This window comes from Rhinoraja longicauda, chromosome 27, assembly GCF_053455715.1.
Source record: "Rhinoraja longicauda isolate Sanriku21f chromosome 27, sRhiLon1.1, whole genome shotgun sequence".
In the NCBI taxonomy this organism is placed as follows: Eukaryota; Metazoa; Chordata; class Chondrichthyes; order Rajiformes; family Arhynchobatidae; genus Rhinoraja; species Rhinoraja longicauda.
Genome location: NC_135979.1, coordinates 104772 through 248950, shown reverse-complemented (window position 1 = coordinate 248950; position 144179 = coordinate 104772). Strand labels below are relative to the sequence as shown.

General features: G+C 50.1%; 3 protein-coding genes across 3 annotated transcripts in view; 1 reads left to right on the top strand and 2 right to left on the bottom strand.

The window, feature by feature from the left end:
* LOC144606677 (testis-specific serine/threonine-protein kinase 3-like) overlaps positions 1-2463 on the top strand; it is a 5753-nt gene extending 3290 nt beyond the window's left edge. Inside the window, exon 2 of the mRNA XM_078422979.1 lies at positions 1796-2463. Within this exon, the coding sequence (XP_078279105.1) occupies positions 1796-2463 (668 nt within the window). The remainder of the gene's footprint in view (positions 1-1795) is intronic.
* Positions 2464-9929: 7466 nt separating this feature from the next.
* bsdc1 (BSD domain containing 1) lies at positions 9930-34321 on the bottom strand. The gene is made up of 11 exons (XM_078423112.1): positions 34267-34321; positions 30280-30343; positions 29147-29263; positions 24472-24639; positions 23897-23951; positions 21456-21571; positions 18850-18918; positions 14319-14400; positions 13371-13901; positions 10629-10732; positions 9930-10526 (listed from the first exon to the last, which is right to left on the bottom strand). Exons 1-11 carry the CDS (start codon positions 34275-34277, stop codon positions 10494-10496), a joined length of 1350 nt encoding a protein of 449 aa, XP_078279238.1. The 5' UTR covers positions 34278-34321; the 3' UTR covers positions 9930-10493.
* Positions 34322-44156: 9835 nt separating this feature from the next.
* On the bottom strand, positions 44157-118142 carry LOC144606611 (uncharacterized). Its single transcript, XM_078422882.1, has 8 exons — positions 117324-118142; positions 59041-59202; positions 55221-55291; positions 54278-54422; positions 54059-54184; positions 50788-53289; positions 49213-50364; positions 44157-47218 (listed from the first exon to the last, which is right to left on the bottom strand). Exons 1-8 carry the CDS (start codon positions 117493-117495, stop codon positions 47175-47177), a joined length of 4374 nt encoding a protein of 1457 aa, XP_078279008.1. The 5' UTR covers positions 117496-118142; the 3' UTR covers positions 44157-47174.
* Positions 118143-144179: the final 26037 nt, after the last annotated feature.

Here is a 144179-nt window from a genome sequence, read left to right as displayed (position 1 = left end):
GTACCTCATCTTTTCTCCCCGTATTGTCTTTTTAGTTAACTTTAGTTAACTTTAAAAGAGTCCCAATCCTCTGTCTTCCCACTCTTCTTTGCTATGTTATACTTCCTCTCCTTAATTTTTATGCTGTCCTTGACTTCCCTTGTCAGCCACAGGTGTCTCTTACTCCCCTTAGAGTCTTTCCGCCTCTTTCGGATAAATTGATCCTGCAACCTCTGCATTATTCCCAGGAATACCTGCCATTGCTGTTCTACTGTCTTCCCTGCTAGGGCCTCCTTCCAGTCAATTTTGGCCAGCTCCTGCCTCATGCCTCTGTAATCCCCTTTGCTATACTGTAATACTGACACTTCTGATTTTCCCTTCTGCCTTTCCATTTGCAGAGTAAAACTTATCATGTTGTGATCACTGCCTCCTCATGGCTCTTTTACCTCTAGTCCCCTTATCAGATCAGGATCATTACACAACACTAAATCCAGAATTGCCTTCTCCCTGGTAGGCTCCAGTACAAGCTGTTCTAAGAATCCTACAATGAAATTCCCAGCCTATCCAACCAGAAGTGGAACTCTCTGCCACCGAAGGCAGTGGAGGCCAATTCACTCGATGTTTTCAAGAGAGAGTTAGATAGAGCTCTTTGGGCTAACGCAACCAAGGGGTGTGGGAAGAAAACAGGAACGGGGTACTGATTCTGGATGATTGGCCATGATCATATTGAATGGCGGTGCTGTCTCGAATGGCCGAATGGCCAACTCCTGCACCTATTTTCTATATTTCTTACCTCCTATAACTCAAGCCCACAAGCCCAGCTAACACCCACCCCACCCCGTGCAACTGAATGGCGCCCTCCGTGTAGCTGGGTGAACACAACTGCACGTGTGATCTCACCAACTTTAATGAAAGAATAAAGATGCATTTACTGTTTAAAACATAGAGTGCTGGAGGAACTCGGCGATTCAGGTTCGCGGAGAGAATAGAGATACAAGGAACTGCAGATGCTGGTTTATAAGGACAAGAGTGCTGGAGGAACTCGGTGGATCAGACAGCATCTCCGGGGACATGGGATAGGTGACGTTCTCCACGGATGCTGCCTGACCCGCCGAGTGCTCAGCACTCTGACCGGGGACCTCATTGAAACTTACCGAATAGTGAAAGGCCTGGATAGAGTGGATGTGGAGAGGATGTTTCCACTAGTGGGAGAGTCTAGGTCCAGAGGGCACAGTCTCAGAATTAAAGGACGTTCCTTTAGGAAGATGTGGAGGGAGTTATTTAATCAGAGGGCGGTGAATCTGTGGGAGTCTTTGCCACAGACGGCTGTGGAGGCCACAAGTCAGTTGATATTTTTAAGGCAGAGATAGATAGATTGTTGATTAGTGCGGGTGTCAGAGGTTATGGGGAGAAGGCAGGAGAATGGTGTTGAGATGGAAAGACAGATCAGCCATGCGACATGTTGGCCGGTGCGGGCAAGTTGGGCCGAAGGGCATGTTTCCATACTGTGTCACTCTATGATTGGATAACGAATAGACTTGATGGACCGAATTCTGCTCCAATCACTTATGATCACGACACTGCGTTGGGAGTGGAGTGGCGGGGAGCGGAATGAACATAAGTCATGCTGCCAAAATAGCGGTCATACATGAACACTGCGTGTGTTAGCGGAGAGTGGTCATACATGAACCTGTTAGTGGAGAGCGGTCATACATGAACCTGTTAGTGGAGAGCGGTCATACATGAACACTAGTGTGTTAGTGGAGGGGCCGGACGCTTCTTGAAGCTGATACTTGCACTGTCCGTCCGCCTGCAGATTTCATCCACAAGTTCCTGCCGCGGGAACTGCAGATCGTGCAGTTGCTGGACCACCAGAACATCGTGAAGGTGCACGAGGTGTGGGAGTCTGAGGACGGGCGTATCGGGATGGTGATGGAGCTGGCCGAGGGCGGCGACATCCTGGAACACATCCGCAGGGAGGGACCGCTGTCCGAGCCCCTGGCGCGGCCGCTGTTCCGCCAGTTGGTCAACGCTATTCGTTACTGCCACGACCGCGGCATCGCTCACCGCGACCTCAAGTGCGAGAACACACTGCTGGACAAAAGCTTCAACGTCAAGCTGGCCGACTTTGGCTTCGCCACGCACTTTGGCGGCGGCGCGGCCGAGCTGAGCCAGACTTTCTGCGGCAGTACTGCGTACGCGGCGCCCGAGGTCCTGCAGGGAGTCCCGCACCAGAGCTCCAAGAGCGACGTGTGGAGTCTGGGCATCGTCCTGTACATCGTGCTGTGCGGACACCTGCCCTTCGACGACTCCAACATCCCCAAGATGCTGTGGTTGCAGCAGAACGGCGTCGCCTTCCCGCAGCAGCGGCAGCTCAGCCGTGATGTCCGTGACCTGCTAGGCCGCTTGTTGGAGCCGGACTGCACCCTCAGACCCCTCATCCAGCACGTGTGCTCGCACCCCTGGCTGCTAGACACGCAATAAAATGCTCTTACACTGGCGGCTGTCGTCTGTCCATCCCTCGGCCCCTGCCCCAGGACCCGCTACCGCCCCCCGAGCCCCCACCCCCAGCCCCCACTCCCTCCCCCCCAGCGCCCACCCCCACAATCTACCCCCCCCCCCCTGCTAGACACGCAATAAAATGCTCTTACACTGGCGGCTGTCGTCTGTCCATCCCTCGGCCCCTGCCCCAGGACCCGCTACCGCCCCCCCAGCCCCCACCCCCAGCCCCCACTCCCTCCCCCCCAGCGCCCACCCCCACAATCTACCCCCCCCTACTAGACACGCAATAAAATACTCTTAAACTGGCGGCTGGCGTCTGTCCGTCCCTCGGCCCCTGCCCCAGGACCCGCAACCGCCCACCCAGCCCCACCCCCTGCCCCCCCCCCCCCCCCCCCGCTAGACACGCAATAAAATGCTCTTACACTGGCGGCTGTCGTCTGTCCCTCCCTCCGCCCCTGCCCCAGGACCCACAAACCGCCCACCCCCACAATCCGCCCCCCCGGACAACGCCCACCTCCCCACAATCTACCCAACCCCCAGCGCCCACAATCCACCCCCCACCCATCTCATCTCATGTCCGCCCCGGCGTGCGGCGGTGAGTGTAAGGGGCAGCCGTGCCCGAGGTGACGGGGCGGGGTTGGGAGCCGGGGCGGGGTTGGGAGTCGGGGCGGGGTTGGGAGGCGGGGGGGGGGGGGGGGTTGGGAGTTGGGGCGGGGCGGGGTTGGGAGTCGGGGCGGGGTTGAGGATCGGGGCGGGGTTGGGAGTCGGGGCGGGGTTGGGAGGCGGGGCGGGGTTGGAGGCGGGGCGGGGTTGGGAGGCGGGGCGGGGAGGCGGGGCGGGGAGGCGGGGCGGGGAGGCGGGGCGGGGAGGCGGGGCGGGGTTGAGGATCGGGGCGGGGTTGGGAGTCGGGGCGGGGTTGGGAGGCGGGGCGGGGTTGGAGGCGGGGCGGGGTTGGGAGGCGGGGCGGGGAGGCGGGGCGGGGAGGCGGGGCGGGGAGGCGGGGCGGGGAGGCGGGGCGGGGAGGCGGGGCGGGGAGGCGGGGGGCGGGGTTGGGAGGTGGGGCGGGGTTGGGTGTCGGGGCGGGGTTGGGAGGCGGGGGGGCGGGGTTGGGAGGCGGGGGGGCGGGGTTGGCAGTCGGGGCGGGGAGGCGGGGCGGGGTTGGGAGGCGGGGCGGGGAGGCGGGGCGGGGTTGGGAGGCGGGGGGGCGGGGAGGCGGGGTTGGGAGTCGTGGCGGGGAGGCGGGGTTGGGAGTCGGGGCGGGGAGGCGGGGCGGGGTTGGGAGGCGGGGTTGGGAGTCGTGGCGGGGAGGCGGGGTTGGGAGTCGTGGCGGGGAGGCGGGGTTGGGAGGCGGGGTTGGGAGTCGTGGCGGGGAGGCGGGGTTGGGAGGCGGGGGGGCGGGGTTGGGAGTCGGGGCGGGGAGGCGGGGCGGGGAGGCGGGGGGGCGGGGTTGGGAGTCGGGGCGGGGAGGCGGGGCGGGGTTGGGAGGCGGGGGGGCGGGGTTGGCAGTCGGGGCGGGGAGTCGGGGTTGGGAGGCGGGGGGCGGGGTTGGGAGGCGGGGGGCGGGGTTGGGAGGCGGGGGGGCGGGGTTGGCAGTCGGGGCGGGGAGTCGGGGTTGGGAGGCGGGGGGCGGGGTTGGGAGGCGGGGGGCGGGGTTGGCAGTCGGGGCGGGGAGGCGGGGCGGGGTCGGGGGTTGGGAGGCGGGGCGGGGAGGTGGGGCGGGGTTGGGAGTCGGGGCGGGGTTGGGTGGCGGGGGGCGGGGTTGGCAGTCGGGGCGGGGAGGCGGGGCGGGGTCGGGGGTTGGGAGGCGGGGCGGGGAGGTGGGGCGGGGTTGGGAGGCGGGGGGGCGGGGTTGGCAGTCGGGGCGGGGAGGCGGGGCGGGGTTGGGAGGCGGGGTTGGGAGTCGGGGCGGGGTTGGGAGGCGGGGTCGGGGGTTGGGAGGCGGGGCGGGTTTCGGGGAGGGAGGCGGGGAGGTGGGGCGGGGTCGGGAGGCGGGGGCGGGGTTGGTAGTCGGGGCGGGGAGGCGGGGTCGGGGGTTGGGAGGCGGGGCGGGTTTCGGGGAGGGAGGCGGGGAGGTGGGGCGGGGTTGGGAGGTGGGGCGGGGTTGGTAGTCGGGGCGGGGAGGCGGGGTCGGGGGCGGGGTTGGTAGTCGGGGCGGGGTTGGTAGTCGGGGCGGGGAGGCGGGGTCGGGGAGGCGGGGTCGGGGGCGGGGTTGGTAGTCGGGGCGGGGTTGGTAGTCGGGGCGGGGTTGGTAGTCGGGGCGGGGAGGCGGGGTTGGGAGGTGGGGCGGGGTCGGGGGTTGGGAGGCGGGGCGGGGAGGCGGGGTCGGGGAGGCGGGGTCGGGGAGGGAGGCGGGGTCGGGGAGGGGGGCGGGGTCGGGGAGGGAGGCGGGGTCGGGGAGGGGGGCGGGGTCGGGGAGGGAGGCGGGGTCGGGGAGGGAGGCGGGGTGGAGTCCAGGTAACCGTGGGATTTGTCAGACAGTCCAGGTGAATATTGAGGGCAGGGGTTGTGGGGACGCAGTACAGGTAACCGTGAGCGTCAGGAGGGTTGCAGTAGACGTCCCCTGTGATTGAGACAGAGAGAGAGGTCCAGGTGAGACAGACCAGGTGACGCTGAGAGCAGGTTAGGTTGGTGGCGAAGATAATGAAACCCACCAATGCAGCAGATGGAGGTGGAGATAGGGCCAGTGCACACCTGGAACCAGGACTGCTGGACCACAAGGCAGCTACAGCTGGGCCCATGGCTACAGCGCTCTGGGTCGGTGGTAGAGCAGACAGTGCCGGTGGGGGTCTCTGACACAAGCTCTGTCCCTCCCACTGGCATCTGTGGAGTAGGAATGGGTGACGTTTCGAGTTGAGACCCTTCTTCGGATGCTGTACACCATGTCAGCCTTGCTCACTGATCATGAGCCCAGCAATCTTGATGTCATCTGCAAATCTTCTCTCCAGAGATGTTGCCTGTCCCGCTGAGTTTCTCCAGCTTTTTGTGTCAATATATGTACTGTATATTTATACCTTAGATGGACACAAAAAGCTGAAACTCAGCGGGACAGGCAGGATCTCAGGTGAGAAGGAATGGGTGACGTTTCGAGTTGAGACCCTTCTTCGGACACTGTACACCTTGTCAGCTGAGCTCACTGATCATGAGCCCAGCATTTTTGGTGCGTGGTCTGACACCTTTCAAGCAAGTCAATGTCTGCTGCTGGAAATCTGAAATAAGGACAATGCTGGAAGCTGTGGATGTGGGAAGAGAAACTGTTTCAGGTCCAGCTTTTTGTGTCTATCTTTAGTTTAAACCAGCATCTGCTGTTCCTTCCTGCTCAGCTGTGTATATATCCGCTACAAAAAGAGGTGGAGAAATGGCAGATGGAATTTAATCCAAGCAAGACTTTGAGAGGTTGATTTTAAGGGGAAAATATACAATTAAGAACATGACCCTCAACAGCATTGAAGTACAGAGGGGACTTGGGGTCTCTGAAAGTGGCAACACATGTAGATAGTAGCAAAAAAGGCATATGGTATTCTTGCTTTCATAGGTCAGACTATTGAATACAAGAGTCAGGATGCCATGATGCAGTTTTAGAGGGCTTTGGTTAGGCCATATTTGGAATATTGCATGCAGTTCTGGTCTCTCTATTACAGGATGGATGTGGAGGCTTTGGAAAGGGTGCAGATGGGACTTGGGGGTATTTCTGGATTAGCTACAGGGAGAAGTTGGACAGACTTTCATTGTTGTCTCTGGAATTTCTGGGGCTGCAGAGAGACCCGGTAGAAGTATAAACATTATGAGGCACAGCTTCATGGTTCATAGATGTGCGGAGCACACTCACTGGGTGAGTGCCAGCTGCCAAGGATCGTGGTGGAGGCAGATACACTAATGGCATTTAAGAGGCTTTTGCACAGGTACAGGGAAATGCAGGAATTGGAGTAGATAGATGGTCTTGGCATTATGCTCAGCACAGGCACTGTGGGCCTTGTGCTGTTCTATGTCTCCAACTTCCACTAAAAGCAAAATAAATCCTCAAATCAGAACGTTGCTATGGAAACCCGGGCCTGGGAGTCCAGGCAAAGAGTCCCATGTTACTGTTGATGGGAGTAGGAGGTCGGGCATCGCTGCCCAGTCGTACAATAACCTTCCCAGAAAAGTTTATCCTTCCCAGAAAAGTTTGGCTGCTGCCTGCTACATTGGAACGTTTACATCCCAAACATCGCAATAATCACATTATAACTGTAGGTACATTATATAAAACAAACAGTAACTTCAATATTTGCTTTTATTTTGCACTGCTTCCAAGTGGTAAAAAACTGACATTAAGATCCTAAGATTTGCAAACTCAAACATTATCTTAAATAATGTATACATTTTTCAAAAGACCAATGATTTTCAAGAAATGCTATTCCTTAAAACAAGAGGTAATGCTGTAGGGAGACACTAGAAAGCATTCGGAAAATGTCAAAATAAGAGATAGAATGCTGAGAATGTTCAGTAGGTCAGGCAACATCTGTGGGGAGAGAAAGGCAACGTATCAGGCTGACCGCCTTTCATCACAACATTGCCCCTCTGGCTACAGGCACTGCCTGTTGTCTATTCCTGGCGCTTCCCATTTACTGGGAAATGTAGCGTTCACATCCACACTTTCACATACAATATTTGACATTGCCACTTGAACTGTATTGGTCAAATTAAAAACCAATGATTTCCCCTTTCACTGAAACCTGACAGGAAGGAAATGTCAACAAATATTTTCCCTTTTGATAAGTAGTGAAGATGAAGAAGCTGACAATACTCACATCACCCACCTCACTGCCCTCTGCACAACCAGTCCCTCACATCACCCACCTCCTGCCCTCTGCACAACCAGTCCCTCACATCACCCACCTCACTGCCGTCCTCTGTGCAACCAGTCCTCTCCCTCATGCCATGGGGTCTCACTTCATCAACTAAATGCTCTCCCACCAGTTCTCGTGGAAGCCCCACCCACGCTGATAGAATTAGATGGGAACGCATTTTCTTTTAAAGACGATTGAAGCATCACATGAGTCTGTAGATTAAAAGTTTACTTTTGTGAACAAAACCCACAAGTGCAGGAATCCAGATGGGACTTGGGGGAGTCACTGTTGCACCAGGCAACTCCACTAATGCACTGCAGATGCTTCATTCTATCCAACTCTGCAACACTTTAAGCTTGGAGATATATCTTGATCAGTTCACCAACGCACATCCCATGACAAAATACCATCCGCACAAATCCACAAACTAAATACACGTTGAGATTATTTTCTGAAATCTGTGTAAATTATTGAGTGGTTGTTTACAAAAAGTATATTTTGTTCTTAACCAGCTGGTGCTAGAATAAAAATGGCAATGTTGCCAGGTTTCACACTGTCCAGTGTTACAAGAATTTAGATTTTTACATTGCTTAACATTTACAAACTCAGAGCAAACCCGGCTCCCATTGGATCTACACCGGTGTCAGGACAGTGTGAGATGCTCAGGGCTCGGTATCACACCCATGCACGAATCATGGGTGGTGAAGGGGTGGGGAGGGTGGGGGGAGAGGAGAGGGAGGGGAGGGTGGGGGGAGAGGGAGGAGAGGGTGGGTGGGGGAGAGGGTGGGGGGGAGGAGAGGGTGGGGGGGAGGAGAGGGTGGGGGGGAGGAGAAGGTGGGGGGGAGGAGAGGGTGGGGGGAGGAGAGGGTGGGGGGAGGAGAGGGTGGGGGGAGGAGAGGGTGGGGGGAGGAGAGGGTGGGGGGAGGAGAGGGTGGGAGGGGAGGAGAGGGTGGGAGGGGAGGAGAGGGTGGGGGGAGGAGAGGGTGGGGGAAGAGAGGGTGGGGGAAGAGAGGGTGGGGGAAGAGAGGGTGGGGGGGGAGGAGCGGGAGGAGAGGGTGGGGGGGAGGAGAGGGTGGGGAGGGTGGGGGGGTGGGGAGGGTGGGGTGGGGGGGGAGGAGAGGGTGGGAGGGGGGGAGGAGGAGAGGGAGGAGAGGGTGGGTGGGTCAGGGGCAGACAGTACCGAAGCACTACTCCACACTACAACGGTCACAACAGGACAAGGTGAGCTGCTCTCCTTCAGCTTGGAGTGGGGTGGCAATGATTAGTAAGGGTGTCAGGGGTTACGGGGAGAAGGCAGGGATGGAGAGGGAAAGATAGATCGGCCATAATTGAATGACTTGATGGGCCGAACGGCCTAATTCTGTTCCAATCACTTATGAACACAAACCTCCCCTCCTGAGGCCTTGGAGTTCCATTATAAAAAAATTGTGTGGCTTCGAGTAAAGTCTTACCAACTGAAAATTCCTTTAATGATAAATACACCCCAAAGTATATTTAATAAATACTCAGCAAGTCAAGCAGCATCTATGCAGAAAGATTCTTGGCACTAAGGATTGCAGGTGTCCTGCAGCAGTGCAACACCTGAGCACCCTGTGCTGGTGTGCTCTCGTACTCTGGCTTTGTACAATCATGGTCCCGTTTACTTAGAACAAACCATCATTTATTGTACGTTTATTTTTTGTTATCGTTGTATCTAACGTGCCCTTAAAGTCACAGCAGGTCCCAGTTTCACTGTCCCTGCTCACAGCTGCCCCATGCACAAACACGCCTGACTATAGAGCATCTCTCGTCTTTAATTCTTGTTTCTAATTTACATAAGCTGCACTTAATTTCTTTAAGAAAAATCCATCTTTTTTGTAGTGATCTCTTGAAACTTGAACCAGGTCGACAGTAAGCGAATAATAGCCCAGGAACAATGGAAGTGCATATTTCAGAGCAAAGCAGTACAAAGACTATGTGAATGAGGAAAGCAAACGGCAGGTGCTGGAAATGGAGATAAAACAGAACATTGGTAATGCTCAGCGGGTCACAGAGCAAAACAGAGTGGCTGCTGCAAGTCAAAGACCATTCATCAGGGAAAGGCCCTGGATTTGAAACATTTGCCCTTTCTCTCTCTCTTCTCTCTCTATCCCCCCCCCCTCCCCACAGATGCTGCCTGACCTGCTGTGTAGCTCCAGCACTTATTATTTCAGACTTGAATCGAACTTTCAGATTCCTTATAGAGTGCAAGTTTTAAATTTTCACAAAGCATTTGTTTTCTTTTATAACGTTCTCACCTGCAACAACACACTCCCCAACCAGAACGTGGGCTGACTAGAGAGATGTCAGGTTACAGGGTCGGTACCAGCAGCTGAACTCTGCTCCTGCCCACCTCTCTCCAAGCCCTTTCCCCAGTGATGCTGAGCCGTAAACACCGCCAGCTCCGACCACACCGCAATAAATCTCTGGACACATCCCACCATCACCGTCACAGGGTGAATGGTCTTAAGATTTCCACATCCCCGATTCAATATTTACCGTTCAAAACAGCATTAAATTGACATTAGCTTATGATTGGCTACAAGGAATGATTTTTAAAAATACAGAACTCACAGGATTTTTAAATGCCAATAGATTTAGCATCTAAATTATTTTTACTTTTATTTTGTAATGCTCCTGTTTTAAAGGAGCATTTGCTTCACTGTGACTCAAGGAGAAACAACTTCCCATCAGCATTTCAGCTGACTTTTTATTTAAAAGGTGCTCAAACAGAGAACGCATTAGTGAATTAACTTTGTATAATTTAAGTTTCATAGCTGCAAGTGCAAATCTGTAAAATATCTAAGGGAATTTGAATTACAAAACTAATGGTTTCTCATATCTGAGGGCTAGAAAATGCATGTATAATTTAAAATATATATTGCACAAACAAATTACGAGGAAACAATATATCATAAGAAACAGTCAGTGATGCCTCTCACCAAATAGAAGTCAACAGTAATTATAAACCATGCTCATAGATCTCAGAGTCACATGCTCAATATCATACAATAGCATGCAGTAGAAAAGATGTTGTTCAACTGACTGAAGCAATGGCACACGATACCCTGTATGTACACTACGGGCTAAGAATATAAACACCGTTTCCATTACATCAAGAAAAAAACAATTCGAGAAATCAGCCAGAAATGTCGTGTCCAATGCAATTTATTCCCAATTCTCCCAATCCTCATCTTCCAGCTGAAAGAGAAAAGAGTTACGAATGAGACCACCTGACAGTTGGTACCTGCGGTGGTATTTACCTGCGTACATTCACAGCGGACACAAGCCAAGGCGTTGTACCTGATCCGTCACCTCCACCTGCGACAATGCCAACTGCACCTCCTCCTCAGTCATGTCCAGATCAAAGTCTTTCTCCCAGTCCTCACTGATGTCAGTGCTGGAGCCTGAAATTAATATGTACAGTGAAAGCAGGCAAGCATCTGACATTTTCTTTGAAAGGAAATGACCAAGTGATGAACAATTGAGGAGAAAATACTTAAATATAAAGCTCCAGAACTCCTCAGCAAGATTTATAAATATCTTCTTGTATTATATTAGCACTTAAATCTTTTTATGGATGTTGGCACAAATGATATTGGTAAGAAAGGTCTTGAGACCCTGCAAAATGATTCTAGGGAGTTAGGCAAAAGGTTAAAAAGCAGAAGGTCCAGGGCAGTGATGTCTGGATTATCCTTGGTGCCAGTGAGGGGAGGAACAGGAAGATTGGACAGATTAATATGTGGCTGAGGAGTTTAGCAGGGGGCAGGGATTCTGATCTTAGGACCATTGGGATCTCTTCAGGAGCAGAGGTTCTCCTGTTCAGGAGGGATGGATTGCACCTGAACTGGAGGGGAACGAATATCTTGGCTGTCAGGTTTGTTAGGGTGCTAGTGTTACACAGGTGAGTTTAAACTAGGTTGGCAGAGGGGTGGAATCCGATGCAGGACTGAGGCAGGTGTGAGACTGGAAGTCAGTATGGAAGGTGATGAAAGACTTTGAAGACAAAGACAGAAGGGGCAGTTGCTTAATTCATGAAGGAGAATGTCACAGCAGTTGTTTGAGATGACATTACTGATGATTCATCCGGCAAGGGTATTTGGTAGAGCTGAGAATTAAGGGGATGATCACCTTGTTGGAGGTGTATTATAGGCCCCAAATAGTTAAGGGAATTTGTGGGACAAATATGCTGCAAGACTAATAGGTTTGTCATGGGAGAGGATTTTAACTTTCCCAATATAATCTGGGACTATCATTGTGCCATGGGCGAAGGCGGGTGGAATTTGTCAAATGTGGTCAGGAAAGTTTCCTCAGCTCGTAGGTAGAGGGCCCGACGTGGGAGAGGGCAAAGCTTGATCTCACCTCAGGAAATTGGGATGGGCAAGAGGCTGAAGTGTCTGGTTGAGCCTTTGGGGACCAGCGACCATTAATATAGTTATGGATAAAGACAGGGCAGCCCAACCAGTTAACATTCTGAATTGGGGCAAGGCCAACTTTGATGGTGTTGGACAGGAACAGGCTCGTTGATTGGAGCAGGTTGTTTGCAGGCAAATGAACATTAATTCAGGAAAGTGGGATGCTTTTAAAAGTGTGGTGGTGAGAGCTTAGGGCAGGCATCTTCCTGTTAAAGTGAAAGGCAAGGCAGGTGTGAGCTAAGGAGCTTGGATGATGATAGAAATTAAGACTCTGGTCATTAAGCAAAAAGGAGGCATTGCACAGGAAGAGAGAGCTGGGATAAGGAATATCCCTGGAGGAGTTTCGGGAATTGAGCATTCTTAAGAAGGAAACCAGGAGCACGAAAAAGGGGCAGGAGACACCTCTGGCAAATATTAAGGCAAATCCAAAGTGATCTTGGATTAAGGACCCATTCCTTTACACCAGAGGGATGAACAATTATTGTAATTCATCCCTGCGATCTTTAAATCTTTGCCATTGCTTATCAACAGTCAATCCTTTAAGTATCATTTGCCTGTCTACCTTAGCCAATTCCCGTTTCATACCATCAAAGTTACCTTTCTTTAAGCTCAGGTCCCTTGTCTCTGAATTAACTGTGTCACTCTCCATCGTAGTGCAGAACTCTACCATATCATGGTCACCGTTGTCCAAGGGGCTTTGCACAACAAGAACGCTAACTAATCCTTCCTCATTGCACAATACCCACTCTAGGATGGCCTGCCCTCTAGTAGGTTCCTCTGCATATTGGCTTAGAAAACCATCCCGTATACGATCCAGGAAATCCTCCTCCTCAGTGTTGTTACCAATTTGGTTAGCTCAAGTAGAATGAATAAGGGAGAGCCAGTAGATGTGGTGTATCCGGACTATCAAAAAGCCTTTGTCAAGGTCCCATACAAGAGATTAGTGTGTAACATTAGAGCACATGGCATTGGGGGTAGGGTATTGACATGGATAGAGAACTGGTTGGCAGACAGGAAGGAAAGAATAGGAATTAACTGGTCAATTCAGAACCATTTCTAACTCATCGATTCATATTCCTGCCCATTAAGATTTAAACACCACCTTTTTTTCAGATGTAACTTTGAACTGGATTAGTTTGACCGCATGAAGTTTTAGCTTCACGTAGTAAATCAATGTTTAGTTTAGTTTAGAGATATAGCGCAGAAGTAGGCCCTTCGGCCCACCAAGTCCGCAACGACCAGTGATCCCCACACATTAACACTATCCTACACACACTAGGGACAACACTTCTTCCAAGCCAATTAACCTGCAGACCTGTAGTGTGGGAGGAAACCGAAGATTTCTGAGAAAACCCAGGTGGTCACGGGGAGAACGTACAAACAGCGTACAGACAGCACCCGTAGTTGGGATCGAACCCGGGTCTCCGGCGCTGCAAACACTGTAAGGCAGCAACTCTACCGCTGCACCACAATGTGATGGCTCATCACAATTATTACAATGGGCGATATGAGGATATTACAATTTTAAAATCAAATTTCACAACTTTTAAAAATGCCTGAAAATGTATCGGAGCTCGCAGTAATTTTCCCCACGATGCCCCCCCCCCCCCCCCCCCCCTTCACCTGTTACCTTTCTTTCCATTATTGGAAGGCGTGGACTTCCCACTGTCTGAATTGAGTTCATACACTCTCAAATCAGTTGGTCCTTCATCTTTTGTCATCTCCAGTCTCACTGTATTCTTTGCCTCTGCTCCAGTCGAGCCCTTTGCTTTCTGATCTTTCAACGATCCATTTGCATCTTTGGCCGAGATGGGAACACGGTCCTTGGCTTTGGGAAGCTGATGTTTCCCTTCCTGCTCCGGCACCAACCTCGCCGAGATTCCCTCCGCTTTCTCCCCAATCTCCTTCACTGTCTCCTCAGACCTCGATGTCTCACTGGAAGTGGACACCTGGCTTTGCAATTGGAGTTCTACAGGGCTTTGTCCAGCAGTTGCAGACTGGTGCTCTGATGGTGTTTGGCCAATGACACTGACATCCACACTCTCAAGTTCAACGGAGTTCTCTGTTCTGGAGCACAGCACTGGAGGTTGTCCAGGTAATGGTGAGGTCAGTGGCAAATGCTGAACATCTGACTTAAGAGGCGAAGCCCCAACAAATTCATCTGAAAATGTACAATCAAGGAATAGAATTATCTCTGTCACTCATTATGCACAATCAATTTTTAACCACAAACCGCAACGATTCCAGGTTATATTACACCACTTGGGATAACTGGATGGAGTAAAATGCCACGAAGCAAATGCTACTTAATTACTTGAAGATTTATAATAAGCTTATCTGCTCTAGGCATTTATACAATTTCATAAGTATTATTAACTTTGCTTTAATTTGAAATATTTAATCGTAAGTATTTGCCAAACCCTTGCTCTTGGCCCGCCAAGGTCGACTGGATCTCCCGGTTGCTGTCAGACACAAAGAATTAGGAGTCTCTGCACAAACACATGCTTAAGTGGGACCTGAAACTATTTACTCTTCGCCTCCAAAGTGCAAGCAGTGTAATTGCCAGCGATGTGCTTACCCTCCTCCTCCTCCCACTGGAGCTCCTCAGACTCAGAAGTCTGCTCCGCTCTCTGTTTCAATGCTATTCTCCTGCTTTCCTCCTGAAAGCAAACACAATGAATGACACATCACTTGCTCCAAGCACCTGCAGGGAATCACACTATTTGTAGTAGACTCCAGGGACAAGTTACTGAATCTGAATTTTAATATTAACTTAATAACCCTATTCTAATTTCTTACAAACTTATAAATAACGGGACAGAAAGCTCGAAGCAATAGGAGAGAATGGCCAAGTGTAATAGGAATCGATGTGGAAGCTGAGATGAGCAAAGGATTAAAAGTAAGTACTATATAAATGCGCAAAGTATAAGTAGCAAAGTGGATGAGCTTGAGGCGCAGTTAGAGATTGGTAGGTATGACATTGTGGGGATTACAGAGACGTGGCTGTAGAACGATCAGGACTGGGAGCTGAATATTCAGGGTTTCTGAATATCCATCACAGTGAGGAGGGACTGGAGGAGACTCACTGTGATGGATGTTTCTTTTTGTTTGGTGTTGGTTTGTGATTGTATGTGTTATTGCATTTTTATTGATTATTCTTATTGGTCTTATTGTTCAACTGCGGGTAATGTTTCATTTCACTACACATTTATGTGTATGTGACAGATAAACGACTATTGACTATTGTTATACGTCCTATAGAAAGGATAGGCACGTGGGCAGAGGAGGTGGGGTAGCTCTGTTGGTGAGGGATGGAATTCAGTCCCTAACGAGGGGTGACATTGGGACTGACGATGTAGAGTCGCTGTGGATAGAGTTGAGGAATTGTAAAAATGAGACGACACTGATGGAAGTTATCTACAGACCCCCAAACAGTAGCTTGGATACAGGGTGTAAGTTGCAGCAGGAGTTAAAATTGGCTTGTAACAAAGGTAATGCCACTCTAGTTATGGGGGGTTTCAATATGCAGGTAGACTGGCAAAATCAGGTTGGTTCTGGATCCCAAGAAAGGGAGTTTGTAGAGTGCGTCCGAGATGGATTCTTAGAGCAGCTTGTACTAGAGCCGACCAGAGAGAAAGCAATTATAGATTTAGTGTTGTCCAGTGAACCAGATTTAATAAGGGAACTCAAGGTAAAGGAAGCGCTTGGTGGTAGTGATCATAATATGATTAGTTTTAATCTGCAATTTCAGAGGGAGAAGGTTAAACCAGGAATGTCGGTGTTGCAGTTGAACAAAGGGGACTACGAAGGCATGAGAGAGGAGCTGGCCAAGGTCAAATGGAAAAGGATTCTAGCAGGAATGCCGGTGGAACAGCAATGGCAGGAATTTCTGGGCATAATCCAGAAGATGCAGGATCATTTCATTCCAAAGAGGAAGATTCTAAGGGGAGTAAGAGGAAACCATGGCTGACAAGGGAAGTTAGAGATGGAATAAAACTAAAAGAAAAGATGTATAGGATAGCAAAGAGTAGCAGGAAGTCAGAGGCGTGGGCAACTTTCAAAGAACAACAGAAGATAGCAAAAAGGGCAAAGGAAAAGATGAGGTACGAAGCGAAGCTGGCTAAGAATATAAAGGACAGTAAAAGCTTCTTTAGGTATGTTAAGAGAAAAAGATTAGTAAAGACAAATGTGGGTAACAAGGAAATGGCGGAAGAGTTGAACAGGTTCTTTGGATCTGTCTTCACTCAGGAAGATACAATCTCCCAGATGTAGTAGAGGACAGAGGATCAAGGGAGACAGAGGAACTGAAAGAAATTTGCATTAGGCGAGAAATAGTATTGGGTAGACTGATGAGACTAAAGGCTGATAATTCCCCAGGGCCTGATGGTCTGCATCCCAGGGTACTCAGGGAGGTGGCTCAAGAAATTGTGGACGCATTGGTGATCATTTCCCAATGTTCAATAGATTCAGGATCAGTTCCTGTGGATTGGAGTGTAGCTAATGTTATCCTACATTTCAAGAAAGGAGCAGAGAGAAAACGGGGAATTATAGACCAGTTAGCCTGACATCGGTGGTGGGGAAGATGCCGGAGTCAATTATTAACAGCACATTGGATAGCTGTAAAAGGATTGGTCCGAGTCAGCATGGATTTATGAAAGGGAAATCCTGCTTGACTAATCTTCTGGAATTTTTTGAGGATGTGACAAGTAAAATGGATGAAGGAGAGCCAGTGGATGTAGTGCATCTAGACTTTCAGAAAACCTTTGATAAGGTCCCACACAGGAGATTGGTGAGCAGAATTAGAGCACATGGTATTGGTGGTATGGTATTGAGGCTAATCAAGAAGCACATCTGCGCCCTCCTTCCTCGCAACATGGACCCACTACAGTTCGCATACCGTCCGAACAGATCCACGGATGATGCGGTCTCCCAGGTTCTGCACACCGCTCTCTCTCATCTGGACAGCCAGGGGGGCTATGTGAGGATGCTGTTCATTGACTTTAGTTCAGCATTTAACACAATAGTCCCCAGCAGACTGGTTGAGAAGCTGCTGGAACTGGGGCTTAGCACCCCTCTGCGTGCCCGGGTCCTGGACTTTCTCACTGCCAGGCCCCAAGTGGTCAGGATGGGGGAACACACATCTAGCTCCCTCACCCTGAACATAGGATCCTCCCAGGTTTGCGTCCTTAGCCCCCTACTGTGACTGTGGGGCCAGGTTCAGCTCAAACTCCATCATCAAGTTTGCTGATGACACTGTGGTGGTGGGCCGGATCTCCGACAACGATGAGAAGGCCTACCGGGAGGAGTTGGCTGATCTGGCACTCTGGTGTCAGGACAATAGCCTCCTCTTGAATGTCACTAAAACTAAGGAGCTGATTGTGGACTTTAGAAGGGCTAAACATCCAAGGACGTACACGCCACTGGAGATAAATGGGTCTACTGTGGATAGGGTGAGCAGTTTTAAATACTTGGGAGTCCACATCACAGAGGATCTGACATGGGCAACGCACATTGCCGCACTGGTGGGTAAGGCAAAGCAGCGCCTTTACCACCTTAGACAGCTGACGAAATTCAGAGTGTCTCTGAGGATCCTTCATTGCTTCTACTCTGGGGCTGTAGAGAGCATCCTGTCCGGCAACATTACAGTCTGGTTTGGGAACAGCTCTGCCCAGGACAGGATGGCCCTGCAGAGAGTAGTGCGTTCGGCAGAACGCACCTTGGGAACTACACTAGCCCCCCTGCAGGACCTATACATCAGGAGGTGTAGATCCAGAGCAAGTAAGATTATGAGGGACCCCTGCCACCCCAGCAACGGACTGTTCCAGATGCTACGGTCAGGCAAACGCCTCCGCTGTCACGCTGTGAAAACGGAGAGGATGAGACGGAGTTTCTTCCCACAGGCCATCAGGACAGTTAACTTTTATAACTCCAGGGACTAAATTTTGTCTACACTATATTAACTTTATTTATATGCTGTAACTGTAATTCTTTTTTGTGCACAATCCGCAGGCATTGCCACTTTCATTTCACTGCACATCGTGTATGTGCATGTGATAAATAAAGTTGACTTGACTTGACTTGGATAGAGAATTGGTTGGCAGACAGGAAGCAAAGAGTAGGAATAAACAGGTCCTTTTCAGAATGGCAAGCAGTGGAGAGTGGAGTGCTGCAAGGCTCGGTGCTGGGGCCACAACTATTTACAATATATATTAATGATTTGGATGATAGAATTACACGTAACACTAGCAAGTTTGCGAATGACACAAAGCTGGGCGGTAGTGTGAACCGAGAAGAGGATGTTAGGAGGTTGCAGGATGACTTGGACAGGTTGAGTGAGTGTGCAGTTGCATGGCAGATGCATGATAATGATGTAGATAAATGTGAGGTTATCCACTTTGGTGGCAAAAATAAGGAGGCAGATTACTATCTCAATGGTGTCAGATTAGGTAAAAGGGAAGTGCAACGAGACCTTGGTGTCCTTGTACACCTGTCACTGAAATTAGCGTGCAGGTACAGCCGTCAGTGAAGAAAGCTAACGGCATGTTGGCCTTCATAACGAGAGGATTTGAGTACAGGAGCAAAGAAGTCCTTCTGCAGTTGTATAGGGCCTTGGTGAGACCACATCTAATAATAATAATAATCCTTTATTCGTCCCACAACGAGGAAATTTGCAGGGTTACGGCAGCAAAGTGGATAGCAAAAATAAATAAGCATTCATTAAAAAATAAAATAACGGTAATGATCTTTATTTACTGGTCTGCTGGGAGCAGTGCTGATTGTGCAGTCTGATGGCAGCAGGAAGGAAGGACCTTCAATATCTCTCCTTCACACACTTGGGGTGAAGAAGTCTGTCACTGAAGGAGCTGCTCAGTGCAGTGACAGTGTCCTGCATGGGGTGGGAGTCGGTGTCCAGCAGTGATGACAGGTTCGCCATCATCCTCCTCTCTCCCATCGCCTGCACTGAGTCGAGGGGGCATCCCAGGACAGAGCTGGCCTTCTTGATCAGTTTATCAAGTCTCTTCCTGTCAGCAGTTGACAGTCACCACTAACAGTCCGCAACATTATGACAAAAACTGAGGTTGTTAATTGAATTTGCAGCAACTACATACCTGCTCAAACTGGTACAATTTATAAAAGTATCGATGCCAAAACTCTGAATGTGACACAGCCGCTGGCACCTGTTCAGGGAAAACAACACATTTACACATTTACACTCTGAGTTCAAACACAGCTTTAAACCAACCACTCGAAATAAATCATTAATTCCTTTGGAAATTGGAGGATTTAATCATCTCCACTGTTGATGTCATGCCGCCTGTCTCTTCCCATCTTCAGGTTGTACCACTGCTTGGAACAGACGATTGTGAACTCAGATAATACCCAGACATTCAAGTCATTGGGGTGTGAGCGTATGTATCCAGATGTCACAATGCTCACCTGACCCCATGTGTAAACGTCTGCAGTGCACAAGACCCACAGGAACACTGAACGTACCGAACCAGAAGTGGGGCCTCACCCCTCCAGCCTCTCCACCCTTTATCCCCTACCTCAACACCATTCTCTGCACCAGCACTATCTTCTCCCATTCCATCATATCCAGACATCTAGCGATCTTTCAATGAACTCCAGGCTTGATTATTCTAGGATTTGCCAACTTCTGAAGAAGCATTTCCTAATTTCAGTCCTGAGCATCCAACCCTGATGAGACTCAGCAGAGGAAACACCCAGTGTATCCAGCCTGAGCACTCCTGAGTATCCAGCAATCCTGAATTTGGTATGTTTCAATATGATTATGCTGCTGAACCGTAGAGAATATTTGATGGCACTGAGAACTTTCACACAATTGGCATACAGCTTTCAATTGAACAAACCATGTCCCATTGAACAAATCAGTTTGTTTAATTCAGCAAGTGGGTAACACAAATATTAACAGCCCATTTGTCATATTCTCTAGAGGATAACAAGGCCATAGGACTGCAGATATCAATGGCAATGTTGATGAAGATATTTTAGGATGTAATGAACGTTTTGACAAGTTAGGCAGAGTAGCCGCAAGCCGAAAAAGAAATTATAAAAAAGCTAAACATTAGACACACGGGTGGGATGCCAGATGTCTGAAGGGTGGCTAATGTTATGCCTCTATTTAGAAGGGCTGGGAACTATAGACCAGTATAGACCACTATAGTACATATACACATAGACCACTATAGTACATATACATATACACATTAACCACTATAGGGTGGCTAATGTTATGTCTCTATTAAGAATGCCTGGGAACTATAGACCAGTGACCATAACATCTGTGATAGGCACCGCACTGGAGATGATTCTGAGGGATAACATGTACATGCATTTGGATTGGCAAGGGGTGCTTGGAGATAGTTTTGTGCGTGGGTGATCGCGTCTTACAAATTGAAGTTTTTTGAAGAAGTAACCAAGAAGGTTGACAAGGGCAAGGCCATAGAAGTTATCTTTATGATCTTCAACAAAGCCTTTGATTCTGATCCGCATGAAGGACTGCTCTGGAAAGCGAGATCGCATTGGGATTAGGGAGAACGAGATAACTGGCGACAGAATGGGCTTTCTGGACAGAAGCAGAGAGGGTGTTGGTGGAAGGTTGTGTTTCAGACTGGAGGCCACACTCTCCAGTAACTTATTAACCAGAGATGATGGGCTTTCTTGTCAATAGTTCCAAGGCTTTCCTTGCAGCCCTTCTGATGCAGAGGCACAATATTTGCATAAACTTAATGAAAAACTATTTTCACAGTAGCTGGAGATAAGGCAGAAAGGGTCTGCTAAGCAATTCATAACATCTTGGCCTTTTAGCAGGAGAACACCGAAAACTCGTCAAGAAGCACATTCAAGATTTGGCCCGACTCAATGTGGGCAGGACAGGCATGCATATTCCACACGATGCAACTATTCTGTTAGGATACTAACGCACTGAGGGAAGGAACAAATGAGGATCCGGCGTGGGGGGGGGGCGCCGTGAGGGAGGGGGATGAACAATGGACAACAGAGGTCCTGGCGTGGGGGGGGGCCGTGAGGGAGGGGGAAGAACAATGGAGGACCCGGCCTGGGGAGGGGCACCGTGAGGGAGGGGGAAGAACAATGGAGGACCCGGCCTGGGGAGGGGCACCGTGAGGGAGGGGGAAGAACAATGGAGGACCTGGCGTGGGGGGGACTGCCATGAGCAGGGACATTTGTAACTTTGTAGGCGCCTGTTATGGGTGACTATTTGCATACCTTGGGCATGTAAGCAAAGTATTTCACTGTGACACGTGACAGTAAAGTATTCAATTCAGCCCTGCAGAGGCACGCGAGGTCCCGCGTGATGAACATTAGTCATGGATCTTTGCTCCAGCCCATACCATCAGTGTGGGCCACTTGGGACTTTACTCCCCAGGGACTGGAGGGGAAAACGGCAGCATTCCATGCTGCTCCATGCCATTCCGGGAGGGAATAAAATCACCATTATTATAATACATGAAATATAAAAAGCATGAACATGTTCCCTTCACTATGGTCTACACCAAAAACAATCACAAAACTAGTGACTAATGAATAAATAATTCAAACTATTATAATGGCTGTGGCTCATCCATTTATAGTTGTTCAAGTAATTTCACATTGAAACTACCTGACAATACAAGTGGGAATGGTCCAGTGGTCTCAGTGAAAGGATCCAGAGCATGAGTAAAGCAGTACACACCATTCTTGTATAAAGCGCACGCACTGAAGGACTGTTTACCAACAGGTCTGAGATTTCCCTTTTCCGCTCATCAAGATTAAAAACAGCCACCCACTCATCGTAAAGCTCCAGCGGCCCTGCAGAGAGACAGAACAAGTGGATATTACAAACACACTGCCTGAATATTGCACACCAATATTACAAACACACTGCCTGAATATTGCACACCAATTTCAAGCTGGGAATTGGGGTAAGGACTGTGTTAGCCTGCCATGTCTGGAGAAAGGGAGTGAGAGAGGTTGCTCCAATCTATCACTGATTCATCAACTCCCAATCTTCAGCTAAAACAAACCCAAGCATAAAGGAGTGCGTTTCCTCAAAAACATGGGCGAGACATTGTCTGCCAACAATGTATACAGTTTGATTAAAAAAAATATGTTTCATTCCTGCTGAATTACAAGTCACTGAATAACAATCCCCAACACAACTAGTTCTACGTAACACTCATGTTCATGACATAGATGGGCTCATGTGAAGGATAAATTATCTGCATTATGCAGGCCCAATTAGTTTTAGCACAATTTCGAATGGGAACTAGAGAACCATTTAAAAGTTATTTTAGAAATTGACACTCAGTAACAAAGTTTCTTGAATTCAAACAGAAGAGGAGGAAAACCTGTTTCCATGATTCGTCCCCACAGTATTCAGACACCATTGTCTCTAAAGAACACTGTCAGTTTAACTGCACATGGACTAATGACACTGACAAGCAATCACTTCTACGGACATTTGTGAAATGATACTCTATTAAACAATGTAACATGCAGCCTTTAGTATTTTCAGCTTGCAGAAACAAAAACTGCTATTGAAAAGTGCTTTATTTTTCAAAATGCCGTGGGAAAAATGACTTAGTGAGTCTGAAACTATACCCTAACTCCCTTTTCCCCACGGTGTCAATTGTCTTTTAGTTTAGTTTAGAGGTACAGCGCGGAAACAGGCCCTTCGGCCCACCGACCAGCAATCCTCACACACTAATACTATCCCACTAGGGACAATTTTTACATTTACCAAGCCAATTAACCTACAAACCTGCACATCTTTGGAGTGTGGAAGGAAACCGAAGATCTCGGAGAAAACCCACGCAGGTCACGGGGAGAACGTACAAACTCCGTACAGACGGCGCCCGTAGTCAGGATCGAACCTGCGTCTCCGGCGCTGCATTCGCTGTAAGGCAGCAACTCTACCGCTGCGCCACCGTGACCGCCCTGTAACGGAGCTTGTTAGGAACCCAACGATCATGTGGCAGCAGAACTGTCTGCAGGTTTTGCCATAACTACAGTGTACAGTGATAACACTGATAACATGCAGCCTGATGGATCAGATCTAAAGCGCAAAATACAGAAACCAATGACAAAAAAGGACTGGAACAACTACGTCTGGGACAATGCACATAGCTTTAACCGTGATGGTCGGCTAAGAATTTAACCGCACAGCAATACAACAACGCTCAAATGCATCAGTACAAAAAAACCTTTGAAATAAGTTAATAATTTGAACGGTGAGAATATAAGATAAATGATTCCTGCTAACACCATTTTAATCAGTTAGCTCTGGAATGGCTCAAGACCATGGCTCAAGACCATGGCTCACAGACCATTTAATCAGTTAGCTCTGGAATGGCTCAAGTTCAGCAGCAAGGCAGCTCAGATTATTTTAATTTAAATGTTTGAGTATGGTGAACATGTGGAAAGGAGAGTGCAAGAAGCAGAATGGAGGTCAATAGACAATAGGTGCACGAGTAGGTCATTCGGCCCTTCGAGCCAGCACCACCATTCAATGTGATCATGGCAGATCATTCTCAGAAGCAAGTCTGAATGGAAACCTCAGAAACTGACCACAAAGAGACATCATGTTTTGGGACTGACCTGAGCGAAGTGCTATCTTTTGCAGTTGTACACTTTTCAGAGTCATAGATTAATAAGCATGGAAACAGGTCCTTCAGCTCAACCTGCCCACACCGGCCAACATGCCCCAGCTTCACTAGTCCCACCTGCCTGCGTTTGGCCCATATCCTTCCAAACCTGTCCTATCCATGGACCTGTCAAACTGTTTCTTAAACATTGGGATAGCCCCTGCCTCAACTACCTCTTCTGGCAGCTCATTCCATACACCCTCTGTGTGAAAAAGTTACCCCTCAGATTCCTATTAAATCTTTTCCCCTTCACCTTAAACCTATGTCCACTGGTCCCCGATTCCACTACTCTCTCTGGGCAAGAGAGTCGGTGCATCCACCTGATCTATTCCTCTCACGATTTTATACATTAATTTTTTTTTAAACAAAAGCACTCATAGAGTCACAATTATTTCAGTATTTAACAGCTACTAAAATGGAGTAAACCAAGACAAATCCACTAAAATTCTGAGGCTACAACTTGCATCAAAAGGCATCTCAAAAGTCTTACCATCGGGTTCATTGCAGTAAGTGGCAGGATCAGCCTGGAGCGTGTAGAGCCGAGCCTGTAACCAACACACGCGGTTAGTGAACAAACCGATTCCCAAGGGCTGCCCGTCAGTCCGAGCGCCTCACGCAGCGCGGGGAGTTTACCCATCTCCCTGACCATCACTCAACACTGGGAGTTTGCCCGTCACTCAGCACTGGGAGTTTGCCCGTCCCTCAACACTGGGAGTTTGCTCGTCCCTCTGACCATCACTCAGCACTGGGAGTTTACCCGTCCCTCAACACTGGGAGTTTGCCCGTCACTCAGCACTGGGAGTTTACCCGTCCCTCTGGCCATCACTCATCACTGGGAGTTTGCCCATCCCCCTGACCATCACTCAGCACTGGGAGTTCGCACAAAGGGTTAAGTGAAACACTGCACTGACTACAATACATCAAAAAATAATCTTCTGTATTAACAGTTGGACAAATGTAGAAACAAGAAACTGCAGGTTTTACATAAATGGACAAAATGCTGGAGTAGCTCAGCGGCTGAGGAACCATCCTTGGATACTGACAATTGAAAGTGGTTCCATGTACCTTTGTGCTGTCGTAGAGTTCTGTCGTGCCAGAGGGTGTTGCAACCAGTGTGATAACATCGCAGTCAATTGTTTTGTCCGGAGGAGGAGCAAATGTGTCAGAGAGGACTCCCAGAATGTTCGATAATCCTTTCTTGACTTGCTGCCCCGCTCCTGTAGATGTTTCTGCCTACAGACGAGGGATGAAGCAAACACTCCGTACAATTAATGTACTGAAATGTGTACCGCCTCATTTGAAAGTCAGGCTCTGAACTGATAATTACAGGTGTTTGGAACTTTATTTTTAGGTACAATATTTCTGCCTTGTAATCATTCTGTACAATTTAAACAAAATAACTTTAAACAATACATTGAGAGCTCAAGAGCTGGGTTGCACTAGAGAGTGTACTGAGTGAATAAATATTGCAATGTCACTCAGATCCACCTGATGGACTCTGCCCAGTAGGGTAGGGAGGAACTGCAGATGCCGGTTTAAACTAAAGGTTGCAGGGAAAGGCACCAGGGGAAGGGGTGGTTGGTGGGAAGGGACGAGTTAACCAGGGTTGACCAGTATTGCGTAAAGAATCTCGGGAGCAAAAACACCGAGCCTGACATGTCTCTATTTCCTGTTGTCCATGTCTGCAGCGTAACGACAACATGGAGTTTGAATTACATTTCAATGGCCTTTTAGCAATTACAATGCCCATTGAATTGAAACCCAGCATACAGATACTTTGAAAGGTATACAAATCTTGCTGACGTGACATTTTTATAGAGCTGGCAGTGAAAACAATGGGAACGTTGCAAAAACTGGAGAACCATGAATGGAAACAAAAGATTAAAGTCAGATAACCATATAATAGAAGCTCACAGGGGTGGTGGGTGTATGGAACAAGCTGCCAGAGGAAATAGCTGCATCTAAAAGACAATTAGACAGGTACATGGATAGGAAAGCTATAGGAAGATATGGATCAAATGGGTTTATTCACAAAATGCTGGAGTAACTCAGCAGGTCAGGCAGCATCTCGGGAGAGAAGGAATGGGTGACGTTTCGGGTCGAGACCCTTCTTCAGACTGATGTCGGGGGTGGGACAAAGGAAGGATATAGGTGGAGACAGGAAGATAGAGGGAGATCTGGGAAGGAGGAGGGGAAGGGAGGGACAGAGGAGCTATCTGAAGTTGGAGAAGTCGACGTTCATACCACCGGGCTGCAAATGCCCAGGCGAAATATGAGGTGCTGCTCCTCCAATTTCCGCCGGGCCTCACTATGGCACTGGAGGAGGCCCATGACAGAGAGGTCAGACTGGGAATGGGAGGGGGAGTTAAAGTGCTGGGCCACCGGGAGATCAGTTGCGTTAATGCGGACCGAGCGCAGGTGTTCAGCGAAGCGATCGCCGAGCCTGCGCTTGGTTTCGCCGATATAAATAAGTTGACATCTAGAGCAGCGGATGCAATAGATGAGGTTGGAGGAGGTGCAGGTGAACCTCTGTCTCACCTGGAAAGACTGTTTGGGTCCTTTGATGGAGTTGAGGGGGGAGGTAAAGGGACAGGTGTGGCATCTCGTGCGGTTGCAAGGGAAAGTGCCCGGGGTTGGGGTGGTTGGGGTGGTTTGGGTAGGAAGGGACGAGTGGACCAGGGAGTTACGGAGGGAACGGTCTCTGCGGAATGCAGAGAGGGGAGGGGATGGGAAGATATGGCCAGTGGTGGGGTCCCGTTGTAGGTGACGGAAATGTTGGTGGACGATATGTTGGATCCGTTGGCTGGTGGGGTGGAAGGTGAGAACGAGGGGGATCCTGTCCTTGTTGCGAGTGGGGGGAGGGGGAGCAAGAGCGGAGCTGCGGGATGTAGAAGAGACCCTAGTGAGCGCCTCATCTATAATGGAGGAGGGGAAGCCCCGTTTTCTGAAGAACGAGGACATCTCGGAAGCCCTAGTCTGAAACACCTCAACCCGGGCGCAGATGCGGCGTAGACGGAGGAATTGGGAGTAGGGGATAGACTTTTTGCAGGGGACCGGGTGGGAAGAAGTGTAGTCCAGATAGCTGTGCGAGTCGGTGGGCTTGTAGTAAATGTCCGTCACTAGTCTGTCTCCTGTGATGGAGATGGTGAGGTCCAGAAACGGGAGGGAGATGTCAGAGATAGTCCAGGTATATTTAAGGGCAGGATGGAAATTGGAGGTGAAGTGTATGAAGTCAGTGAGTTCTGCATGGGTGCAAGAGGTAGCACCAATGCAGTCGTCGATGTAGCGGAGGTAGAGTTCAGGGATGGGGCCAGTGTACGTCTGGAACAGGGATTGTTCGACGTACCCGACAAAGAGGCAGGCGTAGCTAGGGCCCATGCGAGTGCCCATAGCTACGCCTCTGGTTTGGAGGAAGTGGGAGGAGTCAAAGGAGAAGTTGTTGAGGGTAAGAACCAGCTCTGCTAGGCGGAGGAGAGTGTTGGTCGATGGGGATTGGCTGGTTCTACGGTCGAGGAAGAAACGGAGGGCTTCGAGACCATCCTTGTGGGGGATGGAGGTGTAGAGTGACTGGACATCCATGGTGAAAATGAGGGAGTGGGGGCCTGGGAACCGGAAGTTATCCAGGAGATGGAGAGCGTGTGAGGTGTCTTGGACGTAGGTGGGGAGGGATTTAACCAGGGGGGATAGGATGGAGTCGAGGTAGGTAGAGATAAGTTCGGTAGGGCATGAGCAGGCAGAGACAATGGGTCTGCCGGGACAGTTGTGTTTGTGGATTTTGGGTAGGAGGTAGAATCGGGCCGTGCGGGGCTGGGGAACTATGAGATTGGAGGCACTGGGGGGTAGATCGCCGGAGGTGATGAGGTCGGTGATGGTGCTGCTGATAAAGGTCTGGTGTTTATCGATGGGGTCATGGTCCAGGGATAGGTAGGAAGAGGTGTCTGATAGTTGTCGTCTGGCCTCGGTGCGGTAGAGGTCAGCACGCCAGACTACCACAGCCCCTCCCTTGTCAGCGGGTTTAATTATTAAGTCCGGGTTGTTGCGGAGTGAGTGGAGGGCTGCACGTTCAGGAGGGGAGAGGTTGGAGTTAGTCAGGGGAGTGGAAAATTTGAGGCGGCTGATGTCACGCCGGCAGTTTGAGATAAAAAGTTCTAGTGAGGGTAGTAGGCCACACTGGGGGGTAAAAGTGGAGGGGGTCCATTGGAGACGGGAGAAGGGGTCATCAGTGGGGGGTCGGGACTCCTTACCATGGAAAAAGGCTCGGAGGCGGCGGAAGAAGAGCTCCACATCATGGCGGACGCGGAACTCGTTGATGTGGGGGCGGAGGGGAACAAAGGTAAGGCCTCTGCTGAGGACCGACCGTTCGGTGTCTGAAAGGGGAAGGTCAGGGAGGATGGTGAACACCCGGCAATGGTGGGGGTTGGGGTCGGATGGAGGCAGGGGGGGCAGGTGGGGGGGTGGTGGGTTAGCTGGGCAGAGGGGGGCATGAGGACCGATGTGGGGAGTACTGGGGGGTCACCTGGCTGGAGGGGGAAGGGGGAGACCCAGTGTACTATGCTTGCAGCTATCTTTACCTGTTCTCAGCAGAAAGTCTGACAATGCATTTCTTGTGAAGGGGAAGGGGGAAGTATGCCCACCCCTGGGTAAAGCCTCGTTAACGGCATCACACCCGAGCACTTTATATTAATCTAGCCCAGTCGATGGATTTATGCAGGAAATAATAATGTGCGTTTACCCACTTCCCCCCTCCTCGCCTGTACATTCTCTTCACACTGTAATAATCTTCAGCTACAAAGCACAACTGAAACAAAGGAAACCTGGTTACTCCATGTATCTGTCGTGCTATTTTCTCTGAGTAAATAATCCAACTATTTAGCAAGTTATTCATTCAAACACTCAAACATCAATACTTTATATTCATTGTACAAAACACATCCTGGTTACATCCACAGGTGCTACTCAATTGCCAGGATATTTCTGAAGTTGGTAATTGTGCAGGCAGAATTACAGCTCAAGCAAATAGAACACCTTATCAAGGCCTGATAATTCAAATGTATGTCATAGACTTATGCTTACATTTTTTTAAATTGAAGTAGTAATTTATTTTGAATTATTCATTGGCAGAAGGAATCACAATTATTGCTAAGGCTCAACTGCCCCTGAAGCAAGTGCCATGCTGGGAAAATTCAGAGTTATTCTGAGAAAAGAGACAACTACTGCCTTATGTTGCCTCTCTATAGATTCCCTGCATCTGAAGAGCATTAATAATCAATATGGCTTTATATAACATTGCTGGGACCTACTTTATCATTATTTGAAATAGTTTAGTTTCGAGATACAGTGCGGAAACTGGCCCTTCAGCCCACCAAGTCCACACCAACCAGAGATCACCTCGTACACCAGCACTACCCTACACACCAGGGACAATTTACAATTTTTTAGCGAAGCCAAATTAGTCTACAGACCTGTACATCTTTGGAGTGTGGGAGAAAACTGGAGAACCCGGAGAAAACCCAGGGGATCAAGGGGAGAACGTATAAACTCTGTGCAGACAGCACCCGTAATCAGGATCGAACCCAGATCTCTAATGCAGCAACTCTACCACTGCACCACTGTGCCACCATGGCAAATAGGCACATTGAATTTCTCATATCTGAACCTGCAGGCTGCCAAGTATCAGAAGGAAGATTTGAAGATTCAGGATTGTGCACAGTTGCTCAGTAACTCAATGCCGTATACTCACACTCAGCTTCTCTTTCACGGCGTTTGCAGTTGCAGCAATCGTACACGCTGTATCATGTTGTACAACATGCGAGAATTCTGCAAGGTCCCGCTTCATAAACTCCAGTGCTTCCGTAGACTGCCAGGAGAGGGGAGTAGAAGTCAAAGACATGACCAATAAATTCCCCAAGAAAGTTTTTTAAATCCTCTCTTAATTTCTTTCATCATTCCTCCGTGACGGGGACCACCAGTGGTCTATACTCATCAGCCATTCCTGGCACTCTAAGTATTATACACTTGGAACAGCGTGCCACTTTGATTTGTTTTCTACTTTGGCTTTCCTCGCTAAACACATGTAATCTCCTCCACTCAATCCCACGCTGCAGCCACCAAGATTATTCAGTCGCAAAAACAGAGATGGGGGATGTACAATCAGCACACTGTCATTCGCTTCAGGCATGAAACCCACATCTAGCTCACACTGCTGACCGAACATCTCATTGGCCAAACATTAAAGAGCCCATTGAAATTTATATAGAGTCATCATATTGCATGTCCAGGGAACTAAGTTACAACCCACACTTCATCTGATCAATAAAAGCAAGGGGAAGCGTGCGTACAAATCCCCTTGCATCCCACGTATGCTGGTGTTACTCCACAGTAGCTGAGGAAGCAAAGGCTTGCTCCTTACAATTCTACACTTGATTCGGAAGTCACCTTGCTTTGACAGAGGGAAGAGAGTTTAATGTTTAGAGAGCCAGCAGGCTTGGTCTGGTACCTGTGGACATCAGTCGAGACGGCCAAACTTGGAGTCAACACCCCAAGGTCAGCCGACTGACTGACTCCAGACACATACATAAGCAATAACCAAGCAAGGTACTGGAGAACAACTGGAGAGACATTGTTCAGAAAGGTGCTCACAGATGGTCATTCAATTGCCTTCCAGTCCTCTTTCCAAAGGCCAGCAGGTGAAAATGTCTTCATTCAAATCATTCAATTAAAAAAAGGACACTTCTAAACTCTGAATGGTCAAAGGTTCACACCACTCTATATCTTCTGCAAAGGATATTTTATACACAAACATACTGTAAAACAAATTCTTGCAAATCCTTCAAATCCTTCTATTCATTACAACGTAAACATTTCTTTGCTTACCCTTTCTTTGACTGATTGGAGACCTTCTTGTATCCAACTGCCCCACCAACTGCCACCAGATTCCCTGCAAGGAAAGATATTCCTCCAATTCAATTTCTTAAATAAAATATGTGCTTACTGAAACTGCAATATTGTGTATTACATTAATTTTCTTTTGAAAATTGAATATTTGAACACAACTCTTGAGATCATATATATATATATTGTGGCCGACAACAAATAGAGGAATTTGCAGCTTGGGCCCTCATTTTCCAAATTCATAGTCTTTTCAAAACTAACGGGGAAGATGAGGAATCAAAGTATTCCCACATCAATATGCTGAAGTCAAAGACATTCAGGGACTTTACAACTGAATCACAACACCAGCATATTCTTTTGTTGTGAAGGAGCAACATCTCTTGTAGGGAAACAGCATCTAACCAACAGAACAGCAGCACGACAGCAATCTAAAATCCATCTAGAAAGATGCTTAGTTATTATATTCTGAAGAAGGGTCTCGACCCGAAACGTCACCCATTCCTTCTCTCCTGAGATGCTGCCTGGCCTGCTGAGTTACTCCAGCATTTTGTGAATAAATACCTTCGATTTGTACCAGCATCTGCAGTTATTTTCTTATACTAGTTATTATATTCTGATTGGTGTCAATAACATGGTGGGAAGAAAAGACAGAGACCTCTGAACTCCACAGCACATCAAGATCAACTGTCAGAGTAGAAATCCAAGGATTTTCAAATTACTCTTTTTTCTGGATGTGGACACAAGACCAGCATTTATCGCCTGGTTGTAATTTCCCTGAAGATGCCTCGCCACCTTCATGACCTCTACTCCAAAGATGCCTCGCCACCTTCATGACCTCTACTCCAAAGATGCCTCGCCACCTTCATGAACTCTTCCCTGAAGATGCCTCGCCACCTTCATGACCTCTACTCCAAAGATGCTTCGCCACTTTCATGACCACTACTCCAAAGATGCTTCGCCACCTTCATGACCTCTACTCCAAAGATGCCTTGCCACCTTCATGAACTCTCTCCTGAAGATGCCTCACCACCTTCATGAACTCTGCCCCCAAGATGCCTCGCCACCTTGATGAACTCTCTCCGAAAGATGCCAACCACCTTGATGACTCTGCCCCCAAGATGCCTCGCCACCTTCATGAACTCTGCCCCCAAGATGCCTCGCCACCTTCATGAACTCTGCCCCCAAGATGCCTCGCCACCTTCATGAACTCTGTCTTGAAGATGCCTCGCCACCTTGATGAACTCTGCCCCCAAGATGCCTTGCTACCTTCATGAACTCTGCCCCCAAGATGCCTCGCCACCTTCATGAACTCTGCCCCCAGATGCCTCGCCACCTTCATGAACTCTGCCCCCAAGATGCTTCGCCACCTTCATGAACTCTGCCCCAAGATGCCTCGCCACCTTGATGAACTCCTTCCGAAAGATGCCAACCACCTTGATGACTCTGCCCCAAGATGCCTCGCCACCTTCATGAACTCTGCCCCCAAGATGCCTCACCACCTTGATGAACTCTGCCCCCAAGATGCCAACCACCTTGATGACTGCCCCCAAGATGCCTCGCCACTTTCATGAACTCTGCCCCCAAGATGCCTCGCCACCTTCATGAACTCTGCCCCCAAGATGCCTCGCCACCTTCATGAACTCTGCCCCCAAGATGCCTCGCCACCTTCACAAACTCTCTCCCGAAGACGCCGAGCCACCTTCATGAACTCTGCCCCGGTGAAGGGTTCCCACAAAGCTGCCGTGTTGGGAGTGCTCAGATTTACTCCCAGTAGCAATGAAGGAATGAGTGGGTGCGATCTGGAGAGGAACCTGCATCAACTTTATCTACAAGGAATGTACAACTGTTATTTTTAAACACTGAATAAGCTACTATTGTAAACAAATGTTGATAGTTTAAGAAAATTGATAGAAACAAACAAATTCGGTAGATAGACACAAGAACCTGAAGTAACTCAGCAGGACAGGCAGCCACTCTGAAGAGATGGAATGGGTGATGTTTCGGGTTGAGACCTTTCTTCAGAGTGGTTAGGGATAAGGGAAACAAGAGATATAGAAGGTGATGTGGAGAGATAAAGAACAATAAATGAAAGATATGCAAAAAAGTTACGATGATAAAGGAAATAATCCATTGTAAGCCGTTTGTTGGGTGAAAATGAGAAGCTAGTGCAACTTGGGTGGGGGAGGGATGGAGAGGGAATGCCGGGGCTACCTGGAGAGAGAGAAATTAATATTCATACCACTGGGCTGTAAGCTGTCCAAGCAAAATATGAGATGCTGTTCCTCCAATTTGCAGTTAGCCTCACTCTGACAATGGAGGAGACCAAGGACAGAAAGGTCAGTGTCGGAATGGGAAGGAGAATTAAAGTGTCCAGCAACTGAGAGATCAGGCTGGTTCAGGCGGGCTGAGCGAAGGTGTTCCGCGAAATGATCACCCAATCTTCATTTGGTCTCGCCGATGTATAAGAGTCCACAGCTTGAACAATGGACACAGTAGATGAGGTTGGAGCTCGTGCAAGTGAACCTCTGCCTAACCTGAAAAGACTGTCAGGTTCCTGGACAGAAACGAGGGAGGAGGTATAGCGACCGTTGTAAATTCAGTAACTCCCTGGAAAGCAACTACATCAATTTCACTGGTTAAAATCCTGACACCGTCCACCCAACTACAAAGGTTTGTGAGGATAACTTCTCAACACTTTCTCAAGAGCAATTTAGAATAAATAATAAATGCTGACCTTGCTAAACAACATCCATGATCTTTGCCCAGTGATTACTTTAAAGGCAGGTTATTTTGTTAAATATTATGGCCAATGAATAATACTGTTTACAGAAGGTACACACAAAATGCTGGAGTAACTCAGCGGGATGGGCAGCATCTCTGGAGAGAAGGACAGGGTGACTATTCGGGTGAAGACCTTTCTTCAATAATACTGTTTAATATGGCTCCACAATAGATCCCTCCAAGCATTCCAAGATTTGATTAAATAATACTGATGCAAGCCATACTTAATGTATCACAAGTCAGAAGTGTACTTGCACACATCCAAGTCTGCCAATGAGAGTGACTTTAAGCAGTAAAGTCCGCAGCCTTGGGGTAGTCACACACACAAGCTGCACAACCAATGCTCAGTAAACAATTCCTTGTGGGATTGCCACCACAGATGCTGCCTGACCCACTGAGTTTCTCCAATACAATGTATTTTCACTTTAACAACTAAAACCAACTTTCTGTTTGCCATTGATAGACACAAAATGCTGGAGTAACTTAGTGGAACAGGCAGCATCTCTGGTGAGAAGGATGGGTGACGTTTGTGTAGGAAGGAACTGCAGGTACTGGTTTAAACTTCTGTTTGCTGCATCCACACATGAAGGTTCGGGGACTGCAAACAGGGACAGCCAGGCCCCTCTGAATAATGACACCCTTCAATCAACCATCACTTCAAAAATAATCACATTTTCTATCAAAACAACGACCCGAACATTACTTTCCATCTGCCAATACTTCCCTATTTATTGATCTAGCTATATTATCCTGCAGCTTTCAAATTATCCCCGTTCCTTCCCCCTCATTTACCCCTTCCTCCTGCAATCTCCCTTCATGTTGTGTCGATGTGAACCAGCATCTGCAGTTCCTTCCTTTACTCTCCCCTGCTTCTCCCGACACTCCTCTCTCCCACCTCCAATGCCCCTCCCTACTCGGTCCACAGCCCTACTCGCCCTTGTCCTGCTGCCCCAACCCCCAGACAACGCTCACAGCCCCTAGCCCCTATCCCCACCCCACCCAAGGCAGGCCAGGCAAGGCAAGCCTCCTCCTGCTGCTGCTGCTGCTGCTGCTGCTGCTGCTGCTGTCCGTCCCTGGGCCTGTCTGTGAACCCACCCTGCCCCTCGCCTCCATCAATCCCTGTAGCCCGCCGCAGCCTGCCCCGTACTCCCCTCCGGTCCCCTCCCGGTTCCCGTCCCCTCCACTCACTCGTCCGCCATCTTCCCTCGATGGCGTCATCGATAACATCACCTTTCACCCCGACGAGACGTCACGAGGCCCCGCCCCATACCAACGCATGCGCGGCTATGACGTCGGCGGCGTTTACGTACCTATATGTAAATCAGGCTCAATTCGTGTAATATATATATGTATATATATATCAATACGTAATCACGCCGCGGTGAGCGAGCGCCGAGGTGAGGGGGCGGGTCGGCGAGGGAGCGCCGCGGTGAGGGGGCGGGGCGGGGAGGTGAGGGAGCGCCGCGGTGAGGGGGCGGGGCGGTGAGGTAAGGGGGCGGTGAGGTAAGGGGGCGAGGCGGGGACGGGGGTGAGGGAGCGCCGCGGTGAGGGGGCGGTGAGGGGGCGGGGGCGGGGCGGGGGCAGGGAGAGCGGGGAGGGGGGTGAGGGAGCGCCGCGGTGAGGGGGCGGGGCGGGGACGGGGGTGAGGGAGCGCCGCGGTGAGGGGGCGGTGAGTGGGCGGGGGCGGGGCGGTGAGTGGGCGGGGGCGGGGCGGGGGCAGGGAGAGCGGGGAGGGGGGTGAGGGAGCGCCGCGGTGAGGGGGCGGGGCGGTGAGGGGGCAGGGTGGGGAGGGGGGTGAGGGAGCGCCGCGGTGAGGGGGCGGGGCAGGGAGGGGGGTGAGGGAGCGCCGCGGTGAGGGGGCGGGGCAGGGCGGGGCAGGGCGGAGCGGTGAGGGAGCGCCGCGGTGAGGGGAGGGGGGTGAGGGAGCGCCGCAGTGAGGGAGCGCCGAGTGTGATAGAAACATAGACATAGAAAATAGGTGCAGGAGGAGGCCATTCGGCCCTTCAAGCCTGCACCGCCATTCAATATGATCATGGCTGATCATCCAGCTCAGTATCCCGTACCTGCCTTCTCTCCATACCCCCTGATCCCTTTAGCCACAAGGGCCACATCTAACTCCCTCTTAAATATAGCCAATGAACTGGCCTCAACTACCTTCTGTGGCAGAGAATTTCACAGACTCACCACTCTCTGTGTGAAGAAATGTTTTCTCATCTCGGTCCTAAAAGACTTCCCCCTTATCCTTAAGCTGTGACCCCTGGTTCTGGACTTCCCCAACATCGGGAACAATCTTCCCGCATCTAGCCTCTCCAACCCCTTAAGAATTTTAATCCTCAATCCTCCTCCTCGGTGATTTCAACATCCACATGGACTCCACTGACTCCACAATAACCGCTGACTTCACTGAAATACTCAACTGCTTTAACCTCACTCAACACGTAAATTTTCCCACCCATAACCGTGGGCACATTCTGGACCTTGTCTGCTCCACTGGACTAAATCTACATCACCTCTCTGGCTCCGACCCCACCCTCTCTGATCACTTAGCCATCACCATGTCTGTCAACATTCCCACCCCAGCTCCAAAGCAAAAACGCAAAATAAACTTCCGCATGCTGAACTCTGTTTCACCTACCTCGCTCTCATCCTCCCTCTCTGAAATAATGTCCGCCTCTCCCTTCGTTGACCTCCACAGCCCCTCTGACCTCACTGACTACTACAACCGCACTCTCTCCTCCTGCCTCGACCAGCTTGCACCTATAAAAACCAAAACAGTTTCCTTCACCCACTATGCTCCCTGGTTTACCCCTGAACTCCGCGTGATGAAAACTCATGCCCGCCAACTTGAAAGACTCCGCAACAAAACAGGTCTCACAATTCACTCCCAAGCCTACAAAGACCACATACAGCACTATAAAGATGCCCTCTCCCATGCCCACTCCACCTACTACTCTCAAATAATTCACTCTGGCTCCGGAAACCCAAAAACACTCTTCTCTACAATAAACAAACTCCTCAGCCCCCTGGACACCATCTCCCAATCCTTCACAGTTGACAAATGCACCACTTTCCTTTCATTCTTCCAAAGCAAAATAGACAACATCTACAGCACCTTAACCACCAACGCACCTGCTCCCCCTCAAACCACCTGCCCCCCCCTTATCCTGTCAGCCCCTGCCTCAGTTCTCCCCAATCTCCACCACCGACCTCTCTGACCTCTTCACAGGAATAAAAACTGCCACCTGCTCTCTGGACCCCATCCCCTCCAGCTTTGTCAAGGCCTGCCTTCCTGCTCTCTCTCCACTTATCACTGCAACAATAAACTCCTCCCTGTCCACTGGCATCGTCCCGCCATCCCTCAAAATCGCTGCTGTCACCCCCATTCTGAAAAAACCTGGTCTAAACCCTGACACCCCAAACAACTTCAGACCAATCTCCAACCTACCCTTTCTGTCCAAAGTTTTGGAACGTGCTGTAGCTTCCCAACTCAAATACCACCTCTCTACCAATAACCTGTATGAAACTTTCCAATCCGGATTCCGCTCAAACCACTGTACTGAAACTGCGCTCCTCAAAATCACAAACGACATTCTCCTCTCCTCCAACGCTGGCAACCTCAACATCCTCATCCTACTTGACCTCAGCGCCGCCTTTGACACCATAAATCACTCCATTCTCCTCACCCGACTTGAAACCTCCCTTAATATCACCGGCACAGCCCTATCCTGGTTCAAATCTTACCTCTCTGACAGACACCAGTTCATCTCCATTGACAACTGTAAATCCCCCACCGCTCCCCTCCCCCAAGGTGTCCCCAAGGCTCAGTCCTTGGCCCCCTCCTCTTCATCCTCTACCTGTTCCCCCTTGGTCAATTAATCTGCCGTCATGGTCTCAACTTCCACTGCTTCGCCGATGATATCCAGCTCCTCATCTCCACCAAGTCAATCTCCTCCACCACACACTCTACACTGACAAACTGCATTACTGAAATAAAATCTTGGCTTCAATCAAACTTCCTCAAACTCAATTGCAACAAATCTGAAATCATTATCATTGGTCCAAAAATGCTCACCAAATCCACCCAAAACTTCATCCTCAACATTGATGGTCTCCCAGTATCCACCTCACCTCACATCCGGAATCTTGGAATCATCCTTGATCAAACCCTCTCCTTCGACAAACACATCAAACACATCACAAAGACAGCCTTCTTCCACCTCAAAAACATTGCCCGTCTCCGTCCATCCCTCTCCTCCACAGCTGCAGAAACCCTCATCCACGCCTTCATCACCTCCCGTCTGGACTACTGCAACAGCCTCCTCTATGGCGCACCCTCAAAAATCATCAATAAACTTCAATACATTCAAAACTCCGCTGCCCGTCTACTCACACACACCTCGATCCGTGACCATATCACCCCCGTCCTTTATAAACTCCACTGGCTCCCCATCCCCCAGAGAATCCAGTACAAAATCCTCCTCATAACCTACAAAGCCCTCCATAACCTGGCCCCATCCTACCTGACCGACCTCCTCCACAGGCACACTCCCACCTGCACCCTCCGCTCTGCCGCTGCCAATCTCCTATCCCCCCACATCCGGACTAAACTCAGATCCTGGGGGGACAGGGCTTTCTCCATCGCTGCTCCCACCCTATGGAACTCACTACCCCAAACCGTTAGAGACTCCCCCACACTCACCACATTCAAAACATCGCTGAAGTCTCACCTGTTCAGTACTGCCTTCAACCACTGAAGGTCACCTCACCTTCTGTCTCCTTTCTCTGCTCATTTATTTATTTACCTATTTATCTATTTATTCATTTCCCCTATGTTCTCAAAATCTCTGTAAAGCGTCTTTGAGTATATGAAAAGCGCTATATAAATAAAATGTATTATTATTATTATTATTATATGTTTCTATAAGATCCCCCCTCAGTCTTCTAAATTCCAGTGAGTACAAGCCCAGTCTATCCAGTCTTTCCTCATATGAAAGTCCCGCCATCCCAGGGATCAATCTGGTGAACCTTCTCTGTACTCTCTCCAAGGCAAGAACGCCCTTCCTCAAGTTAGGAGACCAAAACTGCACACAATACTCCAGGTGCGGTCTCACCAAGGCCCTGTACAACTGCAGCAGAACCTCCCTGCTCCTAAACTCAAATCCTCTTGCTATGAATGCCAACATACCATTCGTTTTCTTCACTGCCTGCTGCACCTGCATGCTTGCTTTCAATGACTGGTGCACAATGACACCCAGGTCACGTTGCATCTCCCCTTCTCCCGATCGGTCACCATTCAGGTAATACTCTGCTTTCCTGTTCTTGCCGCCAAAGTGATTGCACCAAGCCGGAGGAGTCAGCCAAACAGCCGCCATGTTGGTGACTGGAGACGCATGTTGGTGACTGGAGACCCATGTTGGTGACTGGAGACACATGTTGGTGACTGGAGACGCATGTTGGTGACTGGAGACGCATGTTGGTGACTGGAGACACATGTTGGTGACTGGAGACACATGTTGGGTCAGACAGGAGACGCATGTTGGTGACTGGAGACACATGTTGGTGACTGGAGACGCATGTTGGTGACTGGAGACGCATGTTGGTGACTGGAGACACATGTTGGTGACTGGAGACACATGTTGGGTCAGACAGGAGACGCATGTTGATGACTGGAGACACATGTTGGTGACTGGAGACGCATGTTGGTGACTGGAGACGCATGTTGGTGACTGGAGACGCATGTTGGTGACTGGAGACGCATGTTAGTGACTGGAGACGCATGTTGGTGACTGGAGACGCATGTTGGTGACTGGAGACGCATGTTGGTGACTGGAGACGCATGTTGGTGACTGGAGACGCATGTTGGTGACTGGAGACGCATGTTGGTGACTGGAGACGCATGTTGGTGACTGGAGACGCATGTTGGTGACTGGAGACGCATGTTGGTGACTGGAGACGCATGTTGGGTCAGACAGGAGACGCATGTTGGTGACTGGAGACACATGTTGGTGACTGGAGACGCATGTTGGTGACTGGAGACGCATGTTGGTGACTGGAGACACATGTTGGTGACTGGAGACACATGTTGGGTCAGACAGGAGACGCATGTTGGTGACTGGAGACACATGTTGGTGACTGGAGACGCATGTTGGTGACTGGAGACGCATGTTGGTGACTGGAGACGCATGTTGGTGACTGGAGACGCATGTTAGTGACTGGAGACGCATGTTGGTGACTGGAGACGCATGTTGGTGACTGGAGATGCATGTTGGTGACTGGAGACGCATGTTGGTGACTGGAGACGCATGTTGGTGACTGGAGACGCATGTTGGTGACTGGAGACGCATGTTGGTGACTGGAGACGCATGTTGGTGACTGGAGACCCATGTTGGGTCAGACAGGAGACGCATGTTGGTGACTGGAGACACATGTTGGTGACTAGAGACACATGTTGGTGACTAGAGACACATGTTGGTGACTGGAGACACATGTTGGGCCAGACGGGACAGGCTGAGTAAAAGTCTCGACCCGAAACGTCACCCACTCCTTTCCCCGCTGAGTTTCTCCAGCTCTTTGTGTCTATTCGGTTTAAACCAGAATCTGCAGTTCCTTCCTGCACACTGGATAGGTTTGGATACATGTGTAAATGAATATGTTTTGACGTGTACCTTTGGGCCAAAGGGCTTGTTTAGAAACAGGCCCTTCAGCCCACCTAGCCTATGCCAACCAAGCGGCATTCTGCGTTAATCTGCATTTTATGAGTGAACAAAAATCTCCTCAGCATCTTCACATTCCATTCCAGTCACCTCTGATCCACCTCAATCCAGCAAACATCTCTTGGTGTTCACAATCTTTGCTTAACCTGAATGATGTGATCTTGCTGCAACTTTACTTATTTTGTGCGGCAGGGATACCAAAGGGTTAAAATGAAGAGCTGAATTATAACTGGAGATGTGGTGTACCCCATTAAAAAGTGATTTCATTCTGAAAAAGCCAGTCTCTGGTCTTGAGATGTGGGTGTTCCTTTGGTTCACTGAGTTTACATTGGAGATCCCCGATACTTTGCGAGCGTGGATCTTTATCACGTGTTGATGAGTTTGTATGTCCATTACCACCTCCCACAACCTTCTCCCCCCACCCCCACACACTGCAGTGATCATAGAACATCAGTACAAGGAGCAAAATTTCCAGAGCCTCTGTCTAGACCATGCACTCATCCTAGTCAATGTAACAAAGGCGGAAGGGGTTAGTGAACATTCTTGCAGTAAGTGTTCCACTCCTGCCACCCCCTCCCAAGCCGAGTAACAGGAGAGGAACACAAACAAGTTTCCTGCTTAACGATGCTTAAGAAAATTAAAATCGAAAGTACTTAGCTGATAGTAAAATTGCCCTCAAAAGTAAACATTGTATTCTTGCTGCAAAAATACATATAGAAAATTAACCAGACTCAATAAAACATTTCTCTCAACATAAAGTATGCATCTGATAAATGACAATAATTGCAGGTTTTCTAAATGCCTTCACTTGCCCTGACCTTGACATAGCCTTGAAGTTGGGGAGTGAGAGGACGAGCTGGCTCGGTTCGCAACTACCTAAAACGCTTTCCCCACGAGAATGGCCATTTATTTCCCCATGTTAAAGTAATGGAGGTACCAGTCTCGTTGTACCCCTGTACAATGACAATAAAGATATATTGTATTGTATTGTGTTGTCAGATCTGATGTGAACTATCTCAGTGTAGACTGAGACAGCAACCACTTCAAGGGCAGAGGTGGTGAAGAGTTTACAAGATGTGCTTAGAAATGTTGTGAATGTTTCTGGTCCAACAAGGAAGGAGATAGTGCTTATAACATCACAACACTTCAGTTCGACATAGAAAGGAGGAGTAATGCAAAGCAAAAATAATTAACTGGAGACTAAAAATAATTAACAATTTCACTGAGATGGAATTGGATCTAGTCCCAGTAACTCAAACCAAAAATTAACTGCAAAACTGCAACTGGGACAGACTTTGTTCAGTAGGAGAGCCTTTTGGGAATAATGTTTTATGATAGTTATGAGTAATAAGTCTTGACTTCGGGGAAAAGTTGGCAAATTACAACATTATTAGGCAGAAGATAGGGAGAGTAAATTGGGAACAGCTGTTATTGGGTAAGTCCACATGTGGGAATCATTTAAAGGCCAGTCGATCAAAGTTCAGGACCGGCATGTTCGAGGAGGGAGGAGGGATAAAGATGGCAAAGTAAAACAACCTTGAATGACTAAAGAGGTTGTCAAAGAGACAGAAAGTGCAAGTATCTCAGGAGAAAAAGAAACATCCTTTTTCTCCAGAAAAGCTGCCTGACCTGCTGAGTTACTCCAGCACATTCTGTCATCTTTGGTATAAACCAGCATTTGTGGTTCTTTATTGCTACAATGATGTCAATTTGGTCGTAAATGTAAAGGAAGCACATGCAAGGTTTAGGAAGATAAAAATCTGTCAGGGCTTTTGTGGAATATAAAGCAAATAGGAAATAACTTGACCAGGCAATTGGGAGAGTCAGAAGGGGCAAGTTGGATTAAAGAGATTCAAGGCCATCAATAACCAGATCTGAACAACATTTAAGGCAGAGATTGACAGATTCTTGATTAGTATGGGTGTCAGGTTTATGGGGGAAAAGGCAGCAGAATGGGGTTAAGAAGAAAAAATAGAGCGGCCTTGACTGAATGGTGGAGAAGACTTGAATGGCTGAATGGCATGATTCTGCTCCGCCATCCTAAGAACAAGTTGATAACTTCCAAGAAATGATCCTCTCCTAAAGGTAGAGCCTACCTCTGTGATAGTTAATGATCTACCTCTTGCCCAGAGATCACCATCAACGTCCTGGGACCGCCATCGACCAGAAACCCACCGTAACCCTGCGGCTCTAAAGGCAGTCAGTGCCTGCAACAGGTGGCTCTGCTTCCGACAGCCCAAAGCCCAGAGGTGCAAAGACAGCCCAGAACAACCAGGCTCCACAAACATGGAAGGGAATAGTCCAGAAATTGAGAGCAATATTGGATTTCTGATCAGTTGTTTATGTTCATTCACTCTGTCACTGATGCCTCTAGTTTTTCCTCATTGTGTTTCTCAGGAATACCTACGTAGATACATTATGCTCTCAGACATGTAGATATCATGCTCAGGCATGTAGATGGCATGCTCAGACATGTAGATATCATGCTCTCAGACATGTAGATATCATGCTCTCAGACATGTAGATATGCTCTCAGGCATGTAGATATCACACTTTCAGGCATGTAGATATGCTCTCAGACATGTAGATATGTTCTCAGGCATGTAGATGGCATGCTCTCAGGCATGTAGATGCCATGCTCTCAGGCATGTAGACATCATGCTCTCAGACATGTAGATATCATGCTCTCAGACATGTAAATAAGTCATGCTCTCAGATAAGTTCATGTAGAAACCTGGAAAACGTTCCGAAGTTCACAATTGAAGCAATTTGTTCTAACTTACTCAGGTGTTAAATTAATTGGAGCACAGGATTGACTCAGACGGCTGGCATTTTTGGAGTGTGGTGCAGTAACTCGAACATTCAGGAGTGAAGGAGATTACAGAAAGTGATGGACACTGCCCGGTCCAACACAGGTACTGACCTCCCCAAAGGATCTATAGGAGGCACTGCCTTAGAAAGGCAGCCAGCATCAGAGACCCACACCACCCTGGCCACGCTCTCATCTTGCTGCCACCTTGGGGAAGAAGGTACAGGAGCTTGAAAACCGTGACCTCCAGGTTCAAGAACCGCTTCTTCCCAGCAACCATTAGGCTCATGGACACTGCACAACACTATCCGATGAGCTATGGACTGTCCAGTTGCACTCAGAACTTTCTGCTTTGTTTTTGCACTAGTATTGGAGTTATTAGTTTATTGAATTTTTGTTTATGACATATCTTTATGTGTATTGTGTTGGGCTGTGCTGCTGCTGCTGCTGCTGCTGCTGCTGCTGGCAAGCATTTCATTGTTCCGTTGTTGATACATATGACAATTAAACACTCTCGTCTTTTGACTCAAATTTAATTCCTCAGTGCAGACACATTAAAGTGAGACAGGTTGGAAACTCATTTGCTAATTTATTAACAGTAGAGAAATATATATATTATGTCATTGCACTAGTAATATTTTCCTAAAAATATTTGAAAATCAGTTTATACCCTTAAGTGATTGTTTAAGGCCACAGCCCACTTTAATTGCCAGCTAGGCTGGATCTAAAATGCAATATCAAATATACAATGTGCAGAAAATCCTTATTCCTTTGCATTCATACTGCAGTTATGATTCATTAAATTGGCAGTAGAGACGATAAGGGAGAGGAATGAGGGAGCTGGGTAACAGGGAACAAACCAGAGAATGTGATTGGAAAGTTGTGGTCATGGTGGAAACACTCACTCGCAAGGAGTATGTCCCAATGTTCACTAATTGCATTAACATTGAGATTGACACGGTCACAAGTCCTGAACACCTTCCTGCTGGTGAAAGACAGGGCAGCAAAGGCCACTCTCTCTGGTTTGCCCCGGTCAACAGTATTGCCACCTGACCTCCCTTTGGAGGCCAAGGTGCAATTAGGCAATGCTTGGGAGGGAACACCAGTCCTGGTCTCTTTGGCATGAAATATACCAGCTCACTCAACCCTTTTGGGAAGGTTAATCCGAACTGCAACCATCGGGATAGTGCAGAGGGTGGAACAAAGCATCAAGTGGTTCTCAATAGTACATTAGAACAGAGTCCCACGGAACCTGCCCTCTAATACTGGTTGCAGCAGGAAGCAAGGACCACATCCGTACAAAGCTTCTAAACCTGGACAGAGTCCTTCTATTATGAACCCAGCATGGGTTCAGGAAGGTCTGAACCATTCACAACCCATGATCCTTGCCCCTTGCCACAGCAGAATTGTGTCAGGAATCAGGTTCACAAGTCACTGCAAGATGAAGGTTTGGGGAGTGATGAAACATTCATGCATCTGTTGCCCCAGCAACACCTCCCTCCCACACCCCTGCACTCCCTCTCTCCCACCCACACCCCTTATGCACTCCCCTCCCTCTGGCACAATCATGTTGACTCTTTGGCCTGTAAACAATTTGGAAATACTGGCCTGTGGTCATTTGGCATCTGCTGTTTGACCTCCCACCACTCCCACCACACGAAAGGCTTTTAGATCGAAGAAAATAAACGTTTTATTTAAATATTAATTTATGTAAGCCAAATATTGCCTCAAATCATTTGCACTCACACTTCTGAAAGTGCACTTTGGAAAGAATTTTCAAACGATGTTGATGCCACTGTTGTGTTTGAGGGCCCTGTAAGGGCCAATTATCAAAGTTAGTTTCTTTGACTTTTCTCAGCACTTGAAATTAAATTTAATGTGCCAAAAGCAAAATAATTTGCATTTTCTATGTGAAAATAGCCAGCTTAGCAATTTACAACAATGCATCCCCATTATTTACTGACAGTTGAGCCCTGATAGGTTTATAGTTCCCAGAGATGAAGCCACCATTTACTGACAGTTCTACGGCTAAAACAGACAAAGTTGTAACAAGTCCTATTCTACGGAAATTAATGATGTATGAGATGAAATTTGGCAGTGAGCAAATGTTAATTGTGTTAAGTATTAAAATCTACGCAATTGTTAATGTTTCAGGATTCCAATGAACATTTTGATTTGCAATAAACAGTGAAAGCGATATACAGATCTTGCATTCCGACAATGAACGGGCTGAACTTAGAGGATTCGCATTTTATTTTGCGAGGGTGAATACCAATTATTGAAGGATTTAAGAACTATTGAGCAACGTCTAAACGAGTCCAGTCCGCCAGGTGAGATACCAACACTCACGGAAGGGGTAAGTCATGTTCAGACTAAGGTACCTCCTCTAACATTTAACATAAAGTAATTCAGAACCAGACAAGTCGTGTAGTCAGGGTAACAGAGTTATTTGGATTCTTTAACTTTCTCAGTGTTGTCACCAGATCTTTAGCTGGTAATCTCCATGCAATCCACTCACCAGTCTTGAGCATAACTGAGAGGTTCAGTCAAGGCAGATTCTGGCTACCACAAGGTACCAATTTCACATTTGCCAGAAAATGGTAGAACATTGTGTTTCTCCTGGGAAGAGGTAGAAAGAGAGAAGTTTGAAAATTCTGATGCAGCAAAGGAGATCAGGAACCATCTACTCTGAAAGAAGAGTAAAGGATTTCTGTTCTGATCTCCTGCTAAAGAGGCAACCACAGAGTGTCGAGCAACAAGGCATGTCTGTGACAATCAGGAAAAGCTCATCCATTTTTGAAAAGACCTTGATCAAACAATGCAGATGTAACATCAGGAACGCCATCTAATCTTCACTTCCTGATTCCAATCAAGGCAAAGGCAATTGCTACTCTAACTGTGCAAAGTGTCTATATTTCAGGAAGACAAGGTCATTGCTAAAAGCAAGAATCTTAAGATCAGGATTAAATGCTTGGTCCAATTTATCAGAGTTTGGTCAGACAGACAGCGGTACAGTTGCTTTGCAATTCTCTGCTGAGATTGGTGAGGAAAAGCTGGCAGAGCAATTGTTCCATCCAGGGACAGATGCAAGAACCATGCAGAGATACAGCAGTGGAATGGGTATCTCCTAGTGAGGGTTCCTGTTAAACTGCCTGTGACAGCTTTCAGGTAGTGTCAACTCACCTGTATTTGGTCAAATAAGAATTAGTTCATTTACAACTCAAATAATGTAGCATAATAGCAGCAAAAACAGAGCCCCTCACACAGCCAGTACCAAGGGCCAGTTCAACATTGTGCTCTCTTAGAAATCACAGCCCTCAGCTCTGTTCCACTGTTTACAGCCAGGCATTGATCTCATGCAAGGATACAGAGTGCTGGAGTAACTCAGTGGGCCAACCAGCATCTCTGGAGAACACGGATAGGTGACGTTTCACAGAGTGCTGGAGTAACTCAGCGGGTCAGGCAGCATCTGTGGAGAACATGGAAAGGTGACGTTTCACAGAGTGCTGGAGTAACTCAGCGGGTCAGGCAGCATCTGTGGAGAACATGGATAGGTGACGTTTCGGGTCGAGATGCAACTGGTAATAATCCAGTGATGATTATTCAGCACCTTTCATTCACTGGTTCGCCGATCACCTGAGGACATCTGTTCAGTTGACTTCTCCAGGTGAGGGAATGGTCATCTTGGATCTCCAGGTGCTGGCTGCAAGTTGTCAGGTTTAATATCAATCAGCTGCTGCAGGTGGTGCCCAATCACCCACTGACCACTCCACTGGCCGCACCACCCTCCCTGAATGTGCTGCCACTCACCGCAAGGCACAGCACCATCAGATAAAGGCATAATGGCTGGTGGAAGGATCGACGGAGGAACTGACCAGCAGTTTGTGAAGGCTGTGACAGTGCATAGCTTGTTGGCTGAGGCTCCCTGCCTCTCCTAGACTGATCCACAGACTGGTCAGACTCTCCAGGACTGGGCCATGGAACCCTGGTCACCGACCCCTGGTCTAAACAGAAGAGCTTTGCTGTTTGACAGAATCTTTTGTTTGATTTCGGGTGACTAACAATCTTTCTGCATAAGTTAAGAAAGAAAATACATTTCTAAATCATGTTGATTTGCAGATAAATTAAACCCAACCCCCTCTCTTGACATAAGTGTGCTTCCTTCTGATTTTGTAAAACCTTTGATTGGTTGATTAGGCAAGGCAATAATATTCTCAGCTGCAACTCTCTCAGACACTCTGTACTCTGTACATCAGCTGAAGTTGAAGCCCACACCAGGGACATCCAACCACAGGGGCTTGACAATTGCACAATGCAGAACCAAGAGGTGTTGCTTCCATCGCTCAAAGCCGTTCGACAGTTTCTCCAGCAAACTCATTGCTTCACAGAGCGTATCACTACTATACAAAGTCAAAGGTGCAGCAAACATTCTTATTTTTGCATAAAAAGGCTATTATTTTTCAGCAATAAGACTTTTCTGAGAATTGTTTCTTTGGATTGTGTGGTCCCCTCCACCAGGGAAGTTATCTTTGACCAGTAGCGCAGCAATATCCTGAGGATTGGCGTTGAGTTCTTCAGTCCTCCCGGCACACCTGCCCATTCCCAGTCTTCAGTTTCCCTAAAGATAAGGAACAAAAAGCTGAAAGTGATGGATATTCAACACGTTGAATGCAATCGCCCCTCCACAACTGCACAGCATGGAAACAGGCCCTTTGGCCCAACTCGATCATGCTGACCAACATGCCCCATCTAAGCCAGTCTAATTTGCCCTTGTTTGGCCCATATTCCTGTAAACCTTTCCTATCCATGTACCTGTCTAAGTGTCCTTTAAATGTTATTTTACCTGCCTCAACTACTACCTCTTCTGACGGCTCATTCCACAAACCCAACTCTCTCTGTGAAGAGGATGTTGCTGGTCAGGTTGCTATTAAATCTTTCTCCTCTGCTGCCAACATTTCAGTTCATCTCTCCCTTCAAAAACATTTTGTCTAAATCTTGTTTTGACAATATGTGGGTGTCAAAGATTACAGGGAGAAGGTAGGAGAATGGGATTGAGAGGGAAAAATAGATCAGCCATGATTGAATGGAGTAGTAGACTCGATGGGCCAAATGGCCTAATTCTGCACCTATTAATGAACAATTTCAGTGCAGCTTAATTGAAAGAGCAAATAGAAACGTGTTTTGTAGGTGATCACGGACACAAAGTGCTGGAGTAACTCAGTGGGTCAGGCAACATCTCTGGAGAACATGGATTGGTGACGTTTCACAGAGTGCTGGAGTAACTCAGTGGGTCAGGCAACATCTCTGGAGAACATGGATAGGTGACGTTTCAGAGTGCTGGAGTAACTCAGTGGGTCAGGCAACATCTCTGGAGAACATGGATAGGTGACGTTTCAGAGTGCTGGAGTAACTCAGTGGGTCAAGCAACATCTCTGGAGAAAAGGAATAGGGGATGTTTCGGGTCGAGACCCTTCTTCAGCTTCATCGTAGCCAGTGGTGAGAGAGAGAGACGGAGGAATGTACATATCCAGTGGAGATTACTGGCCATCAACTGGAATAGGAAACCCTGCAAAGCTCTTCACTGTACCTCAGTACACATGACACTCATAAACCAATACCACCGGCCACCATTCACCAGGGTAGGCATGTTCATAGATTTCTAATGTTCTGTGTTGTTTGGGGGTTATTTCTAGGAGCACGCTGTGTGAAGGTTCCTGTATCTCCCTCTGCAGAGAATCCACTTCCATCCTTGTTTCAGGAACTACACGTGGATCTGCCAGGAAGTTTGCAATCACACCTATATTTGCTTTTAACTTTTATCAGACAGGTTGCCACAGAGAACAGGAGTATACGGAGGTTCAGACCAGCATGGCTGCAGGGCAGGTCTGTTTGTGCCAACACACTTGGAGTAACCATGGTTACTGAACAACAGTAACCTAGCAGGTTGCAAATTCAGCTTTGCAAGAGGAATTAAAATATTCTGGCTGCTAATGGCTGCTTTATATTCTAACCTCCCTGAACATTTTGTTGCAAATTACTGCTTTGGAAGAGAAGTAAACAGTATAAGCCAGCGTAGTTTTATTGCCCTAACATCACATTAGGAGAACAAAACCCCCCAGAGTCAGGAGTGATGGCATCTGCAGTTCCCCATCACTGTGCAGCTGATGATGATGGGTTTTTAAAGTTACCTTCACCGTGGGATCAGAAACGGCAGGCAAAGAGATATGGTTGATGTTGGAGCAACAGGTAGAGACAGGAAGAGAGCATTCTTTACTTCTCCTCTGTGTAAGTTACTGTCCACAGCATACCACAGCATACCTAGCCTCGCCAATGTATTATGCAAAAATACTTAGAAATTGCTTCACCGCACCTGGTGATGCCAATTAATGCAGTTAATCTGAGCGAACAGGAAAGTGCTGGAGGAATTCAGTGGGTCGGGCAGTGTCTGTGGAGGGAATGGACGTGGCGTTACTACTCCCTCCAGACCATCTCCCAGCTCCACACCAACTCACCAGTTCACCAACTCACCACCTGAACAGATCAACCCCTGTCATGGCCTTTCCCCTGACAACCACTAGCCTCTCCCTGCTGTCCCTCTGCCTGGCCAAGTACCTTTCTCCTCCTGGTCTCCGTTGGCCTCGTGTCGTGGCGGTGCGGGTTCCTGTGCGTTGGGAAGCTCGGTACCGCTGCCCGAGGTGGAGCGTAGTCGCTGGGCGGTGGGCAGGAAGGAAGGCTTCTTGGCCACAGGCGGTGGAACCCTGCCTGCCTTCCTCAGGGCCTCGGGGGCTGCTTTACCCGACAGGCCAGGCCAGCCCTTGGAGGCCATTCGACCGGACACGGAGCTGAGCTCGGCCATCAGGTTCCTCTTGGCCTCAGCCTCAGCCTCTGGTGACCGTGGGCTCTCGAACATCAGCTTCTTGGGGCCAACGTTCTTGGAGAAGATGAAGCTGGCGGTGGAGGCCGGGGACTTGAGTGGGGTCTCCTCCTCGGCCTGTTTCAGCAGGACGTTTCCCTGAGCGTTGGGGCTGAGGGGCGGGGTCCTCAGCTGGAGGGGGGCCGTGGGATTGGGCCCGGGGTCAGTGGCGGACAGGCGCTGGGACAGGGACTTGCGAACGGGTTTGCTGGGAGCGGCCGTGCTGCCCTTGGCTGGCGGCGTAGCCTGGCTCAGGCCATGGGGTCCCGGTCTGGGGTCCGCCTCGGTGGTGATGCTGCCCTTGACCGGTGGTCTGGGGTCCGGAATGGCCACTGCCGACCGGTTCATCTGTTCAGAGCGCAGCCGCACCATCTGCAGCAGGGAGGGGGCTACAAGTGGTGACCCCCCCTCTCCATCAGCACCCCCACTCCCGGCAGACGGCGGCCCGCCCCAGCCCCCGCCACTAACAGCGGGCGGGGGGAGTGTGGAGGGTGGGCGGGGGGACACTGTACCCCCCAGAGGCTGACTGGCTGCCTGTGTCTTTGGCTGAGGTTGCTTGGTGGCTGGGGATGGACGTGGCACGAGGGGGGGTGGGGATGAGGGGAGGCTTACCTTGGGCAGCGGGGAGGGAGGGAGGGGCGAGGGACCGAGGGGTGGTCGTGGTGTGGAGGTGGGGGCAGGGGGGGGGGTGGGGGCGGGGTGGGGAGTGGGGGAAGTAGGGAGTGGGGTAGGGGCGGTGAGGGGAGTGGGGGTAGTTAGGGGAGTGGGAGCAGGGAGGGGGGTGGGGGCAGGGTGGGGAGTGGGGGAAGTGTAGGGGGCAGGGCAGAGGGTGAGGGCAGAGAGGGTTGGGGCTGAAAGGGGGGCAGGGGTAGTTAGGGGAGTGGGAACAGGGAGGGGAGCGGGAAGTGGGGTGGGAGCAGGGAGGGGGGTGGCGGCTGGGAGGGGAGCGGGGGTGGGGTTGGGGAGGGGGGTGGGGGCTGGGAGGGGAGTGGGGGCAGGGAGAGGGGTGGGGGTAGTTAGGGGAGTGGGAGCGGGGAGGGGGGTGGGGGCTGGGAGAGGGGTAGGGGTGGGGCTGGGGAGGGGGGCAGGGGTAGTTAGAGGAGTGGGAGCAGAGAGGGGGGTGGGGGCTGGGAGAGGGGTGGGGGCTGGGATAGGGGTGGGGAGGGGGGTGGGGGCTGGGAGAGGAGTGGGGAGGGGGGTGGGGGCTGGGAGAGGGGTGGGGAGGGGGGTGGGGGCTGGGAGAGGGGTGGGGGTGGGGAGGGGGGCAGGGGTAGTTAGGTGAGTGGGGACAGGCTCAAGTTGCCCATCTGCCCCAGGATTCTCTGGACAGCCCCGTCCTTCTGCATCTTCCAGCAGGGGGGGCGGTGGAGGGGGGAACAGAAACTCTGCCTCTAGTGGTGCAGAAGCCTCAGACCCCCCCGCTGTTGGGGGCAGCCCCCCTGGTGCCAGGCCAGAGGGGGGAGGGGGGGGAGGGGGCCAGTCAGTGGGTGGGTCCGGCCCCCATGAAGACCGAGCAGTCAAGGGGGATGGAGGAGGGGGCTGGCCGGTGGCTGGCCTCTGTGGTGGAGGAGGTGGGTGATGAGCCGGGGGTGGGGACGGTGAAGGAGAGGCTCGCTCCACCTGGTGTAGGATCGCACTGTGCTGCAGCTGTGTGGTCGCGGCAGAGACAGATGTGGCCCCAGAGACAGGTGTGGCCCCGGCGACAGGTGTGGCCCCGGGGACAGGTGTGGCCCCGGGGACAGGTGTGGCCCCGGGGACAGGTGTGGCCCCAGAAGCAGGTTTGTTCTCCGAGCCAATGGGCAACGAGTCTGAAGCCAACAAGGGTGGACCAATGACTGCCGGGGTTGGAGTAGATGAGGTGACCAATACGGTCGCAGTGGTTGGAGACGTGACCAATGGGGTTGGAGCAGGTGTGGGGGTGACCAATGGGGTTGGAGCAGGTGTGGGGGTGACCGATGGGGTTGGAGCAGGTGTGGGGGTGACCGATGGGGTTGGAGCAGGTGTGGGGGTGACCGATGGGGTTGGAGCAGGTGTGGGGGTGACCAATGGGGTTGGGGCAGGTGTGGGGGTGACCGATGGGGTTGGGGCAGGTGTGGGGGTGACCGATGGGGTTGGAGCAGGTGTGGGGGTGACCGATGGGGTTGGAGCAGGTGTGGGGGTGACCGATGGGGTTGGAGCAGGTGTGGGGGTGACCGATGGGGTTGGAGCAGGTGTGGGGGTGACCGATGGGGTTGGAGCAGGTGTGGGGGTGACCGATGGGGTTGGAGCAGGTGTGGGGGTAGAGGCGTGGGGAGAGTGGTGGGGAGGAACTCTATGCACTGGGATGTTGAAGAGGAAGGAAGGTCTCTTTGTGGGAGGTAACGGGGCTGGCCCTGGTGGGGGAGGTGGGATTCTCTCTGGTCCCCAGCGATACAACACTGCAGCGGGGATCTTTGAACGTTGTGCATTTGGAGGGGGTGGAGCCGGTGAGGAAGGAGGCGGAGGGATGTCAAACAGATTGGCGTATCGTGAGGTAGGAGAGGCTGAGGATGTGGAGGGAGCGGTTTCTGGGCCATGGAGGGACCAGGACCTCTGTGGTGCTCTGGGCTCGGACCTTCCAGTCGGCGATGGCAGAGGCTCGAGGGTGGTCACAGTAGGCGGGCTTCCACTCGGACCCGGGTGGACACTTGTTTGGGCTGTTTGCTCAGGTTGATCGTGTGAAGGCTGTGGGTTTAAGTTATTTGGTGACTGAAGGATGTTCCCGTTGGATATTGTCCGTGTTCCATCATCGGTCGGCACCAGCTTATGACTGAGGGCAGGATCTGCATGGGTGCAAGGTTGGAAGCTTTGATGATCTCCCAGCCATGCAGGATTGTGCTCCTGGACCTCACCCTGCTGCAAGGAATGCATTCTCTGTGGAGGTGCAGGGGGCTTACGCATTTTTCTGACTGACAGGCTTCTGGTGACGGACTGTTCACTGATTATGCTCTGCGTGTCTGATGCATCAACAATACTGCATGTGCTTTGAGCAGGAGAGAGTGCCTGGCCACCATAACCATTGCTGCTGGCCTCAGTGGGTTGAGAGTTCTGGTTCTGGTGTGCAGAGCAAGCACTCACCCATCTGCTGGTACTGGCTCGATGATTCAGAGGTGAAGCTGTTAAGTTATGATCAGCTTTCTCACCACCTTCTTCCTTGAAATGATTATTTAATGGCGTTTCGGTGTTACCCTGCGATGAGATTGTGGAATTGTTGGATACGATGGTTTCCGACGACTGGGAATGACTCCAGGCATCACTGGAAGCGTAATCCCTGGCATCGTAGGTGTGTATGGAGATGGAGCGAGAGATGGCAGGGGAGGGAGTGGACAACACGCCACTGTTACTGAGTCTACGCAGACTGTTCTGACTGGTGTTGATCATCACCACGTCCACAGCCGGAGGCAGGATGGCGTTGGGAATGATCTTGGATAAATACGTTGCCTGAGGTGACATGGACATGACCGGACTTTGCAGCTGTTCACTCGGCGATTTTGGAGCCGCCAATGACTTTGGTCTGTTGGAAGAGTTGATCAGTGCCCAGTTGAGTTGGTAATTAAGTCCTAAGGTGTTTCGAGAGTTATTGTCCCCCTGTGAAGGGTCAGTAAAAGTTACGGATCGCAAGGAGCTTCTGGCCCGCAAATGGGAGAGGTTATTAAAACAATAGTTCTCATCGTCCCTGGACACCGAGACCACGCCAGCATTGTCTGTGACCGCGTCTGTTCCAGCCGTCTTCGAAGGGCGGGACCCTTTCCCAAGACCTGTGTTGGGACCAGAAACAACATCATTAAAACCCCCTGGTGCAGATTGATTTGTTGGAGTCACTGAGTCATGGAGGACCAAGGCAGGCCCTTCGTCCCACCACATCCATACTGACCATTAATCTATCTGTACTAATCCAATTTACCCACATTAAACCCATGGCCTTGTATACCTTGGTCTGAAGTGCTTCAAAGGTCAGAGAGAATCTGCCTCCTCAGCCTCCTCTCCCCTGTTCAAACCATCCTCCTCGATCCTCTCCCAATCTCCTACCACCCAACTAAACCACTGCCACTTTGCCTTAAAACCTCACCTTGGCAGAAAGATCCTTCCTGTCCACCGCATAACTTTATGCACCTCCATCGGGTCACCGTAACTCCGGGCCAAATAACCCAGCCTATCCAGTTTCTCCTCTTACTGAAATGCTCCAATCCAGGCACCATCCTTGTGGAGACACAAGAAAGTGCAAATGCTGGAAACTTGAGCAAAACACAAAGTGCTGGAAGAACTCAGCAAGTCGTCAGCATCTGTGGAGAGAATGGATGCTGCCTGCCCGGCTGATTTTCTTCCAACACTTTATCCCCACTCTCCTGGCCCTGGTAACAACACTCGCTCTCTGTACTGCAGCACCCTCTCCACACATCTGCATCCATTTCACAGAGACGTTCACAAAGTATCACAGTGTAAGGTACAGTGTAAGGGGCTTGGGCTCGCTGGGCTGAAGGGCCTGTTTCCGTGCTGTATCTGTAAACGAAGAGTCAGTGCACAAACCCAGTTCCTGTTGCACGTGTAGGGGGAGACCCATGATCGTCGTTCTCCGAATTCGTTTCTCTTTCAGTTTTGGACCTTTAAAGGATGATTGAGTCTTCTGATGTTCTTGTGGTTTAAATTTTATTCCTGCGTTATTTAAAACAAAAGTTCAGAAACGATTCACTTTTAAAGAATGAACAGGGCCGCTGGACGCGTGGACTCTGCTGGCTGTGTACTTACCGGCTGAGCTGACCGACGGCTGAATTCCCACAGCAGTCTTTCGGATTTTATCGGGAGTGGGTGGTGGAAGGGATCGTGTCTTTGTCCACACTTCGTCGCCAGGCTCACCTGTTCCGGAGTTTGGGAGCAGGAGCAGTTCTTCTTCCTGTCGCCACACACAACAAATCACACTGGCGACATCTCCAGGCCAAATCCAACCTCAACATTATTTCTACTTCTGCTGAGCAGTGCCATGGCACAGTGGGTAGTGCTGCTGTCCCACGCCTCAGATCAATCCAGACACCTGTGACCAGCACATCACCTGTCCATATACACAAGGATCTGGAGTAACTCAGCGGTCAGGCAGCATCTCTGGAGGGAAGGAATGGGTGACGTTTCGGGTTGGGGCCCTTCTTCAGACGTCACCTGTCCATTCCCTCCACGGACGCCGTCTGACCCTGACTTCCTCCAGCACTTTGTGTTTGAACTAATCGTCCTGCCTCGTCGGTCCCCCCCAACCTCCCTCTGTCCGTGAAGCCCGATTGCCCTCCTGTTGAGCAAATCCTGGGGGTTTCCAGTGGCGTTCGCTGCCCTTGCGGTAAAGCAAGTGACAGGAAGGGGACGAGAGGCTTCCCCCCCACGAGGTGCTGGCCCCTCGCCCCGTGTCGAGTGGAGGTGCCACTGCCACCTCATCCACCTAATACCTTAACCAGGAGGTTGTGGACATTTAAACAATTCACAGGTGGATTTCCCACAATAGTTCTTTTAAATCTGCAAATATGTTTTTGCAGAAGAGAATGGATTGTGCCCAGGTCACCCAGCAGTAAACATGGATTGCATTGGCCTAAAACCAGTGGCATATTTACATTCCGTGATGTGCTGGTGTCCACTGGAAATGGCCCTGAGCTTCCCCTCTCCCCTCACCTGCGGAAACCACACCTGTAACCAGGAACCGTGTACTTACTGCCTCACTGCAGTTGTCCAGACTGTCCTGGCCATTTCCCAGCAGGGGTTGTGAGCACCTGTCCAATGTACCTGCAGGAGAATCATACAGGTGCTTTGTCAAAGGCCATTCCATCCTGAGACCACCATGCAGATACACACAGGTGCCTTGTCAATCACCAACACACACAGGTATACACAGGCACTTTGTAAATGGACATTCCATCCCCTGACCAGCACACACAGAACAGTTAGAAATGGTTCACAAATCAAAACCAAAATGTAAATGACCACCCACTCCTACAAACGTGAAAATTACTTATTCTGTGGAACTGTTGTTCGATGTTGGGGATAATTTTACATTAGGGGCAAGGCTGGCAACAAAACTACATTCTCTGATGTATTAAACATGGAAAAGCAAAATGGTCTTCTTGCCCCTCCAGACGCTGCCTGGCCTGGTGAATATTTGAGTGTTTTTTTGTTGTACTCCACATTGGTTCACGCTACCAACAGAAACTAAAAGTATTGAGCAAGGAGAAACAGTCAGTAGGGCACAAAACAATTCAGACCCTTCGCAAATTAATGTAGGAAAATAACTGCAGATGTTGGTACAAATCGAAGGTATCACAAAATGCTGGAGTAACTCAGCAGGTCAGGCAGCATCTAGGAGAGAGGGAATGGGTGACGTTTCACAGAGTGCTGGAGTAACTCAGCAGGTCAGGCAGCATCCAGGAGAGAGGGAATGGGTAACGTTTCACAGAGTGCTGGAGTAACTCAGCAGGTCAGGCAGCATCTAGGAGAGAGGGATTGGGTGATGTTTCGGGTTGAGACCCTTCTTCAGACCCGTTGCAAATTGTCCATTCTTTGTGTCAGAATCTTCCTGGCCCTCAAGCAAGTCAGCAGTAGAGTTGAATGACTGATCCTTGACAATGACATCAGACCTTTAGTGTTCATGGGAAGGAGAACATCTCCGATGCTAAACATGACTCTATTTCTGGTGTTTGCTTTTCACATCCTCGTTAATGCAGCGGAGTGCAGGATTCGATGAAATCTGGTGTCATGATTAAAGAGTTCATTGGTTCCCTGCAGACGATTTCAATCAACCAGGACTCTATTTAATTTTCTTGACCAGGGAATTTGAACAAGGCAGGATTAGAACTTAATTAACTTGAAGTTCTGTTTGGAAATGATCCAGCATGACCTTAAACCCAAAGCACTTTCACCAGCCTCCACATAAGCCAGTCGGAATGACAACTCTTATTTCTCACAACTAACTGACCTAGTTTCATTGCCTTTTCCCTGACATCATCCCTTTCGCCTGCATGGACATCACAACCCGAACAAGATCACATTGAGCCCAGGTCATTGAGTTGAGTTTATTGTGCGATGTGCAAGTCAGTGAGGTACATTAAAGGGCCAGTCACAAATGGGTAGACACTGTTTGTTGTCACCGGGGTTCAGGGGACTGAGGGGTGACCTGGAGAGCTTTATGAGGGGCATGAACTGCATAGATCCATGGGTCGGGGTATCTGAATCTAGAGGGCCCTGGTTTATGAGAAGGGAGCCATTTAAAGGAGACAGGGACCTAATGCAGGCAAACGGGATTGGGGTGAAGGGCCTATTTGTGGTGTGTGCCCCAGGGCTCTGACTCAGTCAGCATCTAGACCAACACTTGAATGGCCAAGGCAAAGAAGCTGTGGTCCAAATGTGGACAAATGGGACGTGTGGAAAAGTCCAATGGTCGGCATGGACATGATGTTTAGCTCTATGACTCTTGTCTATCAAAGTCTGCTTAATCAAAGGAAGTGCCATGAAAACCGACTTCAGGGCAGGTGAGTCTCAGACGGACAAGTTGGTTCAAAATATGACTGAACACATTAACGACTTAATGTGTTCAGTTCTGGAAGCCTGGATGTGGGTATCAAGTGATACGGAGAACTATAAAGGCAAAACATCACTGCCCAGAGGGTAACGGGTCCGATACATCACTGCCCAGAGGGTACATCACTGCCCAGAGGGTACATCACTGCCCAGAGGGTACATCACTGCCCAGAGGGTACATCACTGCCCAGAGGGTAACGGGTCCGATACATCACTGCCCAGAGGGTACATCACTGCCCAGAGGGTAACGGGTCCGATACATCACTGCCAGCACCAGTGTAACGGCAAGGATCAGGGTTATCAAGGTCTGGCCATTGTAAAACACAAACCCTCAGATTGCATCGAGTCAGAGTCAGCTGCAGCAGGCAGAATCCATGGCGAGCCTCACTGGGAATGTTCCCAAATGAGTTAGCGCAGTCTGGGAATCGTTTATGTATAAAAATAACTTTTCCCTGATTCAAATGAATGAGCTAAAAAGGAATTTCTTAATGTTCTCCACAACTCCCTGGCTGGTCAAACCCATCATTTCCTGGCTCCACTCTTCGCAGAAACGTGGCACTGCTTTGCTTCACGTTGTGGTTGGTGGTTTTTGCCACAGTTAATACCAGGCACCAACTCCAAGCCACAAATCGACTGGGGGACAGAACAGGCCAGAATGGGTGAGTAACAGGGTGAATTATCCCAGTGCAAAAGAACATTCACTCCCACATCCTGTACGATTTTCAGACCTCATTCCTGCAAATCTAGAGCAGAAAGTGAGTTGTGGAAACATCTCAGAGATACACATTGATCTGTTACTGTTGAGAATGCACACGAGTACCATGGCACCAAGGTCACCAGACCGCTAACCTTCATACACGGATTACATCAGGTGTACAGTACAGGAGCACTTCCTTTGATTAAGCAGACTTTGATAGACAAGAGTCATAGAGCTAAACATCATGTCCATGCCGACCATTGGACTTTTCCACACGTCCCATTTGTCCACATTTGGACCACAGCTTCTTTGCCTTGGCCATTCAAGTGTTGGTCTAGATGCTGACTGAGTCAGAGCCCTGGGGCACACACCACAAATAGGCCCTTCACCCCAATCCCGTTTGCCTGCATTAGGTCCCTGTCTCCTTTAAATGGCTCCCTTCTCATAAACCTGGGCCCTCTAGATTCAGATACCCCGACCCATGGATCTATGCAGTTCATGCCCCTCATAAAGCTCTCCAGGTCACCCCTCAGTCCCCTGAACCCCGGTGACAACAAACAGTGTCTACCCATTTGTGACTGCTGTGCTGACCTCAAGGTTCATATCATATCATATATCATATCATATATATACAGCCGGAAACAGGCCTTTTATGGCCCACCAAGTCCACGCCGCCCAGCGATCTCCTTGCTCCTTGAGGAGTCCTATCTGCACAGCCCTCCACCCACATCTCCTCACCTGCCCGCCCAACCTCTCCCTGATGCGATTCACCCAACCTCTCCCAGTCACTCTGACCTTCACATTCTCTCTGCTCTTTGGGGAGTGAAGTTCCTTCTAAATTTCCTGTTGGATTGCTTCTGGAGAGGCACGACGTACAGCCCTGATGCAGGCCATGACCAGATTGGATGGTCCATAAATGAGAAGCACACATCTCCTCACAACAGTCCTATACCCCGCCCTCTCCACCACATCCAGACCCCTCTATCCCCACCCCATACCCCGCCTCAGGTGGTACCTGCCCCACCTGGGTATTCTAAAGGTCCCACATTGACTTCATCAACATCTGCAGACTGGAGTGGGAACCATTGTCAATGTATCTGGGTGGAGTTCTTGCACCAACACACAGCCTGTTACTTGGTGACCACGTATCCCTACAAGACTGAGTGCAGGAAGATTGGGCGAGGAAGTGCACTAGTCAGCCAGGGCCCAATGTTGCCACAGCTCCACCCTGGCACTGTCTGTGTGCACCCTCCCCTCCTCCTACCTTGCTCCTGCAGGGATCTCAGGCCGAGCTCTGCCTCTTTGTGCAGGTTCTCTATGTCAGCGGCCCGAGCAGATGGGAGGAAGACGTTTTCCTGCCGATGCTGGTATGGCGATGGTGTGTAATGCACTCTCCACTTTCCCTCATCGTCAGACTGAGAGGCGGCTGCAAGAAAATAAAACTAGGCATCAGATCCAAGGTAGACAACATATTCACAAGCTGTTGCCTTTGAGCTGTTCCACAGTCTCTCATTAACAACATGCAAACCGTGGCAGAACTTCAGAGATCCAACAAACTTGTATTGTTGGTCAATGAAAACTGTAAGGCAGCAAATAAACACCAAATATTTTCTCTGGATTCAAGGCCAAAGCTGTATTTCCAGGTGATGAATTTTCTGATTAGATTAAGGTTCGAAAATGCAACCTATAAATTGTTATACATGGTCCAGTTCACAACTCAAATGCACCAAAAAGGGTACAGGCCACTCATCCATAACAGAGCTTTATTTGTCGTTCGGTACCGAAGTACCGAACGAAACTACATAGCAGTCATAGAAAAAAAAAGAACACAAGACACATAACCCCAACACAAACGTCCATCACAGTGACTCCAAACACCCCCTCACTGTGATGGAGGCAACAAAACTTCCCCTCTCTTCCCCACGCCCACGGACAGACAGCTCGTCCCCGACCGACCCGCACAGTCCCCGCACCAGGCGCTGAAACGTCTCGCGGCCGAACCGGGCGATGAAAGGCCCGCGACCAAGCCTTGCGCAGCTAAGTCCCGCAGCCGAGCCGCACCGGGCGGTGTTAAGTCCCGCAGCCGAGCCGCACCAGCGGTGAAAAGTCCCGCAGCCGAGTTGCACCGGGCGGTGTTAAGCCCCGCAGCCGAGTTGCACCGGGCGGTGTTAAGCCCCGCAGCCGAGCCGCACCGGGCGGTGTTAAGCCCCGCAGCCGAGCTGCACCGGGCGATGTAAAGTCCCGCAGCCGAGTTGCACCGGGCGGTGTTAAGCCCCGCAGCCGAGCTGCACCGGGCGATGTAAGTCCAGCGGCCAAGCCGCACCGGGATGTAAAGTCCAGCGGCCAAGCCGCACCGGGATGTAAAGTCCAGCGGCCAAGCCGCACCGGGATGTAAAGTCCAGCGGCCGAGCCGCACCGGGGGATGTTAGGCCCCGCAGCCGAGCCGCACCCCGCGCCGTGAGGAAGAGAAAAGTTCCCACACCCACCCACCCACACCCACCCCCCACACACCACCACCCCCTCCCACACATACACAACCAAAAAAATATATATCAAAATCATCCCAACACCGACACTCAACAAAAAAAGACGGACAGACTGCTAGTCAGCCGCTGCCGTTGGGCTCAACTCCCCTTTCAAACATTTCTCTGCCTCCACCCTAGGTCCAGCCACTGACCCGTCTCCACCTCCCATGGGGTAGAGATTCCCAATGGCTACCAGTCCCTGAGAGAAGAAGCCTTCAACCTCAGCGCTAAACTCACTTGTTCCCCATCTTCCAAACTGCCTCGTTGTGGCCCTTGCGTTTCTTTATTTGCACCTTCTCTGTAACTGACACCATATTCCTCCCATTTATCTTCACTTTGGCTCTGCCTGATGTTCTCACGTATGACATTATTTGGCTGGAAAACTCTTTCACCGTCTCAGTACACGTGACAATTAATGATAAACCAGTGACTGGCCTCATTTTATAACCACGTACCCCTGTTGGTGACTCCAACATCTCCCCTGTCAAGCCCCCTTGGATCTTATGTTGCAATAAGGTCATCCTTCATTCTTCTGGACACCCAGGAATACAGACCCAAACTACTTGGTCATCCATGATACAACCATCAGTCTGAAGAAGGGTCTCGACCCGAAACGTCACCCATTCCTTCTCTCCCGAGATGCTGCCTGACCTGCTCAGTTACTCCAGCATTTTGTGAATAAATCATCTGACACAGAATTGGTTGGTGAATCTGCTTCAGACTGCCTCCTGTACCCTGTACAGTGCTGGAATAACTCATCAGGCAGTCTGACCCGTAGTCACCTATCCATGTTCTCCAGAGATGCTGCCTGACCCGCTGAGTTACTCCAGCACTCTGAAACGTCACCTATCCATGTTCTCCACAGATGCTGCCTGACCCGCTGAGTTACTCCAGCACATTTTGTTCTTTCCTGTATCCAGGTGTATTCTCGCCAACACCTGTTCAATTGTAACAAACCTCCCTTTTCTGAAACTCCCTTTGTTAAAGGCTGATATCTTGTTTGCATTCCTAACCACTTGTCGGACCTGCCTGTTAACTTTCTGTGATTCATGCACCAAAACACTCAGATCCCTCTGACCATCACTCATTGCACTCTCTCTCCACGTAGAAAACCTCCACTTCTGACTCCTCTAAATGTACACAACCCACTCCTCCTATGTTAAACTCCATTTGCCATGTTGTTGCCCAGTCCCTCACTCTAAATTCCTTTGTGGAGTCACAATGTCCTCATCACAACATGCCCTGACTGTCTGACAGCTCCTTTCATTTCATTGATAAACTTGGAATCGTTATATATTGTTCCTCCCTACGCACCTTTTTTTAGAGGAGCAAAATTAGATTTTGTGTGCAGTTCTGATCGCCCCATTACAGAGAGGATGCAGAGGAGGTTTACAGGATGCTGCCTGGATTAGAGGATGCAGAGGAGGTTTACAGGATGCTGCCTGGATTCGAGGCATTAACTAGAAAGAGAGTTTGGACAGGGTTGGATTGTTTTCTCTGGAGCATCGGAGACCAAGGGGAAACCCGATAGAAGTTTATAAAATGATGAGAAGTGGAGACTAGGAAGTCAGTCAGAAGTTTTTTCACAGGATGGAAATGTCAAGACTAAAGGGCATTGCTTTAAGGTGCGAAAGGCAATGTTTAAAGAGAATGTGTGTGTGTGAATGGTGGATGGCAGCGCTGGCTCGAAGGGCCGAATGGCCTACTCCTGCACCTGTTGTCTATTGTCTATTGTGAGTGGCAGGTGTTATGGGGTGGTGGAGGTCGATATTATAGTGGTGTTTAGATAGGCACATGAATATGCAGGGAATGGAGGGAATTGGATCACATGCAGGCAGAGGAGATTAGTTTAATTTGGCAACATGTTCGGCATTGACATTGTGGGCCAAAGGGTCTGTTCCTGTGCTGTACGGTTCTATGTTCTAGATAAATATCGGTATTTAAACAATGTGACAACTACTTCCATGCTCTAGCCTCACACCAGCCCAAGCGGTTGTGAGCTCGGACTGACAAACAGCTTCCGCTCTGTAGGAGCTGGTTAATCATCTACACTTAATCTTGGAAAATAAAGGTCACCGCTCATTAATTAATAGCTGAAGGGAACTCAGAGTCCATTGCAACGGAAAGACAAGTCAGTGAAGCAACAAATGTAGTCAAGTATTTGTGGCATGCCTTTGATGTTCTGCACAGCTCTAATCATAGCTGCCTATCCCAGCCAGGAGCAACCATGTCACTTAAAGGTCTCATCAGGGTTCACATTTGAACCTGAACCCAATCTGTTGGAGAATTCTTGCACAAACACTTCCCGACACTGACAACACAACCCTGATCCCACCTCAGCAATGACCTGTTCTTCAATTGTGTTTTGCTACAGCGTCCTGTTTTTGCACCGTCTTTTTTTTCACAATCTTGTACAATTTGTGTGTAATTTATGTACAATTTATGCTTTTGTGTGTTGAGGCTATGTGCCTGTGATACTGCTGCAAGCAGGATTGTCACCGTACCTGTCCCCACCCGGCTCGGACACGCCCCGCAAAGAGTGGGTCGCCCTGAACAGGGGTCGGCCGGTTCAACACCAACATGCATCGTTGGGGGTTGCGTCCATCAGCAGTCTGTGTGTGTGGAGCAGACCAGCAAACAGCGCAGCACGGCATTGTCGACTGCACTGTCCTCCGTCCCCCTGGTGGAGGGGTAGATCTCACGGCCCTCGACAACAGCACATTGCACTGGCTACAGCGCCTGGAGGGCGGCACATAACCTCTGCTGCCACAAACGCAAGAAGAAGACCGTACCTGTACATCACCGAACCTGTATCACACCGTACCTGTACATCACCTGTACCCCACCATACCTGTATTACACCCTACCTGTACATCACCGTATCTGTACATCACCATACCTGGTAGTCACCGTACCTGTAGGTCACCGGAACTGTAGATCACCTGTACCTCACCATACCTGTACCCTATTGTACCTGTACACCACCATACCTGTATCACACCCTACCTGTACATCACCGTACCTGTATCACACCCTACCTGTACATCACCGTACCTGTACATCACCGTACCTGTACATCACCGTACCTGTATCACACCCTACCTGTACATCACCGTACCTGTACATCACCGTACCTGTACATCACCGTACCTGTACTCCCACCGTAGCTGTGCATCTGACAGTAAACTCCCCTCTTGAGCTCGTCCAGATTATTAACGAGGTGCGAGAGAGGGGAAGCAGCAGCTGCTTCTCCACAAACCCTTCAAAGTAGCGGAATGCAAGAAGCTTCTCAGCAACGTTAGGTGTGCCGGATAACAACAGAACACAGAGCACAATGTACAGACCTTTCAGCCCTCAGTCTTTCTACACTCCAAGACCTTTGCAACACACTCCAGATGCTGCTAATTACTTGAAAATAAAATCCCAGCTCCACCTTTCCACAAGATCAAGGCAGAGTGTTTCACCCACACAACTCTAAACGTCCACACCTGGCAACATCCTTGGGCACCTCCTGTCCACTTTACTGTAGCAGGGCAACCAGGCCTGCACATAGCTCCGACTGTAGCGTTGCTGCATCTTCTACATCATCTTGTGGCACGGTGGTGCATCGGTAGAGCTGCTGCCTCACAGCACCAGAGACCCGGGTTCGATCCTGACCTCGGGTGCTGTCTGTACGAAGTTTGTACATTCTCCCTATGACCACATGGGATTTCTCTGTGTGCTACGGCTTCCTCCCACGCTCCAAAAATGTACAGGTTTGTAGGTTAATTGGCTTTGGTAAAAATTGTAAATTGTTCCTAGTGTGTGGGATAGTGTTAATACGTGGGGATCACTGGTCGGCGCGGACTCAATGGATGGAAGGGCCTGTTTCTGCGCTGTATCTCTAAACTAAACCAATCTAGATTACCTCTGATGCCCATTATGGTCAAACTCTACTGTGACCAATGTCGGGTTAAAGAGGTGGCCAGGCCAGGGGAGCAGAGAGCCCTGGGAAGGGAGTGCTGGACCTCCCTTCATCAGTCAGGTACCGAGTACAGGAGTTGGAACATCATCTTACAGCTGCACTAGATGTAATGACAACTGGAGAACTGTGTACACATCTGGTGGCCTGCTATACGAAGGACATCATTAAACTGGAGAGAGTGCAAAAAAGGTTTCGGAGGATGTTGGCACGTCTGGAAGGTTTGAGTTACATGGAGAGGCTGGGACTGTTTTTCCTGGAGTGAAGGAGACCTCATGCTAGAATTCATAACATTATGAGCGGCATGGGTAAGCTGAATGGTCACAGTCCTGTCCCCAGGGTAGGGGAGTCTGATACTAGAGGGCATCGCTACAAGGTGAGAGGGGAAAGATTGAAAAGGGATACGAGTGGCAGCATTATCACACACAGAGTGGTGGGTGTCTGGAACGAGCTGCCAGAGGAAGCAGTAGAGATGGTACAATCATGACATTTAAAAAACACTTGGGTACATGAACAGGGAAAGGTTTGGAGGGAAGTGGGCCATTGCAGTAAGTGGAACTAGCTGGGTCGGCATGGATGAGTTGGTCTGAAGGTCTGTCTCCATGCTGGGTGGATGAGTTGGTCTGAAGGTCAGTCTCCATGCTGGGTGACTGTGGCTCTGTGACTGCACTCAGTGTGTTTCTGGATATGGGAGGATGTGAGGGGGGAGAGGACAGACAGGGACACAGTGGTGGGGTGAATGGTCAGCCATCGTCTTATTAGGTGGCAAACACTGGCTGAAAGGGCAGCTAATGGACTCCAATTCTATTTACAAAGAATAAATACTTTTGGAAATGGCCGTGCCACATTGCGGTGGGCGGGGATGGGCCGAGATTGTTCAGTCTTGGGGCAGGGATGCCACACATGATTAATTGTCTTCCCTACAAGGTAACTCATGAATCTATTCTAGACATCAGACTGGTGATCACGTTGGTGCCACTCCACTGATGAATCAAGTCAGTGGTCCTCATCAATACACACTACAATACAGTGTGTGTGAAATATTACTGCCTCACCAGTAGGTAACAGATTTAACAGATGACAGTGTGCTATTTAAAATAAATAAGCAGCTACCACACACCACCACTGCTTAAGTAAAGGGCAGATCTGTCTGACAGCTGTGCTGTAGTATTCATCAGCAGCCGTTAATAACACACTGTGAGAACTGGTGCCAGCCTTCCCTCAGTGAGAGCTGCCAAACATTTCTAGAATTCCACGCTGGGCCATTAAAAGCGGAAAATTCCAGAAACACTCGGTAGATGGGACATCGTGAATGGAGAGATGATATCCAGCTCTCCAACCTGAGATGGTTCATAATTCTTAAGTTATAGGAGCAGAATTAGGCCATTCGGCCCATTGTGTCTATTCTGCCACTTAATCATGGCTGATCTATCTTTCCCTCTCAAACCCATTCTCCTGTGTTCTCCCCATAACCCCTGATACCCGCACTGATCACAAAATCAACATGCTCTCTGTTTCTCCACCAAAGATGCTGTCTGACCTGCTGAGTATATCCAGCCCTTACTGTCTATGCTTGTTGCATGCTTAACAAATGAGGGATTGTGTCATTAAGTTGGAAAGGGTGCAGGATAGATTCACCAAGATACTGCCAAAATGTTACCTGTCCATTCTCTCCTCAGATGCTGCCTGACCCACTGAGTTCCACCAGCAGTTTATTTTTTTGCTTCAAAGTACCAAAATAATTAATTACAGAGACAAATACAAACAATAGCTCCATGAAAATATTTTCCATACTAATTTTAAAATATTTAAAGTAGAATGCCAACATAGGCACATCGAGCGGTGCTGGCTCGAAGGGTCGAATGGCCTCCTCCTGCACCTATTTTTCTATGTTTCTATGAGTTACACAGCACAGAAACAAGCCTTTCGGCCCAACGTCCATGCCAGCCAAATGCCCATCGCCCAGACCAGACCAGACCAGACCTCCCCACCATTGCTCCACCTACACTTCACGCTGCCTCGGGAAAACAGTCAACCCAATCAAAGACTTTTACCACCTGAGCATTCCCTCTTCTCCCCGCTGCCGCCCGGCAGAAGGTACAGAAGCTTGAAAGCGCGCACCACCAGACTCAGGAACAGCCTCTTCCCCTCTGTCATCAGGTTTCTGAACGGCCCTTCCATAAGTCGGGGTACGGTCCAATTCACCTCTACCCCATTGCGGACATTGGACTTTGTCTCTGGAACTGGTGCGCTACGATGCTGAGAACTATATTCTGCACTCTATATCTTGCCCTGTGCTCTGCCTATTGTACTTGAGTTTGATCTGATTGTATTTTTTTATGGTGCATCTGATCGGTTTGGATAGCACGCAAAACAAGGCTTTTCACTGTCCAATAATAAACCTAAACCAATCTTTGCAAGTCTCATTCCCTCTAGTTTGGCTCATTTCCCTCCACAAATCTCCTATCCCTGTAGCTGTCCAAGTGTCTTTTAAACATCTTTACCATCTCAATAAAATTTGAAACTCTGTCACCCTGCCCTTACGTGTTTACCCATTCATCATGCATCCTCTAACATAGACCATGCTCACCCTCAGCGAGTACACACTCACCCTGCATCCTCTAATATAGAACGCTGTGTGTCCTCTAACATAGAATGCTGTGTGTCCTCTAACATAGAACACTGTGTGTCCTCTAATTTAGTACACAGAGCATCCTCTAATGTAGACTACCCTGCATCCGCCAATGTAGAACACAGTCTATCCTCTAGTATCGAGCATGTTTACCCTCAGTGAGTACATACTCACCCTGCATCCTCTAATGTAGAACACAGTCTATCCTCTAGTATCGAGCGTGTTTACCCTCAGTGAGTACACACTCACCCTGCATCCTCTAATGTTGAGTGCTCACTCTTGGTCACGCACACCTCATCTTGCATGCTCTAATGTAGAACAGTGGCAACCTCTTCATGTTCACACTCAGACCAGTCATGTCACATTGGTGGTTGTTGAAGCCCCAGCCCTGGCCTCTCCAACTCCGTCAACATCATCGACGGCACAAGAATGAAGGAAGATCTTGTTGCAATAAGTCATGGATTAACTTGCTTTTATTAAAAACACCACTGCCAAATCAGTGCATCGCACATACCAGCCCCAACCAATAAAGTACATTGGGCCTTTAAAACTCAGCAAATCCCGATGGCTTACATCAACTGTGACTACAGCTACGTCTTTTTTCCTCAAGCCAATGCATAACTTGAATAACTTTTAACCTTTTCTGTGACAGCTCCAAACCCATTTGCACAATGGTTAATCTTTGTACCCTTTATCCTGTATCTGTGCACATTGGACGGCTCAATTATAATCATGTTTAGTCCTTTCTTTGACTGGTTAGCACGCAAACAAAAGCTTTTCATTGTACCTCGATACAGGCAAGAATAATAAACAAACTAAACATATTCAGTCAGGATGGTACATAATGGTTTGATGGTACTTCATTGTCACATATACCGAGGTATAGTGAAATTATTCTGGCGTACAGCTCAGTATAAATCTCACTGTACACAACCACATAGGTAAGTACAAGAGTGTGGGAATCGTAGGTTTCAGAGACAACACACACACAAGCGTCTCCACGTTTCCAGTGCCATTTTGTATGATTCATATCCAAAGTTGTTCAAAATGTAGTGTCCCAACTTGGCCACAGAGGCCTGTGTCCTGGTGGTGGGTGACATAGGGCTGGAGCTGCAGGATCAGCCTGGCCACGTGTTACTGTTGGTGCCCACCTCTGCAGCTGGCATTGGCAACTAAGACCTCACTTGTCCTGCTCTGCTCTCTGTTCCCCAGAAGTCTGTACCCTCTCAGGAACCCCCTCACCCCCCCCTAGCCAAGGGAAACAATCCCTCCACAGGTGCTGCCTGACCCGCTGAGTTCCTCCACAACTTTATTCTTTACTCAAGACTCCGGCATCTAGTTTCTTCCATCTCTTTGTAAACTTTGGAACTTGACTACATTAAAAGTTATTTTAGAAATGATTGGTAAAAGGCAAGAATGGCAATTAAGTTCTAAAGTTCATGTCATTCATTCGATCTTTATCCCGCCCAGAACTCCAACTAGTTACGTACGTCAAGCTAATGTGTTAAACTTACAGAAAGCTTCTGTGTGTATATGTCCGTGTGTGTCTGTGCGTCCGTGTGTGCCTGTGCATCCATGTGTGTCTGCCTATGCATCTGTGTGTGTCTGTGCGTTTGCGTGTGCCTGTGTGCATGTGTGTGCGCGTCTGTCTGTGTGTGCGCCTGTCAGTGTGTGTGTGTGCGCGTCTGTCTGTCTGTGTGTGCGCGTCTGTCTGTCTGTGTGTGCGTGTGTGTGTCTGTGTGTGTGTGCATGTGTGTGTGTGTGTGTGTGTGTGTGTGTCTTAGGGAGGGATCATGAATTGGTGACATTTATTATTTAAATACAACTGTACCATACACATCCTAATATAAGATTTTGAGCATGAAAGTGGTTTTGTTGTGACACCCACTTGTCCCGCTCATTACCCACAAGTCAGGTCCGACTTCACCCATCGCCCCTTGCTCCAGGTGATTGCATGAAGTACGGAGAACTGGCCCATGGTTCTCTCTGGGAGGGGAGGGGAGGGGAGGGGACGGGAGGTGAGGGGAGGGGAGGTGAGGTAGTTGTTCCTCTGCAAATCGGCCTCTAAGTGAAATTGGAACCAGGCTCGGAGCGCCGGAGGATGCGGGCTGGACACAGTGACAGGCAAGGACAGTTTCAAGCAACGGGTTCTTTATTTAACCCTGCCCTCCCCTCCCCTCCCCTCCCTAACCCGCCTCTCCCCTCTCCTCTCCCCTCCCCTCCCACCAAGTCCAGGAGTTGCTGAGGGCCGGGCCACAATGGGCAGGACCAATGTGAACATTCCGAAGGACACATGAATCCATTAATAAACAAAGAACCTGCCACAAATTTCCATTAAAAACAACCCGCAGTCATGGGAACGGTAACGATGGCCCCGGCCTCCATCCCAGTCTCTGCAACCACTGCCTGCTTGCCCGGCACTGGTTAGTGGGGTTGGGCACTGGTCAGTGGGTGGGCACTGGTCAGTGGGGTGGGCACTGGTCAGTGGGGCGACACTGGTCAGTGGGTGGGCACTGGTCAGTGGGTGCAGCAATGGTCAGTGGGTGCAGCACTGGTCAGTGGGGGTGGGCACTGGTCAGTGTGGACACTGGTCAGTGGGGTGGGCACTGGACAGAGGGGGTGGACACTGGTCAGTGGGTGGGCACTGGTCAGTGGGTGGGCACTGGTCAGTGGGTGGGCACTGGTCAGTGGGGTGGGCACTGGTCAGTGGGGTGGGCACTGGTCAGTGGGTGGGCATTGGTCAGTGGGGTGGGCACTGGTCAGTGGGATGGGCACTGGTCAGTGGGATGGGCACTGGTCAGTGGGGTGGGCACTGGTCAGTGGGGTGGGCACTGGTCAAGGGGTCAAGAGGCTCAGCCCTAGTTAAGGGGTCAGGTCCATAGAACTGGTCAGGGGTCAGGTCCACTCCACACCAGCCCACCACCCGACCACCCCCCCCCCCATACCCCAGTGTTTCCCACTCCACCGACTGCCTGTTTTCTCAGACAGGCTGGCACTGGATGACATTTCTGTTTCGTGACTTAGCAGAGATTTCACCACCATCTACAATCTTACGCCAGTTTTAACACATTGTGAAATATATATTTTCAGATTAAAAACCCTGCAGTCAAGTTTACTTCGGCTGTAAGAAAATCCTTCTTGATCCCTCGGCCCGCCATCTCCAGCCCGTCTTTTCCTTCAGCATGTTCCCGGCATTCCCATCCATCCAACCAGTCACCACCAACACACGCTCCCTCCCCATGTGATCAGCGAGATCAGCCACGATTGAATGGGCCGAATGGCCTAATTCTGCTACTATTATAGACAATAGGTGCATGAGGAGGCCATTTGGCCCTTCGGGCCAGCACCGCCATTCAATGTGATCATGGCTGATCATTCTCAATCAGTACCCCGTTCCTGCCTTCTCCCCATACCCCCTGACTCCACTATCTTTAAGAGCTCTATCCAGCTCTCTCTTGAAAATAATGAACTTATGAACACATTAAATGGGTGGAAAGTGGACAAATGGGCTGGGCTTAGAGGGAGATCTTGGTCAGCATGGACACTTTGGGCCGAAGGGCCTGTTTCTATGCTGCATGGTTCTGTGAGTGAGAACCAGAATGTAGAGGGTGATTCATGATCTGACGAGCTCTGCAATGGTGGCACTGGTTAATGTTATGTCGAGACCTGAGTTCCATGAGAGATTCCATTCGTTAAAAAAATAATTCAGAAGTTTAGTAGCAAGTCAGTAAAGTAATTGGAGCAGGATTGAGGGAAGCTGGTGAGCCTGGCAGGAGGTCACACTTCACATCTACCCGCTGCCTGGTGGGGAGAGCAAGGACATCACAACCTTCCCCTGGGTAGGTTTCCCCACGACGTGAGTGGGTGACGGGTGGACAGAGGAGGTCACAGGAACCCTGACTGCGTTTGTTGGTGCAGGAGAGCGTTGTTCCTTGCACGCCGTTGGCTGACACTGCACCGGCACGTAGTCTGTAACGGAGGTGAGATGGAACGGGGCAGAACCGCTGCTGGTCACAGCCAATGTCACCTGAAGCAAGGGCTGACGATCCTGACAATGAGCCCTTCACACAACATGTCCACGCAAAGCTGCAAATGCTGCCCGCACACAACTTGCAAACCAAGGTTGAAATGTTATCTGTTCCATCACCTCTGGGTGAATCTCCCCCGAGGTAGCAGAGCACGGCACAGTACGGCATGGTACGGTACAGTACGACTCAGCACAGTACAGCACAGCAATACGGGCACGGGCACGGCTTAGTTGAGTTGAGTTCAGCTCGACACAAATGTATGAATCACCAGGGCAGGAAGCGACAGGTTTATGTGCCACGTTAAACAATAACAGAGTAACGTCGCCTGCAACATGGAAAATGTCCAGGCCGACAGCTAAATAAATCATGGCCAGGTGCTGGGGGGAGGTTGTGGGGAGGGGGGGAAGGGGGGGAAGGGGGGAGGGGGGGAAGGGGGGAGGGGTGTTCAGTAGAACACAGACACACAGAGCTTGCTCTGAATGGCTAGTTTCTGCTCCACCTGTAGATCTACACCTGAACCACGTGTACATGGAGTGTGTGAGTCTGTGTACCACGTGTACATGGAGTGTACACATGTAGATCTACACCTGAACACCTGAACCCGATCAGTCTCTACTTGTCCAACACTCCCTTTTACCAAACAAGTCCCAGTAGTGGCTCCATCCACGGACTGATGCAATTATACACAAGCGAACATCAACTGCCCAAAGACAAACCGATATTGTCCCTAGTTCCATGTTTCATGACACCTTGTCACATTGCTCATGAGTTCACAACAGTCAGCACCAACGAGAGATGAGAATCACACCTCCAGCCGGCTTCACTCTGAATCAGTCACCGTGTGGATTCACATAAAGTCCAGAACTCCAGTCTCGAACCCTCACAGTAATTTATATTGTGCAACATTCTCGTCCCCATCTGGGAAGGATGTGGTAGCTTTGGAGAGGGTGCGGAAGAGATTTACCAGAATAATCCCTGTATTGGGAGGTATTCGGTATTAGGGGTGGTTGGACAAGCTTGGTTGGAGCTTCGGAGACTGAGGGGAGAGCTGATACAAGGTGATAAAATGATGAGAGGCGTCGATAGGGCAGACGGTCAGAACCATCTCCCCAGAGGAGAAATGTCAACGACCAGAGGGAGCGGCGGCAAAATGAGAAAGGAAACGTTCAAAGGAGACGTACGGGGCAAGAGTTTTACACAGTGGGGGTGGGGAACGTGCTGCCATGGGTGGGGGTGGGGGCCTGGGGCGCGCTGCCAGGTGTGGGGGGTGTGGAACGTACTGCCAGGGGTGGGGGCGGGGGTGGGGGCCTGGGACGCGCGGTGGGGGTGGGGGGCGCGCTGCCATGGGTGGGGTGGGGGCTTGGGACGCGCTGCCGGGGGTGGGGACGCGCGGTGGGGGGTGGTGTTGGAGGGAGATACAATAGTGGTGTTTAAGAGGCTTTTAGATCGGCACGTGGATAACCAGGGAATGGAGGGACATGGATCACGTGCGGGCGGAGGGGATCAGTTTATCTTGGGATTGTGGACGGCACGGACATTGTGGGCCGAAGGGCCTGTTACTTTGCTGAACACAATTTTGCCTCGAATTCTTCTTGTGGTTTAAAAGGGCAAACACAGGAAGAGTCGCCATTGCAGGTGTGAGTGGAGTGAGAAAGTTGTTCACGTTCCTGCTGCAGAGGTCAGTCTTCACGCAACAACATCGACACGACACTGTAACATCGGCCTAAGGACACGGATAAAAACCATGGGATCACATTTCTGCCAATTCAGAGGAATTCAGATGGATCTTTAACCTGAAACATGAACTCTGTTTCTCATTCCAATGATCTTGCTGATGTGCTGAGTAGTTAAAGAGTTTTCTGTTGTTATTTCCTTTCATTCTTGCCTGTCTCCAGCACTGGTGAGCCGCACTCAGCCATTTAACGTACTGCCACTACATTTGTGGCCAGATTCTGCTCTCACTCCATTTACAGCTTGTTGGGTTGTGCTACGAGCACTGGTCAATACTCTGGAAGAACCATCTGACTGGACGTTGGCAGGTAGGTGTGGTCATGATGTCTCCACTGGCCAAAGTGTCCAAGACCAGGGTTCACCATCTCAACACACAGGAGGAATACATGCCGTTACAGACAAGAAGTGTGGGCATTGACCAAGCCCAGTCTCATCAGCGCGGAAACAGGCCCTTCGGCCCACCAGCAATCCCCGCACATTAACACTATCCTACGTCTTTGGAGTGTGGAAGGAAACCGAAGATCTCGGAGAAAACCCACGCAGGTCACGGGGAGAACGTACAAACTCCGTACAGACGGCGCCCGTAGTCAGGATCGAACCTGAGTCTCCGGTGCTGCATTCGCTGTAAGGCAGCAACTCTACCGCTGCGCCCACGGTTACAGGGACATGGCTCACGTACAGAATAAACACAAACGTTAGTCTCCATGAAGGAGCGGTCCCTTTCATCTACAGCGAGTTCACGTTCTAGGAGCAGAATTAGGCCATTCGGCCCATTGAGTCTCCTCCTTCATTCAATCATGGCTGATCTATCTCTCCCACTGAACCCCAGTCTCCAACCACGTGAGATGGGCTGGACCCATCAAACTACAGCTGTCACCTGGAACAGGTACAGACAACAACAGGTTTCTCACGGTACCTGGAGTCACACTTAATCCTCAACCAATTAGCCCACACTGGCTTATCCTGAGTCAGAAGGTTTGGATCAGGAAATGTGTGTCGTCACCGCGAGTTGGTTACTGTGGGAAAGCCCAGGTTACCTGCATCAAGTGACAGGAAGACAGAACTAAAATGCAGCCTCGAGTCTTGGATTCCGTAAACGTGTCCCAGTAACCGTGTACCTGTAACCGTGTACCTGTAACCGTGTCCCAGTAACCCGTGTCCCAGTAACCCGTGTCCCAGTAACCCGTGTCCCAGTAACCGTGTACCTGTAACACGTGTACCTGTAACCCGTGTATCTGTAATGCGTGGATAAGTAGCGCGTGTACCTGGAGTGTAACCTCCTCAATGACATCCTCAGCAGAACGTGGGAGCGGTCCTCTGGGACATGGAGTCCAACGGTGAGAAACCCCAACTCTGACACTGCCCCCCCCGCCACTCCCCACCACTCCCTCCCCGCTCTGTTCCCCCCCCCCCCCCCCCCCCCCGCCACTCCCTCCCCGCACTACCCCCCCCCCCCCCCTGGCAGCACTGTGTCTCACGGCAGTGTCTGGGGGTGGGGGTGGGACCCTGTGCTGTCGAGGGGCCGTACCCACAGCTCTGTGGAGTTGGGTACAAACACAATGACAATATAATAAACTCACCGAACTCAGAGAGTGGGAGAGCTCACCTATAAATCAGTATTTATGGTTTCCAAATGTCACGGTGGCAGATCTACTCTGCTTCACTCCAACAGCTTGGTTTGTGAAAACCTCCTAAATCAATCCTTGCTCCAGCCAACACCTCTTAAAGGCAGCACCACCGACCTCCCCTCCAGCCAGCGCCCCACACAGAATCCCATGCTCAGTCCTACAGTTACAATGCCAAAACACACAGGACAACTAAACCTAAACCTGGATACACAGTCTGACCTGATACCCCATTCCTCCACAGATGCTGCCCGACCCACTGAGCTCCTCCAGCACTTTGTTTGTTGAATCTAAACTGACTAGATGTCCAAACACTTCTTTAAAAAGCTGAACCTGCTTCAGAAACCCAACATCGCACTGGCACACATCACAGTGGGTGTCCCGTACACCATGGGGAATGGGGGGAAGGGGGGGCATACCGTACACCATGGGGAAGAGGGGGGATACTGAACATGCCGATGGATGGGGCTTGGGGAGGTTTGGAGGGATATGGGCCAAACACGGGCAGGTGGGACTAGTGTAGATGGGGCATGTTGGTCGGTGTGGGCAGGTGGGCCAGGTGTAGATGGGGCATGTTGGTCGGTGTGGGCAGGTGGGACTAGTGTAGATGGGGCATGTTGGTTGGTGTGGGCAGGTGGGACTAGTGTAGATGGGGCATGTTGGTCGGTGTGGGCAGGTGGGACTAGTGTAGATGGGGCATGTTGGTCGGTGTGGGCAGGTGGGACTAGTGTAGATGGGGCATGTTGGTCGGTGTGGGCAGATGGGCCACCTTATCCCACTCTGACTCTATGAGGGACAGGGGGAGATACTGAACACCGTGGTGGACTGAGGCTTGGAGGAGGGGGAGGGGATAGGGGGGAGGAAGTGGGGGAGGGGGAATTAGGGGAAAGGGGTAGGAGGGAGGGTAGGGGGGGATACCCTTGCAGAGAGCTGCACGGGATCAATGTTCCTGTTTAAAAATAATAGACAATCCTTGCAAGAGCCAAGTCTCAGAGCAAAGTACTGCTGGATAGAGAAGGGAAAGGAGATGTTTTCTGGGTGGGTGCGGGGAGAAACAGGAACACCATCTCCCCCGACGATCATCAAAAAGTACAATCCATCTTTTATTCTGCTCATCTGCAGTATAATGTGGATAAATGTGAGGTTATCCACTTTGGTGGCAAGAACAAGAAGGCAGATTATTATCTGAATGGTGGCAGATTTGGAAAAGGGGAGGTGCAACGAGACCTGGGTGTTCTTATGCATTAGTTACTGAAAGTAGGCATGCAGGTACAGCAGGCAGTGAAGGACGTTAATGGCATGTTGGCCTTCATAGCGAGAGGATTTGTGTATAGGAGCAAAGAGGTCCTACTGTGGTTGTACAGGGCCCTGGTGAGACCACACACTGTGTATTGTGTGCAGTTTTGTTCTCCTAATTTGAGGAAGGACATTATTGCTATTGAGGGAATGCAGCATAGGTTCACCAGGTTAATTCCAGGGATGGTGGGACTGACATATGATGAAAGAATGGATCGACTAGGCTTGTGTACACTGGAATTTAGAAGGATGAGAGGGGATCTTATTGTAACATGTTACATTCTTAAGGAATTGGACAGGCTAGATGCAGAAAAAATGTTCCCAATGTTGGGGGAGTTCAGAACCTGGGATCATAGTTTAAGAATAAGGGGAAGGCCATTTAGGACTGAGATGAGGAAAAACTTTTTCACCCAGAGTTGTAAATCTGTGGAATTCTCTGCCCCAGAAGGTAGTGAAGGCCAAGTCTCTGAATGCTTTCAAGAGAGAGCTAGATAGAGCTCTTAATGATAGCGGAGTCAAGGGGTATGGGGAGAAGGGAGGAACGGGGTACTGATTGAGAATGATCAGCCATGATCATATTGAATGGCGGTGCTGGCTCGAAGGGCGGAATGGCCTCCTCCTACTTCTATCGTCTGTGTGTCTATGTTTTATTCCGGCCAATGAACAGCGTCAGCTGAATGACCCACTGTAATCACCGCCAACATACAAAATACTAGTATCTCTAAATTGTTGTTAAATCTAAAAACAGAGTGCAGGATTGCCCCACGCTGCAGACTTTAGATCAGAGGTTATTGTGGAAAATGCATAATATGCACAGCCATTGACAGCAAGAAATCTTTTTGGATTTTGTCTGTAACATTAAAGCAAGAACTAGTTCCGACGGACTTTCCACCTCATTAGATCACACTCAGTTGCTCCAATCATGTGATATTTCAATGTGTTTCATCGCCATTTTGCGTTTACTTAATCCTCTCTGGGCTCAGCTGACGGGAACAAATTTTTGTTCAAATTTAAACCAAAATGACAGCACAGAAATATCTCATGAAATCCTACATTTAGATTATGCCACATGACCACAGAGTGCAGGATCAGCAGAGCTCTGAAGCTCAACATTGATCAATGTTCCCAGATTCCCAAAAGCCAACATGACTGACATTAATGACTAATCAGGTAGTGTAAGAAAATAACTGCAGATGCTGGTACAATTCATCTTTTTTATTCACAAAATGCTGGAGTAACTCAGCAGGTCAGGCAGCAACTTTTTTATTCACAAAGTGCTGGTGGCCGAACACTTCAACTCCCCCTCCCACTCCCAGTCTGACCTTTCTGTCATGGGCCTCCTCCAGTGCCATAGTGAGGCCCACTGGAAATTGGAGGAACAGCACCTCATATGTCACTTGGGCAGCTTGCAGCCCAGTGGTATGAACATTGACTTCTCCAACTTTAGATAGTTCCTCTGTTCCTCTCTTCCCCTCCCCCTTCCCAGTTCTCCCTCTATCTTCCTGTCTCCACCTATATCCTTCCTTTGTCCCACCCCCCTGACATCAGTCTGAAGAAGGGTCTCGACCCGAAACGTCACCCATTCCTTCTCTCCTGAGATGCTGCCTAACCTGTTGAGTTACTCCAGCATTTTGTGAATAAATACCTTTGATTAATGATTAATCAGATCACATAGAAACCCCAGATCCATGCTCATTGGCCACACACTGCCCCAATACCTCTCCCAACGTTCCTCAAGGATGTGATGGACCACTGCGAATGCAGAGCAATTGCTGTTGGTCTGACTGGACCACACTGCCCTTGTGATGGTACACTGGCTGTGAAGCAACTGCTGCTGGTCTGATTGGACTAACCCTAACCCCTTCTGAGACTGTTCCACTTGTGTTCCATGAAGCAGCTTTGCTCCATCGTGCCACGATTTATTCCGGGCAGCTCCATCACAGAGGACTCTGTGATCTACGGACTGTTCCCAGGGACGCATTCGGAGACTGACATCGAGTGCTGCTGGAAGGTCATCAACTCGGTGAAAGACGCTCGTTGGTCTGCCCGATCCTTGATGACCTCCCAGCGGAGCGAGCTGTCCGTTGGGGAATGTTGCCGACTGGCCCGCTGCAGACTGCAGGAGTACGTGCTGAGGGACGCACTGAAGCTCGGTGCAGCCAACGCCAAGGCCCTGTGGGGGAGGACCACAGTCTAGGGTCCTTCCGCTGCTAGACATGGGGGGCAGGGTGTGGTGGAGATGCCCCTCCAAATAATGGATACTGTGTAAAGTACAATATAAATTTGGAAATGAATACCTGTATTGAATCTGTAACCTTCGGAAATGTCGGATGGAGTTGTTAAAAAGAAGATGTTTTGTAAATATTTATTACTTGAATAAAGTATTTTTTGATATATATTTTTTTTTTAAATCGTGTCCTCAAGGAGATTGGCTCAGGTTCCCGCTGAGTGGGGAAATGCGGACTTAAACACAGGGCTTTAGGTTCTACTTCTACTTGCAGTAATTATTCCAGAGGCTGATTCCAAATGATTAAACACACAGCAGTGTGCAGTCACGTGATGGAGGGCACATTAAACACACAGCAGTGTGCAGTCACGTGATGGAGGGTAACGCCATCTGAAGCAACAAACACAGGTCCCAGGAACAAAGTGAGACCGAGGCAAAATGAAGGGAGTGAACGCCAACAATCACCCAGTTAGGACAAGTTGAAACACAGTTGACATTGCTGGTTTAGCTCTGTCATAACTCTGAGCTACATTGCAACGACACTTCTTTACTCTGTACTGAAGCCCCCACACTGTATCTTGATTTTGTGTGTGAGCACACACAGGTCTGTTTGAACATCAACATTACCCACTCTCTCTCCAACTACCCAGCTTTATATTCACCCAGTTTGCCTGTGTCTCCGAGAAGCCTCTTTACACTTTCCTCCACACTCACAATGCCACCTGGTCAGTATCGACAATAAACTTGGAAATGTGTCATTTGGGCACCTCAGCCCGATAGAGAATGTGAACAGCAGAGGCCCAATCACTGATCCCTGCAACTCCCATTCACCATAACATGCGCAGGCTAGACCGATCCAAGACCCTCCAATGCCCAATGCAAGTCATTACCTCTGAGTCCATGTGCACTAACCTTGTGAACCAGCCTGGTGGTATCTTGTCAAAAACACCAACAGCTTCTCTCTTCAGATTGAGATAGTTTTGCATCAAACAACGTCACTTTTAAAACCAAACTAACATTCTAACGATGATTTGAATATTAAGATCACTCTTCCCCATTTGTACGACAGAGGCAACAGCCTGCTCTGGCCAATGAACCAGCGAGCAACAAGCATGCCCATGAAGTGTCAAGCACCTGCCAATGCCCATCAATAGAATCATAGAGTCACAGAGTGATACAGTGGAAACAGCTTGCCAACACCGACCAACATGTCCCAGCTACATTAGTCCCACCTGCTTGTGTTTGGTACATATCCCTCTAACCTGTCCTATCCATGTATCTGTCCAACTGCTTCTTAAATGTTGTGATAGTCCCTGCCTCAACTACCTCCTCTGGCAGCTTGTTCCATACATTCACCATCCTCTGTGTTAAAAGGTTACCCCTCAGATTCCTATTAAATCTTTTCCCCTTCACCTTAAACCTATGTCCTCTGGTCCTCGATTCCCCTACTCTGGGAAAGAGACTCTGTAAATCTACCTGATCTATTCCTCTCATGATTTTATACACCTCTATAAGATCACCCCTCATCCTCCTGCGCTCCATGGAATAGAGACCCAGCCTGCTCAACCTCTCCCTATAGCTCACACCCTCTAGTCCAGGCAACATCCTCGCAAGTCTTCTCTGTACCCTTTCCAGCTTGACAACATCTTTTCTACAACATGGTGCCCAGAACTGAACACTAATGTGGCCACACCAACATCTTATAACTTCTATACTCAATACTATGGCTGATGAAGGCCAATATTCTAAAAGCCTTTTCGACCACCCAATCTAACTCTGACTCCACCTTCAGGGGACTATGCACCTGCACTCCTAGATCCCTCTGCTCTACATCAATCATTCCTCAGCCTACCTACCTGGCCAATTGATCCAGATCCTGCTGCAATTTTTCACAACCACTATCTACAAAACCATCCACTTTTGTACCATCTGGATAGTCCCGGTGTTATGGGAGACTTGATTAACAGGAATTAGACTTCATGCCAATTGTCCCAAAGCATTTTTCAAGCTGGAAATAATGAAATGTTTCAGGGAATTCAATGACTAGGCACAGATCTGAAGAAGGGTCTTGACCCAAAACATCACCAATTCCTGTTCTCCAGAGATGCTGCCTGACTCGCTGAGTTACTCCAGTATTTTGTATCTATCTTCAGTGTAAACCAGCATCTGCAGTTCCTTCCTAAACAGTACATATTACATTTGTTTAATTAAGAGTAGTGTTAGGGGCAACATTCAGTGAAATGAAAGAATGATAACAAGCGTGTGCCGACCAATCCATGTGAGTGGCTGCTGAGAACGGGCGTTTCTGACATGAGATGACAGGGACAGAACTCGTGTATCCCGTCACCGTCTGATATTACACTCGTGTATCACGGCACCATCTGATATTACACTCGTGTATCCCCAGTACCGTCTGATATTACACTCGTGTATCCTGAGTACCGTCTGATATTACACTCCTGTATCCTGTATACCGTCTGATATTACACTCGTGTATCCCGTCTGATATTACACTCGTGTATCACGGCACCATCTGATATTACACTCGTGTATCCCCAGTACCGTCTGATATTACACTCGTGTATCACGGCACCATCTGATATTACACTCCTGTATCCTGTATACCTTCTGATATTACACTCGTGTATCCCGTCTGATATTACACTCGTGTATCACGGCACCATCTGATATTACACTCGTGTATCCCCAGTACCGTCTGATATTACACTCGTGTATCCTGAGTACCGTCTGATATTACACTCGTGTATCTCGTCTGATATTACACTCGTGTATCTCGTCTGATATTACACTCGTGTATCACGCCTGATATTACACTCGTGTATCCTGGCACCGCCGTTCAAAGTGATCATGGTTGATCATCAACAATCAGTAACCTGTGCCTGCCTTCTCCCCATATCCCTTGATTCTGATAGCCCCTAGAGCTCTATCTAACTCTCAGATCATCATTGGGAGTGGTTGCCAATCTCATTTATATTATTAATTTATATACAGTTTGACCATGAGCCAATGATATATATTTAAATACCTGATTGAGCTGCTTATATTTATATAAAGAAATTCTATTGGCTGATTTCATTTTATCCAAGTTCTTTCCATGTTCCAGTCATATTTTCTTTTTCCATGGATTGGTGATACTTGTTTATTAAAAAAACTGCAGATGCTGGTTAAAATCGAAGGTGCACCCAAAAAGCTGGAGTAACTCAGCGGGTCAGGCAGCATCTCTGGAGAGAAGGAATGGGTGACGTTTCAGGTCGAGACCCTTCTTCAGACTGATGTCAGGGAAGGGGGCGGGACAAAGATAGGATGTAGTTGGAGACAGGAAGACTAGTGGGAGAACTGGGAAGGGGAAGGGGATAGAGGGGGAAAGCAGGGACCATCTGAAGTTAGAGAAGTCAATGTTGATACCGCTGGGGTGTAAACTACCCAAGCAAAATATGAGATGCTGTTCCTCCAATTTGCGCTGGGCCTCACTCTGACAATGGAGGAGGCCCAGGACAGAAAGGTTAGATTGAGAATGGGAGGGGGAGTTGAAGTGCTGAGCCACCGGGAGATCAGCTTGGTTAAGATGGACTGAGCGGAGGTGTTGTATGAATTCTATCCTGGACATATTTGTAGAGAATATTTCTATAGGCTAATTATTATATTAAGTATTCTTTTGAGCTGATCATACATATTACATAAAGCATTTGCATAAACTAAATATACTTTTAAAATCCAATGAGAAATTTATATACACATGAAACATAAAGCATTAAGACCCTGGGTCTCGACCCGAAACGTCACCCATTCCTTCTCTCCAGAGATGCTGCCTGACCCGCTGAGTTACTCCAGCATTTTGTGTCTCCCTTCGATTTAAACCAGCATCTGCAGTTTTCTTTCCTATCAATCCCTGCAAGTTCCATTATAGTCACGCGCCATTCAAACCTGGAAATTGTTAATGGTTCAAAATCCTGGAACCTCCCTAACGGTCCCACCTCCACGTCCCCTAATGAACAGCATGCCATCGCCTGCCGAACTTCTGCCACCAGCTGACACATCAATTAGCATTTCAGAACTTCTTTCACCTTCCCTTTAAGTCGAAAGACTGAGGCACAAACATCCTGCCCTTCCCAATGAAGGCAGGCCTCCTGCCCTACCCTGCTCACCGCCACTTCCAGGAAGGCACCTGTACTCCCAGATATCTCCATTCTCCAGGGCTCGACCATTTACTGTGCAATCCCTGCCCTGGTTTGACGCACCAAAGTGCAACACCTCACACTTCTGCGTTAAGTTCCATTTGCCATGCCTTAGTCCCCCTTCCCAACTGGTCTCAACGCCGCAAGCATAGATATCCCTCCTCACTCTCCACTATACCACCAATGTCAGGGTCATCTGCAAATTTATAAACAATTTAACATCATTTTTATCCCAATCATTCATGTAAACAGACAACAGCAGACCCTGAGGTTCATAGCACATCTGCAGCTTGACTTACATTGTGCTTCACGCGCCAAGGCAAGAGTTTGTAACCACAAAGGGTTCTCGTGAGAAACCATCTCAACAAGGCTTGATAATTACTGTGACAGTGGTGATATTTGCTGCATGCATGGATGTGGACAGAATAAATTAGCAAAATCCCACTCCTGCCTTCTAATATTATAAACCAGCAGGTGTACAACGTGGTCAGACAAATGCTATGTTTTATAAAAACCAGGATACTACGGCCTTCCCTCAGTCATGATGCCGGAGACCATCCCGTATCAGACCCCATCCCGTATCAGATCCCATCCCGTATCAGACCCCATCCCGTATCAGATCCCATCCCGTATCAGACCCCATCCCGTATCAGTATTGTCCTGTATCAGGTATCGTCCCGTATCAGACCCCATCCCATATCAGATCCCATCCCGTATCAGATCCCATCCCGTATCAGACCCCATTCCGTATCAGGTATCGTCCCGTATCACACCCCGTCCTGTATCACACCCTGTCCTGTATCATACCCCGTCCCGTATCACACACCATCCTGTATCACACCCTATCCTGTATCACACCCCATCCTATATCACACCCCATCCTGTATCACACCCCATCCCCTATCACACCCCGTCCCCTATCAAACCCCGTCTTGTATCAGGCACTGTCCTGTATCTCACACCGTCCCATACCAGCCCCAATCCTGTATCAGAGAATGTCTCCTATCCCACCCTGTTCCATATCAGACCCCCTCCCATATCCCACCTCATCCTGTATCAGGCGTTTGTCAGCACTGGGCCTGTACTCGCTGGAGTTTAGAAGGATGAGGGGGGACCTCATTGAAACGTAAAGAATAGTGAAAGGCCTGGATAGAGTGGATGTGGAGAGGATGTTTCCACTAGTGGGAGAGTTTAAGACCAGAGGGCACAGCCTCACAATTAAAGCATGTTCTTTTGGGAAGTTGAGGAGGAATTTCTTTAGTCAGAGGGTGGTGAATCCGTGGGATTCTTTGCCACAGACGGCTGTGGAGGCCGTCAATGGATATTTTTAAGGCAGAGATAGATTCCAGATTAATACGGGTGTCAGAGGTTATGGGGAGAAGGCAGGAGAATGGGGTTAGAGGGGAGATAGATCGTCCATGTTTGAATGGCGGAGTAGACTCGGTGGGCCGAATGCCCTCATTCTGCTCCTATCACATGATCTTGTGAGACCCACTCCTGTATCATTGCACATTATGCCATGCCTCATCCCATATCCCACCCTGTCCTGTATCCCACCCTGCCCTGTATCCCACCCCGTCCTGTATCCCACCCTGTCCTGTATCCCACCCTGCCCTGTATCCCACCCTGCCCTCTATCCCACCCTGTCCTGTATCCCACACCCTGTCCTGTATCCCACCCTGTCCTGTATCCCACCCTGCCCTGTATCCCACCCTGCCCTCTATCCCACCCTGCCCTGTATCCCACACCCTCCTGTATCCCACCCTGCCCTGTATCCCACCCTGCCCTGTATCCCACACCCTCCTGTATCCCACACCCTCCTGTATCCCACACCCTCCTGTATCCCACACCCTCCTGTATCCCACACCCTCCTGTATCCCACACCCTCCTGTATCCCTCCCTGTCCTGTATCCCTACCTGTCCTGTATCCCTCCCTGTCCTGTATCCCTCCCTGTCCTGTATCCCACCCTGCCCTGTATCCCACCCTGCCCTGTATCCCACCCTGCCCTGTATCCCACACCTGTATCTCACCCTGTCCTGTATCCCACCCTGCCCTGTATCCCACCCTGTCCTGTATCCCACACCCTCCTGTATCCCTCCCTGTCCTGTATCCCACCCTGCCCTGTATCCCACCCTGTCCTGTATCCCACACCCTCCTGTATCCCTCCCTGTCCTGTATCCCTCCCTGTCCTGTATCCCTCCCTGTCCTGTATCCCACCCTGCCCTGTATCCCACCCTGCCCTGTATCCCACCCTGCCCTGTATCCCACCCTGCCCTGTATCCCACACCTGTATCTCACCCTGTCCTGTATCCCACCCTGCCCTGTATCCCACACCTGTATCCCACACCCTCTTGTATCCCTCCCTGTCCTGTATCCCACCCTGTCCTGTATCCCACACCCTCCTGTATCAGACCCCTGTCCCTCTCGTTACTGGGCAGTCGCTGCCCCAGCACCTGAACTCGAGTCCTCCAGGAAACGGGTTACAGATTGAAAGTGAGCTTAAGAACATTTAATTTTAAAATGAATGGAAGGGGGATCAAGGAAATCGCTGGAGAATCTCAAACTGATAATCACACTTGTCTGGTCTGGGCTTCAACAGGAATAATAGACATAATGGTGCAAAGCCCAGTCGCTGACAAACACCGCTCCACATTTGCATGGGTGTGTTTGGATATTCGCTTACACAAGTGCAGGCACGTTGGCCACTTCCAGTACCTGCATGAAACAATACCTGCCTTTCATCCCAGCCTCTCTCGTCTTACAGCAGAGCCCGGCTCCCGCGTCCCCGGAGATAGTCCCACACTGCTCTTTACTCGAACGGCTCTCAGCTTCACTAATCTGCTGAATGGCGACTTTGTGATCAGCGCACAAAATACGAGGCTACCGATTATAAACCCACCAATTAACCGGGTGCAAAGTCCTCCACGGGAGGGAACAACTCGGCCAAACCTGCCCGGCCACTCAGTCCTAAACAACAAACCCACCTCATCTTACAGCGGACATGAAACAGTTCTTGTTACAACGAGGCAGGCTGGCTCAATCCAGAAAACACCCTGTGTCCCGGTCAGTACTCTGTCCCGGTCAGTACCCTGTCCCGGGTAGTACCCTGTCCCGGTCAGTACCCGGTCAGTACGGTGTCCCGGTCGGCACGGTGTCCCGGTCGGTACGCTGTCCCGGGTAGTACCCTGTCCCGGTCGGTACCCTGTCCCGGTCGGTACCCTGTCCCGGTCGGTACGCTGTCCCGGGTAGTACCCTGTCCCGGTCGGTACCCTGTCCCGGTCAGTACCCTGTCCCGGTCAGTACCCGGTCAGTACGGTGTCCCGGTTAGTACCGCGCCCACACGTAAACCCAGACCTGGCTGGGAACCCGGCCACAATTGACGTGCAGTTCCCGAGTCCACGGTTCACTCCGTCTGAGCAGCAGCTTGGCGGCTGTTCGCTACATCGCCGCGTTACCGTGTCCGTGAACAGACCGAGAAGTACCTGCTTTCTTCTTTCTCGGGCGGCCGAGGCCGATCAACCAGGCGGGCCGCGGCTTCTTGTGCTGACTGTTCCCCATCGCGCTGCTCTCCGGAGCCGCCCGCACTCGCTCCTCATCGCTGTACAATCCGTGACAGTTGGCGGGCTGCCACACACACATCCCTCTCTCTCTCTCTGCACCACCTCGGGCGGGGAGCGACCAGTAAACCCGTCTACATCCCAGCCCCACCTCGCCTCGCTGAGCCGTGCTGAGCCGTGCCGTGCCCGTCTACATCCCAGCCCCACCTCGCCGTGCCGTGCCCGTCTACATCCTAGCCCCACCTCGCCGAGCCGTGCCGTGCCCGTCTACATCCCAGCCCCACCTCGCCGAGCCGTGCCGTGCCCGTCTACATCCCAGCCCCACCTCGCCTCGCTGAGCCGTGCCGAGCCGTGCCGTGCCCGTCTACATCCCAGCCCCACCTCGCCGTGCCGTGCCCGTCTACATCCTAGCCCCACCTCGCCGAGCCGTGCCGTGCCCGTCTACATCCCAGCCCCACCTCGCCGAGCCGTGCCGTGCCCGTCTACATCCTAGCCCCACCTCGCCGAGCCGTGCCGTGCCCGTCTACATCCCAGCCCCACCTCGCCGAGCCGTGCCGTGCCCGTCTACATCCCAGCCCCACCTCGCCGTGCCGTGCCCGTCTACATCCCAGCCCCACCTCGCCGTGCCGTGCCCGTCTACATCCTAGCCCCACCTCGCCGAGCCGTGCCGTGCCCGTCTACATCCCAGCCCCACCTCGCCGTGCCGTGCCCGTCTACATCCTAGCCCCACCTCGCCGAGCCGTGCCGTGCCCGTCTACATCCCAGCCCCACCTCGCCGAGCCGTGCCGTGCCCGTCTACATCCCAGCCCCACCGAGCCGTGCCGTGCCCGCCTTCCATCAAACGCCCAGGCCGCTCAGTCACAGGGAACGGAGGGACAGACTCTGTGGGCAGATGGAACACAGAGCGGTACAGCACGGGAACAGGCCCTTCGGCCCACAATGTCTATGCTGTCCGTGATGCCAAATTAAACTGATCTCTGCCTGCACGTGATCCATATCCCCCATTCCCTCCATATCCTTGTCTTGATCGCCACTGTCGTATCTGCCTCCACCACCCCCCGGCAGCGCTTTCCAGCCCCGCCCCGCCGAGTAAACAATACCTGCCCCGAAAATCTCCTTTAAACTTTGCCCCTCTCTCCTTAAAACTGTGCCTCTAGTCCTTGACATTTCCACGGGAACAAGGTTATGATTCGTATAATTTTATAAACTTCCACAAGGTCTCCTTCAGCTCAAACACTCCAGACATAACAATCCAAATCTGTCCAACCTCTCCCTGGAGCTAAACCCCGCCCCCCCATCCCCCCCCCCCAACCCCAACCCCACCCCCCCAACCCCAACCCCATCCCCCCCAACCCCAACCCCATCCCCATCCCCCCCCAACCCCATCCCCCCCCAACCCCAACCCCATCCCCAACCCCAACCCCACCCCCCCCCAACCCCACCCCCCCCAACCCCCATCCCCCCCCAACCCCCATCCCCCCCCAACCCCCACCCCCCCCCCATCCAACCCCATCCCTCCCCCCCCAACCCCATCCCTCCCCCAAACCCCATCCTCCCCCTCCCCCCCCCCCCCATCCAGGCAAAGGTCTGGTAAACCTCCTCTGCGCCCTCATCCCTCCTGCGATGCGGCGACCACAACTGAACACGATGGGGTTAGTTAGATTGGCGTCATGGTCAGCACAGGCATTGTGGGCCGGAGGGCCTGTCCCTATCTTGTTTCTGCAGTTCGTTCTCTGCTTCCTCCTTTAACCCCTCCACTTGCTCAAACTTGAAGAAATTATTCTTAGGCTTTAATGTTGCTAATTATGAATATTAAACTGAAAACATAACACTGAATTTAATGACAATAACGAACTTGAAAGCGGCTCGCTGTTGTACTGGGAGCATTCAGCGACATCAGCGGGTCAGGTGGGATTTATGGAGAAAGGCTCAAGAGGGAACGTTTCTGCCGCCGGAGTCGGCGTCGAGACTGGTTCCCGCTCCGGCACAGGCTCCTCACTCCAGCATCGAGTCTATCCATCCAGCCGGTGCCCGGTGCACCTGGACATCGATGCCCCAGCGCCGCCACCGGCCCTCGGCACCGCGGGGAACCGGCCCACGGCACCGGCCCTCGGTCCCAGCCCACGGCACCGGCCCTCGGTACCGGCCCACGGTCCCAGCCCACGGCACCGCGGGGAACCGGCCCACGGCACCGGCCCTCGGTCCCAGCCCATGGCACCGGCCCTCGGTCTCAGCCCACCGCACCGCGGGGAACCCGCTCTGGGGAGGGCGGCGTTCCCGGGCAGGGCGGGATGTTGGACGTGATGCCGTTGTCGGGAGGTGAGGGGATTGGGCTCATTGGGGGTTAGCGCGCTCCAGTGATCTATTGTATAAGACAATAACTGCAGATGTTGGTACAAATCGAAGGTATTTATTCACAAAATGCTGGAGTAACTCAGCAGGTCAGGCAGCATCTCAAGAGACCCTTCTTCAGACTGACCCGAAACGTCACCCATTCCTTCTCTCCTGAGATGCTGCCTGACCCGCTGAGTTACTCCAGCATTTTGTGAATAAATACCAGTGATCTACTGGATCACTGGGTTTGACCTGGGGTGCCACTGTCCGAACATGGCACCAATACCATTATTATGATGAACCCCCACTCGCACGACTGGTTCAACAACTCTAACACAGGAGAACACAAGAGGCTGCAGAGAGGGGCGGCACTATCACCACCCGGGCCGGCCGTGCGCTTCTCACTGCGACCGTCGGGCAGGAGGTGCAGAAGCTGAAGTCCCACATCACCAGGTCCAGGAACAGATCATTAACTGCAACCACCAGGTTCATGAACCAACCCACACGGCCTAATCCCACCTCAGACACGGCACACCACGGACCATCTCCTGCACCAACATCGACTTCTTTACTAAGTGTGTTTTGCTCCAATATTTTCTTTTTCTTCGCATTGTCTTGTAGAAATTGTGTAATTCATGTATTTGTGTATTGTCTGTGTGCATGTGAGTTGCTGCGAGCATGAGTGTCGTTGTACCTGTACCTCACCAGCGCTTCACCGTATCTATACATCACCGTACCTGTATCTCACTGTACCTGTATCTCACCGTACCTGTATCTCACCGTACCTGTATCTCACCGTACCTGTATCTCACCGTGCCTGTATCTCACCGTACCTGTATCTCACCGTACCTGTATCTCACAGTGCTTGTATCGCACCGTGCCTGTATCTCACCGTACCTGTATCTCACCGTACCTGTATCTCACCATGCCTGTATCTCACCGTACCTGTATCTCACCGTACCTGTACCTCATCGTACCTGTACCTCACCGTACCTGTGGACATCTCAAAGGACTGGACTTGAGCCTTGACGCTTTTGGAGTTGATGATGATGGAGTTGGGCAGGAACGAGGTGACCCTGGGCTCAAGCCAGTTGTAACACCGCTCCCCTTATACGTCCACTCTCACTCTCGCTGCCGAAGGAGGTTTTTGTTCAACGAGTCTGGGTCAGGAACAGGGCGACAACCAGCCCAGAATGCCGTTAATGTCCGAGTCACAGCTCCCTCTGTTTACACACTGGACTACACTGCTCTGAAAATCTCTTCATTGTCAAAATATTGGATTTAATTGAGAGCCCGTCACCCTTCAAGACGATCTCAGCAAAGTATCTTTAAGTATTTTAAGAAGATATGACAGGCCGGATAGAAAGATCCAAATTTGTACATTTCTTCAATAAATGTTCCTGTTGTCAATAACAAGTTCCGGGGAAAACAAATTCCAGAATTAACCGCAGCAATGTTGTCCGCACATGGGATCGCACATCCCTCCTCAATACGATCCTCCAGGCCCGAACTGAAGCTTGGGAATTCGAAGAATAATCCAACTAATCAGTCCACTCGTTGTTATAAAACTTGCGGGACTCTTTCTGTCAAATTGCTGTGGCCGTCGATCACACAGAGTAACTTTCATTCCTGTCGGGATGCGGAACATTGTACAGAGTAGCCCCTGAACAAGGGGTCTTTGTGCCGAGGCTGCACATCATGCGATACAACGCATTACATGCGTGTCACTGCAACGCATTACATGCGTGTCACTGCAACGCATTACATGCGTGTCACTGCAACGCATTACATGCGTGTCAATATAACGCATTACATGCGTGTCACTACAACGCATTACATGCGAGTCGCAACCAGATTCATTTAACATTTCTCTCTGCCGTTTTGCGGGTTCTTTCTTTCCTTGCACCAAGGAACAAATGTACATAACACTTATCAGTAACAACTTGCATTTCCTCGTGTTAGATGTATAATTTGTTCCAATACTGATCCTTTGTACCAAACTAGTCTGCACAGCATAAGCCGCGCTAATTGGCCTGACAATTTTTCCTTAAATCAAAAAAGAAATTAATATCACTATTAATTGAATATAATTAAATACTGGGTAATACGTTGGCATGGTTTCAACATGTTAACAGCGTGGGTCAAGATTCCCAGCATTTTAACAGTTCCGCTGCATTCTTCCCACTGCCGATCTACACTATCCCCGCGAGAGCACACTTTGGTCTTTCTCCTCTCTAGTCTTTTATGGCCATTTATTCAGTCTCCTCTCGTCCTTCCCATTCCTAAATCTGGTGAAATTCCCTACAAGCTTTTGCATCTTCCTCCTTGGGACAATCCCTCATTGCTTTTGAAATCGCCCTCCCCTTTTGCTCTTCACATCAGATAGAATGAACTGATGTAGAAGCTTCCCACAGGCAATGCTTGACGTAACGCCCCTCTCTCTGAGAGGCAACTGTAGCTCATGCCTCATGAAGACAGACACAAAAAGCTGGAGTAACTCAGCGGGTCAGGCAGCATCTCTGGAGAACATGGACACAGAGTGCTGGAGTAACTCAGCGGGTCAGGCAGCATCTCAGGAGAGAAAGAATAGGTGACGTTTCGGGTCGAGACCTTTCTTCAGACCAGCTGAGTTACCTCAGCTTTTTGTGTCTATCTTCGGTTTACATCAGCATCTGTAGTTCCTTCCTGCACATCTGGATTCAGACCCGAGTCGTGGAATCAACTCTTCCACTCGCTGGCTGAGCAAGAGTTGGTTCCATGAGTTGTGGTCCAATGCCTTCATTGTCTCCTCATTACACCCACCGGATCCACGAGGTCGATCCCCTGTCCTGTTGAAACCATTCACTACTGAGGCCTCTTTGGATTCCACTTTTATTCAAATGACCAAATATAAAAAACGTAATTAATCCCTTATATTTTACGTCATTTAATCGCAAACCGTAAAACCCCCCAATCTGTTTTAAATCGCGTACGGATTAGGGCGGTTTCGGGACAGACACGCGGACGGGTGGGTCTGACAACCCCCAGTGGGAACCTGACATCATGTTCCATTCTGTGATTCTCTCGGCCATTCCCCGTCCTGCCGATTCCTCCGTTGTCTGCGATCCCCATACAATCTGATGCTTCCCAGTTCACACTGACCATTAACGCGGTGAAGTTTATATATAGAAACTAAAACCTGGACAAAAAAGACCTGCCTAAAGAATGCAGAAATGAATGAACCGGGGAGATGAATGGATCACATGGGTGCAGTTATAAAATGCTTCCTTTAAAGGGTTAGCTGGATTGACCAAGGTAACGATTTCAAATTCACGTCGAACACAGCCGAGCTATAAATAACCTGCACCAAGGTAATTGTCCCAGTGTAAGATGAACCACTCTGGTCCTCAGCCTGTCCGATCAATGGGATTTGCAGCAACACATCTCCAGCCCAGTGTAATCACATCCAGGACATGGAACAAACTGGACGGGAGGCCGGGATCCATGAATCTGCTTCATGGGCGAGTCAGTGCTGGAGAGAGTCAACGGCCTCAAGTTCCAGGACTACAGAGAGTGGTGGACACTGCCCGGTCCATCACTGTACTGACCGCCCCACCATCGAAGGGATCTACAGGAGATGCTGCCACAAAAATGCAGCCAAACATCAGACCCACACCACCCTGGCCACACTCTCACTGACCCACACCACCCTGGCCACATTCTCACTGACCCACACCACCCTGGCCACACTCTCACTGACCCACACCACCCTGGCCACACTCTCACTGACCCACACCACCCTGGCCACACTCTCACTGACCCACACCACCCTGGCCACACTCTCACTGACCCACACCACCCTGGCCACACTCTCACTGACCCACACCACCCTGGCCACACTCTCACTGACCCACACCACCCTGGCCACGCTCTCATCTCGCTGCTACCATCGGGAAGAAGGTACAGGAGCCTAAAAACCGTGACCTCCAGGTTCAAGAACAGCTTCTTCCCAACAACCACCAGGCTGTTGAACGCTGCACAACACTGACCTCAGCAACTGTGATCTAACACGGACTGTGTCTGTGGTGCATTGTGGATCTTGGTTTCTGCACTATGACAGTTACCCAGTATTATGGATATTTATTTATTGTATTTTTGATTATTATATATTAACTGTGTGTATGGTGTTTATGGGCAAGTACATCTGAAGGGTCTCAAACCGAAACGTCACCCATTCCTTCTCTCCAGAGATGCTGCCTGTCCCGCTGAGTTGCTCCAGGTTTTAGTGTCTACCATTGACAGTTAAACATTCCTGGTATTGAAACAGTTCCCCTCTGGAAAATGCAAATGGATTTCTTGGTTTATTTTCAGTGATTGCTTGTCTCACTAATGCAAGATTTGGCTTACAGACCTTCACAGAAATTGTTGTTGCACAATAACCTGAAATAGTTACATTAAATGTTGATGCTCAGTAAAAATAAACTTCTAATTATTTTCATGACAGGCAGAAAAATAAATGTTCCCCAAGTCATTGACTTACAGCACTCACAAATCCCAGCGCACAAACTTTACATCACTGCAGAAATATGTTTGACATGAATTACAATTTCCACAAAAATATAAACTGTACACAAAATAGCCGCTAACTTGGAAACACATTGCACCAATCAACACAATCTTAGATTTCAAGGGAATTTGTTGGTTGTTCTAACATCACGTTTGAGCCTCTTTGATTCTTTACATACCTTAAACAAAAATCCAGTACTGTTGTTCAAATGATCCAATTGATTTATGAATAATAATCAATAAGGACAGGGGTCATTTGTAATGATGGGCTGGGAGCGTATTCACTTTACATTTCAACGGGCAGAAACTTCAGAAAGAATATTCCATCCCATAAATACGGCCAAAGGCAAATGTTGGATTTAACCATTCTCCATTCTCTCTGGATCAAAAAAAGTAAACATGGAAGCAAAGATGCATTCAGCCGCATTCTGTATTGTTACTGCCCAGCCTCCCCACTTTGAAACTAGCAGCAATTCTGGACAACGTGCTTGCCATTGTTCCAAAGGTTTGTATTGACAACATGGATGTATAGTTGCACGTGATGTCACAGGCTCCTACCATTGAATTATCAACACTCCCCACACACAATGAAACCATTATCAGACACAAAGACCCACCAGTGGTGCTGATGTAGACCACCGTGGTGCTGATGTCATTTCACGGGCCATACATGGGGGGACATTCAGCCCAGTCAGTCAATGCCATCCCTCTTGGGTGGAAAGCTCATTTCTGTTTCCCAAGACCAAGTAATTATCTGTTTAAACATCAGAAATCGGAGAGGCGTTGCTGTTCGTCCCCTGGAACTGACTCCACACTACATCAACAGTACGGCTAATGCTCCACCCTTTCACCAACAGTTACTGGAGCTCACACCAGGAGGGCGAGGGCAAAGGTCAACAAGTAGTCAGCCCAGAGTTGGTCAGATCTCATTTAAAATTCATGTTCTTGGTGATAGGAACAGAATCAGGTCATTCAGCCCATCAAGTCTACTCCGCCATTCAATCATGGCTGATCTATCTCTCCCTCCTAACCCCATTCTCTTGCCTTCTCCCCATAACCTCTGACACCTGCACTGATCAAGAATCTATCTATATTTGCCTTAAAAATGCCCAATGACTTGGCCTCCACTGCCATTTGTGGCAAAGAATCCCACAGATTCACCACCCTCTGGCTAAAGAAGACGAGGGAGGAACATAAGGCATTTATCACCCCTGCCCTCTGTGGCAACCTCACAGTTAATTACCTGGTCAGCTGGAGCAGGCTACCTGGTAAACACTGTCAGCTGACACTGAGTCAGCCTTGGCAGTGGGACTGGGGGATGGTTGAGGGAAGCCTTGTGTAAACCCCGTGATGATTCCCGTCAGTGGGGGAAGGGCGGGCTGGTTACAGAATGGGGAGGGGAGGAGATGGTTGGTATGAGATAGCATCAAGTGAAGCATTTAGACCAAAGCTGGGAGTGAAGGGGGTGGCGAGGTGGGCAGCTGGGAGTGAAGGGGGAGGCGAGGGTGAAGGGGGAGGCGAGCGTGAAGGGTGTGGCTGGACGGTGCTTTTACTGTCACTGGAGGTCTGCGCTGATGTGAGATTGCAGCATCAGATGTTTCAGAATGAGAGGGGGCGATCGGCGTTCCTGCAACCGCTGTGGTCTGATGGACCAGGGTACAATCCCATGTGGAATCAGAGTGATGCAGTGTGGAAACAGGGCCCTCAGTCCAACCTGCCCACACTGCCCAACATGCCCACACCGCCCAACATGCCCACACCGCCCAACATGCCCACACCGCCCAACATGCCCACACCGCCCAACATGCCCACACCGCCCAACATGCCCACACCGCCCAACATGCCCCATCTACACCAGTCACAGAGTGATACAGCACGGAAACAGGCCCTTCCCCAACTTGCCCACACCATCCAACGTGCCCCATCTACACTAGTCCCAGCTGCACGCATTTGGTCCATATCCCTCTAAATATGTCCTATCCATGTACTTGTCTAAATGTTTCTTAAACGTTCGGGTAGTCCCTGCTTCAACTACCTCCGCAGGCAGCTTGTTCCACACACCCACCACCCTCTGTGTGAAAACGTTACCCCTCAGATTCCTATTAAAAATTTTCCCCTTCACCTTGAACCAATGTCATCTGGTCTTCGATTCACCTACTCTGGGCAAGAGACCCTGTGCATCTCTCATGATGTTATACACCTCCATAAGATCACCCTTCATTCTCCTGCACTTCAAGGAATAGAGTCCCTCCCTACTCAACCTCTTCCTGTAGCTCACACCCTCTAGTCCTGACAACCTCTCCCTGTAGCTCAGACCCTCTAGTCCTGACAACCTCTCCCTTCAGCTCACACCCTCTAGTCCTGACAACCTCTTCCTGTAGCACGCACCCTCTAGTCCTGACAACATTCTTGTAAATCCTCTCTGTATCTCACGGACTGCCGGAGGGCAGACGGTTTCATTGCCATGGACACTGCCAGGGGAACAATGACATTCCTCCTCTCAGCAGCCCCGCAAACGCAAGATATATAGATACATAATAATCAAAATATCAATCGATTAATAACTCCAATACTCGTGCAAATAAAACACCAAAGCGCTGAGTGCAACTAAAGACAATCAATAGTTCATTGCTGAGGTCAGTGTTGTGCAGCATTTAATAACTGATGGTTGTTGGGAAGAACCTGTTCCTGAACCTGGAGGTCACGGTTTTCAGGCTCCTGTACCTTCTTCCCGATGGTAGCAGCGAGATGAGAGTGTGGCCAGGGTGGTGTGGGTGGGGGCCAGGGTGGTGTGGGTGGGGGCCAGGGTGGTGTGGGTGGGGGCCAGGGTGGTGTGGGTGGGGGTCAGGGTGGTGTGAGTGGGGGTGTGGGTGGGGGTCAGGGAGGTGTGAGTGGGGGTGTGGGTGGGGGTCAGGGTGGTATGGGTGGGGGCCAGGGTGGTGTGGGTGGGGGCCAGGGTGGTGTGGGTGGGGGTCAGGGTGGTGTGGGTGGGGGTGTGGGTGGGGGTCAGGGTGGTATGGGTGGGGGTGTGGGTGGGGGTCAGGGTGGTGTGGGTGGGAGCCAGGTTGGTGTGGGTGGGGGCCAGGGTGGTGTGGGTGGGGGTGTGGGTGGGGGTCAGGGTGGTGTGGGTGGGGGTCAAGGTGGTGTGGGTGGGGGTCAGTGTGGTGTGGGTGGGGGTCAGGGTGGTGTGGGTGGGGGTCAGGGTGGTGGTCAGGGTGGTGTAGGTGGGGGTCAGGGTGGTGTTGGTGGGGGTCAGGGTGGTGTGGGTGGGGGTCAGGGTGGTGTGGGTGGGGGTCAGGGTGGTGTGGGTGGGGGTCAGGGTGGTGTTGGTGTGGGTCAGGGTGGTGTAGGTGGGGGTCAGGGTGGTGTAGGTGGGGGTCAGGGTGGGGGTCAGGGTGGTGTGGGTGGGGGTCAGGGTGGTGTGGGTGGGGGTCAGGGTGGTGTTGGTGTGGGTCAGGGTGGTGTAGGTGGGGGTCAGGGTGGTGTAGGTGGGGGTCAGGGTGGTGTAGGTGGGGGTCAGGGTGGTGGTCAGGGTTGTGTGGGTGGGGGTCAGGGTGGTGTTGGTGTGGGTCAGGGTGGTGTAGGTGGGGGTCAGGGTGGTGTAGGTGGGGGTCAGGGTGGTGGTCAGGGTGGTGTGAGTGGGGGTCAGGGTGGTGTGGGTCTCTGGGCTGACTATCACAAACTCCCACGTCGCCCCCTTCATTAACACGCAGACTCTTCCTGCAATTCCCCGTTCTCCCTCTCCATTCCTTCTCCTCCCTCTCCACTTTGCTCTCATGCACATGGAATAAATGGGATAAACAGGGGTGTTTGTGTCTCGTTTGTCACATGTGCCGAGGTACAGTTAGAAGCTTCACTGCAGCACCCTTTACTGTGGACCAGCAGTGAGAAGGTTTACCGGGGAGCAGCCTCCCTTGGGTGGAGTGCAGAGTCTCTGTTACATCGACCCTCGACCGAGCGGAGACCCTGCCATGAACCCGACCCGACCCGACCCTCAGGCTCCAGTGCAGAGGTCAGAGGTTGAAACGCCAGGGGTTCAGTGAGCATGGTGCAATGACCTTACATATTAATTCACGGAAACGTTAAATGAAGAAACGTTCTGATGAACAATTCACCTAAAGCATGAACTTTAAACCTCCTGATGCTGCCTGACCTACTGGGTGTGACAACAGTCAATAGTCGTTTATTTGTCACATACACATAAATGTGTAGTGAAATGAAACATTACCCGCAGTTAAACAATAAGACCAATAAGAATAATCAATAAAAATGCAATAACACATACAATCACAACTAACACCAAACAAAAAGAAACATCCATCACAGTGAGTCTCCTCCAGTCCCTCCTCACTGTGATGGAAGGCCAGAATGTATTTTCTCTTCCCTGCCGTCTTGTCCCGAGGTCAGGCTGTTGGAGTTGCCACGTTGGGGCGGTCGGGGCTCCCGACATTGAAGCCCCCGCTGGACGGTGAAAGGTCCACGGCCTATTTCAGGCCGCGCCGGACGGTGAAAGGTCCGCGGCGGGCCGACCCAAGCCCCGCGATTCGGGGCGGGCGAACACGCTGCCTCTGCCGCTGCCGGAGCTCCCGATGTCCGCCCCCACCCAGGGGCCTGCGGGCTTCCGACGTCCACGCGGCCCGCGCCGGAGTCTATGATTTCATTTAAGGGATTTGTCATGATGCAGGGAGATCCAATGATGGGAACGGACTTTCTGGGAACAGGTCACCAGCCTGAAACCTAAAGCTTTGATCTGAAGCAGGCATGTGATTTGTGGCCAAACCATAAGGGGCCGGCTCAGGGATGTTGGCTCAATCCCTCCGTAAACAAACTACATCGTTCCAACGACACCATTGTCATGACACAAGGCTATCTAAATGCCACGATCTGGAGCTGTGAGGCCTTAACCACAAGAATACATTTAATTTCGTTTAGGGTTTAGAGGTACAGCGCGGAAACAGGCCCTTCGGCCCACCGGGTCCGTGCCGACCAGCGATCCCCGCATATTAACACTGTCATACACACACTAGTTATTTATACATTTACCAAGGCAATTAACCTACAGACCTGTACGTCTTTGGTGAACGTTGGCAAATATCTGGGGGCAGGTTAGTCTGTCGTTCTACACATATCACAGGAGGGAAGTCAGTGCGTGAAAGTTCCTGTCATAGTCATCGAGCAAGGAGATCAATCCAAATATCAACGTCATTGTCTTCAGAACATCCAGAAAAGCCAGCCCTCTTTGATCCTGGGGAATTTATCAAAACGTTTTCCAAAGTATGCTTTCCTCTAACCATGTTCTGGAAGCATCTATTTAGATTGAAGTTCTAAGGGTCCTGGGTCTCAGGTTCATGTCACGGGAAGGGCCATCTCTGGAGGACCAGGCTCTACTGCCCCCCCTGGTCACCCCCGGGGAGACGACAAAAGCAGCCCTCAGAACCACGGCACCCCGTAGAACGCTGATCAGGGCTCACGGAGACGGTGGGTGACAGTGGGTGACAGTGGGTGACGGTGGGTGACGGTGGGTGACGGTGGGTGACAGTAGGTGACAGTGGGTGACAGTGGGTGAGCTCAGGGTGACGGTGGGTGATGGAGGGTGACAGTGGGTGACAGTGGGTGAGCTCAGGGTGACGGTGGGTGACGGTGGGTGACAGTGGGTGACAGTGGGTGAGCTCAGGGTGACGGTGGGTGATCTCGGGGTGGGTGATCTCGGGGTGGGTGAGCTCGGGGAGACAGTGGGTGACAGTGGGTGATGGTGGGTGACAGTGGGTGATGGTGGGTGACAGTGGGTGAGCTCGGGGAGATGGTGGGTGAGCTCCAGTGACTGTGCACAGATGTTGACGCAGTTCCAAGTCAGAATGGAGTGATTCTGAGGGGAACCTGCAAGTGGTGGTGCTGCCCGGTCCTGGGGGGCACAGCTGGTGGGTTGGGGCAGTGCAGGGTATGAGAGTAAGTGCTGCCTGTTGTATGTTGTGCAGTGCAGTCAGGGGCAGGCTGGCCTGGTTGGTCCGCGGTGCAGTACCCTCCACGCCAGGTCCCCAATGTCGAGGGGCAGAATCCCGGCGTGGAGGGGCCTCCACTGGGGGGGGGGGGGGGGGGAAACCTGCTGGGCACTGAGGGGTGGGATGTACCCTCAATAACCATTGTATTATAGTTATTTGATAATCTAGTGTCTTAGATAATCTGGTGATTTTGTATTACGGTGGTTATGATGTTACCACAGTTTTGGTTTATAAATATTATTTTGTGCCGTAATTGAATACATTATTTTTGATTAATAATGGGTGCTGCTTTCTTCTGGGTGGTCTTGCCCTTCCTGAGCATTGGAAGTTGTGCAAGTGGGGAGCGATCCTCACCCTCCTGATGTGCCTCATGGATGGTGAAACAGCCTGCGGCACCCAGGAGTCGCACGCTAGACATCCAGTCTCTGAACCTGTCCGTGTCACCAGCTTCAGGTCGATGATAATCACATTAACCGGACGTTTTCAGTCTGGAGAGGCTGTGACTGTTTTCCAGCCTCCACCACCCACAGTGGATCCCTCAGACCAACCACCCTGTCCAGTAGATATCCTCCAATCCTCACTCCCACCCCCACCCCTCACCTCACCCTCCAATCCCCACCCTCCAATCCCCACCCCCACCCCATCCCACAACCCCCACCCCTCATCCCCACCCCTCACTCCCACCCCTCATCCCCACCCCATCCCACACCCCTCACCCCATCCTCATCCCCACCCCCATCCCTCACCCCCTTCCCCCATCCCACCCCATCCCAACCCCTCACCCCATCCCCCATCCCCATCAGGATTGCCCCCGAGTGTGGGGCCTCGAGTTGCCCTAGCCCTAACCCTAGCCCTAACCCTAACTGGCACCTGGAGCCAGACGGTCCCAGAGAGACACACAAAATGCTGGAGTAATCCTAAAGTCCCCAAGAGACTGTTCCAGAGAGAGCGCAAGGCCAGACGCCTCCATATCCCCCACCTGCTCCTGAACCCCAAATGGCACACTGACTCCGTGAGGAGCAGCATCTGGTTCTGGGCGATCCTGCTGTACTGCCAGTGGTCTGCCTCTGATCTCAGTTCTCAATAAGTACAAGCAGGTGAAAATATTTACAGGAGAAACAGACAGAGTCAGGTTGAATTAATCACATGTTGTTGATGGAAAACACAGCCTTCTTATCACGCATGTTTCTGGCCAGAACATTCCCATTCTGCAGAGAGCACAAATTCTTTGGCTTAAACATTAGAGTTTTACCCAGAGACAGGCCCTTCGTCCCAACTCTCCATACTAACCCTGATGCTTATCAACATTGGACCCATATTAATCCGCTCCTTTCCTTTCCAAATACCTGCTCAAATGCCGTTTAAATGTTGTAACTCTAGTTTAGTTTCATTTAGTTTATTGTAATGTGCAGCAAGGTACAGTGAAAGTTTATTCTGCCGGCACCACCTCCCCAAGCTGCTTGTTCCATTCACCCACCACCTCCCCATGCTGCTTGTTCCATTCACCCACCACCACCCTCTGTGTGACACGATTGCCCCTTAGTTCCCAAATCTTCCCCATCTCCTTAAACCGATGCTCTCTAGTTTTAGACTCCACTATCCTCAGAAATAAAGTTTATCTCCAGGGTCTATGCTCCTCATAATCTAATAAACCTTCACAAGGTCATCGCTCAATGTCCATCACTCCAGTGAGAACAAACTCATCCTATCCAAACCTTCCTGGTAAACGCAGGCCTCCATTCCGGGCCACATCCTGGTAAATCTCCTCTACACTGTTGTCACCACATCCTTCCTGTAATGTGGCGACTGGAACTGGACACAACGCTCCCAATGCAACCCAACAAATATCTTGTACAACTGCAACATGACGTCCCAATGTTTAGAGTGTATCTATGAACCCAAGAATGCAAGCAGCCAAATATATTCTTCATTACCCTATCCACCTGTGTTACCATTTTCAGGGAACTATGAACTTGAACCCCAAGGTCTCTCTGTGTATCAACGCTCCCAATGCCCCCTGTACATCCTGCCAGTATTGGACAACCCAATATTCATCACCTCGCACCTGTCTGCAGTAAGTTCCATCTCCCTAACCTGCTAGCTGATCTACGCTGTTCTATCCTAAGCAACTGCCTTTATTATGCACAATCCACTAAATTTCATTTCATCAGCAAACTTACATCTAATTTACATCATTTCACCTCTATTAATATTTGTGACAAACAGCAGAGGTGCCAACACGGATCTCGGATGGCCATCACCCATCACTGCCCTCCATCTCCCACCTCGCCCATTCGCTTTCACGTTCTGGACGAGCATGCCATGCAGGACTTTGGCCAAAGCCTTGCTTACCTCCACTTAAACCATCTCTAATGCTCTGCCTTTCTCAGCTTTCAGAATTATTTCATGTAAAACTCAGTCTGATTTGTGAATCAGGATTTGCCCTGCACACATCCACACTGACTCCCTCCAATCAGTCTGAAGAAGGGTCTCGACCCGAAACGTCACCCATTCCCTCTCTCCTAGATGTTGCCTGACCTACTGAGGTACTCCAGCACTCTGTGAAACGTCACCCATTCCCTCTCTCCTAGATGCTGCCTGACCCGCTGAGTTACTCCAGCACTCTGTGAAACGACACCCATTCCCTCTCTCCTAGATGCTGCCTGACCCGCTGAGTTACTCCAGCATTTTGTGACTCCTCCAATCAGTCCTTGCTTTCCAAATAATCATGTCCCGTTTCCTAGATTTTTTCCAATAATCTCCCTACCACCAGCCAGCTGTTTCTAATAAAGATGCAAATCTCCATCAGAGGCCCAACAATCGTCCCCAGAAATAGATCCCAGTTCAATCTTGTTCTTTCTGAATTAATTGGTGTCAGCTGGGACAGGCGATGTTCTCAAATGTCTGGAAGGAGATTGGAAGTTTAGGAATGTTTTAGAATGGATGAAGGTTCAATAATTATCCTGCTGTGTGAACTGTCCTTGTGGGTGAAATGGAGAGGTAGGGAAACTCAGCCAGGATTCTCTCTCTTCCTCTGCCACACTAGAGTCGGAAAGGATCAGCAACACACAGGTAATACTGCCAAGGTGAAGACCTCTAACCTAATCTTGCAACCCTCTATTGTCCTTCCATGAGCAAGTGTGCTGTACAATTCACCTCTATCCCCTCGCACACATTGGACTTTGTTTCAGTTTTAGTTTTAGAGATACAGTGTGGAAACAGGCCCTTCGGCCCAACGAGTCCGCACTGACTAGTTATCACCTGTGGACTAGTTCTATCCTACACTCGGGACAATTAACGGAAGCCAATTAACTTACAAATCTGTACATCTTTGGAATGTGGGAGAAAACCAGAGCACCCAGAGAAAGCCCATGCAGTCACAGGGAGAACGTACAAACTCCGTACAGGCAGCACCTGCAGTCGGGATCAAACCTGGGTCTCTGGCGCTGTGAGGCAGCAACTCTACCACTGCTCCACTGTCTATGGAATGCTGATAGGACTGAGCTGGTGGGCGGCAATGCTGAGAACTCTATTCTGCACTCTGTAGCCTCCCTTTGCTCTATTGCCCTTGAGTTTGACATGATTGTATTTATGTACGGTATAACTGATGGACAACATGCAAAACAAAACTTTTCACTGTACCATGGTACACGTGACAATAATGAACCTAAACCTATACCCAAGGCAGTATGAATGGAATAGGATGGTGACGATTAACCATGAGGATCAACATTTGCCAACTAATCCGGAAAAAACCCAGAATGGTCTGGCTACCTAGTATTACTGATTATTGATTTATTGTATTATTGATTATGTACATTTATTTGTGTTATTGCATTAATGTGAAGCTGCAGCAGGTAACAATTTCATTGGTCCATTGCCAGTACATATGATAATTAAAGATTCTTAACTCTTCACGTGTTGGAGGTCACAGAAACATCAAAGGTGGAGAATCACCCTGTCCATGCCACACCTATACCATGCCCATGGCACACCTATACCATGGCACTCCTATACCATGCACATGCCACCCCTATATCACGCCACACCTATACCATGCCCATGCCACACTATACCATGCCACCCCTATACCATGCCACCCATATACCATGCCACACCTATACCATGCCACATCCATGCTATGCCACCCCTATACCATGCCACACCTATACCATGCCACATCTATACCATGGCACATCTATACCATGCCCATGCCACACCTATACCATGCTCATGCCACACCTATACCATGCACATGCCACCCCTATACCATGCACATGCCACACCTATACCATGCACATGCCACCCCTATACCATGCCACCCCTATACCCAGTCCATGCCACACCTATACCATGCCATCCATATACCATGCCACCCCTGCACAATGCCACACCTGTACCATGCCACCCCTATACCCAGTCCATGCCACACCTATACCATGCCACCCCTATACCCGGTCCATGCCACACTTATGCTGAACAAATGTCAATCACTTTATTTTGGCAAATAAGGGATCCCAAACGAAAGATGAACGCAGGCAAGTCTGCAGTGATTGTTGGAGGTGTCTATTCCATGAGCATTGCCTTCTCACGCGCTAGGCACCCTGAACATCAGAATCACCTTGCACAACACTCTGCGAGGAACACACACACATGCGCACATGCTGACACACACACACACACACACGCTGACACACACACACACACACACACACACGGGAGGCTGGCAAATTCCACAATCGTGTGTTGGGAAACTAGAATCTGGTCATTTCATGGTTCATTGCTGAGAAGAGTTTATATTCATCAATTACTTAGTGCATTTAAATTTGCAGCTGTAATTGAGGTTTTGGACACATCTGCAGGACACTATTGCAGATGTGCGACTGCTCGCCCTGCACCAACACCAGTCTGTTGCTACTCCAAGCGACCTGCACACACTCCCTCCTTCAACCTCCACACAGGACTTACTCATTAGCAACGTGCATTGTGGTCGTGACAAAGACTTGCACACCCAGCTAACTCGGCTGCCGAGACTTTCATTACCCGGCCCTTTGGGATGAAGTCAGTGATGACAAAGATCAAATTACTGGTTTGCAGCCACAAATATGTCAGCGATCCCGAGACTGTGAGACCGGTTCAATGAGCACAAAAGAGCAGCAGATAGTGCAATCATTACAAACCTAACCAACTCATGCACAAGGTGAGGTGTTTCTGCCCCCTCTATCAGAAGGGTGAATGAAAGAATGCAGAGCAAGGCTTCAACTATCTACTTGCCTTTTTATACAACTGCAACATGATTTCCTCATCTTTATCCACAACAGCCCAGGTGATGAAGGCAAGCACGCCGTGTGCCTTCTTTACCACCTTGCCCACCTGTGCTGCTGCTTTCAGGGAGCTATAGAAACATAGAAAATAGGTAGAGGAGGCCATTCGGCCCTTTGAGCCAGCACCACCATTCATATAACATATAACATATAACAACTACAGCATGGAAACAGGCCTGTCCGGCCCTACCAGTCCACGCCGACCATTCTCCCTGACCTAGTCTCATCTACCTGCACTCAGACCATAACCCTCCAATCCCCTCCTATCCATATACCTATCCAATTTACTCTTAAATAATAAAATCGAGCCAGCCTCCACCACTTCCACCGGAAGCCCATTCCATACAGCCACAACCCTCTGAGTAAAGAAGTTCCCTCTCATGTTACCCCTAAACCTTTGTCCCTCACTTCTGAAGCTATGTCCCCTTGTTGGAATCTTCCCCACTCTCAAAGGGAAAAGCCTACCCACGTCAACTCTGTCCGTCCCTCTCAAAATTTAAAAAACCTCTATCAAGTCCCCCCTCAACCTTCTACGCTCCAAAGAATAAAGACCCAACCTGTTCAACCTCTCTCTGTAGCCTAAGTGCTGAAACCCAGGCAACATTCTAGTAAATCTCCTCTGTACCCTCTCCATTTTGTCGACATCCTTCCTATAATTTGGCGACCAGAACTGCACACCATACTCCAGATTTGGCCTCACCAATGCCCTGTACAATTTCAACATTACATCCCAACTTCTATACTCGATGCTCTGATTTATAAAGGCAAGCATACCAAACGCCTTCTTCACCACCCTATCCACATGAGATTCCACCTTCAGGGAACAATGCACAGTTATTCCCAGATCCCTCTGTTCCACTGCATTCCTCAATTCCCTACCATTTACCCTGTACGTCCTATTTTGATTTGTCCTACCAAAATGCAGCACCTCACACTTATCAGCATTAAACTCCATCTGCCATCTTTCAGCCCACCCTTCCAAAAGGCCCAAGTCTCTCTGTAGACTTTGAAAATCTACCTCACTATCAACTACTCCACCTATCTTAGTATCATCTGCATATTTACTAATCCAATTTGCCACACCATCATCCAGATCATTAATGTAAATGACAAACAACAGTGGACCCAACACAGATCCTTGGGGCACTCCACTAGACACTGGCCTCCAACCTGACATACAATTGTCAACCGTTACCCTCTGGTATCTCCCATTCAGCCATTGTTGAATCCATCTTGCAACCTCACTATTAATACCCAACGATTTAACCTTCTTAATCAACCTTCCATGTGGAACCTTGTCAAATGCCTTACTGAAGTCCATATAGACAACATCCACAGCCTTGCCCTTATCAATTTCCCTGGTAACCTCTTCAGAAAATTCAAGAAGATTAGTCAAACATGACCTTCCAGGCACAAATCCATGTTGACTGTTTCTAATCAGGCCTTGATTATCCAAATAATTATATATATTGTCCCTAAGTATCTTTTCCATTAATTTTCCCACCACAGACGTCAAACTAATAGGTCTATAATTGCTAGGTTTACTTTTAGAACCTTTTTTAAACAAAGGCACAACATGCGCAATGCGCCAATCTTCCGGCACCATCCCTGTTTCTAATGACATTTGAAATATTTCCGTCATAGCCCCTGCTATTTTTGCACTAACTTCCTTCAATGTCCTAGGGAATATCCTATCAGGACCTGGAGACTTATCCACTTTTATATTCTTCAAAAGTGTCCGTACCTCCTCTTCTTTAATCCTCCTAATTTCCATCACTACTCTACTTGTTTCGCTTACCTCACATAATTCAATATCCTTCTCCTCGGTAAATACCGGATAAAAGAAATTGTTTAATATCTCCCCCATTTCTTCCGGCTCAGCACATAGCTGTCCACTCTGACTCTCTAATGGACCAATTTTATCCCTCACTATCCTTTTGCTATTGACATATCTGTAGAACCCCTTGGGGTTTACTTTTACATTACTTGCCAAAGCAGCCTCATATCTTTTTTTCGCTTTTCTAATTTCCTTTTTAAGATTCCTTTTACATTCTTTATATTCCTCAAGAACCTCATTTACTCCTTGCCGCTTATATTTATTGTATATCTCCCTCTTTTTCCGAACCAAGTGTCCAATTTCCCTGGAAAACCATGGCTCTTTCAAATTATTATTCTTTCCTTTCCACCGAACAGGGACATAAAGACTCTGTACTCTCAAAATTTCACCTTTAAATATCCTCCATTTCTCTATTATATCCTTTTCATAAAACAACAATTTCCATTTCACTCCTTTTAAATCCTTTCTCATCTCCTCAAAATTAGCCTTTCTCCAATCCAAAATCTCAACCCTTGGTCCAGATTTGACCTTCTCCATAATGATATTGAAACTAATGGCATTATGATCACTAGACCCAAAGTGCTCCTCAACACATACCTCCGTCACCTGACCCATCTCATTTCCTAACAGGAGGTCCAACACTGCCCCTTCTCTGGTAGGCACCTCTACGTATTGCTGCAAAAAACTATCCTGCACACATTTTACAAACTCCAAACCATCCAGCCCTTTAACAGAATGTGATTCCCAGTCTATATACGGAAAATTGAAATCACCCACAATCACCACTCTGTGCTTACTACTAATATCTGCTATCTCCTTACATATTTGCTCTTCCAATTCTCGTTCCCTATTTGGCGGTCTATAATACACCCCTATAAGTGTTGCTAAACCTTTCTCATTTCTGAGTTCCACCCAAACAGCCTCCTTAATCGAGCCTTCTAGTCTGTCCTTCCAAAGCACTGCTGTGATATCCTCCCTGACAAGCAATGCAACACCCCCACCTCTTGCCCCTCCGATTCTATCACATCTGAAACAATGAAATCCTGGAATATTTAATTGCCAATCGCAACCCTCCTGCAACCATGTTTCACTGATCGCCACAACATCATACTTCCAGATGTCAATCCAGGCTCTAAGCTCATCCACCTTTCTTACAATGCTCCTAGCATTAAAATATACACATTTAAGGGACCCATCATTTCTTATTCTCAGTTTATTTCTTTTCCCTTCTTTCTCTCCTACATATTGGGTCTGAGTGTTTCCCTTTTCTGCCTCCTGCCTCACACACTGCCTATTAGCTATCTGTGTTTGAGTCCCTCCCCCCAACCATACTAGTTTAAAGTCTCTGCAGTTATTTTAGCAAATCTCCCCGCCAGGATATTGGTTCCCCTCGGGTTCAGATGCAACCCGTCCTTTTTGTACAGGTCATACTTCCCCCAGAAGAGGTCCCAATGATCCAGAAACTTGAAACCCTGCTCCCTGCGCCAGTTCCTCAGCCACGTATTTATCCTCCACCTCACTCCATTCCTATTCTCACTATCGCGTGGCACAGGCAGTAAGCCTGAGAGTATTACTTTGGAAGTCCTTTTTTTTAACTCTCTTCCTAGCCCCCTGAATTCTCCTTTCAGGACCTCTTCCCTTATCCTACCTATATTGTTGGTACCTATATGTACCACGACCTCTGGCTCCTCTCCCTCCCCTTTCAGGATATCCTGGACACGCTCAGACACATCCCGGACACCGGCACCAGGGAGGCAAACCACCATCCGGGTCTCCCGACTGCGTCCACAGAAACGCCTATCTGACCCCCTCACTATAGAGTCCCCTATTACTACTGCTCTCCTCTTCCTTTCCCTACCCTTCTGAGCAACAGGGCCGGACTCCTTGCCAGAGGCCCGGGCACCGTCGTTGCCCTCAGGTAGGCTGTCCCCCCCAACAGTACTTAAACAGGAGTACTTATTTCCAAGGGGTACAGCCACCGGGGTACTCCCTAGTCCCTGCCTCTGTTCCTTGCCCCCCCTAACAGTGACCCACTTGTCTACCTCCCGTGGTCTAGGAGTGACCACCTCCCTGTAACTCCTATCTATAACCTCCTCACTCTCCCTGATCAGACGGAGGTCATCAATCTGCCGCTCCAGGTTCCTAATACGGTCCCTTAGGAGCCCCATCTCGTCACACCTGGCGCAGATGTGGATGTCTGGAAGACTATCAGACTCCCAGATTCCCCACATCTGACACCCAGAACAAAAAACTGCCCTGGCAGTCATACTCTCCAAACAAAGCCCCGCACTCGGTTACTAAACCTACCGCCCGGCCGCTACTCCAACCGCTCCAACCGCCCACCCAAAAGAACTGAGTGATCTCCTGGGAGAGGCGAAAAACCGGATAAAAAACCCAGGCAAATTTGGGAAAAAATCCGGGAAATTCCTCTCCGACCCCAAGCTAGGCGATCGAAACTAGTCCGGGAGATCACACAGGTCTTACTCCTTACTATCCCCACACAATCCCCACACAATCCCCACACAATCCCCACACAATCCCCACACAATCCCCACACAATCCCCACACACTACTTCCCAAGCAACACAGCTAGGTGCTGCTTGCTACTGCTGCTTGCTGCTGCTGCTACTGCTGATTGCTGCTACTGCTGATTGCTGCTACTGCTGATTGCTGCTGCTGCTGCTGCTGCTGCTGCTGCTACTGCTGATTGCTGCTGCTGCTACTGCTGATTGCTACAGCTAGACAGGTTTGATGAGAGGCCTGGACAGGTAGACAGTCAGTCTATGCAAGGATATATATTTGTTTAGTCAGGGGTTATGGGGAGAAGGCAGGAGAATGGGGTTAGGAGGGAGAGATAGATCAGTCGTGATTGAATGGTGGAGTGGACGATGGGCTGAATGGCCTCATTCTACTCCTATCAGGGCTGATCATCCAAAATCAGTACCCTGTTCCTGCTTTCTCCCCATATCCCTTGATTCCCTTAGCCCTAAGAGCTAAATCTAACTCTCTCTTGAAAACATCCAGTGAATTGGCCTCCACTGCCTTCTGTAGCAGAGAATTCCATAGATTCACAAATCTCTGGGTGAAAAGGTTTTTCCTCATCTCAGTCCTAAATGGCCTCCCCCTTATTCTTAAACTGTGACCCCTGGTTCTGGACTCCCCCAACATGGGAAACATTTTTCCTGCATCTACCCTGTCCAATCCTCCAAGAATTTTATATGTTTCTACAAACTACGTCTTTCACCCAAGGTCTCTCGATATTCCAATGTTCCTGGCATTTACTGAATACCTTCCCCTCACATTTGACCTCCCAATTGCAACATCTGTCCAGTTTAAATCCATTAGATTGGAGAGTACGAGGTCTACCAGGATATTACCTGGATTAGAATTAGCTATAAGGAGAGGTTGAACAAACTTGGATTGTTTTCCTTAGAGCATCAGAGATTGAGGTGTGGTCTGACAGATTATAAAATGATGAGAGGCCTGGACAGGTAGACAGTCAGTCTATGCAAGGATATATATTTGTTTAGTCAGGGGTTATGGGGAGAAGGCAGGAGAATGGGGTTAGGAGGGAGAGATAGATCAGTCGTGATTGAATGGTGGAGTGGACGATGGGCTGAATGGCCTCATTCTACTCCTATCACTTATTAACTGATGAATGCCAAATACTTGAAGGCATAGGTTTAAGGTGAGAGGAAAAAGTTTAAAGGATGTTTAAAAAGAGATTGAAATGAAATCTACAGGGTGCAAGTTTTATGCAGTGTTGGTGCCTTGAACGCTGCCAGAGGGAGAGGTGGAAGCAACGTTGAAGACGCATTTAGACAGACGATGAACAGGCGAGGAGTGGAGGGATATGGATCTCGTGCAGGCAGATGTGATTAGTTTGGATTGACACGGTGATTGGCACGGACACTGGGCCACAGGGCTCGCTCCTGTGCTACACTGTTGCATAGTCTATGTGACCAGACTCCACTCTCTGCATGTTAGCTGTGTTGATGCTGCAGTGCCTGCCATCTTTGGCCATTTGCAGGGTAAATGGACGTGTCAACTAACTACTGTTTGCTCCCCCAGACCTGGTCTCCAGGTTCACACATTGTCCTCATTGCACCTTCGCAGGTTGGAGCTGAACCCCCTGAGTAACGTCCACAAACCCCCACCAATCCCCAGGGCTGTTCCAGGGCCGGCCCACCTTTGTGAGCACAACAAGGCCATCAACAGCCCAGAGCAAACAGCTCTGACTCATCCCCACTGCTGCACTGAAATCAAAGGTTTGGGTGTGTCTCACAGTCCCTCTGCTATTTGCATCGCAAACTAGAAACTAACACAAATATTAAAATGTTTAACCTCTTCACCACCATTGCCTGGTTTGATCTGCATCGCATTGCCTGAATATTTGGCGACATATAGGTCATTCAATATGGATTTTTATACAGAAATAGAGGTGAGGAATAATTGGGTTGTGGAGAACGTGCAGAAGAGAGAGAGAGAGAGGAGATTGGTTCAGTGCTCCTTCAGGAAGCTGGATCAGGCACCATGACCAATGGCAGCCAGCAATAACCGGTGATGTGAACAGCGAGATTGAGCACTAAATAGTCAGATACAGGTGACAGAGCCTAAAGCACGGAAACAGGCCTTTCAGCCCATCATTTCTATACCAGACAATGCTGTTCTCAGATCCCCAATAGTTCCAGTTAGATAAGGTAGTTAAACGGTAAACGGGATGATCGCCATCATTGGCAGAGCAGTGAGGAGTAGAGCTGGAAGGTGAAGCTCTGGATACCGACCCGGCCGCTCCGACCCGGCCCACACTGGGCACCGACCCGGCCCGCACTGGGCACCGACCCGGCCCGCACTGGGCACCGACCCGGCCCACACTGGGCACCGACCCGGCCCACACTGGGCACCGACCCGGCCCACACTGGGCACCGACCCGGCCCACACTGGGCACCGACCCGGCCCGCACTGGGCACCGACCCGGCCCGCACTGGGCACCGACCCGGCCGCTCCGACCCGGCCGCTCCGACCCGGCCGCTCCGACCCGGCCGCTCCGACCCGGCCGCTCCGACCCGGCCCGCACTGGGCACCGACCCGGCCGCTCCGACCCGGCCGCTCCGACCCGGCCCGCACTGGGCACCGACCCGGCCGCTCCGACCCGGCCCACACTGGGCACCGACCCGCCCGCTCCGACCCGGCCCACACTGGGCACCGACCCGCCCGCACTGGGCACCGACCCGGCCGCTCCGACCCGGCCCGCACTGGGCACCGACCCGGCCGCTCCGACCCGGCCCACACTGGGCACCGACCCGGCCGCTCCGACCCGGCCCACACTGGGCACCGACCCGCCCGCTCCGACCCGGCCCACACTGGGCACCGACCCGCCCGCTCCGACCCGGCCCACACTGGGCACCGACCCGCCCGCACTGGGCACCGACCCGGCCGCTCCGACCCGGCCCGCACTGGGCACCGACCCGGCCGCTCCGACCCGGCCCACACTGGGCACCGACCCGACCCGCCCACACTGACCCGGCCGCACTGGGCACCGACCCGCCCGCTCCGACCCGGCCCGCACTGGGCACTGACCCGCCCGCTCCGACCCGGCCCGCACTGGGCACCGACCCGCCCCGCCCACACTGACCCGGCCCGCACTGGGCACCGACCCTCCCGCACCGACGTGGGTTCAAGACCCACCTCTGGCCAGATGCATGTCCTGCCCCAAGACCTCTTAGAGATGGTTGGTTAATTGGCCAATGTCACACAGCCCTAGTGTAGGTGAGTGGAGGGGTTGATACAACAGTATGACAGAGATTGGGAAGGACATTGCCAGGACCTGGAGAAATGTAGTTCTGAGTAGATTCACTTCCCCCAATCTCGTGCATTGCTCACAGTGGTGCAGTGCTAATAGTTTAGGGGCCGGAGCGGCTCCAACAGCAGTGCCCCTCCTGGACTGGAGCACGGCTGGGTGGGGGGACACTTAGGGGAGCGGTTGTGTTCTTGGGCTTCATTTGCCTGTCTAATTCCCCACTCACACCCTCTCTGCCACAGTTGTACATCCTGCACAGGCTCCAATGTAAGCCTTCTTCCATCTGCAACATCATATCACCATCATCCATCTCGGGTAACTCGGTTCCTCTGGCTGTATCAGTGCTGGCCAGTTCAGCTGTTAGATTGGGAATGGTTTATTCTTGTCATGTGTACCAAGGTACAGATTGTGTGCTATCCAATCATACTATACCCGAGTACAATCAAGCCATGGAGAAAGTGCAGATTAAAAAAGTGCAAGCATGGCATTGTGGTAGATTGAAAGACCAGGAATTCATTCTTGGCGTAGAGGAGGATCGTCTTGTAGTCTAATGCCAGAAGGGAGGAATCGGGGAGGGGGTGGGGGTCCGGGGAGAGCGGGTGGGGGTCGGGGAGGGGGGTGGGGGTCGAGGAGGGGGGTGGGGGTCGTGGTCGGGGGGGGGGTCCGGGGAGAGCGGGTGGGGGTCGGAGAGAGGGGTGGGGGTCGTGGTCGGGGAGAGAGGTGGGGGTCGGGGAGGGGGTTGGGGGTCGGAGTCGTGGTTGGGGAGGGGGGGTGGGGAGGGGGGTCCGGGGAGAGGGGTGGGGGGAGGGGAGGGGGGGTCGGGGAGAGGGGTGGGGGGAGGGGGTCCGGGGAGAGGGGTGGGGGTCCGGGGAGAGCAGGTGGGGGTCGGGGAGAGGGGTGGGGGGAGGGGGTCGTGGTCGGGGAGGGGGGTGGGGGTCCGGGGAGGGGGGGTGGGTGTCGGGGAGGGGGGTGGGGGTCGGGGAGGGGGGCATTGCAGGAGGAGGCGGCTCCATGATGAAGCTGAGAAATGTGATAATTGGTCGCATTTTCATTTAAGTTCCATTGGAACCAAAACACAAAGTGCTGGAGGAACTCAGAGGGTCAGGCAGCACATGTGGAAGGGCAGATGAAGTTTCAGATCAGGACCCTTCATAAACGGCAGTCTCTTGTGTTTCCATTGGAACCAACTCCGGAGACAACAGATGGTAGAAACAATGAAATGCAGGTGCTGGTTTGTACCAAAGAAAGACACAACATGCTGGAGTAACTCAGCGGGTCAGGCAGCATCTGTGGAGAAACAGAGATACTTTCCTCCAACAGTACTGGTCAGAACTGTGGATGCTTGTAAACTCGGAGAAATGGGAAAGAGATCTGAACACCTATCAAGTGCAAGTAGTTAAGTGTTTCCTCTGGCAGCTCGTTCCAAAATTACATCATTATGGCATTCAAAATACGTAAAACATGCAGACGCCAGAAAACTGAAATAAAAATGGAAAACACTGGAAATACCCAGAGGTCAGGCAGCATCTGCCGACCATCAGCTTTAGGCAGCGTGTACTCTGGGTGGAGACAGAGAGAACCCTGACCTCACTAATACTTCAGGAGGTTTTGACAAGATTGGTGAAGGTGTGCTCAGGACAACTGCTGAAGGAAGGCAAATCGAGGAAGACGCTTGAGGGCAGACGAGAGAGAAATCACTAGAACGCTGCAGTTGTTGGAATCAGAAATAAGACGTTGCTGGAATCAGCCAGCTGCTCAGGAATCTTCATGGAGATCCTCAGTTCATGTTTCAGAGTTGACTACCTGACCGTAGAGCGACATGAAGTGATGAACTTTGACTTATCGTGTTGGGGCCACAGATGGGGAGCAGTCAGAGGGAGAGTTACAGTGATGGCCGTGAAGGGATGACCAGCCATTGGCAGGAATGGGCGAGAATCACGAGGTCCCAGAGTGAGTGGTGGTCAGGGGGGAAGGCATGTGTGGTGGTGACATCTCCATGCATGTGGTGGACGTTGGGAAAGATGGGGTGTGGAGGTTGCTGGAGGACAATGGAAACGTTCTCCAGGTTTGATGGGGAAATGAAAGAGAAGCAGAAAAAGTCCTGTCCATGAGAGGGAGCCTCCATTCTGGAAAAACAAAGACACCTGAAAGGTCCAGGTCATTCCTGATTTGATAGGTCTGTCATATGTGGCAAATTAATCAGAGCAGACTGATTCATTCCTGTGTTTAGAGAGGGTGAGGAAGCCCACGGAAGCTCGTGGAAGCTCGCGGTGTTTCGCGGGTGGATGGGAGGTGATGGTTTCCAAGTCATCGTGCACAAACCAGGAAGCAGAGTCGGCACAAGAGCTGGAAATTCAGACAACGATTGAAAGGTTTGTGGCCAAGTTTGTGGATGATACGAAATAGGTGGAAGGGCAGGTAGTGCAGAGAAAGCAGGGACTTTGCAGAAGGACTTGGACAGGTTGGGAGAGTAGGCACAGAAGTGGCAGATGGAATATAGTGTAATAAAGTGTGGAGTCATGCATTTTGGTAGTACAAATAGTGTAGACTAATTTCTAAATGGGGTGAGAATCCAGAAATTGGAGGTGCAAATGGACTTGGGATTGCTGGTGCAGGATTCCCAAGAGTTTAGAAGAATGAGGGGGGACCTCATTGAAACTTACCGAATAGTGAAAGGCCTGGATAGAGTGGATGTGGAGAGGATGTTTCCACTAGTGGGAGAGTCTAGGACCAGAGGTCACAGCCTCAGCATTAACAGACGTTCTTTTAGGAAGATGAGGATAAATGTCTTTAGCCAGAAGGTGGTGAATCTGTGGAATTCTTTGCCACAGAAGGGTGTGGAGGGCAAGTTAGTGGATATATTCGTCAGAGATAGATAGATTCTTGATCAGTGCGGGTGTCAGAGGTTATGAGGAGAAGGCAGGAGAATGGGGTTAGGAGGGAGAGATAGATTAGCTATGATTGAATGGCGGAGTAGATTTGATGGGCCGAATGGCCTAATTCTACTCCTATTCCTTATGACTTATGACAGCATGAAAAGACATTTCTTCACCCAGAGGAGGGTCCCTGGAATCCTTTCTCCAGGGGTGTGAGGACTGTCACTTGCAGCATCTAGTCGACACAGAGTGGTAGACATTTGAACATTAAATGAAGGGATGCAGGACTGGTGCAGGAAAGCCGAGGGGTAGAATGGCCTCACCCCTCTGCTCTGATTATGTCCCCTGATCGTTTGGATAAATATACGAAGAAATGTCCGCAATTCATTCCCTGTTGACACTTCCTCACAGCGAGAGTGTTTCCACTACTTGCTCCTACACAGGGTGAATTTAAAAGAGAGTTAGATAGAGCTCTATGGCTAGTGGAATCAAGGGATTTGGGGAGAAGGCAGGCACAGGTCACCGATTGTAGATGATCAGCCATGATCACGTTGAATGGTGGTGCTGGCTCGAAGGGCCAAATGACCTCCTCCTGCACCTATTTTCTATGTTTCTATGTTCCTATGTTTCTACAGATGGGATTGGGACAGGTCCCCATCTCTGCCAACATTTCATTGCAACCCCACCTGGTGGCTTCACACCAACTCAAACTGAGACAGGAGCTTCAACAATTCTTGCTGCATCCCAGTTAACAAATTCAAGAGATGAAGATTGTCCTTTCCTTGCACCACCAAAGTCACGATTCAGTCACGGTCGAAGCAGTGACACATGGATCAATGTGATGTGAGTGGGAGCAGTAATTCAGCTCTGACTTTGAGCATCTCCTTGTAGTGGCTGCCCACCTAGAGGAGTGCAGGTGAGTTTGGTGGGAACTGCCCTCATCTCCTCACCTGATACATGACCTGAACAAAAGGTAAATCATTCTCATCGCAGGTCCCAGAATCAGTGAGCTGCCGTACAGACAAGAAGGCCCAGCTCCTATATAATACAACACTATGGAGTGGAGATATGCAGCGGATCAGGCAGCATCCATGGGGATACGAGCAGCGTTCTCATTTCAGGTGTCTGAACATTCATCAGAAACGGAAAAACACTTTCCAGTTCTGACCAATGTCACTGCCCACAGCCTGACCTGCTGACAAATCCCAGTGACTTATGGAAACGTATTTATTATCATGCTGTGAAAATCATCCAGAAAACACAGCATGGTACAGCATTTGGAACAGGCCCTTCAGCCCATTATGTCTGTGTTGACCATCGGGCCAAAGTAAAGTACAATTCTGCCTGCACATGGTCTGTATCTTCATGTGGCTGAATAAATAAGACAAATGTATTCGTCGAGAAATGTATATCATCATTCTTGTATCTGCTTCCACCACTCATGCCACCAAATTCCAGGCAGCTGCCACGAGACTCTCTGAAAAAGTCTTGCCTCGTTAATCTCCTTTAAACTTTCCACCTCTCACCTTGAACTCTCTGTTGTTTAACATTTCCACCATTGGAAAAAGTTTCTGGCAGTCCACCCTACTGATAGAATCACACAGCAGAGAAACAGGCCCTTCAATCCAAATCATCCCTGCTGTCTACGATGCCCCATCTAAGCTGGTTCCATTTGCCTTCATTTGGTCCTTATCCCTCCAAACCTGCCCTATCTGTGTACCTGACCAACTATTTATTTAACTGTTTGTTAAATACCTGCCTCAACTACTTCCATATACCACTGACCTGCGTGTGAAAACGTTGCCCCTCAGGTTCATATTAAAACTTTCCATTCTCACCTTAAACCTATGCCGACTGCTTCTTGATTCCCTTAGCTTGGGAGAAAGACTGTGAATTCACCCTCATGATTTTATATATCTCTGTAATATTACTCCTCAGACTGCTGCACTCCAAGGAACAAAGTCCTAGCCTGTCCAACCTCTCTCTTGAGCTTGATTCTTGGCAAACCCCTTTCCTTATTAATGGCATCTTCCTCTAGCAATGACCAAAACTAAACACGAGCAACCTCACCAACATCCTCTACAACTGTAACTTAATATTCCAACTTCTCTACTCAATTCCTTGAACGATGTCTCTCTTAACTTTATAAACTTCCATGGGGCTCCTTCTGTGTCACCGAGGGTGGTCGTGAGATATCTGAAGATGAACCCATTAAATATTTCTACATCAGCAACAGGCCAAGCCCAGCCTGGCGCGCTCTGTTACAACCAATGACAATACAAACGCACTCACTTCCTTTAACTCTTCAATCACCTTGTGCTGATTCATGGCTTCCAATAAAAACACTCCTGAGACGCGTCCGACATCAGTCACGGGACGAGACTTTAATCACACAAGTTTGGGCCAATTGCGGGCAGGTGGGACTAGTGTAGATGCGCATGTGGGTGGGTGTGGGCAAGTTGGGCCGAAGAGCCTGTTTCCACGCTGTATGACCCTGACTCTAAGTGTGGCTCTGAGTGTTATCACGGGACAGCCCACAGCTGAAGTCAGATCTAGTCAATAACCACAGAACGTGCTCGAGAAACATTAGGCTCAGCTGACCTTCATTCATATCAATGCAGTTTTACATTCAGTCCCTGTAAACAACATCCCCCCCACCCCCCACCCCCAGAGAGTTCCAGCTCAGACATCTCTGGCGGTGGAGGATCTTGAACCACTTGCTGCTCTGAGACAGATCACACCTCGATGTGGACACAACTACTGGACAATGGTCTGAATGTCGATCCGCAACTGTCTGACGCACATCAGCGACCGGATCCTCGGACAGAGGACTGCCCACTGGACACAGCAGATGGTCGCTGTACACACGAGTAAACATGTCCCCACCTCACGCCCACCCCTCCGGGCCAGGGACCTTTCAGGCCGGACAAGGTCAGTAGGACCTTGGGATGTTCCTGTGTCTCAGCGTTTGTGTTGTAACCCTGACCCCGAGAAGGTCTCTGATCATTCATCCGACGCCAGCAGCCAATGTCAGAACATTCAAGTCGCCTCACCTGAACTGTGTGACCCTTTCCTCTGTCTGCCCGCGGATTTGTTCGCTTCATCCTTTGGCCGCTTGTTCTTGCGCCCGGACAGCCGCAGCCAGCTCAGCGCCCTCCGCAACGATCCCGACTTGGACTTTTTCTTCTGTCTCAACACGGTCTCCACCCCGGAGAGGTCATCCATGGTTCTGCCCGGCCACCTGACACTTCACCTGGAGCTGCTGGGCTGTGGCTGTGTTCAGTCCCGCTCGCAGTCGCGGGTGTACATGTACAACACGCCCAGGCACAATCTCAAACACTTTCCACATCGGGTGGGTTCGTGGAACGATCAGTTCAGCCCCAACACAACTCTCCGATCATTTCCTTACCGACCAGTCATCGAACAACTCCTGACTTGCCCGGCAGCTCATGAAGGGTCACAGTCCAACACAACTCGGAGGTGACCTGTTCACCAGCAACAACGTGGGGAATCTAAACCACCTGGAAGATTCCACTCCGCCTCCATTTCACCGCTCCCCTTCACTGGATCGGCGGCAGGAATGTCAGCGGCGTTTGCTGACTCACATTGTTAGAGCTCTAACTCCACCCAACAGTGGTTCTCCTGCCGCCTTTCACCAGACCCGGCCGCACTCCGCAGCACTGGTTGGATTACACACAAACTAGAGTGGTCCAGCCTGTTTCTCTGCTTTCTGTTTGGCACTCCTCTCGCCGGAGGTTGTGGGAAACACTCCCATGAAACCCGACACCCGTCCACGGCGAGGTTATATAGATGTTCCCAGCACAGGAAGCACAATAAATGCCAAACAGCCTTTAGCAGTGAAATACTGAAAGACTCAGTGGTCAGATAAGTCTGATATCAGTTGTGTGCCCAAGGCCTGTCTACACTTCCCCATAGCAGCCGCTAACCTTTGCACTGTCAACGCTGTCATCTGAACATCGTGAGGAAGGAGCAGGGACAAGGATTACCCCTTAACTCCACACATTCTTTCATTTGTAGTAAAATGCATTAACTGTTGCCTACTCCGACCCCCTCCCCTCCCCTTCCTGTGAAAGGCAGGTTCAGTATGTGCACCTCCACAGTATAAGAAAATAACTGCAGATGCTGGTACAAATCGATTTATTCACAAAATACTGGAGTAACTCAGCAGGTCAGGCAGCATCTCGGGAGAGAAGGAATGGGTGACGTTTCGGGTCGAGACCCTTCTTCAGACTGATCGGCGGCAGGAATGTCAGACTGATCAGTCTGAAGAAGGGTCTCGACCCGAAACGTCACCCATTCCTTCTCTCCCGAGATGCTGCCTGACCTGCTGAGTTACTCCAGTATTTTGTGAATACCTCCACAGTACAACGTGTCCAGGTATCCCCCCACCCCCCTCATCTCCCCCCACCCCTCATCTCCCCCACCCCCACCTCAACATATGAGGATGTTGCCTTCACTAGAGGGCCTGAATTACGGTGCATTCAGAAAGTATTCTGACCCTTCACCTTTTCCACATTTTGCTACATTTTCCACATTTACAGCATTATTTCAAATGGATTAAATTCATTTTTAATCATCAATCTACACACAATACCCCATAATAAAAAAGCGAAAACATATGTTTAGAAATTAAGAAGAAATAACTGAAATATCACACTTACTTACGAATTCAGACCCTTTACTCAGTACGTTGTTGAGGCACCTTTGGCAGTGATTACAGCCTCAAGTCTTCTTGGGTATGACACTACAAGCTTGGCACACCTGTATTTGGGTAATTTCTCCCATTCTTCTCTGCAGATCCTCTCAAGCTCTGTCAGGTTGGATGGGGAGTGTCGATGCACAGCTATTCTCAGGTCGCTCCAGAGATGTTCGATTGGGTTCAAGTCCGGGCTCTGGCTGGGCCACTCAAGGACATTCACAGACTTGTCACGAAGTCACTCCTGCATTGTCTTGGATGTGTGCTTAGGGTCATTGTCCTGTTGGAAGATGAACCTCCGCCCCAGTCTGAAGTCCAGAACGCTCTGGAGCAGGTTTCCATCAAGGATCTCTCTGTACTTTGCTCCATTCATCTTTCCCTCGATCATGACTAGTCTCCCAGTTCCTGCCGCTGAAAAACATCCCCACAGCATGATGCTGCCACCACCATGCTTCACCGTAGGTATGGTATTGGCCAGGTGATGAGAGGTGCCGCTTGGCATTCAGGCCAAAGAGTTCAATCCTGGTTTCATCAGACCAGAGAATCTTGTTTCTCATGGTCTGAGAGTCCTTTAGGTGCCTTTTGGCAAACTCCAAGCGGGCTGTCATGTGCCTTTTACTGAGGAGTGGCTTCCGTCTGGCCACTCTACCATGAAGGCCTGATTGGTGGAGTGCTGCAGATATAGTTGTCCTTCTGGAAGGTTCTCCCATCTTCACAGAGGAACTCTGGAGCTCTATCAGAGTGACCATCGGGTTCTTGGTCACCTCCCTGACCTGCAATGCTACAGAAACTGTTTTACACCCTTCCCCAGATTTGTGTCTCAACACAATCCTGTCTCGTAGGTCTACGGACAATTCCTCCATCTTCATGGCTTGGTATTTGCTCTGACATGCATTGTCAACTGTGGGACCTTATATAGACAGGTGTGTGCCTTTCCAAATCATGTCCAATCAATTTAATTTACCACTGGTGGACTCCAATCAAGTTGTAGAAACATCCCAAGGAATATCAATGGAAACAGGATGAACAAAAGCTCAATTTTGAATGTCAGAGCAAAGGGTCTGAATATTTACGTAAATGTGATATTTCAGATATTTCTTTTTAATTACTTTGCAAAAATTTCTAAACACCTGTTTTCACTTTTTTATTATGGGGTATTATGTGTAGATTAATGATTGAAAAAAAAGAATTTATTCTATTTTAAAATAAGGCTGTAATGTAGCAAAATGTGGAAAAAGTGAAGGCGTGTAGGGACATAGGGATTGGCTGGGAGAGTTCGAACCCTAGGATTGGCTAGCGAGGTCACCAGGTGTGCCAGCGCGGGAGAGATAGTCAGTCTAGCGTTGAACTCCGTTTAGGTAGGACGTTAGGTAGTTGTCTACAGTTTGAGTGTTGACGGAGTGTTGACGATTGTCACGGAGTTTTTGGGCCATGCAATAAACTTCGTCTGCAACATCCATCCGCTATCAGACTCGCTACATTGGTGACCCCGACGTGATCAACGATCACAAGAGCATGTCGCAGGTAGGAGCGAACAGTGGGCAGCCGAACGCGGGCGGCGTTCACCTACCCCCGTTCTGGGCCCATCAACCGCACCTGTGGTTCGTGCAGGCAGAGTCCCAGTTCCACCTCAATAAAGTTGCGGAGGACCAAGAGAAGTTCCACCATCTGGTAAGCTGTCTACAGCCCGAGGTGGCCGCGCGGGTGGGACGGTACCTGACCAACCCTCCCCAAACCGAGAAATACGAGGGGCTCAAGAAGTTCCTGCTGAGGACTTTTGGCTTTAGCCAAAACCAGCGGGCCCTGAAGCTCCTGCATTTACCGGAGCTAGGGGATCGGCTACCGTCTGTCCTGATGACAGAAATGCTAACCTTGGTCGGCGACCACCAGCCTTGCATGATGTTTGAAGCGGCATTCCGGGAGAAATTGCCCCGGGACGTCAGGTTAGTGTTGGCGGACGTCTCTTTCGAAGACCCGGTAGCGTTCGCAGAGAAAGCCGACGCGCTCGTTACGGAGGGCTCCACACGGTAAATCGGGTTTCGAGGCCTAGCAGCAACCGGCCGCGCGGCCAAGATGGCGGCGCATCGGCCGCCATTTTACAGACAGCCCGCCAAGACGGGGCTGCAGCGCCTGCCATTTTGCAGCGGGCCCAAGCAACAGAGCCGCACTGGCACGGCTGGTGTTTTTTCCACAAGCGGTGGGGCAGTGAAGCCCGAAATTGCAGGGCTCCGTGTTCCTTTCCGGGAAATGCCTCGGCCGATCGAATATAGAGGCAGTCTCGATCGGCCGCAACCGCCGCCTCTACGCCACAGATCGAGGTACCGGCACTGTTTTTCTGGTCGACACAGGAGCGGTCGTTAGCATCGTGCCTCCCTACGGCTGCGAAGTTTGAGCAGGTAGGAAGGGTCCGTCCCTCATTGCGGTCAATGGCAGTCCCATCCGCACCTACGGCAAGAGGGTCATGTCCCTGTCCTTCGGGTCCGAGACCTACCATTGGGATTTCATCGTTGCCGACGGGGGCCAGGCCATCCTGGGCGCGGATTTCCTCTGGGCTTTTTCGTTGGTCGCAGACGTCCGCGGGAAGGGCCTGCAACCCTCGGCTAGCAGCATGGAGCCTGCTACTCCTCCACCTGCCACCCCACCCTGCCCGTCGATCCAGGCCATCACCGCGGCCCCCGATCAGTTTGCTGTGGTCCTCGCCGACTTCCCGCAGCTCCTCGTACAGCGGTTCGATGCCCCTTCCGCTAAGCACGGTGTCGTCCACTTCATCCCTACCGAGGGGCCGCCTGTATTCGCCCGGGTGCGGCGCCTACCTCCCGACAAGCTGGCCATGGCTTGGGAGGAGTTCCTGAATTTGGAACGGCTGGGGATTGTTCGGCCTTCAGACAGCCCGTGGGCCTCCCCCTTGCATATGGTCTCTAAAGCATCTGGGGGGTGGAGACCATGTGGGGATTACCGGCGTCTTAACGCTGCCACCCGGCCTGACCGCTATCCGATCCCTCACATACAGGACTTCTCAGCCAGCCTCGAGGGCGCTACCGTTTTTTCGAAGATCGATTTGGTGCGGGGATATCATCAGATCCCTGTCCACCCACCGGACATTCCCAAGACGGCTACGATTACTCCGTTCGGGTTATTTGAGTGGTTGCGGATGCCGTTCGGTCTCAAAAACGCGGCTCAGGCATTCCAGCGTCTCATGGATCATGTGGGTCGCGGGTTGTCTTTTGTGTTTATTTATCTCGACGACATCCTGGTTGCTAGTCGTTCGGTCCCAGAGCACCTGGTCCACCTTTGTACTGTGTTCCAAAGGCTGCAGGACCACGGCCTGATCCTCCACCCGTCCAAATGCCAGTTCGGCCTGTCCGCGGTGGATTTCCTGGGTCACCGCGTCACACCGGCCGGTGCCACTCCTTTGCCCGCTAAGGTGGACGCCATCCGCTCTTTTCCCCGCCCTACCACCATCAAGGGCTTGCAGGAATTCGTGGGCATGGTGAATTTTTATCACCGGTTCGTGCCTGCGGCAGCTCGGATCATGCGCCCCCTTTTTCAATGCCTCGCGGGTAACCCCGCTGAGTTGGTCTGGTCCACAGCTGCCGAGGCGGCTTTTGTCGCGGTTAAGCTGGCCCTCGCCAATGCCACCATGCTCGTGCATCCCCGCTCCTCTGCCCCCACGGCCCTGATGGTGGATGCCTCAGACGTGGCGGTGGGGGGGGGTCTTAGAGCAACAGGTCAATGGTCACTGGCAGCCTCTGGCATTTTTTAGCCGGCAGCTCACTCGACCTGAGCTGAAATACAGTGTCTTCGACAGGGAGCTTCTGGCCCTCTATTTAGCTGTTCGCCATTTCCGCTATTTTTTGGAGGGCCGCTCTTTTGTTGCCTACACGGATCACAAGCCCCTCACGTTTGCTTTTTCTAAGATTTCTGATCCGTGGTCGGCCCGCCAGCAACGGCACCTCACCCTCATTTCGGAGTTCCCCACAGATGTTCGCCACATCGCGGGTAGGCTCAACGTCCCGGCCGGCCAATTCCTCTGTTGCTGCGGTGGGGGGCGTGGTGGATTTCCAGGAGCTAGCGGAGGCTCAGCCCCTGGAAGGTATTGCCTCAGCATACGCCTCCACCGCCTCAGGGTTGTGGTTGGCCCAGATAGCATGCGGCCCCACAGGTACCACACTTTGGTGCGACGTTTCGCTTCCCCGCCCTCGCCCGGTTGTGCCGACCGCCCTGCGGCGTAAGGTTTTTGAGGCCATTCATGGCCTGGCACACCGGTCCATTCGGGCCACCTCGGCTATGGTGACCGTCCGATTTGTCTGGCACGGCCTGCAGAAGCAGGTGGCCGCCTGGGCCCACGCCTGTGTCCCGTGCCAGACCTCCAAGGTCCACCGCCACGTCCAGCCCCCGTACCAGAATTTCGTGGTTCCGCCCGTCCGTTTTTTCCACATTCACGTGGATTTGGTTGGTCCATTGCCCTACTCTAGGGGCTACACTCATCTCCTGATGGTGGTCGACCGTTTTACACGTTGGCCGGAGGCTTTTCTGTTGTCGGACACCTCGGCGGCCTCCTGTGCACGGGCCCTGGCGTTACATTGGGTTTCCCGTTTCGGCGTCCCGGCTATCATCACTAACGACCGGGGCGCCCAGTTCACCTCGTCCCTCTGGGCCGCGCTTGCGCAGCTGTATGGGACCCGCTTGCAGCAGATCACCGCCTATCATCCCCAGGCTAACGGGATGGTAGAACGCTTCCACCGACAGCTGAAGGCGTCCCTCTGTGCCCGCCTGACCGGCCCTGAATGGGCCGACCAGCTGCCTTGGGTCCTCCTCGGTATTCGCACGGCCCCTAAGCCTGATCTGGGTACTTCCTCGGCTGAACTCGTCTACGACTCGCCCCTGTGGGTGCCGGGTGACATTATTCCCTTATCCTCCCTCTTGCCGTCGTCCGTCCCGTCAGTTTTGGCTTCTCTCAGGGCTCGGGTAGGTTCCCTGGCCCCAGTCCCAGCCTCCAGTCACGGGAGTACCGCAGTGCACGTACCGGCGGACTTGCACGACTGCGAGTTTGTTTTCCTCCGGCGGGATTCCCATCGCCCCCCTCTGCAGCCGGTCTACCAGGGCCCGTTCCAGGTACTGAAAAGGGGGACAGTCACCTTCACTTTACAAGTGGGCACCCGACAGGAGCTCGTCTCTGTCTCCCGGCAGAAACCGGCCCACTTGTACCAGGACCGTCCCGTGCTGGTGGCCCAACCTCCTCGCCGGGGCCTACCTCTGGCCGGCCCACCTGGTTCCCCAGCTTCGTCTCTTCTCCCACCGCTTGGGCCTCCGCTGCCCACGGCTGTGTTTACTCTGCCCCCTCCAGCCGCGCCCCCATCGCCTACACCTGCAGGGTCCCCCCTCCCTCCCCCTCCAGCAGCGTCCCCATCGTCTCCACCGGCGGGACCCTCCCCGCCTCCTTCGTCGCTGGCGGTACCGGCCTCCCCTCTCCTTACGCGTTCAGGTCGGGCGGTCCGGGCGCCCGTGAGGTACGGTACCGAGGGTTCTGGGGGGGGTCATGTAGGGACATAGGGATTGGCTGGGAGAGTTCGAACCCTCGGATTGGCTAGCGAGGTCACCAGGTGTGCCAGCGCGGGAGAGATAGTCAGTGTAGCGTTGAACTCCGTTTAGGTAAGACGTTAGGTAGTTGTCTACAGTTTGAGTGTCACGGAGTTTTTGAGCCATGCAATAAACTTCGTCTGCAACATCCATCCGCTATCAAACTCGCTAAAGGCGTCTGAATACTTTCTGAATGCCCTGTATAGGAAAGATTGGGTCAGCTAGGACTTTATCCCTTAGACTGAAGAAGGGTCTCGACCTGAAACGTCACCCATTCCTTCTCTCCAGAGATGCTGCCTGTCCTGCTGAGTTACTCCAGCTTTTTGTGTCTATCTTCTTTATTCCTTGGAGCGCAGGACGTGATCTTATAGTGTATAAAATCATGAGTGGAATAGATAAGGTGAATGCACAGAGTCTTTTACCCAGGGTAGGGGAAACAAGAACCAGGACTTAGCTTCAAGGTGAGAGGGGAAAGATTTAATAGGAACCTGACAGAGGAGGTAGGTGCTATCACAACATTTAAAAGATACTTAGACAGGTCGGAAAGGTTTAGAGGGATATGGAACAAATGGGAGCAAATGGGACTAGTGTAGATGGGGCATGTTGGTCGGCATGAATGATTTAGGTTGAATTGTCTGTGTCCTCGTTGTGTGACTCTATGACACGGAGTTGAAAGGTATTCACCAAACCATAGAGATAACTACCAAACAAACAAGAACATTCCTGAGACAAGTCAAAACATCAGAGGGCCATTTGCTCTGCTCCCCACAGCTGCTGACCGACCCCAGTCCCTGTTCTGTCGAGGCAGACGGATCCAAACCCAGTGCTTGCAGTGGATTGTGGCACGTATTCAGGAGCAGTTCTGTTAAATAAACAGCTAAATACGCATCAATCTTAAACCATGTCAGGTGAGTTATTGTGCAAACGACCATATGACTCAGAACCCAGATCTCAATCGGACACCATGCAGAGCAAACGTCCCCCTGAGCAGCTGTCAGAACATAGGTGGGGAGCCCGTCAGCCACACCTGGAGCACTGTGTGCAGTTGTACAGGGCCCTGGTGAGACCACACCTGGAGCACTGTGTGCAGTTTTGTTCTCCTAATTTGAGGAAGGACATTCTTGCTATTGAGGGAGTGCAGTGTAGGTTCACCAGGTTAATTCCCGGGATGGCACGACTGACATATGATGAAAGAATGGAGCGACTGGGCTTGTATTCACTGGAATTTAGAAGGATGAGAGGGGATCTTATAGAAACATATAAAATTATTAAGGGATTGGACACGTTAGAGGCAGGAAACATGTTCCCGATGTTGGGGGAGTCCAGAACCTGGGGTCACAGTTTAAGAATAAGGGGTAGGCCATTTAGAACTGAGATGAGGAAATACTTTTTTGTGAATTTGTGGAATTCTCTGCCACAGAAGGTAGTAGAGGGTGATTCACTGGATGCATTCAAGAGAGAGTTAGATAGAGCTCTTAGGGCTAATGGAATCAAGGGGTATGGGGAGAAGGCAGGAATGGGGTACTGATTGTGGATTATCAGCCATGATCACATTAAATGGCGGTGCTAGTTTGAAGGGCTGAATGGCCTCCTCCTGCACCTATTGTCTATGTATCTATAAGTCCAACATTCAATTAGCTCAGGACTGCTCTAAACCTCCCTCTGCTCAACCGCCACCCTTTAATCCTCACACCTCTCTGAGTTTCACAATGGAGATGTTAGTCTCAGTGGTGAACCTGCAGACTCTCCCGCCCCGAGCCGCGCAGAGCTTCTATGTCTCTGCCACTGCCTGCACTCTTCAAAGCTCCCAGGGAAAGTCACTGGCAGTGGATACGCTGTGGATATGTAGTGCACATTGTAGTGGACACTGGCAATGAACATTGGCAGTGGACAGTCTCCCAAGTGTGGCCACTGGCAGCGGGATTGCAGTGGACATTACCTCCCAGGAGCAGTCACTGGCCATGGACATGCTGTGGAGAATACAGTGGCCACTGGCGGTGGACATTATAGTGGACATTACAGTGGACACGGGCAGTGGACATTGATCAGGAGATGAGGGACTTGGGGTGGACATAGGAACTGGGGGCTGAGCTGAAAGATGAGCTGTGATGTACTGAAGGACAGACCGGGCATGAGGGGTGAATGGCCTCGGCCTCTGCCTCATACTGGATCCAAAGAACTGGGACACCACATGAATGAAGGTCTCTGCCTGAACCTGGACCAGAGGAAGGAGTTGAGGCATCACATTAACGGAGGCAGGAAGCATGCGATTCACCCTGTGATGCCCCTCCATCGACCCCACCATCGACCCTTCCATCGACCCCTCCATCGGCCCCTCCATCGACCCCACCATCGACCCCTCCATCGACCCCACCATCGACCCCACCATTGACCCCACCATCGACCCCTCCATCGGCCCCTCCATCGACCCCACCATCGGCCCCACCATCGGCCCCTCCTCACCAGGGACTCACCACTCAATGCTGGACATCAAACTGTAACTCCAGCTTTGTCAACGATTGACTGATGTTTGGTAGGAAAATAACTGGTAATGTTGGTACAAATCAAAGGTATCACAAAATGCTGGAGTAACTCAGCAGGTCAGGCAGCATCTAGGAGAGAGGGAATGGGTGACATTTCGGGTCGAGACCCTGACATCAGTCTGAAGAAGGGTCTCGACCCGAAACGTCACCCATTCCTTCTCTCCTAGATGCTGCCTGACCTGCTGAGTTACTCCAGCATTTTGTGATACATTCGAACTGATGTTTGGAATGCTCACGTGAGGAACCCAGGCTGGAATGTGTGACTGGTTTAATAATTTATTACAGAGGTGGACTCGTTACCAGCAAGGAGCTGAGAGCCCTGCTGTGAGCGAGAGGGCCAGTGTCAGGCACTGAAACACCCTGCAGCAGTCAGCGTAGCTGAGACACACCAACAAATATCAGCCCAACCCTTTCATTAAACTTGCAAACAGGATCATTCACTCTTTGTTTAACGTGCCTTGTTTAAACACGTCTCAGCAAACATATGAATCAGTCGCAGGCCACTCGGCCCCTCTCGTCTGTCCACCACATGATAAGATTATGGCTGATGCTTCCAACAGCACTTGTTTCCATCCCGATGGAAGTATATAAAATTTTGAGAGGTAAAGATATGGTCGACTCAGAACATTTTTCCCAGCGTAGAATTTACAAAGACACCCTCTCCCTCTCCCTCTCCCTCTCCCTCTCCCTCTCCCTCTCCCTCTCCCTCTCCCTCTCCCTCTCCCTCTCCCTCTCCCTCTCCCTCTCCCTCTCCCTCTCCCTCTCCCTCTCCCTCTCCCTCTCCCTCTCCCTCTCCCTCTCCCTCTCCCTCTCCCTCTCCCTCTCCCTCTCCCTCTCCCTCTCCCTCTCCCTCTCCCTCTCCCTCTCCCTCTCCCTCTCCCTCTCCCTCTCCCTCTCCCTCTCCCTCTCCCTCTCCCTCTCCCTCTCCCTCTCCCTCTCCCTCTCCCTCTCCCTCTCCCTCTCCCTCTCCCTCTCCCTCTCCCTCTCCCTCTCCCTCTCCCTCTCCCTCTCCCTCTCCCTCTCCCTCTCCCTCTCCCTCTCCCTCTCCCTCTCCCTCTCCCTCTCCTGCTATCACTCTCTCTCACTCATGTGATCTGTTCAGTGTGGGCAGCATTTCCTGGTCTCAGTTCCTCTGTCTCACCTGTCTTAACAAGTTCTAGCTGATTATCAAATTATTGGGAGACTAACATTTATTCTGAAACCATTTGTTCAATATTGCGATTTAAGATGAATGTGCCCCTCGCTCACACTGCCCAGTCAGTTGGCTGCACAATGGGATGTGGTCATTTTATGGCCACTGTTGCAGAGACCGGCCGGCGCCAGCTGGGGTTATTTCAGTGACTGTGATCTACACAGATGTTGGGGAGCGTTCTTTGTCCCTAGGTTGATGTTCTGGCCTCTGAATGTCAACAGAAATTATGCAAGAACTCACCCAGTCAAGAGAAACCTCCCAGAAACTTTGCCAAGTTTTATTGCTCTCTTCCACTACTGCATTCTGAACTGCCGTTTCTATTTACAGCGGTCTGGACAATCACCTTCAGTGCAACATCCCCCATCCGAGCTGCACCATCGCGGCCTGCAGCATCCTGCCACTCCTCAGTCCACAGGGGGTGTCCTGTCCACTCCCTAGTGGACAGAGGGTGTCCTGTCCACTCCTCACTGGCGTGGGGCTGTCCTGTCCACCCCTCTCTGGTGTGGGGCTGTCCTGTCCACTCCCCAGGGGTGTGGGGCTGTCCTGTCCACTCCTTGCCCACAGGGGCTGTCCTGTCCACTCCCCAGGGGTGTGGGGCTGTCATAGAGAGTCATAGAGTCATAGAGTCCTACAGCACAGAAAGAGGCCCTTCGGCCCATCGTGTCCGCGCCGCCCGTTACCAACACAGTCTAATTTTAATCCTATATTCCCGCATTTGGACCGTAGCCCTGAATGTTGTAGCATTTCAAGTGCCCATCCAAATGCCTCTTAAACGTTGCGAGTGTTTCCGCCTCCACCACCACCCCAGGCAGTGAGTTCCAGACTCCAACCACCCTCTGGGTGAAAAAGTTCTTTCTCACATCCCCCTGAAACCTCCCTCCCCTTACCCTGTATCTATGTCCCCTCGTTGTTGAACCTTCCACCAGTGGAAGAAGTTCCCCGCCATCTACCTTTTCTATGCCCCTCATGATCTTGTACACCTCGATCATGTCTCCTCTCAGCCTTCTCTGCTCTAGGGAAAACAACCCCAGTCTGCTCAGTCTCTCCTCATAGCCGAGGCCCTTCATCCCTGGCAGCATCCTGGTGAATCTCCTCTGCACCCTCTCCAAAGCTATCACATCCTTTCTATAATGTGGTGACCAGAACTGTACACAATACTCCAGCTGTGGCCTCACCAGTGTTCTGTACAATTCCATCATTACCCCCCTACTTTTATATTCGATGCCCCGGCTAATGAAGGGCAGTAACCCATATGCCTTTTTGACCACCCTGTCCACCTGTCCTGCTGCCTTCAAGGACTTGTGTACCTGTACTCCAAGGTCCCTCTGTACCCCTGTCTTCCCTAGGGTCCTTCCATTCATGGTGTACTCCTCTCCAAGTTATTTCTGCCAAAGTGCATCACCTCGCACTTTTCAGGATTAAATTCCATCTGCCACTGCTCCGCCCATCTGACCATCTCATCTATATCTTCCTGCAGCTTGCAGATCCCTTCCTCGCTATTCACCACCCCCCCCCCCTACCTTTGTGTCATCTGCAAACTTGCTGATCATGCCCTGTACGTTGACATCCAGATCATTTATGTAGATTACAAACAGTAAGGGACCCAACACCGATCCCTGTGGCACCCCACTGGACACCGGCCTCCAGTCACAGAAGCACCCTTCTACCATCACCCTCTGCCTTCTGTCACTAAGCCAGTTTTTTTATCCATTTTGCCAAGGTGCCCTGGATCCCATGGGCTCTTACCTTCTTGACTAGTCTCCTGTGTGGTACCTTGTCAAAAGCCTTACTGAAATCCATGTATACCACATCCACTGCACTACTCCCATCTACCTCCTTGGTCACCCCTTCAAAAAATTCAATCAAGTTAGTCAGACACGACCTTCCCTTAACAAAGCCATGTTGACTATCCTTAATTAACCCTCGATCCTCCAAGTGAAGACTGATTCTGTCCCTCAGAATCTTTTCTAGCAGCTTCCCCACCACCGATGTCAGACTCACCGGTCTGTAGTTCCCAGGTTTATTCCTACTGCCCTTTTTAAATAATGGCACCACATTAGCTATCCTCCAGTCCTCCGGTACATCCCCTATTGCAAGAGAGGCTCTGAAAATTTGTGCCAGAGCCCCCGCAATCTCCTCCCTTGCCTCTCTCAGCATCCTGGGATACATCTCGTCAGGGCCCGGAGACTTATCCACTTTTAAGCCTGCCAGAGCCTCCGGCACCGCCTCCCTGTCAATAGCAATATGCTCAAGAACATCACAACCCTCCTGCTCCATTTCTAAGTCCGCATCGCCCTCCTCCCTCGTAAAAACAGATGCAAAAAAATCATTTAAAACATCTCCTACATCCTCTGGCTCCACACACAGCTTTCCACTATGGTCCCTGATGGGCCCCACTCTTTCCCTCATTATCCTCTTACCCTTGATATACTTATAGAACACTTTGGGATTTTCTTTTATTTTGCCCGCTAGTGCTATCTCATGGCCCCTTTTTGCTCTCCTAATTTGTTTTTTAAGAACCGCCCTACACCTTCTGTATTCCTCTAATGATGCCTGTGCCTTAAGTTCTTTATGCCTTCCAAAAGCCCCCCTTTTTTTTCGATTCAATCCTACTATATCGTTCAACATCCAAGGTTCTTTGGACTTGTTTGTCCCACCCTTAAACTTTAGGGGAACATGCTTCCTCTGTACTTTTTCAATTTTTCCTTTGAATGACTCCCACTGTTCTGATGCGGTCCTCCCCACGAGAAGCTGATCCTAGTCCACCAGGGCCAACTTCTGCCTTATCAGATTAAAATCGGCCTTGCCCCAATTTAGAAATTTTCCTCTTTCCTCTGGTCCCTCTTTATCCTTTTCCATTACCACCTTAAATATCACTGAATTGTGATCACTGTCACCAAAATGCTCTGCCACTGACACTTCAGCCACCTGTCCGGCCTCATTTCCCAAGATTAAGTCCAATACCGCCCCCTCCCTTGTTGGACTTTCAACATATTGGCTCAAAAAGCCCTCCTGGATGACCCTTAGGAACTCTGCACCCTCAGGGCCCTTGACACTTTGGCTATCCCAATCAATATTCGGGAAGTTGAAATCCCCTACTATTACTACCCTGTTGTTTTCACACACCCCCAAGATTTGCCTACAAATATGTTCTTCTATTTCCCTCTGACTGTTTGGGGGTCTGTAGTATACACCCAGTAAGGTGCATGCCCCTTTTCTATTTCTCAATTCCACCCAAATAGCCTCATTTGAGGAACCCACTAATATGTCATCCCTTCTTACAGCAGAAATAGATTATTTGATTAATACTGCAACACCCCCTCCCCTTTTTCCCTGCTCTCTGTCTCTCCTGAAGATTCTATATCCTGGAATATTGAGCTGCCAGTCCTGCCCTTCCTTCAACCATGTTTCCGTAATGGCAACAATGTCGTACTCCCATGTGTTCAGTAACACCTTCAATTCATCCCCCTTGCTTCCAATACTCCTTGCATTAAAATAAATGCCGTTCAGACTTGCCCTACCCCATTGTGCTGGGGCATTCTTGTTCTGCCTCCCAATCTGACCATTTTTTTCCTCTATATTTTCCTTCTCCTCACCCCCTATACTAGCTCCATGCTGTATCCCAACCCCCTGCCAAATTAGTTTAAACCCTCCCCAACAGTGCTAGCAAACCTCCCCGCCAGGATATTGGTCCTGTCAACTCCTTGCCCACAGGGGCTGTCCTGTCCACTCCTCACTGGCGTGGGGCTGTCCTGTCCACCCCTCACTGGCGTGGGGCTGTTCCATCCACTCAGTGGACAGAGGGTGGTCCCATCTCTGTTCAGCTTCAGACACGTTGGGTCCATCACATTTGCACTGTGAGGTTTCTGGACGGCCGTAACATCCCGATCTCGATACCAAGTTAAACACTCATTTCTCTTCACATCATCTCTGCTTCAACATAAAGGGCAGTACTAAAATATATTTCCTTTAAAATTGACCCATGCTGAAAATAAATTCAGAAAGAGGTTCCATCGCTGGTAATTCATCAAAGGCAATCAATGATTTTTTGTATTTTTTCTTGAGAGAATGTTGGCCAGCCCTTATCAGAATATCAGACCGTTTCAGAATATAGAACATGGAACAAAGTACAAAGTACAAAGAGCCCTTCAGCCCACAATGTCCGAGCTAAACATGGTGCCAACTTAAACTAATCTCTGCCTGCATGTGATCCATGTCCCTCCCTTCTCTGCATATCCATGTTTATATCTAAAAGCCTCTTAAACTACTGTGGTATCTGCCTCCAGCACCACCCTTGGCAGCGCGTTCCAGGCCCCTCCACCCTCTGTGTAAAAAACCTGCCCCCCCCCCCACATCTTTCATTTTTATCTTTTATCTTTACTATTAACACCTTCCTTTCTTTCTTATCTCTGGCCTTTGCTCCAACCATCAGCCCATCAACCCTCCCCCCCCCCCCCCCCCCAACCTATTACCTGCCAAGCTCTGTCCTGCCTCTCCTCTTTGCCAGCTCCATTCTCCCCCCAACCATTAGCCTGAAGGTCTCGACCCAAAACGTCACCAATCCATGTTCTCTCGAGATTCTGCCTGGCCCTTTGAGTTACTCCAGCACTCTGTGTTTTCTTGTGTCTCAACCAGCATCTGCAGCAGTTTATTTCTACTGTTCATACCCTGGGTGGTTTTACCTAGAGCTGCCCCAGCATTAGAGCATTAGTGCAGTCCCTCGAACCACATTAACCTGCAGAAGTGTTCGTTATCACAATTACCTCACGGACCTGCTGTGGTGGGATCATCAAAAATCCCAAAACAAGACATCAAGCTCTTCCCTCATCCATTCACCAGGAACAGAACAATGACCCCGAGAGTTGTTGAATAGAAGCACAATGGTTATAGTCATCACATTTAAAAAACAGCTCATTGTTTACAGCACATTAAGACATCCGACCTGGTCATTCTCTGCAGCTTTCATTTCTTCAGCAGCTACAAAATGATATTGCATTTTGGTAAGAGGAAGAAAACATTGAATCTCTGGAGATTCCTTCACAGCCAGGTATTCCTTCACAGCCAGAGAGCTCGACACACAATTACCTTTGATGCAGTGACTATTGTAATATGATCAGTATGCAGCATAATGTGACAAATGGCCAATTAACAGATTTTCTGATGATAGATGTAAGATAAATGTTTGCAGAGACACCAGGGAGAACACATTGCTCTTTTTGCAATACTTTGGATCGATCAGCAGGAGGGAGCTGGAGTGCAGGAAACCCTCAGGAAAATTGGAAGGGAAAGTCTGTGGAAATGATCATTGCGTTTAAACTTTACTTGGAGATGGACATGAAAAGGTGTAGTCTTCCTCTCCTAGTCCTTGTGTGATGGTTCATATCCGTGTCATAAAGTTTCTGGGAATTTCTGGGTTGGATTTTAACGCCATCACGTACAGCTTCCAGACAACATTGACTAATCATAAAGACACAAGGAACGGTAGATGCTCAAGTCAAGTCAAGTTTATTTGTCACATACACGATGTGCAGTGAAATGAAAGTGGCAATGCCTGCGGATTGTGCACAAAAAAGAATTACAGTTACAACATATAAATAAAGTGAATAAGTTCCTATAGTGTAGACAAAAATTTAGTCTCTGGAGTTATAAAAGTTAACAGTCCTGATGGCCTGTGGGAAGAAACTCCGTCTCATCCTCTCCGTTTTCACAGCGTGACAGCTGAGGCGTTTGCCTGACCGTAGCATCTGGAACAGTCCGTTACTGGGGTGGCAGGGGTCCCTCATGATCTTGCTTGCTCTGGATCTGCACCTCCTGATGTATAGGTCCTGCAGGGGGACGAGTGTAGTTCCCATGGTGCGTTCTGCCGAACGCACTACTCTCTGCAGGGCCATCCTGTCCTGGGCAGAGCTGTTCCCAAACCAGACTGAAATGTTGCCGGACAGGATGCTCTCTACAGCCCCAGAGTAGAAGCAATGAAGGATCCTCAGAGACACTCTGAATTTCCTCAGCTGTCTAAGGTGGTAAAGGCGCTGCTTTGCCTTACCCACCAGTGCGGCAATGTGCGTTGCCCATGTCAGATCCTCTGTGATGCGGACTCCCAAGTATTTAAAACTGCTCACCCTATCCACAGTAGACCCATTTATCTCCAGTGGCGTGTACGTCCTTGGATGTTTAGCCCTTCTGAAGTCCACAATCAGCTCCTTCGTTTTAGTGACATTCAAGAGGAGGCTATTTTCCTGACACCAGAGTGCCAGATCAGCCACCTCCTCCCGGTAGGCCTTCTCATCGTTGTTGGAGATCCGGCCCACCACCACAGTGTCATCAGCAAACTTGATGATGGAGTTTGAGCTGAACCTGGCCCCACAGTCATGCGTGTACAGGGAGTACAGTAGGGGGCTAAGGACGCAACCCTGGGGGGATCCTATGTTCAGGGTGAGGGGGCTAGATGTGTGTTCCCCCATCCTGACCACTTGGGGCCTGGCCATGAGAAAGTCCAGGACCCAGGCACACAGAGGGGTGCTAAGCCCCAGTTCCAGCAGCTTCTCAACCAGTCTGCTGGGGACTATTGTGTTGAAAGCTGAACTAAAGTCAATGAACAGCATCCTCACATAGCCCCCCTGGCTGTCCAGATGAGAGAGAGCAGTGTGCAGAACCTGGGAGACCACATCATCCGTGGATATGTTCGGACGGTATGCGAACTGTAGTGGGTCCATGTTGCGAGGAAGGAGGGCGCAGATGTGCTTCTTGACTAGCCTCTCGAAGCATTTCATGACAACCGAGGTGAGGGCCACCAGTCGGTAGTCATTTAAACAAGCTGGAGAGGCATTCTTTGGCACCGGTACAATGTTGGAACATTGTGCAAAGAACAAAGAACTCAAAGGATCAGTCAGACTGAGACCTTTCAGATTCTTACGTTTCTGTCCATTTCTCTCCACTGATGCTACCTGACTCTCTGATTTCCTTCAGCACTTTTAATTTTTTCCTCATTAAGCAACATGAGATGGTTTTTACACGGCAAGATCTAAATGCATCATCTGGAACACCTGGGAAAGGTGATGAATGACACTGACCAACGATCCCATATCGCACAAAACTGGAAATTATTAAATCCAAGCATCCTTGGTGTTAAGGGCTGCTTCCAAGACACCATCAACTCCATCTACAGTTCACTCTGCCATAGAAGATCGGCCAACATAATCAAGGGCCCCTCACACCCCTTTCCCTTCACCCCCCAATCCTATTGCGCAGAAGATACAGAAGCTTGAAAGTACACACCACCAGATTGAGGGACAGCTTCTTCCCCACCAGACCTCTTATATGCTAGGGATGAATCCCTGACCTTCCTTTCTACTTTGTTGCATCCTTTGCACTTTTTTTATTTACACTTTCTCTGTAGCTATCACACTATATCCACTTCCCACCCTGCTTCCTGCAAAGACTCTATCCCCTACCCCCAATTCGCCCGTCTACACTCTATCTGCGCCCAAGATTAGGTGTTCCATACCAGGACATCTGAGATGTCCTCATTCTTTAGAGAATGGGGGTTCCCCTCTCCCATCATAGATGAGGCCCTCACACATGTCTCCTCGGTGCCCCGCAGCTCCGCCCTTGCTCCCCCTTGTCCTCACCTTCCACCCATCAGCCGTCGCATACAACACATCATCCTCCAACATTTCCGCCACCTCCAATGAGATCCCACCACTAGCCATATTTTCCCATCTCCACCCCTTTCCGCCTTCCGCAGAGACTGTTCCCTCCGTAACTCCCTGGTTAACTCATCTCTTCCCACCCAAACCACCCCGTCCCCTGGTACCTTCCCCTGCAGGAGATGTAACAACTGTCCCTAAACCTCCTCCCTCGACTCTGTCCAGGGACCTCAATAGTCCTTTCAGGTTAGGCAGAGATTCACTTGCACCTCCTCCAACCTCATCTACTGTATCTAGAGATGCTGCCTGTCCCGCTGTCCCGCTGTCAGCTATCCGGTTTAAACCAGCATCTGCAGTTCCTTCCTCCACACTCTACCCGGCACTCTGTTCACTTTCTCTTTTACCCTACCTGTTGTACTCTTGTGTGGTTTGACTTGTTGGCTAAGTACTTGTGACAATACCAAGCGAAACCAATAAACCAATACCGAATGTCCTGAGAGAAAACACTGAAGGTAGCAAGAGCAGAATAACCTGAGGAACCACGTCAGGTGCAGAGGCAGTTCCCACATGGCTCACTCATGCTGTTTGTCTGACGCGGACTTTCCAAAGTTACGTCTAGTATGCCTTCTGTATGTATTTGTCTTTCCTGAGTTTGCATTTATTTTGTTGGAATTATTTAATGGGACCAGCTGGAATCAGCATTACGCAGTCAGTAATATGGGGGCATGCAATAAACTCAACCTAAATCAGTCAATAAATGTCTTCTGCAAATCTCATTCCACTGATTTACCTGCATATTATTTAGTCTTAGAATTACAGTCCAACCCAAACTTAATCAAGTTCAATCTTGTTGCAACAGAGTGAAATACCAGGCGCTAAGCAGAGACTGGCCCAGGAAGGCTGGGAACGGCTGAGTTAGCACAAGGAACTGGGAAGTCTCTCAGCGGCTGTGGCAGCCTGTCTGGGATTCAGAAAATACTGCCTCGAAGTAGCAGTTTGTCAATGAAAGAAAGCCAAAGTTACCTGAAGCCAACTGGATAGAAAATTGGTTTCATGGATAGAAGCAGAGGATGATGGTGGAAGGTTGTTTTTCAGACTGGAGGGCTGTGAGGAGTGGTGTGCCTGGGCCCATTGCTGTTTGACAAATATATCATTGATTTGGATGAGAACGACTAGGCATGATTAGTAAGTTTGCAGAAGACACAAAAGTGGGCGGCATTGTAGATAGTGAAGGTGGGTTCAAAATTGCAGCAGGATCTTGATCAACTGGGCAGGTGGGCTGAGAAATGTTTAATACAGAGAAGTGTGAGGTGGCTGCCTAGATTAGAGAGTATTAATATAAGGAGAGGAGTACAAACTTGCATCGGCATGTCAGCGGCTCAGGGGAAGACGTAGGTTGGGTGGGCAATCCCAGTGTGCAGTTGCCAAACACTAGCACCGTAGATTTAAGGTGAGAGTGGCAAAATTTTCAAGTAACTTTCTTACACAGAATGGTAGTGCCACAAGAGGGTGTGTGCACTGGGGGGTAGTGCCACAAGAGGGTGTGTGCACTGGAGGGTAGTGCCACAAGAGGGTGTGTGCACTGGAGGGTAGTGCCACAAGAGGGTGTGTGCACTGGAGGGTAGTGCCACAAGAGGGTGTGTGCACTGGAGGGTAGTGCCACAAGAGGGTGTGTGCACTGGAGGGTAGTGCCACAAGAGGGTGTGTGCACTGGAGGGTAGTGCCACAAGAGGGTGTGTGCACTGGAGGGTAGTGCCACAAGAGGGTGTGTGCACTGGAGGGTAGTGCCACAAGAGGGTGTGTGCACTGGAGGGTAGTGCCACAAGAGGGTGTGTGCACTGGAGGGTAGTGCCACAAGAGGGTGTGGTAGAAACAGATATGACAACAACTTTGAAGAGGCACTTAGACACATGAACAGGTGGGGAATGGTGGCAGATAGACCACATACAGGTAGTTTGGTATCATGTTCAGCACAGACGTGATGGGTAGAAGGGCCTGTTCCTGTGCTGTACTGTTCTATGTTCCAGTTAAGTGTGATTTAACGGAAAACTGTAAAAGGTTTCAGTAATCGTGCAGATGCATCATTGCCTTGGTTGGCCCTCTGTTTCAGCAAGAAATGAAGGGCGATGAGACCGAACTGACGGGGGCTGGAAGTGTGGAGTTGTGGGTCGAGGGAGAGAGGGTAAGCTGCAGCTGGAGTCTGTATACTGCCAATGGCATTCGTAGTGATAGACACCCACAGACCAGTATGAACATGATGGGCTGAAGGGCCTGTTTCCTCACTCGCAGGAGATTGTTACTGGGATCAACAATGGTAACACCCTTTAAAGCTCAGACTTGGAAGTTGCAGCATGTTTATTGGGGATGGTCTTTGCCATTTCAAAGGGTTTCAGCTGTTTCCCTCAACAAGAACATGAGCAGCCAGTTAATGTGCCTTTGGCGATGTTAAATGTTAGAACGCAGGCTCGGCGATCGTTTCACTCAACACCTTCGCTCAGTCTGCCTTAACCAACCTGATCTCCCGGTGGCTCAGCACTTCAACTCCCCCTCCCACTCCCAGTCTGACCTTTCTGTCATGGGCCTCCTCCAGTGCCATAGTGAGGCCCACCGCAAATTGGAGGAACAGCACCTCATATTTCGCTTGGGCAGCTTGCAGCCCAGCGGTATGAACATTGACTTCTCCAACTTTAGATAGTTCCTCTGTTGTCCCTCTCTTCCCCTCCCCCTTCCCAATTCTCCCTCTACCTTCCTGTCTCCACCTATATTCTTCCCTTGTCCCGCCCCCCTGAAATCAGTGTGAAGAAGGGTCTCGACCCGAAACGTCACCCATTCCTTCTCTCCAGAGATGCTGCCTGACCTGCTGAATTACTCCAACATTTTGTGATTAAATGTTAGTTGTCACTTTGCTCAGATGTTGGCAAATGAGTTTTATCGAAGATCCAAACAGTTGGGATTCTATCTCAAAACAGCAGGAAGACAGAGGTCGTAACCAACAGTTTGCTGCCCTTCTCCACTGACTGGGAGGCCAAGGATGGAGGATGGCAATGACCCTCTCACTGCAAGGCTGGGAGGTGGAGGCAGTGAGGAAAGGTTGGGCACAGTGAAGATAGTTGTTAGTGAGAGAGGGACGTGACGGTCAGTGAATGGAGAACCAGTCTCGGGCGAGGGGCTTAGACATAGAAACAGAGAAAATAGGTGCAGGAGGAGGCCATTCGGCCCTTCAAGCCAGCACCGCCATTCATTGTGATCATGGCTGATCATCCCCTAATTCCACTAGCCCCGAGAGCTCAATCTAATTCTCTTTTAAACCCATCCAGTGAATTGGCCTCCACTGCTTTCTGTGGCAGAGAATTCCACAAATTCATTACTCTCTGGGTGAAAAAGTTTCTTCTCACCTCAGTTTTAAATGGCCTCCCCTTTATTCTTAAACTGTGGCCCCTGGTTCTGGACTCCCCCAACATTGGGAACATGTTTCCTGCCTCTAACGTGTCCAACCCCTTAATAATCTTATATGTTTCGATAAGATCCCCTCTCATCCTTCTAAATTCAAGTGTATACAAGCCTAGCCGCTGCAGTCTTTCGACTTATGACAGTCCAGCCATTTCGGGAATTAACCTAGTAAACCTACGCTGCACGCCCTCAATAGCACGAATATCCTTCCTCAAATTTGGAGACCAAAACTGCACACAGTACTCCAGGTGCAGTCTCACTATTGCCCTGTACAACTGCAGAAGGACCTCTTTGCTCCTATACTCAACTCCTCTTGTTATGAAGGCCAACATTCCATTGGCTTTCTTCATTGCCTGCTGTACCTGCATGCTTCCTTTCAGTGACTGATGCACTAGGACACTCAGATCTCGTTGTACGTTCCCTTTTCCTAACTTGACACCATTCAGATAATAATCTGCCTTCTTATTCTTACCACCAAAGTGGATAACCTCACACTTATCCACATTAAACTGCATCTGCCATGCATCCGCCCACTCACACAACCTGTCCAAGTCACCCTGCAACCTCATAGCATCTTCCTCACAGCTCACACTACCACCCAGTTTTGTATCATCTGCAAATTTGCTAATGGTACTTTTAATCCCTTCATCCAAATCATTAATGTATATTGTAAATAGCTGCGGTCCCAGCACCGAGCCTTGCGGTACCCCACTAGTCACTGCCTGCCATTCTGAAAGGGACCCATTTATCCCCACTCTTTGCTTTCTGTCTGTCAACCAATTTTCTATCCATGTCAGTACCCTACCCCCAATACCATGTTCTTTAAATTTGCCCACTAATCTCCTATGTGGGACCTTGTCGAAGGCTTTCTGATAGTCAAGGTACACCACATCCACTGGCTCTCCCCTGTCAATTTTCCTAGTTACATCCTCAAAAAATTCCAGAAGATTAGTCAAGCATGATTTCCCCTTCGTAAATCCATGCTGACTCGGAACGATCCTGTTACTGCTATCCAAATGCTCCGTAATTTCGTCTTTTATAATTGACTCCAGCATCTTCCCCACCACTGATGTCAGACTAACTGGTCTATAATTTCCTGTTTTCTCTCTCCCTCCTTTCTTAAAAAGTGGGATAACATTAGATACCCTCCAATCCACAGGAACTGATCCTGAATCTATAGAACATTGGAAAATGATCACCAATGCGTCCACAATTTTTAGAGCCACCTCCTTAAGTACCCTGGGATGCAGACCATCAGGCCCTGGTGATTTATCAGCCTTCAGTCCCATCAGTCTACCCAATACCATTTCCTGCCTAATGTGAATCTCCTTTAGTTCCTCCATCACCCTAGGATCTCTGGCCACTAGAACATCTAGGAGATTGTTTGTATCTTCCTTAGTGAAGACAGATCCAAAGTACTGGTTCAACTCGTCTGCCATTCCCTTGTTCCCCATAATAAATTCCCCCGCTTCTGTCTTCAAGGGACCCACATTCGCCTTGACAATTTTTTTCCTCTTCACATACCTAAAAAAGCTTTTACTATCCTCCTTTATATTATTGGCTAGTTTACCCTCGTACCTCATCTTTTCTCCCTGTATTGCCTTCTTAGTCATCTTCTGTTGCTCTTTAAAAGAGTCCCAATCCTCTGGCTTCCCACTCTTCTTTGCTATGATATACTTCTTCTCTTTTTTTTTATGCTGTCCTTGACTTCCCTTGTCAGCCACGGGTGCCTCTTACTCCCCTTGGAATCTTTCCTCCTCTTTGGGATAAATTGATCCTGCAACTTCTGCATTGTTCCCAAGAATACCTGCCATTGCTGTTCCACCGTCTTCCCTGCGAGGGCCTCCTTCCAGTCAAATCTGGCCAGCTCCTGCCTCATGCCTCATGCCTCTGTAATCCCCTTTGCTATACTGTAATACTGACACTTCCTATTTTCCCTTCTCCCTCTCAATTTGTAGAGTAAAACGTATCATATTGTGATCACTGCATCCTAATGGCTCTTTTACCTCGAGTCCCCTTATCAGATCAGGTTCATTACACAACACTAAATGCAGAATTACCTTCTCCCTAGTAGGCTCCAGTACAAGCTGTTCTAAGAATCCATCTTGGAGGCACTCCACAAACTCTCTTTCCTGGGGTCCATTACCAACCTGATTTTCCCAGCCTCAATAGCAACGATGTCCTTCCTCAAATTGGGAGACCAAAACTGCACACAATACTCCAGATGTGGTCTCACCAGGGCCCTATACAACTGCAGATGGACCTCTTTACTCCTATACTCAAATCCTCTCGATATGAAGGCCAACATGCCATTAGCTTTCTTCACTGCCTGCTGTACCTGCACGCTTACTTTCAGTGACTGGTGCACAAGGACACCAAGGTCTCATTGCACTTCCCCTTTACCAAATCTGGCACCATTGAGATAATAAACTGCCTCCTTGTTTTTGCCACCAAAGTGAATAACCTCACATTTATCTGCATTCTACTGCATCTGCCATGCATCTTCCCATTCGCTCAACCTGTCCAAGTCACCCTGCAACCTCCTAACATCCTCTTCACAGTTCACACTGCCACCCAGCTTTGTGTCATCTGCAAACTTGCCCGTGTTACTTCTAATTCCATCTACTAAATCATTAATATATATTGTAAATAGTTGCAGCCCCAGCACCGAGCCTTGTGGCACTCCACTCGCCACTGCCTGCCATTCTGAAAAAGACCCGTTTATTCCTACTCTTTACTTCCTGTCTGCCAACCAATTCTCAATTCAGAATTGGGCTTGGCTGCAGTGGGAGAGAGCCTGGGGTGGTCCCGAACAGAAATGTCACCATTCCTTCTCTCTAGAGATGCTGCCTGTCGTGCTGAGTTACTCCAGCATTTTGTGTCGATCTTCGTGGTCACTATCGTTGCCTTAGATATCAACACTCAACCAACACAACAGCAGTCGCCAACTGCTTTGAGTTTGTGGCTTCTTGCATTTGGAGAAACATAACCCCAAGATTGCAAACTCACGTAAATACTGCAATAGACCCATCTCCCTTTCCTTTCAATCACTGTGGAACAGTTGCTTTGGGACCATCCAAAGCCCACACTCGATGGCCACAGAACCACTTGCGATGGGCTCACTCATTCCCTGGCTGAGAACCTGCATCACAACCTCCACCTCTGGGTCCCCAGTGGGAACACAGTACTCAGCATCAGGCCTGGAATCCACAGATTTGATCTTCGAGAGACATGAAAAAACATTGATGCAAATTAATTGGTGAATTTTCAGTAAGGTTCCACCTGATCCTCCTACTCAGGTAGTTAATTATAAAACAAAGCTCTGAATGCTATTGGACTTCAAAGGAAACATAGAAACATAGAAAATAGGTGCAGGAGTAGGCCATTCGGCCTTTCGAGCCTGCACCGCCATTCAATATGATCATGGCTGATCATCCAACTCAGTATCCCGTACCTACCTTCCCTCCATACCCCCTGATCCCTTTAGCCACAAGGGCCACATCTAACTCCCTCTTAAATATAGCAATGAACTGCCTCAACTACCTTCTGTGGCAGAGAATTCCACAGATTCACCACTCTCTGTGTGAAAAAAACCTCTCTCATCTCGGTCCTAAAAGACTTCCCCCTTATCCTTAAACTGTGACCCCTTGTTCTGGACTTCCCCAACATCGGGAACAATCTTCCTGCATCTAGCCTGTCCAACCCCTTAAGAATTTTGTAAGATTCTATAAGATCCCCCCTCAATCTTCTAAATTCCAGCGAGTACAAGCCGAGTCTATCCAGTCTTTCTTCATATGAAAGTCCTGCCATCCCAGGAATCAATCTGGTGAACCTTCTCTGTACTCCCTCTATGGCAAGAATGTCTTTCCTCAGATTAGGAGACCAAAACTGTACGCAATACTCCAGGTGTGGTCTTACCAATGCCCTGTACAACTGCAGCAGAACCTCCCTGCTCCTATACTCAAATCCCCTCGCTATGAATGTCAACATACCATTCGCTTTCTTCACTGCCATGACACCCAGGTCTCGTTGCATCTCCCCTTCTCCTAATCGGCCACCATTCAGGTAATACTCTGCTTTCCTGTTCTTGCCTGTTATGATCGCCATGAAGAAAAGATTAATCAAATGAAAACTGAATGAAAAATGAATGGCCTGCAGATCGAATTGGCGGTAACTCTGTTCCTCACCATCAGGGAGGTTAACGGAAAGTGGGGAGGTTTCTGAACCAACATGTACAGCATGAGTACACCCTGCAGAAATGCCAATATATGTCCATCACACAGGGAATGATCATTTAAATTATAACAAGGAGTTATCTGCCTCCGCACCTTGTGGGGAGCCACCTCCAGCACTGAAGCAGGGATTAGGTGAAGAATGTTTCAGGAGATGTTGTGAACCTTTAGACTGTGCACTGTTTGTTTTCAACATAACAGATACTGGCAGAGTGTAGAACAACATGTCTGGACTTAGATGCACTCGTTTCTGCCTCACCAACGAACAAACAATCGACCTGCTCCATGGTAACAGTTCCAGCCAGCCACACCTTGTAGATTTCTCATTGTATAAATCTTTCAAATGACCTTACAATCCAATTACAGTTCAAGTTTAACAAGCGAGAAACAAAGACTGGGTAAACGGAACATTTAAACTTTGATGCAGTTGCATTAACTATGCTCTCTCCAAAGGAATTAAAGATGCTGTAAAACTGAGGCTTCTACTTTCTATCAAGGCCAGAGTTTGGTGAAATAAGATGTTTAATAAAGTTCCACTGGTTCCTCGTC

Coding starts and splice junctions, on each gene's coding strand:
- bsdc1 (XM_078423112.1), bottom strand. Junction 24,640..29,146: donor CCGTGAAAGAGAAGCTGAGT/GTGAGTATACGG, acceptor CCTCGTCTGTAG/GCAGAAACATCTACAGGAGC. Junction 18,919..21,455: donor GTGCGCTTTATACAAGAATG/GTGTGTACTGCT, acceptor TTCCCTGAACAG/GTGCCAGCGGCTGTGTCACA.
- LOC144606611 (XM_078422882.1), bottom strand. CDS start 117,495: ATGGATGACCTCTCCGGGGTGGAGACCGTGTTGAGACAGAAGAAAAAG. Junction 59,203..117,323: donor GAAAGGGTCACACAGTTCAG/GTGAGGCGACTT, acceptor ATTTTCTTGCAG/CCGCCTCTCAGTCTGACGAT. Junction 54,423..55,220: donor TGGACAACTGCAGTGAGGCA/GTAAGTACACGG, acceptor GTGTGGCGACAG/GAAGAAGAACTGCTCCTGCT.